Below are 144,179 nucleotides of genomic sequence, written 5' to 3'. Positions count from 1 at the left end.
ACATTTAACACTTAAATGTGAATGCTACAACCTCTTTTAAACTAGTATTTCTCCCATATAGAAACCCATAAATATATACATCGAATGTGCAAGCATTATAGAGAAATCAAGTAAACAAAGAACATCTATAAACTCTGAGGAAAAACTGATTTATAATTAAGAGCGGAAATTCAAATATACAATTCCAATGGGAATGTAACTCCTGGAAAATTTCCAAACTAATATAAAATTAGAGTTGACTATTTCATGATCCTCATGGGTGCACAGGGAGAATTTCGGTATTCTCACTTGATAGGATGCTACAACTTCCAACTTCATATATGAAATTGATGATGAATGTACGTCAGAGCTTGATCCATGGATGTAACTTCTGTTAGCCTCCTGTTGCAACAGGTGTTCATATTTCATGATTGACATTTTTACATGCCAAATATGTCATCTTTCATGCTGCAAGGTTCCATATTTCCAGAAGAGGCCAAAGAAAAGGCCATGAAAGTGTGCCAGTCCAAGTGCCACTGTTGTATTCCAATCTTGATGAGTTTTCAGTTAAGGGAAGGCCAAACAGTTTAATCTTGGCCTCCCTAGGTTTCAATTTCTTGTTTTAGAATATAGAGAATTGATATCTGACCAAACAGCTTAATCTTGGCAGATTTGTAGATAGGTAGAGAATCAAAGGAGCCCAACTACTTAATCTGGGCCCTTGGAAGAAATAAGGGTAGACTTAGATAGGAGGGCAGTCAAAAGAAAATTTGTAAAGCAGGGTCTGCAAGTCTAAGTGCACCCAAACCAAAAAGAAGAAAAAATGCTAGGTAAGTAGGCTGGGTAGGTAGTTTTTGAGGTTGCAGAATGTTGATATATGATCAATTTTGTGTTTCAAAGTGTTATATCTTTTCAGATCACAGTTATGATGCAGTTTTCATTTGGAGGAGCTCAAGCTGGACATGATTAACTCCCCCTTCTTCTTATTCCCCAAATCACTTACTAACTTCCCCAAAGAGGTCAAGATCTGCTTGAGCCTCTTAGTTTCATCATTTCCACATCATTTTCCTTGGTGAAGATCTGCTTTACTCAAGGCATGTTCATACTTCCTCTATGAATCATTTTCGCCCCTAACAGCCTAAGGTCCCTCACCTTAGCGCTTTCTTGTCATTTTCACATTAACTCCTAACTCTACTATATAGCTTCCTATCTGTTTCCCCTTTCCCTACTAAAACTATGTATAAAATTCCCCTATGTACATATTCCCCATCCCTAGCACTATAGCCATATAAATGTCAAGTTTGGGAAATGCTGAGTTCACCTGGAGCTTAGCATTAACCTTCCGTGTCCTAGCCCTGGGATTAACTTGACATCTGGTTAAGTTAATAACCTATACCCACCCCTTCACCCTTAAAAACCTCACATTTTCTACCCCCCGCAGTCATTTTCCCAAATAATTAATGTTTAAAATTTTTATTAAACATTAACTTATTTTTCCCCCGCTTAAAATTAACCCCATAACCCATTTTCCTAATGTTTAAAACCCCCGCCGCATAATAAACCAATTTAACGTGCCACGCGCCCGGTCCCTTATTCCTCCACCACCTTACCTGTTCCGCCAGTCGTCCGATGCCCGACGCCTCAGATCTACGGTGGGTGGTACCTCTTGCGCCCCGATCTGCCGATGTTTAGCATCTAGGAGTTCGGCGGTTTTCCCGCCATACTCCTGCCACACGTCACCCTCCCAGGTGTGGCGGAGTCCCCTCCTCCCAAACCGCTCCAGTGCAAAGGCGGTGCGCCTGAAACCATCAAACCACCCTCCCCTGGTGATGTCGGCGCCACGTCCTCCGCCCAGTGATGTCATCCTGCTGCGTCATCAGCCTCTTGCCACCGTATTTCCCAGTCACCCTGCCACGTCGCTACTGCCAGACTGGCAAGTCATCATCCCTACCATACTGCCACGTCACCGCCGTACATGCTGACGTCACCCTGCCATGTCACCGCCGTACTGGGTCCCACCCACTGACGTCATGCTGACGTCATCAGCAAAAAAGGCGCGAAGGCAAAAATCGTGCTTAGGAAGCCCGGATTCAAATTCTGAGGCAGTTTTTCATGCGCGATTAGCGCCTAGCACTAATCGCGCATGGCTACGGGAAATGGGCCAAAGTGGAAAGACCCTCATCGCACAGCCCCCAGAAAGCCCGAAAGGTACAGAATGATCTGTTTTTCTTCGCGAAGCATTAAGAAAGAGGCAAACACAGTTTTTAAAGCAACAGAGAGCCGAACAGAGGCCATGAAAGATCGATGGGACAGTCTAAAGCACTCAGAAGACATTAAACGGCCTGATTCAACTACGATAGAGTATCAGAGGAAAGATGGAGCGCCAAAGAATATCAGTTGAATATTTTAATCGAAATATTCATTTCCCAAGGCAGCTTAACATTGAATGGCCTCCAACAAAGTCAAATAAAGCGGTGTAAGCCCATTAAAGCTCTCAAATCACAGCCAAAGCATTTAAAGTCGCCGAACAACAATGGATCAAAGCTGAAAGCATAGTTATTACAGAAACACTGCACCAAGCCACCGAGGACAACACATTAACTCAGTTTTGATACGGCTGCCCTTAGCGCAGCTCAAAGATATTTTCTTGCATTTATTTCTGGATAGGATTAGGTTAAAGTAATCATTTTTCTTTCAGACCTGCTTAGGTCAAACTGTAATAGACAATTTTGGACATTTTTCCCTATATATACCACCCTTTGTATTGTTTTAAGGGTTGGTTGGTTGATAATCTAGAGGAGAGACTCGCACGGGATATCTAAGATGTTTTACTTAATCAAAGATTGCTGAAAAGCTTTGGAGAAATGACTGTCTGCTCTATGTCTAATGGTCTGAAGAATTGAATGTGGAATTCTTGTGATGCAGTATGAATCAATAAGTGCTTCTTACCTCTGTTATTTCAATTTCATATAAGCTCAAGTTGCAGAATGAAGGATTGGTTTAGAATTTGCTTAGCTGCACTCTATGCTCAGTTTTTGTGGCTTTTTAATGTTTTCTTCTCGATTTAGGCATAAACATGAATTCCTCTGTGGCTCATGTTTGATCTTTTTCACATATGAATGACTGTTATCTAGGAATTCTTAACTACTCCCAGATAGGGCTCATTTATCTTCTTTTTGCTAACCTGAATGAGAGATTCTTAATTGCCCCTCATTCCTCAGCCTTTAATCCATCTTTTACCTTGAATGATTGTTTCATTTGCAACTAGCTTGCTCCATATTCCTTCTTGTGACCAAGAAAACGTACCAGCAGTCCTACTCCTTGACTCCACGCCCAATGGTTCTAAAACTTTCATTCTATCCCTGCCTCTTTACTTGAAAGTATCATCCTTCCCACCAAAACTTAAACAAAACCTCCTTGAACTCAATACCTAGCCTAAAATCATCTTCAACAAAGCTAAATCAGAAAGAGAGAGCCCTCTCTGATTGCATGTGGGTTAGAACCTGCAGTCCAAAGACTAGTCTGTGGTTACCTCGGCCGTATCCTTTTGCGCTAATCAAAAAGACAACCTGAGTGATAACATAATGGTGACTCCGCTGGGGACCATCCTCAGTTAATTTCATAAAACAGGTTGGAAAAATCCACTGGGGATAAATCGATTTTCTAATTGCTGTATATTCCTTAAAACTACAGATGAAGCCTGAATATCAGCCAGGAAGCCTTTGAAACTATTTTTGCTTTGCATTAACAGAAGTAAATAAAAGCTGCTTCAGTCAATCTTCATGCTAGTTTTAAACTATACACAGCTATTCCAAAATCAGATCAGTTCCTTGCTAATTCTAAAAACATTCACACAAAATACCAAAACAAATTCAGAATCTGGCTCCCAAAAGGAATTCTCGTTATACTAGGTCAAATCCAGACCCAAATCCCCCAGCTACTTTTGAAAATTCGAACTTAATCCCAAATATCCTTAGGAAGCAAGAAAGACAAGACGATTTTGCTAATAATAGCCCTAAATCAATTCACCCTAGCTGTGTTCCAACTCCTGTCAAGGTTTTATTTCATTCAACCCCTATTTCCCCTTGTTCATCATCCACATCTCAAAGCACTCCTTCCACACCTTCATTCACTGCACATACTCCTATTACCACTACTGTTGTCACAATTGTTCCAGTTGTCCATGTTGTTCCTATTGTTCCACTTACCCCTGTGAATATGGCCAATAGATATGCACCCCTACAACTACCTGCTAATCCTGGGGCTTTGCCACAAGATTACCAAACTAAAATCACATATTTTGATAGTACCGATCCTTGCACAGCCCTACAGCATACCAAGAAGATGCAAGACTATTTTGAGAACTACGAGATAGATGATGACAGCGTAAGAATGAAAATTTTTGTTCAAAGTTTAACAGGTGATGTAAGAACATGGTTCAGATCACTTGCTGCAAATTCTATAACCACTGCGGATGAGCTTTACCAATCCTTTACCAACAGGTGGGAGAAAAAGAAAGACCCCTTGCACATACTAGCTGAATATGATACAATTAAAAGAGGTCCTCAAGAGACTGTTTTGGAGTACTGTGCAAGGTTCAATAATGTCTATAATGCAATACCACAAAACTTAAGACCACCACCTGACCTTGCCTTGTATAAATTCCCTGATGGATTCGACCCGGATATGGCATACCAGTTAAAGGAAAGAGCCCCTCAAACCCTTGCAGACATGCAAAATGTTGCTGTTAGCGTAGAGGCCAACCTAATTTCCAAAAGAAACAGAGTTAGAATGGAAAGAAGAACCACCTTCAAGGAAGAACCCTCAGCCTTAGAGCAAAAGCTTAATGCTATTATCAGTGGCATGCAAAGGTGGGAGACAGAGTAGAGAGTGTTGAGAGGAAATCATCATGGGAAGGACAACAGTCCAATACCATAAGGAACCCAAATTTTAGGAAAACACAGAACACGAATGCTGGTAGGTCAAGCCCAGACCATGACATAAGACTCCCTTTCCAAGAAAACTATGCTGAGGCATCCACTTCTAGTGAACCCATAGAAGACACTCACATGAATCTGATGGATCTAAAAGGCGAGCACCAAACTTTCCTATCCCAAGAAGACCAAGATGAGCATGACTGTAGTCAATTTCAGACTAAGTCTGGTGAGTCTTTTGATTTTAAACAAGGTTATGATACTGCTGTGTATGAGGTCCACAAACAATATAAACTGAGAACTAGGACCATTGATATTTCTGAACCTAGCAAACCAAAGGATGGAAAACAACCCAACAAGACTAAAGGCAAGGCTGTCATAACAGAACCAGCTGATATACCTGTCCCAAACCCGCATCAAGTGACTATAGAGGACATAACACAAATGCAACCTTCTATTGACCAGCCTCTGCCACTTTCTTCCTCGAAAGAAAATTTGAACAACATTCCAAAAAGCCCTCCTAAAACTGAAAAACCGCAAGCAATTACTTCCCTTAGCACTGACAAACAGGAGGAAATCTCTGATACTCCACTGGAAAAAGGAAAGCTTGCCTCTCACAATGCTAAAACCCAATATGAAAAATCATTTAACTTAGAAGCAGAGATTGGAAAACTTAAGATATCCATCCCCCTCTCAGAACTTGCCAAACATGATGTGTATAGGCAACAAATTCAAAGATCACTTCAAATCCCAGAGAATAAAGATGATGTAAATGTTTTAGATGATACCCCTGAATTGTTGTTTGGTCCAGAAGTTAATGGAAAATCAACATATGGACCTATTCCACCCTTTTATGTCAGTTTGCATATACATGACAACGTTGTGCACAACGCTATGTTTGATTCAGGAGTGTCGCACAATCTTATGCCCAAAGCAGTTATGGAGAAACTAAATCTTGATATCACAAGGCCCTACAAAGATTTATTCTCATTTGACTCAAGTCAAGTCAAGTGTTTAGGCCTCATCAAAGACTTGTGTGTCTCCTTAGTCCAATATCCTAACAAGACCATCCTAATGGATGTGGTGGTGGCTAACATCCCACCAAAGTATGGTATGCTCCTATCAAGATCATGGGGAGCAAAGCTCCAAGGATCCCTTCAATTAGACCTCTCCTATGCCACTATTTCAGTCTTTGGGCAACCAAAGAGATTGTACAGAGAAACACTGATGAAATATGTGGTAAGTAGTGAGAGCAAGCCTGAAAATTTTCCCATTTACTCAATCCATTCCGATATGGATTCTTTTATTTTGTTTAATGATGAAACAGGTCCTCCCACTGATGATGAGTCGCTGGCTCTAGAACAAGACACACACATCAATCAAGAATCAGTTGCCCATACTGATGAAACTGTTAAAACAGTTAATGCAACCAGCATACAAGAAGAACCTCCCCAAACAGAAATTTCAAATCTGCCCAATCCTGAAATGGCTGAAACTCTTAGTACTAACCACAAGCAAGAAATCACATGGTATTTAGAGTTTGACGGCTTTGTTAACAAATTAGGAGCAGGGGCAGGTGTATGGATTCACAACACACATAATAGTCATGCAGAAGGCCATGCCTACAGACTAAATTTCAAATGCACAAACAACATGGCAGAGTATGAGGCTCTACTTCTATGCCTTAAACTGCTCAAAGCTCTAGGAGCTGAAAAAGTGTCTATTCTAGGTGACTCTGATTTAATCATACAACAGATGAAAGGTAACTTTGTTACCAATGACAATAGAATGAGAGCCTATAGGACTGTTGCCACTAATATACTCAATGCATTCACTGAATCCAAGCTTGCCAAAATCTCAAGAGATCGTAAGATTCATGCACACAGCCTAGCCACTTTTGCTAGTACATGCAAGCTTCCCTTTGAGCCAAATCACCACTTCACTGCTGAGATAAAACATAGGCTTTCTATCCCAAATAATGTTAAATATTGGCAAGTGTTCGAGAATGATTCCCAGATTAACAATTTCCTTACTCTTGAGCATGAGTTTGCAAATATTAACATTGACATGGATGCTATGACAGATGAACAACATCAAACAAATGAAAATCATCAGGCTGTAACAGCTGTAACAGCCAAACAAATCCTAAACCCAACTATTTTTGACAATACAAACATAGAAGAGCTGAAACAGATGCATTTGGAGGAAATTGCCAAAACAAAGGCAGAGATCATTGACTTAAAGGATAACTTTATGCCTGCTGGCCTAACTCCGTTAGAAGACATGTCTGATGCAAATGATGTTCCTAAAAAACCAAAAATGCAAACATTGAATTCTGATATAGAGGAACACAACATTGGGACAGCAGAGAAGCCAAAAATGATCAAACTGTCCAAAAATTTGCCACCTGATCAAAAGCCCAAGTATATTGATTTATTTAAAGAATTCCAAGATGTATTCGCTTGGAGTTATGACTACCTGAAGTCCTATGACACCTCAGTAATCCAACACACCATTCCCTTAAAACCAAACCAAAATGCCTTCAAACAGAAACTGAGAAGAATTAACCCTATGCTTCTTCCCCTAATTGAAAAGGAAGTGAAAAGGATGTTTGAAGCAGGTATAATAGCACCCATTAGATTTTCTGAATGGGTATCCAATCTTGTTCCTACAAGAAAGAAGACAGGTGAAATTAGACTTTGTGTAGATATGAGAAATTTAAACCAAGTCTCCCTAAAAGACCACTACCCATTGCCCAAAATGGATCATATCCTACAAAGAGTAGTGGGGTCATCTAGAATCTCTTTGCTATATGGCGTCTCAGGTTTCAATCAAATACTTGTTCACCCGGATGACCAAGACAAAACAGCCTTTACCACACCGTGGGGAACATTTAAGTATGTGAAGATGCCATTCGGATTTAAAAATGTTGGTGCAACCTTTCAAAGGGCAATGGATATTGCATTTGCCAAAGAAATACATGATTTCCTAGTTATATATCTTGATGATTTAACCCCTTTCTCTAAATCTGATCAAGAGCACCTGAAACATTTGAGGCAAATATTCATGACATGTAGGAAATATGGCATTTCCTTGAATCTCAAGAAGTCTCTTTTTAGCCTTGAAGAAGGCAAATTACTTGGCCACGTCATATCAAAGGATGGGATTAGAATTGATCCTGAAAGAATCCAAGCCATCCTCCAAATCCCATATCCAAGAAACATCAAAGAGCTGCAAGCTTTCCTTGGAAAGATCAATTTCCTAAGGAGATTTATCCCAAATCTAGCCAAGCTGATAAGACTGTTAAGCAACATGTTAAAAAAGGATGCCAAGGTAAAATGGTCTCTTGAAACCAAGCAGGCCTTTGAGAGTATAAAATCTGCCTTAACCCAAACCCCTATCCTAACCAACCCACAGTTTGACAAAGATTTTATCATATTTTCTTTTGCATCTGATCATACTATAGTTGCTGTCCTTTTGCAAAAGGATGAACAGGGAGTTGAAAAGCCAATTGCATTTTTCAGCCGAGCCTTAAGAGATGCCCCTTTGAAATACCCAATCATGGAAAAGCAGGCCTACGCCCTTGTCAAGGCCATCAAGGATTTCAGAGTGTACATTTTATATTCACATGTGATTGCCTATGTCCCAAATGCTGTTGTAAAAGACATACTAACCCAAGAGGGATTAGAAGGCAAAAGAGGCAAGTGGATTGCAAACATCCTTGAATATGACATAGAAATAAAACCAACCAAGCTAATAAAGGGACAAGGTTTAGCCAAAATGATGTCCGAAACAAACTTTCAAGCCTTCGACATTAACCAGTTGGACAATGAACAGGAGCTGGCGACTCCACAGATCAGTGACACCTTTTTGCAATCTCCATGGTATGCTGATATATGTTTTGTATTGTTAAACCTGTTTGCTCCCCCAGGATTGTCCAGAACCAAGAAAAGATTTTTGAAAATGAAGGCTTTAAAGTGTTGTGTCATAGATGGTGCATTATTTTGGAGAAATCATGAAGGTATATTGCTTAATTGTTTAACCATGAGTGAAACTGGAAAAGTCATGAAATAATTCCATGCAGGTGATTGTGGAGGACATTTATATTGGAAGTCCACGGCTGATAAAATTTTAAGGGCTGGCTTCTATTGGCCCTCTCTTTTTGCAGATGTAAAGAAGTTTGCCATGTCATGTCACAAATGCCAAATCTTTGAGGGCAAAAGAAAGTTGTTGCCCTTGCCCCTTAAACCCATCTCGACTGAAAAACCTTTTCAACAATGGGGTCTTGACTTCATTGGAGAAATCCACCCCTCTTCCTCAGGCCAGCACAAGTGGATCTTAACAGCCACTGACTATTTCACCAAATGGGTTGAAGCCATCCCATGTAGGCAAGCCAATGACACCATCATTATCCAATTCCTTGAGTGCAATATCCTTTCTAGATTTGGCTGCCCTGAGAAGATCATTACTAACAACGCCGCTGCCTTCAAATCCAAAAAGATGATCAATTTTTGCCACCAATTTCATATTACCTTGGGCCACTCTACAGCCTATTACCCTCAAGGTAATGGCTTGGCCGAGTCATCCAACAAAAGCCTCATCAACATCATAAAGAAAGTGCTAGAAGAAAACAAGAAGAACTGGCACAAAAAGCTGGTAAATTCCCTATGGGCAGACAGACTTTCAACGAAGAGATCCATTGGGATGAGCCCTTATGAGCTAGTATATGGCATGGAGGCCAGATTTCCTTCATCCTTGGGCATCCCTACTCTCAGACTGTTACAGGAGATTCAGGCTGAACCAAATGACATCCAACGAAGAATCAATCAGACCATTCATCTTCAGCAAACCAGAGAACAGGTCTATGACAGAGCTCAAACTTTGCAAGAGAAGCTCAAAAAGATGTTTGACAAGAGAGTTAAGGCTGAGGATTTCTACATTGGTGACAAAGTTCTAAGGTGGGACTCACGAAGAGAACACAAGGGCAAACATGCCAAGTTTTATTTTTTATGGAAAGGGCCATTCGTTGTTTCTGTTGTTCAGGGAAATAACACATATTTTCTCAAATCTATAGAGGGAAACACTGATAAAGAAGGCCCTATTAATGGTCGTATGTTGAAACATTACCATGATCCCTTTTAAGGAATTCAATGCAGCTTTGTATATATCTTTTGTACAGTGATATTTGTATATATCAGAACTTTGTTTTTATTTTTGAATAAGCAGTCTGAATATTAGAGGAGCAGCAGAAAATTTTTGAAGACTCAGACAAAGCAAGCCCTCCATTTCAGATCTCTGTCATTGCATTAACCCAGTAAAAGTTTGCAGCTTGCAGTCTTCAGTCAAACAGAAGCAAAAGAAAGAAGGATTTTCAGTTCATATCAGCAATTGTTTCAAGACCAAGGTTAAAGGAAATACATCAATTTTGGTCTATGTCTTTCAAAGGCAATGCTCAAGCAACATTCTATATAATATCAAGCACGCAGAAGAAAGCAGGCGATGCTATACAGTTCATAAAAATTCAGTTGAGGGAAAGTGTTGTTCTCATTCCAAAGTTTCAAGTATCTGACAGTCAGCACAAAGAAGTGTTTCCAGTCTACAGCAACAACAGAAGATCAAGGTAGTATGACCTATTGTTCTTGGCTTTTCACAAGGAAAAGCCATCCCCAAGTGGAGCCACTGTTAGCCTCCTATTGCAACAGGTGTTCATATTTCATGATTGACATTTTTACATGCCAAATATGTCATCTTTCATGCTGCAAGGTTCCATATTTCCAGAAGAGGCCAAAGAAAAGGCCATGAAAGTGTGCTAGTCCAAGTGCCACTGCTGTATTCCAATTTTGATGAGTTTTCAGTTAAGGGAAGGCCAAATAGTTTAATCTTGGCCTCCCTAGGTTTCAATTTCTTGTTTTAGAATATAGAGAATTGATATCTGACCAAACAGCTTAATCTTGGCAGATTTGTAGATAGGTAGAGAATCAAAGGAGCCCAACTGCTTAATCTGGGCCCTTGGAAGAAATAAGGGTAGACTTAGATAGGAGGGCAGTCAAAAGAAAAGTTGTAAAGCAGGGTCTGCAAGTCTAAGTGCACCCAAACCAAAAAGAAGAAAAAATGCTAGGTAAGTAGGCTCGGTAGGTAGTTTTTGAAGTTGCAGAATGTTGATATGTGATCAATTTTGTGTTTCAAAGTGTTATATCTTTTCAGATCATAGTTATGATGCAGTTTTCATTTGGAGGAGCTCAAGCTGGACATCATTAACTCACCCTTCTTCTTATTCCCCAAATCACTTACTAACTTCCCCAAAGAGGTCAATATTTGCTTGAGCCTCTTAGTTTCATCATTTCCACATCATTTGCCTTGGTGAAGATCTGCTTTACTCAAGGCATATTCATACTTCCTCTATGAATCATTTTCCCCCCTAACAACCTAAGGTCCCTCACCTTAGCGCTTTCTTGTCATTTTCACATTAACTCCTAACTCTACTATATAGCTTCCTATCTGTTTCCCCTTTCCCTACTAAAACTATGTATAAAATTCCCCTATGTACATATTCCCCATCCCTGGCACTATAGCCATATAAATGTCAAGTTTGGGAAATGCTGAGTTCACCTGGAGCTTAGCATTAACCTTCCGTGTCCTAACCCTGGGATTAACTTGACATCTGGTTAAGTTAATAACCTATACCCACCCCTTCACCCTTAAAAACCTCACATTTTCTACCCTCCGCAGTCATTTTCCCAAAAAATTAATGTTTAAAAGTTTTATTAAACATTAAGTTATTTTTCCCCCGCTTAAAATTAACCCCATAACCCATTTTCCTAATGTTTAAACCCCCCTCTGCATAATAAACCAATTTAACGTGCCGCGGGCCCGGTCCCTTATTCCTCCGCCGCCTTACCTGTTCCGCCAGCCGTCCGATGCCTGACGCCCCAGATCTACGGTGGGCGGTAACTCTTGCGCCCCGATCTGCCGATGTTTAGCGTCCGGGAGATCGGCGGTTTTCCCGCCGTACTCCCGCCACGCGTCGCCCTCCTAGGTGTGGCGGAGCCCCCTCCTCCCAAACCGCTCCAGTGTAAAGGCGGTGCGCCCGAAACCGCCAAACCGCCCTCCCCTAGTGACGTCGGCATCACATCCTCCGCCCAGTGACGTCATCCTGCTGCGTCATCTGCCTGCGTCAGCCTCCTGCCACCGTATTGCCCAGTCACCCTGCCACGTCGCTGCTGCCAGACTGCCAAGTCGTCATCTCTACTGTACTGCCACATCACCACCGTACTGGGTCCCACCTGCTGACGTCATGCTGACATCATCAGCAAAAAAGGCGCGAAGGCGAAAATCGTGCTTAGGAAGCTCGGATTCAAATTCTAAGGCATTTTTTCATGTGCGATTAGCGCCTAGCGCTAATCGCGCATGGCTACGGGAAATGGGCCAAAGTGGAAAGAGCCTCATCGCGCAGCCCCCAGAAAGCCCGAAAGGCATAGAATGATCCGTTTTTCTTCGCGAAGCATTAAGAAAGAGGCAAACACAGTTTCTAAAGCAACAGAGGGCCAAACAGAGGCCATGAAAGATCGATGGGACAGTCTAAAGCACTCAGAAGACATTAAACGGCCCGATTCAACTACGTAAGAGTATCAAAGGAAAGATGGAGCGGCAAAGAGTATCAGTTGAATATTTTAATCGAAATCTTCATTTCCCAAGGCAGCTTAACATTGAATGGCCTCCAACAAAGTCAAATAAAGCGGTGTAAGCCCGTTAAAGCTCTCAAATCATAGCCAAAGCATTTAAAGCCTCCGAATAGCAATGGATCAAATCCCAAAGCATAGTTATTGCAGAAACACTGCACCAAGCCACCGAGGACAACACATTAACTCAGTTTTGATACGGCTGCCCTCAGCGCAGCTCAAAGATATTTTCTTGCATTTATTTCTGGATAGGATTAGGTTAAAGTAATCATTTTTCTTTCAGACCTGTTTAGGTCAAACTGTAATAGACAATTTTGGACATTTTTCCCTATATATACCGCCCTCTGTATTGTTTTAAGGGTTGGTTGGTTGATAATCTAGAGGAGAGACTCGCACGGGATATCTGAGATGTTTTACTTAATCAAAGATTGCTGAAAAGCTTTGGAGAAATGACTATCTGCTCTGTGTCTAATGGTCTGAAGAATTGAATGTGGAATTCTTGTGCTGCAGTATGAATCAATAAGTGCTTCTTACCTCTGTTATTTCAATTTCATATAAGCTCAAGTTGCAGAACGAAGGATTGGTTTAGAATTTGCTTAGCTGCACTCTATGCTCAGTTTCTGTGGCTTTTTAATGTTTTCTTCTCGATTTAGGCATAAACCTGAATTCCTCTATGGCTCATGTTTGATCTTTTTCACATATGAATGACTGTTATCTAGGAATTCTTAACTACTCCCAGATAGGGCTCATTTATCTTCTTTCTGCTAACCTGAATGAGAGATTCTTAATTGCCCCTCATTCCTTAGCCTTTAATCCATCTTTTACCTTGAATGATTGTTTCATTTGCAGCTAGCTTGCTCCATATTCCTTCTCGTGACCAAGAAAACGTACCAGCAGTCCTACTCCTTGACTCCACGCCCAATGGTTCTAAAACTTTCATGATATCCTTGCCTCTTTACCTGAAAGTATCATCCTTCCCACCAAAACTTAAACAAAACCTCCTTGAACTCAATACCTAGCCTAAAATCATCTTCAACAAAGCTAAATCAGAAAGAGAGAGCCCTCTCTGATTGCAGGTGGGCTAGAACCTGCAGTCCAAAGACTGGTTTATGGTTACCTCGGTCGTATCCTTTTGCGCTGATCAAAAGGACAACCTGAGTGATAACAACTTCAAATCTAAAACAAATTATATTAGATGGCCTCGTTTTGGTTATGTGGAATGAAATTTAGTCATTTCTGAAATTGGTGGTCTCAATACATAAATTTCTTGGCCTCCAAGTGTTGGAACTAAATATATATATGACACAGCCTCTTTAAGGTTGACTCAACCCTTCTAGAAGACAAAATCTGACCCCTCTATGATACTAAAAAAGTTGAAATGATTAATATGCCCTTAGAGAGATGAAGACAATCAGAAAGAGCATTATTTCCTCCTATTTGGCCCTCTAAAATAACTTTTCATTTTGCACCACAATAGCAACATGGCCTTGAGAGATGATTTGTGTGTCAAGCTTAACTAGTTCGATCCTCCTAGTATAAAAAAAATTCAACCGCACTAATACTCTTCACAAGAAACAAATTTAGCCTCTGTAATTGATAACCCTGGCATTGTGATCAAAGAGGTCTTGGAGGTCATCCAAATTTTTTGAAACACTCTAACATATATACCCAAAGGTATCTTGAAGAAAATTTGGAAAATAACTTTCTGTGGGATACTGCACTAAAATAATTGTGATAAAAGTTCAATGAATAATGCAATCTAGAACAAAGTTGGTTCAGTTAAACAGATACCTCACAATCTAAACATTAGAAAGAAGTTTATTTTATTTCATATAAATCCTATAGACATATTTTTCCATTTCTTAAAACGAAAAGAAAATTGGTCTTGTAATTGCATGTTGGACTTTGCAACTACCTTTTTCAGTTTTTTCTCATCTAGCACATGAAATAAATAATGAGTCGGTAGTTTGGTGATTCATGTTTGAGTTCCAAAGTTCGCTAATCCAAAATCAAAGGATCAAATAATATTCCTTGACAACTCTTTTAATCAATAAAGTTGCATCAATTATTTCAATCAATAAAGATGATGTAGATCCAATTATTTATTAGGAATGTACATCGAATTTTGAAAATGAAAAAAGATCATTATTCTCTCACATACAATTATCTGAAAGCCATTCTTTGTAAATTTCAATCTTCTTGCCAAGTTTCATTTTCATGCTTCCTATCCACAACTCTTACAATGTAACAATATCTTCTCAATGAAAATGCACGAGAATCTAACAATATACATGGGCCAAAAGCATTTCAAGCTTCCAAACAAGTTTCATTTCCACGCTTCCTATCCAGAGCTATTATAGTGTAACAACTTCTTAATGAGCATGCACTAGAATCTAACAACATACACGAGACAAAAGAATTCATCTTATCAAAGTATACCGCATGCTAAGAACATGCTTGATAACGAACTACAATATTATTATTTATAAGCTCTGATGATATTGATTTAATGAACTAACACAGACTATCATTTTTTCCTCTCACTAATCTATATCAATAAACTACATTGTTTATTCTTCTTCTATATAGACTTCTGGAGCTGAATTGTGTAAGTAGGCTAAAATGTCGGACCTTTCAGGACTTTTAGTGCAAACACTCTACCTATCCTCAAGGACAGAAGAAGTTTTTTGAATGGGAAAATTTTCTGCCCTACTTACACAATTCACCTCCAGAAGTCTATCTACATATCTTGAAGAAAATTCGGAAAATAATTTTCTCACACATATCCATCTTGTGGGAAAACTCCCACTCCCAATTTTCTTTGGATTGTCATCTCTGAAAATAATCTTTGGACTCAAATTATACATTTAAAGTATATAGCCCTAGATTTGATTTTGGATTAGATTTGGTCCACGAGATAGAGTATCACTGACCTCTTATCAATAGAAAGCACTAACTTTGGCTTTTCCCAATATTGGTCAGTACTTTGCTTGGCAGATTGGTAATGGATCTCAAGTCGAGATGGGGGCTGACATGACTATGGGCTGTAATAGACATATTTTGCTTGCTGCAAACTAGATCCACCAGCTTAAATTGATAGGATAATGTACCTTGAATTTGGTTAGACATCCTCTGTGGAAACAGGGGTGGTTAAGTGCAGCTGATACCAATATCGATATGAATTTTGTAGCACTATGGGATGATTATATCGAGGAGCTAACAAGGGATCATATTTGGATTAACAGGTCTTGGACAAGTTGATTTGGGTGTACAATCAAGCTGGAGGTACATATTGGTTAAGTTGGAATACTTGTCAAAGTGTGTTGCAGACAACATGCCTCTAGATTGGTGGAGGAAGAAATTATGGCAGATCAAAGCCCCTCCAAAGTGTATGTTATTTATGTAGTTCGTTATACTAGATAAGGTTCTTACATTGGAGGCCCTGCAAATACATTAGGTCCTCATAGACGACCCTTGTGTCAACAAGATGGAGTCGATGTCACATTTTTTTTATAACTTGTGCTTTTAGTCAGTAGGTTTGATCGGAGGTTGAAATAATGATGGATAAAAATTCTCATTGGTACCAGAACACTATTTCAAAGTGCTTCCTTGATTAGTTTCTCAAAAAATATTTAAATTCAATCTATTTGGTTCCTGTACTCGTCTTATGGAACATACAAATAACTCAATATAAAGACCTTTTTGTAGGGCCTTGCATCTACAAAAGTAGGTTTGTGCACAGGTTGGTGCCAAGATGCAATAAATCAATATTGTGATGATGAGATCACGTGCACCCCCCTAGTGACAAGGGAATCCCATGGGCTTACTCCAATGGAGCTAGCCAAGATGGGGATACATCTTTAGGCTTGGGTTTTATCATTTTTCTTATCTAACTCACACTATTGAATTCAAATCCAACTTTAAATTTCACACAAATGATAAGGGTGAGGTTTCAACATTATTCTATGCATTGAAGATGACAACGAGAAAGAAGATTATACAATTTTTCACAGATTAACTATTGGTCATCAATTGGAAGTTAGGGTTGTTGCAGGTGAATAATATATCTCTGTTGGCACTTGCACAACAACTCATAAATGTCTCTCGTCAGTTTGATCATAGTAGTTTCTCTCATATCTATCGTGAATCAAATGAGAGGGAAAATCATCTCTCTAAAGATGGACTTCTTATGGTTGCTTCGCATTATTCTTGGTGCTAAGAGGGTAGACAGATGGATGGTAGGCTAGATTTTTAAATATGTTGTAGGTTTGAGACTTTTTTTATAATTTGATTAATCATTCATTTATATGGGATCAGAATAATTATGATAATGGAGAAGTTTTTTTCTTTTCTTTTCTTTTGTGAAGTAATGGTCCAAGGTCTATCTAGTTTGAAGGGTTCCTAAGCCCGTTTTCTGGCAGTGCCAGAGGTACCTCAAGAATGTACCTTTGAGTTCATCTCAAATAAGAGTTATGTTTTCCCTTAGGTAGAAAACAATTAGAAAAAAAACATAATGGTAAATTGAAGATGGCATAGATTAGTGAGCCAATTTCCTGATGGGATAGTGATAATGATTGGTATTCTTATGCTATGATACCAAAACAGAAAATCATTCTCATGCACCCATGGTCTTTAGACTCAACTATGTCGTTACAAGTGATTTTTAATTGTGGTTTAAGTTGTTTCACATGGTGTCTCTAAACATAGCTTTTATATCCACAATACTTTTCTTTAACCTCATCTAAATCACTAGAATCAAATTGCATGCTAGAAATGAATATCGACTCTAAAAAAAAATGTTAATTAAGCACCCTATATCTTTTACTCTTTTATATACTTTTTCAACCCCCTATACTAGTAACCCTGGCATTAATAAACTTAGCAAGTTTAACTTGTAGTCTTTTCCTAGATTATAACTTAGTGTTGCAGTATTTCATGTCATCTCAACAGGAACCTGAAGCCCACCATGTGTATGAATCTAATCCTTGTAGCGTTATGGTAGACTAAATGTCTTACATTGCCTACTGGACATGCTTCTTCTCAAAAATTCCTAATCATGTAAGAACATTGCCTATTGATATGGCACAAATTCTTCACCTCTAGGTATTAGCCTCATCTAGCTGGTCAGAATTCCTAATAGAAGACTTCAAACCATCCATTTTGCAACTGCAACCACACTTTGGATGAGAATCTTACAAGCTCGTTTGTACTTGTTGTATTTGCCAAAATCACCCCAAAAACATAAATTTCTTGGCCTCCATGAGCTGGAACTATGTATATATATGACACAACCTCTTTAAGATTGACTCAGCCCTTCTAGAAGATAGATTTTGACCCCTCTACAATATTGAAAATTATGAATGATTAATATGCCCTTAGAGAGATGAAGACAACCAGAAAGAGAATTTTGTCCTCCTATTTTTCCCTCTGAAATAACTTTTTGATCTTGCACCACAATAGCAACATGGCCTTGAGAGATGATTTGTGTGACAATCTTAACTTGTTCACTTAGTACAAAACAAATTTAGCCTCACTAATAGTCTTCACAAGAAACAAATTTAGCCTCTGTAATTGATAACCCTTGGCATTGTAATCAAAGCGGTCTTAGAGGCCATCCAAATTTTTTGAAACACTCTAACATATATACCCAAAGGTATCTTGAAGAAAATTCAGAAAATAATTTTCTATGGGATCCTGATGTAAAATAATTGTGATAATTGTGATAAAAGTTCAGTCAATGCTACCATTTACAACAAGGTTAGTTTGGTTTGTACAAGTATGCATTCAGCCCAAAGTTGATATATATATATATATATATATATATAGAGAGAGAGAGAGAGAGAGAGAGAGAGAGAGAGAGAGAGAGATTAAATAGATACCTCACAAACTAAATGTTAGAAAAAGTTTATTTTATTTCATACAAATTCTATAGACATATTTTCTCATTTATTAAAACGAGTTTATTTTATTTCATACAAATCCTATAGACATATTTTTCCATTTCTTAAAACGAAAAGAAAATTGTTCCTGTAATTGCATCGCTGGACTTTGCAACTACTTGTTCAATTTTTTCTCGTCTAGCACACGAAATAGACAATGAGTCAGTAGTTCCTTTGGTGATTCATGTTTGAGTTCCAAAGTTTGGTAATTCAAAATCAAAGGATCAAATAATATTCCTCGACAACTCTTTTAATCAATAAAGCTTCATCAATTCTTTCAATGAATAAAGCTGACGTAGTTCCAATTATTTATTAGGATTGTACATCAAATTTTGAAAATGAAAAAATATCATTATTCTCTCACATACAATTATCTGAAATCCATTCTTTGTAAATTTCAATCTTCCTATCATGTTTCATTTTGATGATTCCTATCCACAACTGTTAACTCTTGGTCTCAAATTTACCAATGAGCTTTACCAAGATGTGTTTTAGCCTAATCCTAGATTGGCTTTACCAAAGGGTTAGTTTCATGGGGTTAGTTCAATAGTTTAACTAATCACTTCACTAAGCTTAACTAACCTTGCCTAACTGCAAGACTCAAAGTTTGCTAAGCTCACATGTCTTGATGAGCTTTCTCTACGAGGCTAACATTCTAGTTCGCAAGCTCACTCCTAACTCCCCAACCCTTCACCTAACACTCTGGTTTGACTCAAGATCTTACCTTCTTAATGAAATCCCAATGTTAAAAGCATAAACTAATCACTGTTCCTAACTCCAAACTATAATAACAATCTCACTTTCACTCCCAAGCACTAAGATTTCGCGAGCTCACCTAATGCTTTCTGCTCACATCTCCCAAGCTCTAACACTTTATCAAGCTCACTTACTTAAAGAACAATTACTCTCCCTAATCCCTAACTCCATTCACCAGCTTAACTAATAGCATGCCTAAGCCTTCAACAAACCTAACCCCAAGGTTCAGTCGACATGAAAGAAATGGATTCGGTTAAGCAAGCCAGTAAAGGCAACATCTGAGCCAGTAGCATCAGTTCCAAGTATTGAATCGGGTTACTTATTTCCTCTCCCTTCGATATTTAGGCATTCCGACACCTCTCCCTAGCCAGTGATTTGTTCCTCAAGATTAGACTCTAGATATACTATGAGAAGCCCTATAGATGGGACTATAGAATGTAGGTGATTTCATGCTTCCTTACCCTAAGAATGTAGGTTTCCTTACAATTTCATCTCTTAAGAAGTACGCATAGATGATAAGCCCTTAAGATTCTACTATAGAGATACTATAATCAGCTCACCAACTATCAGGAGGTAAAGTTTATAGCTGCCCACCCAAGGATTAGTCTTTCAATGTTCCTTGACCTACTTTCTTTAGTCTTCGTCCTTAAAATTTCAGGAACTAAAGGAACTCAAGTAAATAGTGAAATTACAGAGGCAGTGTTGCAGTGTCTTGGATAAGTATGCCAAGAATTTGTTGATGAATCTATGAGTGCAGGAAAGACCATTTGGAATATTGAATATTGATCTTTTTGAAGAAGCTAAAGACAAAAAAAATACATTTTGGAACCATGATGCCAAATGATTTGTGGGATGAATTTACATCATTATGAAACAAATTGTTGAATATTGTAAAAGATGGAATACCAAAAGCAGGAATGCATAGGAAGAGCATAAAAGAGGAGATAATGGGCACCTACATAAGTCTTTTCCCAAATGGATCCTTTAACTACTTAGCTGGGTAACTTCCTCGGGGTGGGGTTGGTCAACACAGGTCTGTTTTGGAGACTTTTCATGGTCCCTTTGCCCTATTTTTCCTTCAAGTTTATAACAGTTTTTCTCCAAACTATTCAATGCATCTGGAACAGTAACATCAAGTTCAAAAATTTCTATGCTCAACACTGACATTTTTTGTCTTGACTCTTCTCTAGATGGTTAAAAAAATTGGGAGGACGCACTTCCCAAAGTAGAAATTCATTGTGGGGAGGCATTCTATGTAATTATTTTTGTTTTATTTCTTATGTTTTTTTTTTTCAATTTCTAATTTTTTTATTTTTCTGGGCTACATCCCAGATGGGAAATGCCTCCCCATATACTGAGGGCATTCCCCCTTGCTAGAAAATGCACCCAGCAGACAATCACATGATTGAGCAGCCAAAAAGGTACCTATTCTAAAAAACCCCACTTTAATGTGTTTCAAGGGCTGATCCTTGTAGCCACACAACTAGAGTGAGTGTAATAGGGTTACTTGAATACATTGGCTAGTGACAGCTAAAGAATGTATTATGTATCTCTAAATGGGAGGATGTAAGACTCGATTTTAAGATGGTATATCAAAAATAATGCAGACAAAGAATTAGCCAATAAGTTATGCAGTGATATCATCTTGGGAATCACCTTTAAAGGAATTTATATACACCATCCCATACGGAAATTAACACTAGACAACTAGATACATTTTTGAACCGGCTAGGAAACATCAGTGGGAGGCCATTTTGGTTTTAAATCACTAGAAATGCTAAAATCTAAATCTATTAATCTTTCTTTGTTACTGAATAATCTTAAAAACAACAAGACAAACATAATACAAACAAACTAAACAGTTGAGTGAAATTTAATATAAATTGAAGTTTCAAAGTCATAATAAAAAATTACCCAAAAAAAGGACTCGATCCATATTCTTGATCTAGTAAGTGATAAATACATGGAGAGAAAGAGAAAGAACTGTTGATTTCATTTGCCACATGTTAAAGGCCTAACAAATTGTGTTTAAGAAATCTGGGATAAACAACTGAAGATGAAAGGGGAGCAGTGACGAAAGCACAATGTTGAAGACAATAAAGGTACAACAAAGAAGACAAGGTAAGCCAATAGAAATAAAATTTTGACTCTATTTATCAGGGGATTGGTGTCTCCTTCAGGTAGTGGTTTGAAAAGAACAACAGGTTGGAGCCTGTGAGGAAAGGGAGTTGGTGCTTCCAACAAGTTGTAGCTTGCGAAAGAAAAGAGAGGTTGAAGCCTCCAGTAGGTTGGTGCCTACAAAAATTGATGTAAAAAGAAGTTGGTGCTTTCTATTACATCAGAACAAAAGATTGGTGCTTGTTGTTTATGTGTGTGATTTTAATTATATAATTGTGCATTGATTTCATAGAGTTAATGCTAGTTAATTAAATAATTATGCTCATTGTTAGAAATAGATAAAACTGTTCAAAAGGCCTTAAAATACTGATTCACTACCCCTCTCAGTATTTTCTTAATTTCAACTCAACCAACAGTGCTTTAAGCCCTACTAAAATCTCCTTTGCGTTGCACCAACTACCATAAGTCTGTTCTTAGTGAGGCTCATTTTCTCAAGAACTCAATTTTGAAGTTCGTTTTAAAATGTATCTAGGAATTATGTATAAGGTTAAAGCTTTCATTGTAAAGCTATTTTTACATCATTATGGTGTTAAAACTTAAAAAGATGATATTTGCATTGTAATTCGTGTTAGTAAGAGATGTATATTCCCAAAATATTTAGAATTAGATTTTTCCAATAAACTTGAATGAGTTGATAATGTTAAGAATGCAAATTCCATCCTCATTAAAAATGATAATATGAAGAATGCAAATACCATATTATACCAAAATGAGATCTATTCTTGGTGGCAAGATGGATGAAGTTATCAAACAAGATGTAAGGTTGACATCCATGTTGTCAGGTTATACCATAGTTTGTAATAAACAGGTTATGATCAACCATTTCCAGATCTCTTACTAAACCATGCAAACATGCTAACACTAGGAAAGGAGAGGTTCAAATGTAAATGGATGGACGTGTGTAAAGAAGGCTGTTCCACTAGGCTAATGCAATTCTTGAATTTAATAAACCACAAGAACACGCTAACACTAGGCAAGAAGAGGTTCAACTCTAAAGGGTTGGACATGCATGCAAGGAAGACTATTCCACTAGACCAACACATGCCCTAAAATTTACTGAACCATACAAACATGCTAACAGTAGGCAAGGAGAGGTTAAACTCTAAAGCATTGGACATGTATGCAAGGAAGGAAATTCCACTAGACTAACACAATTCCTAAATCTCATTTGTATGATCAGTTGCATATCTTGATTTGGTTATGCAAAGCAGTGGCACCTTAAATATGGGTAGAGTATTTAATAGGATAGCAAATTATTTGCTGAGATGGCAACCTTGTAAAGTTCATATTCTTAGAAGTGTGGTGAATGGACAGCTTTGCTATTTATTTCTTTGCCCATATTCACCCCATTGATTGGTCAATCCAAGATTAATAAGAGGGGTGCCATGCTACCTTTAAATCATAGAAAGTTGTGTTTCATAAGTGATCAAAACAAGCCATTAGTCCAAATATCTAGAATCTCATACCATACCTCTAGTGGTAGGGAGAAGGCTTCATTCTTCAACCTCCTATTGGGTGGCTCCTACTTAGGCATCTCACAGAGTATGACAAATAGGATCGATTAGTGTGTGGTTTAAGGGCATTAACAATGTACCTTGACTGGTCATGCAATGCAGTCACGCCTCAATTTTGGGCAACATGATATGGGGAGTAATCCATGGAATTTAAGAAAAAAAGGATTCTGATCCAACATTATGAATTAAAAGGGACTGGTGTATTTTCATTGAACCTCTAACCATCCTTCTTGTGCAAGAAGGATGGCTACAAATTCATTGGAAATACACTAGCCTCTATTAATTCATTATGGGAAAGTAATTATGAAGACGACAAGCTTGTCGCATTTCATATTCTCAGATGTATGGTTGGTGGAGGAATCTAGATGTTTCTGGGTGTAAGATGTTTTGAGTATATTTCCTTTGCCCAATATTATGGCAGGCTTCTCTTCACATGGTGCACAACCTATGGTCTTTGATAATACAGTAACAACTCCGGATTCAAACAAGATTGCAAGAGTAGGTTATATGATGACTAACTGATGAAGACAAACAAGTGCTCAACTAAGTATACATGTGATGTCGTGGCCCTTGGATTCCTTCTCTAACTAGAGGGGTTGTTTATGTAGGTCATGCTACAGCCCTTGGTATTCCATCTCTAACTAGAGAATTTGTTTATGATGATCAAGTGGCCACGTGAATCTAAAGAAGGTGCCCATGGATATAGAATAGACGTTCAACATTCTGAGATGTGGTACTCTATCTACATCCACTTACTGTTACAATAGTAATAAGTGTATCATACTTTGGGAGTACTTTCCATGCAAGCCTCGTAATCACTTATCCCACTTCACCGTTGAGTCCAACGCTATCAAGTTCCACATTTGTTATAGCAAGCTTTTCTTCAAGATTAAGTGAGCATAACTTATAGCTTCTGGTGGGAACCGGCTAGGAAACAATAGTAGGAGGCCATTCTAGTTTTAAATCACTAGAAATGCTAAAATATAAATCTATTAATATTTCTTTGTTGCTGGAGAATCTTAAAAATAACAAGACAAACATATTGGAATTTTCTGATATTGCTAAATATGAGATAGTTTCCAAGGTAATTCAATCCAATATAAGGCATTTACTGATAAGGATATACACTATGAATAACTAGTTTTTTTGTTTGTGATCTTACAGACAAATTTTGTCAACAAATATTATCCTGCTTTGAAGTGGAAGTGCAGATTTCAACACTTGTATTGTACCTCTCCTGCTTAAGCAGGAGTTTCTAGATAAGATGCCATGTGATTGTCTTCTTGAACCTCTGCTCTGGTATTTTATGTGAGTGCTTTTGCAAGGACTAGAGAATGGTGGAATTCATCCATCACTGGTTGAAAGAGAAGTATGTATTGTCCTTCCAGTTACAAGTCTTTGAGCCTATAAGATATGGCAGCTTGAATTCTTGCTAAGGAAAAAGGTTTCCCTAGTAGTATCGACATTTTTTAGCATTTTTCTAGAAAATTGCATTAGGTTGGATTCTGCCTTTTGGACTTGCACCAATAAATGGCATATCCATTTTAGTGCTACGGAAGCCTTTCAAATTTAGTTGGCCTCATGTTGGAATTATAAACCAAAGATGGACAATATCCATTATAAATTGAAAAGGAAGCAACTGATTAAACCAACTAAGCCATTACCAGAATGCAACTCAGATCTTTAGGGAGGTAGTAGACCACTCTTCTCTAGGGGTTATATGATATGTTGGGATACTTGGGTCCTGTAAGGCATATGCATATTATTGTGTTTAAGATTTCTCGTTTTGGAATCTTGGGTATTTATCTCTTTTACATTGAGATTGAATAATGTTAAATATGTGATCAATACCATTGAAATGACTTCATTAACTCCCTCCTTGTTTCAGTGGAGTAGTTATTAATTGTTGGTTCTTAGTAAATATTTGGTGTATAAACTTTTAAATGTGAACAATTCCTACCGAGACTGGAATAGAACTCTTCTTGTTCTTGCAATCTGGTGAATGTGTAACTGTTATATCTTCTTGATATAAATGAGTCATATGAATAACAAAGGTTAAGGACATTTCCTCAATCTGTGAACACCGATACAGTACCTTTGATCACTATCGTGGCTTGGTTTTCACCAGGTGAGTAGAGTACCAACATAATACCATCGTGTCAAAGAAATATTCTAATAGGCATTCCATAGAATATAATTTCTTAATGGAAAGAGGACTTGGCACCATAGTTTGATTTTCCACCAAGAAAAAGCAAGACGAAATATCTAACTGTTTAACCTAAAAAATTTAAATGAACCCTTATTTTAGCCCAAAATGGTAAAATATGTCTCAATGTATTCTCTATTTCTTGAATCTCAAAAACAAATGTAGGTTTGAATAATGCAAATATACTATATGTTTCCATCTCATAATAACTCTCTAAGACATGATAATGTCAACAAAAGGTATATTTTCAGATCCTCAATAAATCTTCCATGTGAGAATGAACAAATAATTGGATTACTTGACAGGGCAAAAGGAGAAATATGTATCGTGTTTGAGCATTTTGAGGAGAGCAAGAGAAGAAATGTAGACCTCCTCAAGATGAATCGAGCATAAGGCCATGTGTAGCAGGCTATCCCATGCCCCCTTCCCCTGAAAATATACTTTGCAATCTCTCCATCGCTGCATTTGCTTCTTCTTATGCTACTGAAATGAACCTGCTGCCAAAATCCCAAAACCTCTCTCTATGCAAATTATACGGAAATGAAAGAAGGGACCACATGACAGAAAAATATGTGACCATGGAGAATGTGAAGGGGAATTAAATTCCATTAAATAAAATGTTTGAGTCTTTTCTTTTGTTTAATGGGAGGTATTTCTAATTATAAATAATTGTTAATGGTATGAAAATTGTTAGGTTTTTGTGTCACCAAATATTATTTGAGGGGATTTTGGTGGATTTATCAAAAGTGAATTAGGGTGATATCAAAACAAGTTTTGTGTGGTTAAAAAGTGTATAAAAGTAGTAATGTTATGGTAATGATCAATCATCATTTCCAATTAATTGTTTGGTTTAATAAGGATAACTAATTTATGGAGATTTTTTTATGGTGTTCAATAGAGGGAGTCAACATGGGAAAGGTAATACTTTGGCTCTCGCATGTTTTAGAAAATTGATATCTCTTTGTCCATAAACATTAGGGGTGGAAAAATAACATAGGTTCTAGAGCTAAGTTTGTTCCAACTTAGTTACATCTTGAACCACAAATTGGTGTTGACCTCACGGATATGAAAGAAATTTGGTGGCTTGTATGGTAGTCTTGTCATGAAATTATAAGAAGGGTAGACATCAAAATAAGCTTTGTGGTTAAAAAGTATAGTGAAGTAGTGTCATAGGATTAATGATCATTTCCAGTGAAATGTTTTTTTTAGTAAGGATAACTAATCTATGGAGATTTTCCATGATTTTCAATAGAGGGAGTCAACATGGAAAAGGTGATAGTTTGGCTCCCACATGATTTAGAAATTGATCTCTTTGTCCATAAACATTAGTGGTGGAAAAAAAACCTAGGCTCTAGAGCTAAGTTTGCTCCAAATTAGCTATATCTTGAACCACAAATTGTTGTTGACCTCATGGATATGATAGAGATTTGGTGGCTTGTAGGGTAGTCTTGTCATGAAATAATTTTGTCAAATATTATCTAGACATATTTTTTAATCCTAGACTAAAGTAGTCATTTAAGTCAGTCACTTGTTATCTAGTCATATATTTTATCCCTAGACTAAATTGGTCGTTTAAGTTAGTCATTTTTAGTTTGGTCACTTAAAATTGCTCAAATTTAGTAGTAATTCACTTGAAATAATTGCGATGACTAACTTTTTTAGTCACCTAGTCATTAATTTCATCATTTTCTACTAGTGATATTACCAGGTATCAAGTCTAATCATTGGCCCATCCTCTTCAAACTCGTACTCAAAGTTGTGCATTACAAATGCCCTTTAAAATTTTAAAGCTTCTGGCTACATGATCATGAAATTCTTACAAAATCCAAAGGTTGGTGTGAAGCGATTAACATTCATGGAGGGAACTATATGCGTACATTCCAATAGAAGTTAAATAATTCAAATCCAAGCTAAAACTTTGGAATAAAACATAATTTTGATAGATTCTCAAGAAGAAGAAAGATCTAGAATTCCATATGCAGTAGGTGCAATAGAAAATTATTTTAGTAGGTCATGAAGATGCCATGGTTCTAGAGGATGGGAAGTTAATCAATCAGATCAAGACACAGAGAAAGGAGGAGGAAATCCTATGGGCAAAAAAAAAAAAAATCAAGAGTGAGGTGGTTGAAGGAATGCGAGAGGAATACGAAATTATTTCATAAGGAAATGGTGATGGAAAACATAATAATAGAATATTATCCCTCACTTCTTAGGATGGGAATATATTCAACCCAAAAGGAATCACTGATGTAGGAGGTTTCATTTTTATCGACAGAAGAAGCGATGATGGAAATGTTGAAGAACAAATCTCCAAGACCCGATGGTTTAACAATCTTGTTCTTCCAAGCCTTTCTTAGACCAAAGATACATTTGTTTCTCAATGATTCTCATCTCTCACACTCCATATGGTCATGTCTTACTGCCATCCTTATTACACTAATTTTAAAATTTGATAAAGCTAATTTTGCTAGTGGATTTAGATCAATGACCCTCTGTAATTTTATTTATAATTTAATTTCAATGGTGATTTTCAATCACCTCAAACCCCTTCTTAAATTTATCATATACCTTGAACAAACTGGTTTTATGGAGGGTTGCTAAACACTAGATGGTATCATGGTAGCTCATGAAGTAATCCACTTATTTAAAAAGTCAAAGATGATAAGAATGGTGGTAAAACTTGACCTATCTAGGGCCTATGATTAATTGAACTGGAACTATCTCCTATGAAATATTAAACCAATTAAACTATTAAACTATGATTGGATTCTTAAACCAATGGATTGTATGGATTAAATCCCTAATTTTCCCCCATTTTTCTTTATCCTCTTGAATGGATCTCATACGTCTAAAATTAATCTGATTAGAGGGCTCTAGTAGTGTGATCCAATCTCCAAGTTTCCTTCCATTATTGTGGTAGAGTTGTTAGATAGATATCTTAAATTTGTTGGAAATGAAGGAAAACTTAGGGAATCCAACTGTATGGCATAGATCTGCCCATTACATGTTAGCAATCTGTTGATGATATTATGGTATTTGGAGTACCAAGAGTGGGTGATATTAACACTATCAGAAAAATCCTCAATGAATTCATGAACGCTTCACGTATGGTAATTAATGTAGAGAAAACCCCCTATATATTTTTTCAATGCTAACATGGGAGTAAAAAATACGCCTAGCTCACTTGATCGAATTCCAACTTAGTAAACTACCTGCTAAGTATATTTAAGTTCCCATGGTTGAAATTTCTCTATGCATGGCATATTGGTAAGACATTGCACAAAATATTTCTCAAAAATTGGATAGTTGGGCATTTAGGACACTCAACTTTGTAGGATGTTTGGTACTCTAAAATATGTTCTTCAAGCTTTATTGATGTATCGGTTATCAGCAGTGGAAGAACCTAAAGTTTTTCTCTAATCCACCAAAGCAACAAATAGAAATATCCTCTTAAAAAGAACTGAAAAAGAAGAAAAATGTCACTGGTAGCCCCAAAGAAACCCTTCTTTCCAAAAAGGGAAAGGGTCTTGGGGATTTGAGACCTTGATTGTTATAGATCTAGCCCAAAAATATATGAGAATACAAATACACCGAGAAATAATAAGATAGAAATAGATAGAAATGATTCTTTTCATTGATCAAACCCTTCAGGTAGGGCAACACCATACATTCACTCCTTAAGGAAGGAGAACACTCCACAAGCCATATGCCTGTTCATACAATATTCCTTGACATCTCTCCATGTGGAGCCTCTAGCCTCTATATAGGTCTCATACATACAATACCATGAGTCATTACCATGGTTCCCTCATACCATCGAACTAATACCATGGGCCCATTACATATTACTAACTACTTGTGGTCCCTTACATGATATGGGTTAACCACCTTATTTATTACTATGGCCCATCCCATTATTACATTATTACCTTGGGTACCTCCCTTTGTACTCCATATTACCCCTCCTAGGTATATAACATTCCACCCCTCTTAACATGTTTCGTCCCCGAAACATGGGAAGAACACAAATAATACGATCTACTCAAAAGAGTAGTCCACTGGTACCATGCATGTGCATCTAGCCATCCAAGAGAAAGGTGAACACTCGATCTTGCTGGTGCCTCGCTCGCTTGAGATGGAAGTTGACCGTAGCATCTCTTCTGTGTTGATGTGTAGTAGGTGGATCTTCTATCCTTTCTATCTATCATGCGGGGGTTGTTGTCCTTGTGGCTAATTGGTTGCCATCTTCTTGGTTGTTGCCTTATGGGGTGATGTGGGTGATAATATGTTGAAGTTTTAACCTATGGTGTCTTTTTCTTTAATTCACCCCTTACTGGAGCTTGACTGTTATCTGGTGCATGTTGTGGTGCTTGCTATGGTGTCTTATATTTCAATATTACTTCAACCACTGAGCCCTCATCTGATGTATTAGCACCTGTAACCTTTTCTGCTTCAGCCTCTGTTTGTGTTTGATTGTCGATCATCACTGGCTCATCATCTGATATGTCAGTCCCTGGAACATCTTCTGCTTCAGCCTCCATGTACTCTACCTGTTTATTGATGGAAATATCTTGTAATGTAATTTTCTTCTTTTTATACCAGAGCTTCAGGAATTTCTTCTGCACATTAATATTGATAGTACCCACAGATTCCATCCAAGGATATCCCAAAACAACATCCATATTATCCATCTCTGAAGTATAAAAATCACCATGCAACACATACTTATCCATAGAAATCTTCAAATCCTTATACACTTGAACATCCTCATCATCCACCTGTGTGTTTTCAATGTGGTTTGCTGGAACTTGAAATTTTTTTGCCAATTTAACATTGATAAAATTATGCTTGCAGCTAGGATTTATAGACACAACGATCTTCTCCTTTTGAATCAATCCATGAACCTGTAATAAGGATATACCAGTAGGAAATAACCCCACATGTTTCCCCTTATCTTGTTTTCTAGCATGAGACCATTTGTCCATAAGGAGTTTTTCCAATTCTTCATTCGAAAATTTGGACAAGTCTTTGATGCCAAGTGAGTTCCACCATATGGCGGCCTCTTATTTCAAAGCAATTGGTACTATAGACTTCCAATGATGTCCAAAAATGCTCTTTAGTTTTTGTATGAATTCTTCAATAGTAGGACTATCATCTTTTCCTGTAAAATTTTCCATGAAGAGGGTTTGAGAAAAATTCAGTTACTTGGTAAAAATTTGAAATGGCCACAATTTCATCAATATTTCCCAAAATACCTATTATGACCTAGTTTTGGAGATGGAACAACCATTCTGCATCTGCCCATGTGATAGAAATCTTGATCCAGGCACTGGAATTTCAGATCTGCACTGCAGTTTTCCCGCCGTCACCAAAAATTCTAAAAAAAGAGCTGATTTTAAATCAGCGATATCTCCCTCATCCGAACTCCGATTCGACTGATTTTTCTTTTGAAATTAGGTATTTTTCACAAAGAATCTAGATCTACAATTAGATTTTGTAGATTTTGCACCAGGACATCCAGATCTGCACCGCAAACTTGTTGCCCTGAAAAATTGTCTACAACGCCACTGATTTTTAGATCAGTGATATCTCCTTCATCCGGACTCCGGTTCGGCCAATTTTTTTTTTGAAATAGGGTATATTTTCACAAAGAATTCAGATCTGCAATTACATTTTGTATATTTTTCCCCAAAATGTACAGATATAATCTTCAAACTCACCGCCCCAGAAATCCTGAAAAATATATCCAGAAATAAGATATGGGTTGATCTGAAAATATATGATAATGTAAATATAACCACAAATAAGATATAGCTCTGATACCACTTGTTATAGATCTAAACTAAAAATATAAGGTAATAGAAATAAACCCAAGAAAAACAAGATCTGAATATAAATAGAAATGATTCACTTTATTGATCAAACCCTTCAGGTAGGGCAACACTATACATTCACTCCTTAAGGAAGGAGAACACTCCACAAGCCATATGCATGTTAATACAATAATCCTTGACATCTCTCCATGTGTAGTCTCTAGCCTCTATATAGGTCACATACATACAATACCATGGGTCATTACCATGGTTCCCTCATACCATCAAACTAATACCATGGGCCCATTACATTATTACTAACTACTTGTGGTCCCTTACATGATATGGGTTAACCACCTTATTTATTACTATGGCCCATCCCATTATTACATTATTACCTTGGGTACCTCCCTTTGTACCCCATATTATCCCCCTTAGGTATATAACATTCTACCCCCCTTAGCATGTTTCATCCCTGAAACATGGGAAGAACACAAATAATAAGATCTACTCAAAAGAGTAGTCCACTGGTACCATGCACGTGCATCTAGCCATCCAAGAGAAAGGTGAACCCTCAATCTCGCTGGTGCCTCGCTTGCTTGAGATGGAAGTTGACTGTGGTAGCTCTTCTGTGTTGATGTGTAGTAGGTGGATCTTCGCTCCTCTCTATCTGTCCTAAGGGGGTTGTTGTCCTTGTGGCTAATTGGTTGCCATCGTGTTGGTTGTTGTCTTGTGGGGTGATGTGGGTGATGATATGTTGAAGTTTTAACCCATGGTGTCTTTTTCTTTAATTCACCCTTTACTATAGCCTGATTGTTATCTGGTGCATGTTGGGGTGCTTGTTGTGGTGTCTTACCTTCCAATATTACTTCAACCACTGAGCCCTCATTTAATGGATCAACACATGTAACCTTTTCTGCTTCAGCCTCTGTTTGTGTTTGATTATCAATCATCACTGGCTCATCATCTGATATGTCAATCCCTGGAACATCTTCTGCTTCAGCCTCCATGTACTCTACCTATTTATTGATGGAGATATCCTGTAATGTAATTTTCTTCTTTTTATACCAGAGCTTCAAGAATTTCTTCTGCAAATTAATATTAAAAGTACCCACAGATTCCATCCAAGGATATCCCAAAACAACATCCATGTTATCCATATCTGAAGTATAAAAATCACCATGCAACACATACTTATCCATAGAAAGCTTCAAATCCTTATAAACTTGAACATCCTCATCATCAACCTGTGTGTTTTCAATGTGTTTTTCTAGAACTTGCAATTTTTTTGCCAAATTAACATTGATAAAATTATGCTTGCAACTAGGATTTATAGAAACAATGATCTTCTCCTTCTGAATCAATCCATGAACCTGCAATAAGGAGATACCAGTAGCAAATAACCCTTTAGGTTTCTTGGTTTCCTTCTTTCCTGTAAAAATAAAATCTTTGCTAGGCTGTGTGTCTATCTGTGTGAGCTTATCCACAAGATTAGATTTTCAGTAAAAGTGGTCCATAAGAGCTTTTTTGAATGTGTCCCAAGTCAAGGGTCTTCCATAGCAACGTTGATGCCATTGCCACCATTTCCATCTTTCATTGTCCAAGTACATTTTTTCCACACTCAGCTGAGTTGCATCATCATAGATGTAATTCAATTTGAAATATTTCTCCATTTGTGCTATCCATCTAGTCAGATGAGAGCCATCAAATTTATACAAGTCCCTCAAACTCTGATCTAGGCCCGCCATCACAAAAAAATTTGGCGAAAAATTTGAAATTGCCATAGTTTAGTCAATATTGCTCAGAATCCCTATTATGACCTATTTTTGGAAATGGAACAACCATTTTGCATCTGCCCATGTGATAGAAATCCTAATCTAGGCACTTCAATTTCAAATTTATGCCGCAACTCTCCCGCTATCACCAAAAATTCTGAAAAAAGAGCTGATTTTAAATCAGGGATATCTCCCTCATCCGGACTCCGATTCGACTAATTGTTTTTTTGAAATTGAGTATTTTTTCACAAAGAGTCCATATCTACAATTATATTTTTCATATCTTCCACCAGGACATCCAGATCTACGCTGAAAACTCGCAGCCCCAAAAAATTGTCTGCAACACCACTTATTTGTAAATCAACGATATCTCCTTCATCCGGACTCCGATTCGGCCGATTTTTTTTTTGAAATTGGGTACCGTTTCACAAAGAATCTAAATCTACAATTATATTTTGTATATGTTTCCCCAAAAATTACATATCTGATCTGAAAACTCACCGCCCCAGAAATCCTGCAAAAGATTAAAAAAAAAAAAAAAAATCTCCACTTTTTGCCCAAGAAAGTGCTCTGATACCACTTGTTATAGATATAACCCAAAAATATATGATAATATAAATATACCTAGACATAATAAGATAGAAATAGATAGAAATGATTCTTTTTATTGATGAAACCCTTCAGGTAGGGCAACACCATACATTCACTCCTTAAGGAAGGAGAACACTCCACAAGCCATATGCATATTCATACAATATTCCTTGACATCTCTCGATGTGGAGTCTCTAGCCTCTATATAGGTCTCATACATACAATACCATGGGTCATTACCATGGTTTCCTCATACCATCAAACTAATACCATGGGCCCATTACATTATTACTAGCTACTTGTGGTCTCTTACATGATATGGGTTAACCACCTTATTTATTACTATGGCCCATCCCATTATTACATTATTACCTTGGGTACCTCCCTTTGTACCCCATATTATCCCCCCTAGGTATATAACATCGATACTCTCAATAAGGTAATGGGTGTGAAAAATTGGTCGAGATGGTTGTAGGGAGGTCCTACGTTATGGGAAAAAAAATTGAAATAGAAAGTGTAACCAACATTCCCCGCAATCGACAAAGATAAGAAACTTGGAGTAGCCTTAAGGATCTTCAATATGGAATATGGTAAGAGAGAAAAAAAGTCTTATCCAAAACCACACCTTTTGGGAATTTATCAAGGACAATAAACCCTATTATAGAAATACGTGTGGCAACAAATGCCTAAACTAGGGGATCATGATGATGAAGAAGAATCACAAAGCCATATAACCATATGCACATAAAATTAACACACAAAAATTAATCTAGTGGAAAAGACAAAGAGCCATCATGTGGTCTCTCATGCTCATGTAATTCACATTTTCAAATAATTTAATAATACATTTAAATACATGAGTAAGTGGTCTTAAGATAGTGTGTCTATCTTAGACTCACTTGGTTGAGACGATTTCTCAACTTACACAATAATTTAGGAGAGCTAGTTGGAGAGAATCTCTCATCCAAACTAAGCTCCTTAGTTTAAGGAATTCTCATGATTTTATTTATTTAATTTAATAATTGGATTTATTATTGATTTTTAAGAAAGTGAGGCTAACATTCCCCCCTCAATGATAAATCCAAAACAAACAAGGAACCATCTTCCAAGTTCTTAAGTTGATCCTCGAAAAACATTTGCCTTAAAAACCGCCAAAGCTGGATGTTGAAAAAACTACAATATGAAGAGACCATGAGTCAGCTGCATGACTGATTCATATTTGAATGTCACTTAACAACTCCATCATGTGCCAAGCCACAAAAGGATTCAACTGTCCTTTGCTTGAAAACAACATCTAGTGTCCACTGACACAATTTGCTGAACGCCCATTGGCGTATTTGTTGATGATGATCACCCACTGGCTAATGAAGATGTTGGATGGCTTCTCCGCTGATGTTGTCAAGACTTTTAGTCTGACAACCACTTGTCAATTTCATTGACATTCCCCCCCCCCCCCCCTTATCAGCTGAAAGGAGAGGCAATCTTCTCCAAATTATATCTAAACTCCCCCCCTGTAGGTGGAGGAGTATTTCACTAGTGTACTCCCCCGTTCAACTACACAAGAGTACCATCTTCTTTTGATTGTTGGCTGCAATATGTGTGAGTGAATCCGATTGTAAAACTTGTACAATCTTTTAACCGTGGATGACCATTTCCAGGGATCAATCCATGAATAATTTATCTTCAATCTGCTTGCTTGGTGTTGTTTGTTGCATTGTGTTGATGAATGATTTGACTTGCCACAATGGTGAGAAGGATGGAGATCAAAACACTGATCTTCTAGATGACCAATTCTTTGACAATGAAGGCATTTTGGTTTGACTGCAACTTCAGTTTGTGTATATGTCTGTTTTTCTACAACTTTCTCATGGCTTGTTGATGTTATTTGATCAAGAAACCCTGCACTAATGAACTTGATCAGCTTAGAATAATCAGGGATATGCAAGTTGTTTTCATCTTTGTCATATCCTAATCCTCGTCGATTGTTGCTACTTTCAAGTTCTTCCCATGGCTTGATGATTGGTTTGGAAGAAAGTTGAACTGGATCAGGGACCACTTCGACACTTGAAGTTGGTTGGATCAGTGACTTGGAATCAACACCTTTATCTTCATCTGTACAGATGAAAGACTTGAAAACACCACTCTTCTGTTGCAACTCATCTCTTTGAAGTTGCGACTCCAGTTGAAGGAACTCAAATGTTTCATGTGCTTGTTGTAGATGCATTGAAATATCAACAATAGTTGCTTTGCTGATTTGTAGCATGTCTTCAGCAGTTGAGAGGATCAAATTGTTAAGAATCTTTAACAACTAAATGTTTTTCGCCTTGTGAACTCATTGGAACTCGTGCTCTCTTGCTTTTAATACTTGTTGGATTTTCAGAACTCGCTCCCTTGATGTTTGGTTGATTGTTGCATGCTCGCTTGAACTTGTTTTAACAATTAATTGTTTGAACTCACACTTGCTTGCTTTCATGCTCGCTTGATACTTGCTTCAATCAGTTTCAGGCTCGCTTGATGTTGAGAGATTTGCACTTGCTTGAACTCACACTCTTGATTGATCAAAAGAAGGGTGTCAAATACTATCGAAAATGCACCCAAGAGAAATGCTTACAATGATTTCAATGACTCAGTTAAAAAATAATGGATTCACTTGGTTTAATTGATTCCCTATCAATTCAAAGCTTGGGTGTAGGTTTAACTGAGAATGCACCCTTAAAATTGAACTAAATTGGACTTTGATTACAAATCAATGTACAAATTATGATTTGCAAGTTACAATTTTGTATTGAGCTTATTAAAGAAATGGTGCATGTAGAAATTTTGAATAATATGACACATATTCAACAGAGATTATCCCGATTATACACTATTGTGGAATACATGCATAATACATAACCTCATCTACATTTATCATCAATTTCCAGAAGAAGAAACAATAACATGCGCAAATAGAAGCATCAATCACACATATCAACACAGTATTTTCCCGGGGAAAGCATCTCGCTAAAAACCCCAACTATATATATATTATATTTATTGAGAACATGTAACAATACATAGTACAATACTCCTCACAAGTATCCAACACTATCTCCACATGTTACACACAATACAGCTCAGATATGATCTCCAAATCTCCTCCACTGCTTGCCTACCTCCACCACACAATACCTGTTGAGAATGAATAAGAATGGTTGATCCAAACTCCTATTTACCTTGTGAAAATCACCCACACTGTAAATCACGTGAGCACAAGCTATATTTAACTTGGTATTGGCCCACACTACGCAGAGATCATTGGCATAACTCAATCCCATGCATGTGCACAATCTCATGCACAATTGATAGCAATCTCAACCTCTAACACCTGTCTCCACTGAACTGTACATGCAATGGGTTAACTGATGTATTCTTCAGTTGCATTATGAGTTAATAATTAGTGAATTAATTAATAACTAATTCACACAACTCATCACTTAGTATATTGATCAGTTAGACTAAATACAACTAGTTCAACTAAGTCAAACTAAACACAACTCCATTAACTTCTCATCCAACTCCACAAAACTCAACCACATGAGTTCTAACTGATGTTCTGCATGCAATATCTCAACTGACTCATAAGAAAACGTATTTCCTTCTGACAGCTGCATGTGCCACATCTGTAGCTCAAACTGAAGTGCTCCAAGAGGATAAGATAAAGTTTATAGTCTAAATATTATTATGAGACAATAATATTTGACTTTTCTATTTTTGACTAGCAGTCTAAAAATAGACTCTGATCACTCCTGCTATGATGACTCCTGCTGTGATCACCCCTACTGTGATCATTCCTGCTGTGATCCAAAAATAGACTTTGCGCCAAAACTTGCCAGCGGGCCCACTTAGTGAAGGCGACTCCTTTCCACTAACCTCATCATCTTGTTGCATTCTCAACAAGCATTTCTTGTTGCCCACTTTTCAACACTCCCTCTCAACAAGAAAGGCTTCCTCTCAAACCCAATCCTATAACTCTAGAATGTTCTGCATGCAACACATCTGCCCAGTCCACTTTGCTCCAACAACACTTGGAACAAAAACACTCCCAACTGACCACTCTGTTGGGCTAGGAACATACTCTGATGTTGAAGCTCTACCTGCTGCTAACAAGTGCTCCCTCTCTGACATCTGCACTACTGCAACATCTCCATGCATCTCACACCATTGCACACCTCTCTGTGCCACCTAGCACATGTGCAAAACACTTGTGCCTCTCGCATTGCTACAGCCTGCACGCTATGCGTTGTCCTGGTATTCCCTACACTGTCGCTCTCTTTGCCACTCCATCCGCATCTGTCTCTACCCAATCAATCAGTTCCTGCTACTCCTCATCGGGGCTCCCGTAGCAAGGTCTCATCCAAGAGGTTGGGTACCTCAAGGATCCTGCCCCTCCTCCTTGGGACGATCAATCAACATCACCCCACCTCCTACCTAGAGGTATGGCTGCATGCGATCCCTCAGCCTGCCTGGCTCGAAGTTTCCCCCTACTGGAGGTCTCTGCATGAGTAGATGTCTCTACTCGATCTCCTCTTAGCTTCCCTTGGTGTGGCTGCTCCACAACCTCTTGAAGCTGCTGCACCAATCGTGGCTCCTCCACAATTTTTTGAGACTTCTTCTGGCTCTACATGTTGAGAGGTAATATACGCTCCCTCTCAACCACCAAGTCTCCATCAGTTGCCTTGCTGCTCAAGGCTTTGCATGCATCTTGAACCTCAAGAGCATACAGGTTCTTGACCCGTGAACCAATCTGTTTCACCTGTCTAGTGATGATGTGTCTAAGGAAAACCTTTCCCTTACTGAAGACTACATCATAGCCTCCGTCTTCCAGCATTGCAATCAACCCCAAGTTTCTCTTCAGTCTTGGTACATACTTGACATCGGTCAAGGTAAGGCAAGCTCCATGCTCCCTCTGAAAAATAACCGTGCCTACACCTGAGACACTATACTTCTCATCATTACCCATTGCTATGAGTATCTGGAGATCTTTCTCCTCCATAGTACTGAACAAACTCTTGTCATCAATCATGTGGAAATAAGCTCCACTGTCAAGAAACCAACCACTTCCCACCATGGATGAAACCATGCATGCGAAGAGTGTGAAGTCCAACTCAAACTGTGAAGCAAGTGAGGCTGCCTCACCTTCAGATCCTTCCCCGGATCCCTTCTTGGACTTCTTCTTTGGGCAATTAGTAGCATAATGGCCCAACTCATGACAACGAAAGCATCTCACCTTCGACTTGTCAACCTTCTTCCCATCATTGGAAGAACTGGATTCAGAAAGAGAAACCTTCCCCTTCCCCTTCTTCGCCTTACTCGCTAAGGCACAGTTCTCCTCATCATGCATAGATGAAGAACTGTCTCTGGTGCGCCGTCTAATCTCCTATTGCACAAGATCCGACCAAAGTCTCTCCCATCCTGGCAAATTCTCCCTTCCATTCACTGAGTCCTGGTAGCTATGCCAACTCTTAGGAAGGCCAAGGAGTGCTAGACTCACCATATCCTCATCCTCAATAGTTACCCCCACACTTCCCAGCTCATCCGGGCATTGGGTGAACTTCGTGAGATACTGGGGCATACTGTCTCCATTCTCACACCTAATGTTTCTGAGTTTATCCTTGAGCGCCAAATTCCTCTGGTCGCTCTTGCTTTGGAATAATTCTGTCAACTTTTTCCACATCAAATATGGAGAAAAATTTTGATGGAGGCTGGACACAATGTGATCCCTCACGCCCTCCAACAGAATCCTTCGACACTTTGATGTCTTCTTTTGCCAATCCCCGACTTGAGGAGCATCAGTAGGTTTTGGGACATCCGCATCTATGAACTCCTTCAACCCATTATCATCTAATACCGCCTCCATCATGTCCTTCCATGCAATATAGTTTGAGCTGCCCTCAAGGGCATACTCCAATCGCAATCCGTTGAAAGACATTTCAACTTTGACACCAAGAAAACACTGCAACAAATTCAAATTCCACCAGCTCAACAACTCAACCGCCTCTGATCTAGAATTCGTGAGAACAAAGTATTTCTTGTACAGAGATCGACTGTATGGGCATTCACCGGATATCTCACCTTCCAAAAGAAGGATGAATCCAGAGGCTACTTGGCCCGATTACAGACTCTTCCTGAAGAAATAAAATGCAAACATTTCTGAATAATAGATCTGATGATCAATAGCTCTGATACCATGTAGAAATTTTGAATAATATGACACATATTCAACAAAGATTATCCCGATTATACACTATTACGGAATAAATGCATAATACATAACCTCATCTACGTTGATCATCAATTTCCAGAAGCAGAAACAATAACATGCGCACATAGAAGCACCAATCACACATATCAACACAGTATTTTCCCGGGGAAAGCATCTCGCTAAAAACCCCAACTATCTGTATACTATATTGATTGAGAACATGTAACAATACATAGTACAATACTCCTCACAAGTATCCAGCACTATCTCCACGTGTTACACACAATACAGCTCAGATCGATCTCCAAATCTCCTCCACTGCTTGCCTGCCTCCACCGCACAATACCTGCTGAGAATGAATAAGAATGGCTGATTCAAACTCCTATTTACCTTGTGAAAATCACCCACACTGTAAATCACGTGAGCACAAGCTATATTTCACTTGGTATTGGCCCACACTATGCAGAGATCATTGGCATAACTCAATCCCATGCATGTGCACAATCTCATGCACAACTGATAGCAATCTCAACCTCTAACACATGTCCCCACTGAACTGTACATGCACTGAGTTAACTGATGTATTCTTCAGTTGCATTATGAGTTAATAGTTAGTGAATTAATTAATAACTAATTCACATAACTCATCACTTAGTCTATTGATCAGTTAGACTAAATACAACTAGTTCAACTAAGTCAAACTGAACACAACTCCATTAACTTCTCATCCAACTCCACAGAACTCAACCACATGAGTTCTAACTGATGTTTTGCATGCAATAGCTCAACTGACTCATAAGAAAACGCATTTCCTTCTGACAGCTGCATGTGCCACATCTGTAGCTCAAACTGAAGTGCTCCAAGAGGATAAGATAAAGTTTATAGTCTAAATATTATTATGAGACAATAATATTTGACTTTTCTATTTTTGACTAGCAGTCTAAAAATAGACTCTGATCACTCATGTTGTGATCACTCCTGCTGTGATCCAAAAATATACTTTGCACCAAAACTTGTCTGCGGGCCCACTTAGTGAAGGCGACTCCTTTCCACTAAGCTCCATCATCTTGTTGCATTCTCAACAAGCATTTCTTGTTGCACACTTTTCAACAGTGCAAGTGCAATTTCCAAAAAAATATTTGGCTGCAAAAATTGTTGATGTAGATGACAGCTTGATTGGTTGTTGATGTAGAAATGTCTTTGACAACATGATTATGTATTGGTGCTTCTGGAATGCTTGCAATTTGCTTGATTACATAAGCTTGAATGAAATTGATTATGTGCATGAAATTCGCTAATTTGTTGTATGCTACATGTGTACCATATTAGAAAGATACCACATGAAGGTTAGTGTCAAAACTAGACACAAAACAAAAACAATATCAAGAATCATGTGCCATCACAAACATACACATGGTGTACCTAAGATCCCCTTATTCAATTTTGGGCGGATCTACGACACATCAACACCACAAAAAATATGTCTTTATTAAATATTGAAGTACAACAATCTTCACCTTCACAACATCGTGAATGAAATTTATCAAGCAAAAACTTTGAGAACTCCTTGAAGCAATCTGTCTTCAAAAATGAATTCTTGCAATAATCGCTCCAAAATTACAAAAAGAATTTCTCCTTATCACTCCAAATACAAAAAAATTCACCTTATCACTCTAAAAAAGAGTATTTTGGTTTTCAATCCCTTTTAAACTCCCATTAATTTTTAGTGAAGTTCCTTTTAAAAGGTGAATTAACTTTTATAAAATCACTTTTTTCAGTGAACAAATCTCTTCTTAAAAATCAAAACACTTTTAAAAAGTCAAAACACGCTTTAAATTTTTCATAAATTATAACTCTTTGTTGGAGAAGAAGTTGAAGAAGTTGAGTATGGCAAGCCAGTTGGAAAACCTTGTGGAAATCGTAAGATTTCGAGTTCAATTCCCTGGAAGGGTTCAGTTTACGAGTTCGATTCCCTGGAAGAGCTAGCCTCTACCCACTACTTTTACAGATGATATGGTTCTCCAGCGCTCAGGAGGTTTGGCAGAGCTACAAATCCACCATCTTCGAAATCACCATCGTTGCTGCCCCTTTAAATTGGAAGCCAAAACCACCTACCCTCGGGGGAATGACAAGAAGAAACCACCTTTTAGAGGATGGAAAAGGTTTGGTCTCTGATAATTTGGTGTTTTTCTCGTCGGTTTAGGCATAGGAGCTGCCTCTGTTCTTGCATGAAGCAGTACACCTCCTGCAAGCTACGAAACTGTTACATATGCTGTCCTCTCACAATTTTGATAAGAAAACACCGACAACATGTAGGACCACTAATTTGTCTATGGCCATAGATATTTGTGCGACAATTGTCACCACCCAATTCAGCAAGTTTGTGGGCTACATGTCCATATATCTAGATAAGTCCGCTCTGAACTACAGTGAAGGTACTGTAGTGAAGCCCTTAAAAATAATTTAGCAATTTGTCGAGAAGTAGAAGTAATATGTCTGATGGTGGTGGCATGAAAGCAATGATGGCATGAACAACAGAGCCAACAGGGACTGGGAAATTGTCTCCCTCACTTCATCCACCTCAAAATGGTTTGAATGGGGTTTGCACAGAAAATTACAGTCTTCATGTTTCACATCTGCTCCATGCGTTGCTGATTTCATAGCGTGAGCTCCGAATTTCGCAGTAGATTGTGTGCCCAACACTCCTTTGCATTTTCAGTTTTTCTACTGTGTGATACGGTCTTAAGGCCCCAACAATGCTGCCTTTGGCACTGCGTACCAATGTTGCCTTCCTCATGACGCAACTGTGTTTTATTTTGTTTAAATGCGCTGGCAACGTTGCACACCCAGCGTGCCCACACACTTAGCATTCCTACTAGCTAACATTGCCTCTGGCTCATGCGGCTACCAAATTTTCCCTTTGTGTGTATCTTGTATTATATTCCTCATTGATGTTCATTAACAACAACGCAATTCTCTATTTAATTCCAAACATAAAATATTTGACTCGATCTGCTCAATAAAATTCCACCCAAACTTCAATTCATCCTTTAGTTACATAAAACTGATATGCATTAGGAATAGCTATATGGCTCTGATACCACATGAAAAAGAATCACAAAGCCATATAACCATATGCACAACAAATTAACACACAAAAATTAATCTGGTAGTAAAGGCAGAGATCCATCATGTGGTCTCTCATGCTCATGTAATTCACATTTTCAAATAATTTAATAATACATTTAAATACATGAGTAAGTGGTCCTAAGATAGTGCATCTATCTTAGACTCACTTGGTTGAGACAATTTCTCAACTTACACACTAATTTAGGATAGCTAGTTAGAGAGAATCTCTCATCCAAACTAGACTCCTTAGTTTGAGGAATTCTCATGATTTTATTTATTTAATTTAATAATTGGATTTATTGTTGATTTTTAAGAGAGTGAGGCTAACAGAGGAGTTTTGGGAGGTAAAGAATTATACAACAAAACAACAACGTAGCACAGTGAGTAATGTTTGGAAACAATTTCCTATATTTTCTACATGGAGAAGGTGGAAGATAGTTTAGGATCGACATGAACATTGATTCACAAAATCCTGGTCAAAACTAGCTGAAGAGCTATAGAATTTTAAAATTCCAATAATGCAAGGCCCTAAAAAACTATATTGGGGATATCAAACAAAGGGACTGTTTATGATATCATAGGTCTATGATTTGTTAGAAGATCACAAAGATCTTCCTAAATATTTTATTTGGTGCAAAATCTAGACATAAGGACATTAGTGTAAAGTTTCCCATTCTTGTGGTTCATTGCTAGAAGCAAGGATTTCTCATGGGACCAACTTACGAAAAATGGTTTCAATACCCCTTGATCTACCCTTTATGAATGAACCAAAAGGAGTAATTTGAACAATTACTTAATGTATTCCCTATTTAGTGACATCATGGGACTAGGTCTAACTTTTATTTGGGCACTCGTATGATAACTATAATAGCCTTATACAAATAATGGATCAATGGAGATAGGGAATAACTAAAAACTAGATCCTTAATTGAGCCTAGATCCTAATACCATGGTTCCTCATGTTTATAAATTGGAAGGAAATAAATAGAGTGTTTTAAAAAAAAATAGAGTATGAGGAATAGGTGGTATTGTTGCTTGTCAAGCAAATTTTCCGAGAAAATCTCCTAGTTGTTTTTTAGACATATGAATATTGGAAAACTAATCAACATGAGATGAGTATCCTAAATATGTTAGAGCTTTCACTATCCATGGTCCTCAAGCTAACACCCCCCTCCACACACAAGGGAAAAGGATCCCAATTAACTTTCACTCATCCTCTAGTGAGTTTTGTAAAGCTTAATTTTGATGGCAGTTATAAAGGGACCATGGGTTAATCGAAACATAGTGGAATTTTCCATGTTAGGAATTGACGAACACAATTTCCTATGTAGGAAGTTGTGGGATAAATATAAATAACATCACTGAAATCTTCACGTTAGAGGTAGGTCTATGACTTGCTAAGAATAAAGGGTTCTCAAAAAATCAAGTTGATGGAGACCCATAGTTGCTAACTACCACTATTTTGGAGATTGTTAAATTGGACTCCTCTAGAGAAATTTTGTAAGACTTGTAGATTAGAGGCTTTTGTATCTCGTATCCAATACTTGATCCAATTCTTTCCTACCATACTCATCTCTCATTCTTATCAATCTAGTAACAAGGTGGAATATTTCTAATCCAATGTGGGTTTCTCAGATCAAAACATTAATTTGGCAGTTGAATCGGCAAGCAAGGAGTGGGCACAACGAAGAGACTAGCTACAAGTCCTTATATATCAAGATGAATCATTTCTTATTGAGGTGTGTGAAACAACACAAATGGATAGGCGGAATCCTTCCACCCTATTTCCTTTCCTGACATCAAAGAGGGGGGCATGGCATGGATATCCCAACCCACACAACTGCACATGTCAATAGACTACACACTTCCTCACATGAAGATGAAAGTTCTCATTCCCGTTGTGATCTCTTGGATCTTCTATCATGGCTCCATGTTTTTTTGTAGGTATAGTGATGTTTCATAAGCTACAAGTGGGATATTTCCACCATGATGTTGGATTTTTGGGCATACTATTCTAAGTAATTCTTGATCCCCAAGCGTTGAATTCATTGTACACATCTATTGATAGTGATTCAAGTTTTGAGCTAGGAAGTAGTCATAATGGTTGCTAGTTATGGAATTTGTTAAGTGGTGGATAGCTTTAGAAATCATGACGTTCAAAGTAGAAAAGAATTTCATTTACAATACTCCAACACCTAGTGGGCTACCAATTTTTGGGTAAATCCTATTATTTCCACTCTTAGAAAATTATTTAGCTTGTTTTTATATGCATGGTGGAATTTGGTTTTTGGTCTATAGGGCATCTTAGTGGTGTTGAAACTTATTAGAGTGTTGTAGAATTTTTGGTTGAATGACCTTTCCTAGAGCTACCCTTTCCACTCACCTTCTTTTCCATTATTAACTTATCCCATCCTAAGCTAACTTAGAAATGAAGAGTCAACATCCTTTCTTTTTTTTCTTGGTTTCATTTAATTTCTCTCAATAGTCTAGCCCTCCACTAGGGGTTCACTCTCATTATTCCATTTTTCACTTTCGAGTCATATGCCCCATTAGTGTATGTGGTCTTTTCAGGGGTCTAGAGGCCATGGCTCTCAAGGTAGGCCTCAAGCTCAAACATAAGCCCAAACAACCATGGCTATGTTCCATTCATCCACTCAAGCAAAAATCCAGGAGAAATCCACTAGCTAGAAGCCTTAACCACAAATGATTGCTAGACCTATTCTAACTTTGAAATGCAAACACAAGCAGCTAGCTAGGTTCTAGACTCTAGTCATACTAGGGGATGATCCAACAAATACATCAATTTAATCATAATCTAATGGCTAATGATTATTAAAAAGTACAAGGATCATAATGAGATTATTGTGTGCCTCAATGGAATCCAATGAGTCCAACATCACCAATTCTCTTTCTTGGTTAGTTCTGGAAATTGTGACATTCAGAGGAAAATAACATATCTTTTTGAATACTCCAACACTTCGTGGGCCACTAATTTTGGGGTAACTCCTCCTATGTCCACTCTTAGAAAAACCTTCAACCTGTTTTTATATGCATGGTGAAATTTGGTTTCTAGTCTGCAGAGTGTCTCAGTGGTGTTGAAACATATAATATTCCCTAGGTGTTTTGGTTAATTGACCCTTCCCAAAGCTACCCTTTGCATTCACCTTCTATGCCATTGTTAGCTCATCCCATCCTAGGGCGACCTAGAAATAAGGAGTGAGGATTCTTTTGATTCTACCTGGTTTTATTTGATTTGTCTCATTGGTCTACCTTTCCATTGGGGTTTCCCTCTCACTTTCCATTTTCTCTTTCAAGCGTTACACCCTATCATCATATGTACTCTCGCTAGGGGTCTCAAGGTTATGGCTCTTAGGGTAGGCCCCAAGATTAGATGTAAGCCTAGAGAGCCACACTTATATCCATTCATCGAATAAACCATAAATATAGGAGGAAATCTATTAGTTGAAAGCCTTAACGACCAATAATCGCTAGTCATATTTTAACTCTGAAATTCAAACATAAGTAGCTAACTACATTCTGGATTCTATTCATACTAGGGGATGACACAACCAATACATCAATTTCATCACTCTCCGTTGGAAAATGAAGATGTTCTTGGGTAGGGTGTTCAAAGAAAAGTATGAGGATCACAATGAAATTATTACATGTCTCAATGAAATCCAACATCTCAAACGTCTAGCACCATTAGGCACAAGCGCGTAAGACCCAACACCAGTAACATATTCTAATAATTAATGTTAGCCCACCCCTTCAGATTTATGTTTTGCTTTCAGTAAATTAGTTTTAATATATATATATATATATATATATAACCTATTAAACTTGACAAATGTCATATTGTAGCTCTATCAAAATATATGTCCATAACTTAGATATAGTATTGTTATATTTATTTATTTTTCTGATTTTGAATGATAGCAAACCGCTCATGTTGTTTTTTATTTGTTTCCCCTATAACAAAGCACTACTATAATAAACATAAATAATAAATCTCAATTTTTATAAAAGCAATTTTAAAACCATAAAAAATTTAACCAAAATAAAATTATTTAATATTTTTTTAAGCACTTATTTTTATACCCTATTATTTAATAAGTAATATAATATATAATTTAGATTCCGTTTAAGACAAATTATTTTAAATATTATTAAAAAAACAAGTTGAAATCTCAAATAAAATAAAATAAATATATGCCCGTTAGACATGGAAGACCAGCTATGGCATATATCGAACATTTCACAAATATATTAGGAGTCCGCCAGATCCCAGCACATTCTCAAAATTCTTTGTCAGTGTCCAAATTTTCCTTCGAATAAGAATTTCTTCGCCATCACATCGAAATTGTTATGTCCCGAAATTGTCTAATTCCGGTTTCGATCTTAAAGCAGTGGAAGAATGAAAGAAAATCAAACCCGCTGCAGTTGCATGCAAACTAGCTATGACCTGCAATTATTAGATATATTTAATAATTATTTATCATATATTTAATGCTTTAAAATTATAAATTTTAACTAAATTATTAGTGGTTATTATTTATTATCATATCATATTATATATATATATATATATATATATATATATATATAGATATAGATATAGATATATATATATATATATATATATTAAATATTTATCTATTTAAAATAATTTATGTAATATAAATTAAATAATAAAATTATTAACTAGGAATATCTATTAAATTTTTATAAAATTTAACTTAATAATGATAAATGGTTATTATTTATTATTATCATAGAAATATATATAAATTAAATATTATCTATTTAAAATAATTTATGTAATAAAATTATTAATTATGAATATTTATTAAATTTTTATTATGGATATTTTTAATTTTAAATAGGTTTGATTAGAATACTATAAGTCTAAAAAATTGTAATTCATTTCATATAAAACGTGTTCATATCATATTTATTAAATTAATCAAATAAATAAATAAAATAAAAAATAACCACTTTAAAATTAAATTTCAATTTTTGATTTATATTTTAAATATCCTAAAATATTTTATGCAAGTTAAATTACTATAGGTTAAAAAAACCTATTTATAGGTTGAGAATATCCATGATAAAGGACAAGTGAACCTCTATGGTTCATAATCTTGTTACATATCTTTTTTAAATCCATATATGCTTAACTAGTATATTAATTATTTTTAGCACTAACCATAACAATAATTTAAAATAGCCTACGGGGGTTTGGATTGACGGTGAATGGGTGCGCTGTTAAGGCACTCCTTGGGGTCCGTAGGTTAGTCTTAATATAGAAAAAAAAAACAATAATTTAAAATAAAGATATAATTTAGTTATTTTTTATGAATTTTTTTAATTTTGGGAATGTAAGATGTATCACAAGGTTAGTGTTTTGATTAATCCATATGGTTGTGCAAGTTACCAAATAAAAAACAATGTTATCTATAATAAAAATGAAAATAGATATACATATTTGGTTCGTTTTAATTAAAATAGATATAAAACATTAATGGTCTAATTCTAAGTGTGTTCACAGTCATTTTTGAATTGCTTAGAAGAGGCCATTTTACAACTTATTATGAGTCAAATGTGTAATTCCTTTTGTGCTCAACTTAAAGTTCACATGTCTCAAACAAAAAAACAAGATACGTATTAGTTAGTTTTAATTAAAAACATTATTGATATTAGAATTCAATATGAATGAGATGCACATTCACATTTGGTGTGTGTCACTATCACACATAAATAAAATATTTCAATGTTATCAAATTTATATGAAGTAATGAAAAATAAAAGAAAATTTTATACTTTCATTTTCCATTAGAATCAAGATATGCAATACTTTTATTTTCTCAAAATGTTTTTATGCCAATCTTAAATAAGATATTTGAATATTCATGTTAACAAATATACTTCAATATTGAGTTCCTATATATTTGTGTAAATAAAATATGTAAGAGCTAATATTAAATAAAACAATTTAATATCTATTTTATATATATATATATATATATATATATATATAATAATTAAATGGAAAAAAATTTCAATGAAATATTTAATTTATCTCATTCTTAATATAGAATAAAAAATAAATATTAAAAAAATAAATCATAAATAAAACACTTTTAACTAAAATATTTTAGTATCAACTATATAGATATATAGACAAAACAAAATAAAATAAAATATGTTGTTGAAATTATATAATTTCTGTTATATACATATGAATATATAAAAATAAATCTACTCCAAGCATATAAATATAAATCAAAATAAATCAAGACATTCATTTTGAGTCCATCCATAAAACACTAAGCATAAAACTTAAAATAATTTTGCTCTCCAAAATAACTCTAAGCATAAAACTTAAAATAATTAGATAAATTTATGCAGATTATATAACAATAATGATACCCTCCTTTACCATTCTTCATAAAGTTCTGTTATTAATCACAGTATAGTGTAACTGGATATCAACGTTAATGTGCCATCTATTCACACTTCTTTTCTTCCTTTCTGAAATACATCATTACCTCCTCCTTACTGATACCTTGCTGTTCGAAGTTTCTGCGAAATTTTACGTTGTATTACTGCCTGGAAAAAAAAGTATTTATACATAATTCTTTTCCTTTTGTCTGAATATATATTATTATTTCTGATGAATAATTGTGCCTGCTAATAGCACAAAAAAAAAGCTTCTATGTGGTCACATATCCAACCAGTTGTCAGAATAGTGTGGAAAAACTCTTCCTCGTCCTTAGATATCCGACCAGTTGCGAGAGTAATAGTGCCTTTAGATGATCCTTATTTGTTTATTGTTTTCTTACTTAAAGTTGGTAGTGTATTTATATGTAATAATATTCAATCGATACATTATTGTTAATAAGAAGAAAATTTGTAAAACTCTATAAGACGTATTATTTTAAAAAGGATAGGGAATTTTTTAAAAATTATTAATAAGTGTGTGATTTTTTTTAATTTTACTATCAAATTATTGATTATTAAGTTTACAAAGTATTTTTTCTTTTTCCATTTTGAACTTATAACTTAAGAAACACATATTCTTAATCATTAAATCCACTCAAACAATGTAAAGACTTAAGTAATTATCCAACTCTTTTATTTGGCCTAATATCCAATTAAAGAACTGTAAATGTCAATCGCCTGATTTCAAAGCTGGTTCGTTCACTGATCATAAAGCGATTGATTTAGAAATTCAGAAACTAATTCAGAAGTTTACAGCGAGATTTCGTCTGTTCTCACGTTTTCATACATAACACATTATTATTTTGAACTATTTTAACTGTTTCACTTCCTACGAGCATGGACAGACCACCGCTTCCGTCTAGTCGTTTTCACTACGTATGACCATACAGAAGCCACGTTCAATGTGGTCGTACTCATAATAATTATTATCGGTATGTTTTTGTCGTGTGCATCGCATCATATTACCGTACTCGTCATCAGCCCTGTGCCACAGGAATCCATGTGGTCCTGATTATCTCTACAGCCGGACTTTTTTATCCGCATCCTCTTCACACAGGCGAGAAGAGAATAGATGCAGACCTCATTCTCTTCAAATAGAGAAGAAGCGATCAGACGAAGCAATGTTTATTGGAAACACTCAAGAATTATCACAATTTGTCAATGGCGATACCGTAAGTGTTCAGGTATGAGATGTAATTATGCTCAAAGTGTGCATTAGGTTAAAGGATTCGGAAACTTACACGCACAATTTGCTCTTATTTTGGGAAGTCCTTGGTTCAAATTTTCTTTCCTATTCACAAATTCTACACAGTCATCGAGGTGTGAATTTTCTATCATATTACATCACGTTCTTCCTGACTTTACCGTTATGGTTTTCTGCAGCTTGAGCTGAATGTACTTGCTGGTTAATAAGGATTCTGCAAAGCAACTTGAAGATGGAAATGTCATCCGCTCAGTGGTGTCCGGAACAGGTATAAGTGGTTCTGTTTTTCATTCATTCCTAACTGGAAAAGAAGTCATGGCTTTGAATTTATGAAGAAACATTATTCACTGAGCACTCAGCAGTGTTACATTATATAGTAACTATTTTCCCTCACTTGCGATTTCTTGATTTTAATATATTAAATAATATATTTTTAAAATGATAAAGAAATTTTATTATAATTTAGTTGTTAAAATAATAATAGTTATAATTATTAGTAACTATTATTCACCAATTGACTGATGACTATTATTTAAAAAAAAGTCACTATTATTTAAGGAAAACTAAGTATCTATTAATTTATAAAAAATAAGATTTCACGTGAAATACCTCCCCTCACTCTTAAGCTTTCAACCGAACAAACTCTTGGAACAAACAAAAATAATTTTAGAACAATACTCCATTACCCATATTAAATAAGTTTTAGAACAGTACTCCATGGACATATTAAATATAAAATAGTATAGCTTTAACCTCCATGCTCATATTAAAATAGTATATATGACCAGTTATATTATACTCAGAAGATAATATATCCATTATATCTATTAATATGTATTCCTAATTGTATAATAGTAAAAAATAGTATAGTTTTAAGCTCCATGCTCATATTAATATTTATGATAAGTTATATTATACTTAGAAGATAATATATTCATTATATTTATTAATATGTATTCCTAATTGTATACGTATTAATACCCTTATATTCCCAAAGGAATACTCCTTTTAACCAGCCTGTGCTATTGGATATTAAATGTCCGTTTAGCTGCAAGTTTGATAGCCATATAAAATAGAGTGGAGATGCAGTACTCTAAAAAGTACAGCGCATCTGTTTTATAGCTTGCAACTAAACAGATATTTAATACCCGATAGCAGACTGGTTAACCCTTGCCACCACTGCTACAGGCTTGACAACATTAATTAGTTTCGTCGTAAGTGCAAAAAGCAAGAAGTATTCATTATCACATCTAACATATATCTTTATTGACTTTTTAGGGGACGGAAGATCAGACTCTTCCAGGACTGCGCAATAGCGAATTACCAGGACCAACAATGGAAGAACTGAAGGAATTGATACGGTATCAGAGTGATTTAGGATATGAAGCCGACGCCTCCTTGACGGGCTATCCGACGAATGTGAAGCTTCCAGCTAAAGTTTCCTGTTTGGGAGTAAGGCCATCCCCAAGATATTTGGGCTATGAACGACCTACCAAACAACAAAAGGCAAATAAATCTCAGGATCCCTTGTTTCCTACATTCTCCAGCGAGGTTCCCACGTCTCCTATTTATTTTCGAAATTCCCAGCAAAACCTACAGCACAACCAGCTTGAGAGCTACTTCACAAGCTTCTTCAAAGTAAAAGGCGACGAGACATACGAGAACGTGGCCCCGACTACCCCAGCCATGCAAGCTGAAATCGTTGCCTGTGGAGAAAATGATCATTGCAGGATCTCAGATATTAGCCGCTCTGATATGGATTCGGCCTTTAATGATTCCTCAAGTCATTTTTCTCGATCAAACGTCGCAACGGCAAATCGACACAGGCAGTCCAACCAAGTACCAAAGAAAGGCGCTTCGGGAACTAGTCAGGACCACATAATGGCTGAAAGGAAACGTCGCGAGAAACTGAGCCAGAGATTCATTGCTCTTTCTGCCATTGTTCCTGGCCTCAAGAAGGTAGTTTTCTATTAGCCATAACCCTACCGTTAGAGTTCCAATAAATATTGAAATTTGTAATTTTAGGTAGCCATCTTATAAGCTGCATGGTCAGTTTTATCTTTTAGTTATTATAAATTAAGTTCATGTATACTTCATTTTTTCAAGCAATGAAGTGTTTCTATTATTTCTTTTTTCAAGCAATGAAGTGTGTTTCTCTTGGATCTTTTTTCGAGTAATGAATTGTGTTTCTCGTTGTTCTTCGTCTTGTGATTTTTTAGTATCAAACAATAAAGCGCATTTTTTTTGTTTTTTTCTTATCAAGCAATAAAGTGTGTTTCTCTTAGTTCTTTGTCTTGTGATCTCTTAGTATTAAGCAATAAAGTGTGTTTCTCTTAGTTCTTGTCTTGTGATCTCTTAGTATTAACCAATGAAGTGTGTTTTTCTTCCTTCTTCATCTTGTAATCTCTGAGTAGAAAGATTGTTTAGCTTTACACTCTGATTCTTAGATATTTTAATACTCTTTTACCTCAGCCCATAATTTGTGCAAGTCAGTACATAAAAGGCACCTGAATTCATTAACGTAGATATAATTTGTGCAAGTCAGTACATAAAAGGCACCTGAATTCATTAACGTAGATATATCATCTTAAAGTTTAAGTTAGATCAGGGTTATTAGGGAGCTTTAGTCATTTAGGTTTATAATTATGGTTTTGACATGGTAGAGAACATTTAGCATTATATTTATCTATTTTTCTCGTATTTTAAACATATGTATAACTGTATATTGTGAGGATTTAATTGGGTAAATTACCGCAGATGGACAAAGCCTCGGTGCTTGGCGATGCGATAAAGTATGTGAAACAGCTGCAGGATAGGATCAAGGCACTCGAAGAGCAGGCTCCCAAAAATACTGTTCAGTCAGTTGTGTATCTAAAGGAGGAGCTCTGTAACTATGATGAGGATGCAGCCTACCAAGATTCGTCCGAGATCAAGAATTCATCCTCCTCGGAAAAATGTGTTACAGGAGTGCTGAGTCCCCAGATTGAGATTCGTGTTGTTCATAGAAATGTTCTTATCCATGTCCACTGCGAGAAGAGAAATGGGTTGCTGTTGCAATTCCTTGCAGAGCTCCTAAAACTCCATCTCACAGTGGTGAATGCAAGCGTTCTCTCATTTTCTGAAACTACCTTTGACTTGACATTTAATGCTGAGGTACTCCCATGTCCAGAACTTATACACAATGAACGTATTGTTTTACCAGATGAGTACGAGAGTCGGGGTTTATTAACTATGTTTATTCTACTGTTTGTTTCTCATAGATGGAAGAGGGATGCGATTTAACAGTGAAGGACATAGCGAAGGCTCTGCAAGCGTTGTTGGAATAAATGAGTTAAATCGAATTCCCGCCGTCAGTTTTATGTGTATATCCAAATTACCAGTCTTTCTTTATTATGTATCAGCTTCTTCATTTCGCTAAGCCTTCGGACGATAGCTCTGACTATATGTAGCATAGCTCTCCTAAAAGCGGTGTTGGTAGCCCAAAGCGTTATGAATACGCGTAATGTTGGGCAAGTTTCTTCTTCATATTTAAATTTCTAAGAACGTGTATTTGCACTATCTTATTCATGTTATATAAATTTCTAATAAATCCACTATCCTGTAGTTTCTTCTTCATATTTAAATTTCTAATAAGTCATGTATTAGCTCTATATTTTTAATGATGCATGCATTTGCAGGATGATATCTTCCACGGCATCGTTCAATTATTAGTTATTAGGATTTAAATGTCTAATAAATCTTGTATTTGCACTCAATTATTTGTTTAAATTTCTAATAAATCATGTATTTTTTTTAACGTCTTCTTTAATATCACCGAAAAAAAAAGTACAATTACATGATTCTGTTTTAGGATATATTACTAAACTTAACAGCCAAAAACTCAAACAGAAAGTAAAAACATATAGAGCAACTGCTGTGCTATCATTCAGTTACGGAAAGTAGTTCATCCACTGTTCAGAATTGCTTTGTTCCAAAATCAAGAAAGAAAAAAGCAAGATACATATGTAGTCTTATCTAAGAGATCGGAATAGAGCCAAAATCAAATTTGGAGTCCCTGTTGTATATAGAATAATGTATAATTTCATGAGGTGCTGAAATGCTTCTTTTGAAGAGTATGTCAGCAATGAGGTTTTGCTCCCTATATATATGGTTGAAATCAATGCGCTAGAATGAATTGATCAAGATACGAATGCTCTTCATCCAATAGGTCAGAAGATGAGGCTGGAAACATGACAATTCCTTTATCCAATCAATGCATCCTTTGGAGTCCCTGAAAATATGTAGATTGGAAATGTTGAGCCAACTAGCAGTGAATAACAACCCCCATAGTGCTATGATTTCTGCTCTGTTGTTGGAACTTGAACCACCCTCCTACCAAAAGTGATAAAACTTATCAGCTTCAGTAGCAATGAGGACACCACATCCACAGAGTCTAGATTTACATGCCCCATTGAAGAATCCCAATGGATATTCATTTCAGATTACCTGCAATATGTCTAGATTTTTTAATTTGTTTCGTAGGTCTTGTCTCAGAAAAATGAGAAACAATCCCCATAACAATGTATCTAATATCAAAATGCTTATCTTAAAAAATGATAAGGTTCCTCCAGCGCCATATACCCCAAATGATGAAAAAAGGCAGGGTAACAAAAACCTTTTGTGTCTAAAACGAGTGCTTAAAACATGTCAACAATGTATTATGCTTCCAATCCTCCGTCTAAAACGAGTGCTTAAAACATGTCAACAATGTATTATGCTTCCAATCCTCCGTCTAAAACGAGTGCTTAAAACATGTCAACAATGTATTATGCTTCCAATCCTCCACAATCTGGAATACACTGAGGACCCAAAACCAATTTTCTGTGGAAACCAGATAGTTCATGAAGAGGTGTTCAACATCTTCCGAATTTTGGTTGCACAACATGCAGATACATGTATTTGCCCTATATTTTTAATGATGCATGCATTTGCAGTGGCAATGTTCAATTATAAGGTCATTTAGTGTGCACACTCATCTAATTTAATGTCAATTAAATTTTTATATTTATCAATTTATAATAAATATCAAAATACTTATTAGTGAAGATTTAGTGTGTTGATTTCTCCCCAATTTTGATAAAATCATGGAGCCCTTTATTTGATGCTAGCATGGAGGGAGAGACTGGATAGGGCTCCAATTTGGGCTTGGCTCCGTGGCCAACACCCCAATTTTGGTCAATGGATGTTTTCAAGGTGATCGAGAACCATTTTTGTGAATTCTTAGAGGTTGATATGATGCTTTCCTCCACTAGAATCATACCAATGACAAGGAGTATGGTGCTCGTCGACCCTAGGGATAGTTTAAGGAGAAAATGGATCTTTGTTAAAGTGGATTTACTCATCACATGGACTATGAGGGGATCTTGTTTTGATGCCATTGTTGTCACAAATATGGCCACATAATGAAGGATTGTTTGTTTTCCTTTAAAGGAAAGAAACCCACCAAGGACTTTAGATCGGGTTAGAATCAAGTCTTAGAAGCAAAAGGTATGGAGCCTGCTTGGCCCACAAGTGCACAAAGGGTTGGTAATGTCCATAATGGTGATGGGCTTGTTGTGAGACAAGGTGCAGTGAAAACAACTTAAGTTGTAGCACTGAAGGAGGATTTGCAAGCTGGTTTCACATTTCCTTCTCAAGCTCTGTCCTTTCCTGAGAATCCCCTCCCCCCCCGTTTGTTTCTACTTTAATTTCTTCCTTTGACAATTTAATTATGGGTCTTGTTCCTCCTTCCCTTCTCATGTTCCTTGGCATAGTAAAAGCCTTTGTGACCCTGATTGGGCATATCCTTTGCCCTTTTCTAGCATTTGGTTCGTTGGTTCCTCCACCAGAATTTCCTCGATGTCTTATGGGGGAGAGTCATCTATCTCCTCCCCCCATTATAATCTTCATTCCAAATCTTCCAGGTGTCTCCCTCATTCATGGTATGGGGGTCTGTGGGTTTCATCTCTAATTAAATTAGGTGGTAAGTCATAGGGGAGAAAATCTAATCTCTCAAAGGCCTAACAAAGGGCTCGTAGGGATGTTGTTGAAGGGAAACAAAAACTAATCATTGGGGCACTTAGAGCGACACAAGTCCCAGTTCATTTCTCTCTAAGATAGTGTGATCCTTCAATTGTCGTGGGTTGGCTAGCCCATCCAAAAAACTAACCATGAAATGATAGAATTTGAGTGTTTGGATATTATTTTCCTTTAGGAAACTCTGGGGGATGGTGATCTAATCTCACATTCCATGCAGACCACCATGCTAGGATGGTCATTTCTAGTTTGGATGCTAGAGGAAAATTTGGTAGTTTGGCAACGATTTTCAACATAAAATCAATCAAAGCCCCTAGCTATTGGGGATTGGACTCGAAACTGGGGGTGGATATTTCCTCTATTCAATTGGGCCTGGAGCTTCTACTTAATATCTATGGCCCCTATTAAAATAAGGCCCTTTTCTTGGATGACCTCATGAAGAAATCCTTTATGAATATGGATAATTTGGTGATTGGTGGAGATCTAAATTTTTTGATTAGGGGATCAAAGGTATGGGGGGAAATTGCAAGGTTTGATGCTCTCTTGGATTAATTTACTCACCTTCTAGTGGCCTGTAAGTTGTTAGATGTTGATTTAATCAAATTCAAACCTACTTGGCATAAAAATAGGGCTCGAGATGCCATGATAGCCAAAGACAGTAACAATTTGTTTTGAATGAATCACCACTGGTTAAAATTCCCTTATTTAGGTAAAGGATCGAGTCAAAAGGGGAATCTGACAACCTTCCTATTCTCCTATCACTGAAATGAGGTATTCATAAACTAACTGGTCCCTCCAAGTTCAATTCAACCTTCCTTAAAGATGAGCCTTGCCATTCCTTGGTGAGGAATTCTTGGATTCCTTTCAATCCTAATTTGGGGGTTCCTATAGCAGCCCAGTTCCTTGAAAATATGAAGAGGGTAAAAGAGGCATCCATCCAAATGTCTATTCAAAAGAAACTAATGGATGAGGAAATTTTTAGTCACATGGAGGAATAATTATGTAGGATGGAGGATGTTGGAGGGGGTGGTTATGATTTTGAGGAGTGAAAGAAAAGGCTTTTGGAGTTAGAGGCATCAAAAAGGAGGATCCTATTAGAAAGAGAAGAGACTTGGAGACTCAAAAGCATATTTATTTGGCTCTGTTGATGGTTCTGGATTCCGCCAACATTGCAAGAGGATCTCCCCGATGTAAATTCCCAATTAGACCTCACACTGTTTGGTGTAGGAGTCCCATCCAGTCATATGACCCAACCACCGTTGGATGGTTTTCCAAGATATGCTTTGGTCACAATCAGACATAAAAGAACACATGATCTGAACTTAAGCAGGAATGCAACAACTTAGATATATAATCATAAACATAGAGATGCAACAGAAAAACACTTCATTTCATTAATGGAAAAATACTGAACTATGCTTACAAACAAAATGGAAATAAGATAGCTTGGGCGATGGTAGGTTATCTCTAAGAAGAGATGTGGTGTCTACATGCCTCCGAATTGAGTTACAATGAGGCACAAGGGCCTTTTTATTATTGAACAATAAGGGAAAACCCTAAACAACCAAAACCCTAACCTGAGGAGATGTAACACCAAGAGTATATGGGCCCCGTTGGGGTTAGTTGGGCAACCAACTTCCCGGGGTCGTAACTTGGTCATATTATCTCAATTTGATGCATATTTTTAGGCCAAGAGGTGACTCCTCAAATGAAATTGTATTATTCATTTAGGTTGTTCATTATTATATACAAGAGGGAGTGACTATTCAGTTTCATCTCCCAATGAATCTCCATTTCCTCTATTATTTATTTACACTAATTACAGTTGTTCACCCAATCCCTATATTAGGTGTCAACATTCCCCCCCTTAATCTGAAGGGATGTTGGTGAGTCAAAGCATCGTTCTGAATCTTTTAAGCTTTTCTCTTCCAAGCATTTTGGTGAAGATGTCTGCAATCTGCTCATTAGTGGAACAATGGCGAAGATGGATTGTTTTGGCCTCAACATGATGTCGAATCAGATGATATTTTGTATTGATGTGCTTCATTCAATCATGGAACTTTGGGTTCTTGGCCAACTTTATTTCTGAGGTATTGTCAATCATGAGTGGAGTCGATTGTATTTGTTTTACCTGCCAATCTTCCAGAATTTTCCCGAGCCACACAATTTCTTTTGTTTCCTCAACTGCTGCCACATATTCTGCCTCTGTTGTGGAATCTTCTGGAACTTATTATTTTCGTGATCTCCAGGAGACAACTCCTGATCCAAGACTCATAGCATAACCTGAAGTAGACACCTGAGTTTCTTTGTCTCCATCAAAGTATGAATCAGAGTATCCAATCAAGTTGAAGTTGCCCACCTGTGTATACTTGAGTCCAAAGTCTTGAGTTCCCTTCAAGTACTTTAGAACTCTTTTTGCAGCAGACCAATGCCCCTCACAAGGATTTTGCATAAACCTAGAGAGGATTCCAACAGCTAACGAAATGTCTAGTCTGGTAGTTGAGACTTCCTACAAGCTGTCTATACTTTGTTGCATCTACAAATTCTTTTCCTTCAATGGATGTGAGCTTTAAGTTTTATTCCATTGCAATAGTCAGAGGATTGCATTCAGTCATGCCAAACCTGTTCAACAGATCTCCAATGTACTTATTTTGAGAAAGGAATATGGACTTCGGATGTTGAGTTACTTCAATACCAAGATAGTAATGAACATAGCCCAAATCATTCATTTCAAAACCTTAATTCTTTCTTTATGGATGCAATGTAGCTCTCATTTTTCCCTATCATCAAAAGGTCATCTACATATACAACAAGATATACAACTATTTTTCCAACCTTCTTGACAAACAAAGTTGCATCATCAAGATCATAATGTTTGAAATTGAGTTTCAAAAGATGCTCAGTTAGTTTTTCGTACCAAGCTCACGGTGCTTGTTTGAGGTCATACAAGGATTTCACAAGTTTGCATACTTTATGTTCATGTACTTTCACACCAAATCCTTCAGGCTGGGACATAAAAACATTCTCTTTTAGATCTCCATTCAAGAAAGCAGTTTTTTCATCCATTTGATGGACTTTCCAACTGTTCTGAGCTGCTAGGGAAAAGAGTGTTCGGATGGTAGCCCATTTTGCTGTGGGGGAAAAGGTCTCCTCATAATCGACCCATTCCTTCTGTGCAAAAACTTTTTCCACAAGCCTGGCTTTGTGCTTGTCAAGTGAGCCATTAGCTTTAGACTTGTTCTTGTAGACCCACTTGCAGCCAATTGGTTTGGTTCCTAATGGAGGATCAACCAGCTTCCAAGTGTCATTATTTATCAAGGCATCATACTCCTTTTGCATTGCTTCTTTCCATTCATCATGGGAATCAGCTTATTTGAAGGAATTTGGCTCAAAGTCTGTAGACAAATTCAATTCACACATAAGAAACATCCATATCAACAGGTGAATCAGAGTCATCTACATCACCTCCATTTTGTGAGGTTGAATTTCTAGTTCCTGTCTTTCCAACCTCATCAGGATGAACACTTTCAAGTGTCTTTGTCAGCCACTTTAGGGGACCTTTCTGAGATGGTCCAGGCTACTCCGTTGATTGAGTTGGGACTGAATCAAGATTAAGTCTCCCAATTTTGTCAGTCACATCACTCAAAGTATCATCCATTGTTGGAGTTTCATGCGGGGGAGATAGTGCTTCAGAAGAAGATTTAGTAGGTTGATCTAGTATAGGAATCCCCCCTTCAAGATGTGGAATCTAATTATCAAATTATTGAAATGATTTTTCATTTACGAATCTATCCAAGCGATCAAGTTCCCGCTCAACAACATTGTCAGTTTTGGATGATTCAAGAAAGATTACATCTCTAGATACAACAAACTTTCTATTGACTTCATCATAGAGACGGTATGCTTTGGAGGTGTTTGAATACCCTCGGAAGATACACTTACGATTTCTTGCACCAAGTTTGTTTCTATGTACCTTTTGTATCAAGGCATAACATGTGGAACCAAAGAACCTGAGATGCTTTATCAAAGGAATGTTCCCATACCACATTTCATAAGCAGTCTTGTTTCTAATAGAATTAGATGGACATCTATTCTTTACATATACAGCACATAGAACTTCATCATCCCAAAACATCAATTTTACATTTTTGAAAAAAATCATGGTGCACACCATATTTAAGATTGTCCTATTCATTCTTTCAGTTGCTCCATTCTGTTGGGGATTATAAGGCACAATGGTTCGACATTTGATCCCATGTTGGCGAAGATACTTTTCAAATTTATTTGAAGTGTATTATTTTCCATTATCAGTGTGAATAGAGCCAATATGAGATTGTGCATCATTTTCAATCCATGTATGAAAGTTCTTGAATGTTTGAAAAGCATCAGATTTGTTCTTCAATAAAGAAACCCAACACATTCTGGTGTAGTCATCAATAAATGTCATCATATATTTATTTCCATTTGTCGAAGGAACAAGCATTGGACCACATAAATTTGAATGAATGAGTTCAATTTTTCTATGTGCTCTGGAATATGAATCATGAAAACACTGTTTGCTACACTTTCCTAGAATGCAAGCATCACATTGCTTAAGTTTCCTAAGAATTGTAGGAAAACCAGTAAGTCCATTTTTCTTCAACAAGCAGAGGCTGTCATAGTTTAAGTGTCCAAATCTAGCATGCCATAATAAACTTGATGGAAATGTACCTTCTTCATAATGATGATTGTATGAGAAATTTTGTGCATGAGCAGAGGTACCCTGCAGCTTGAGAAGCCTTTCTTCTTCTATCCTTGTCATGACAAGTCAGTGGTATGATGCTTTTCTCACCTCAAGCTTTCCATTAAACATATGAATGGAGTGTCCTTGCTGGCAGATGTGGACCAACGATAGTAAGTTTCTCCTCACTTGTGGGAGATATAAAACATGATGCAAAAGAAAGTTTAGAAGACCAGGCAATTTAAGCGTGATTGTGCCAAGCCCTGATGGCTTGAGTTTTGATTTTTCTGCAAAGTATACTGCTCCATCAACATTGTCAGTAAATTATTCAAAAAAATCTCTTCTAAAATCCATGTGGCAAGTTGCTCCTGAATCAAGCAACCAATCATTTTTCCAAGAAGCAAGTGAAGCATTAAATAAGTCTTCATTTACTCCAATATTACAGTATGCCACAACATAGTGATGGATTCGGGTTCTTTACCTTTCTCTTTTTCATTAGTTTTACCTTTGGGTTGGTTTCTTTCCTACTCAATTCTGTCCCAAGGCAACTTGCATGTGGATGCATCATGTGATCCATCTCTTTTGCAACGTATGCAATGCAAATCTGACTTTTCTCCTTGAGAATGTTTGCCCCCCTGCCTCTGAAATTTCTTCCTCTTCCTCTTCGACCATATCTTCCTCTGGAAGAATTTTGAGAAAGATTCTTCTCTCTATGTGCAAGACACACAACCTCTTCAAAACACTGAGGAGTTGTCTTCTTCCCAAAAGCTTTCTTTCTTTCAACAATTTTTTTCACAAGGGAGTGAAAGGTAATATCTTTGAGGTTTCCATTTGCTTGCAATGACTCAAGATAATTTGAGTAAGTGGGATAAAGTGCCTTGAGAAAATCTATCAGAGGAATGTCCAGTTCAACATTAGTGACTTTGATATCATGCATAATAGATTTTACTTCTGATGCAAGAGAAAGAATATCATCATTTTGTAATTCAAGGGTGAACAATTTAATCATGAGTTGAACAACTTAAAGTGTAGAGTGTGAATCATAGAGTTCCTTCAGTTTTTTTAAGGCTTCGAAAGCATTTGAAAATGGCAACATATGGTGACTCACATCTTCATTTACTGATGCTGCAATCAATGCATAAGCCTTGCTGTTCTTATTTTCCCAAATGGGAAATTCCTTGTCTGAGGTATGTTGTTCTGGCTCCTTGTCTCCATCTCCAACACACACTCCTTTCCACAGCTCATTAAAAATGAGTGTGTTTGATTTTCCAAGACCACTCAAGATAATTTTCCTTCCCATTGAGGACCACTCCCACAATAGATATTAATGAGTGCATTTTAAAAAACTGTGAACTGTAAAAAAAAATTACTTCTACTACCAATGTATAAAATTATACTTTTGGTGGATAAAAACACAATTCTGGTGCAAAAATTTAAAAAACAATTGCACTCTGATATATAGGACAGAGCTTCAGAGAACCACGGAACCTCGAGCTAGAAAACTCCTGCAACGTACCAAATCAATGAAAAGCATCCAATCTGAATGCAAAGAGAGGAGTATTACCATAAGCATATGAGAGCAGATAGATAGGCATGATGGAGGGCAACAATGCATAGGATAACTATTGCACTATGTGAACATTGCTGGGGAGAGCCAACGCTACGTATGTGTGTGGATATGGAGCAGTGTTTATGGAGGTGTTATTTGGGGGAAGAATTATATGGTGGAGGGCATATATGATACCAAGGAGTCAACATATAACCGGTGCGTTGTTTAAGACATCAGATATACAACTATTTTGCGGGAGTATGGAGCGTATTAGTTGAGCGAGAGTATGGGGCAAATTAGCTGAGTGGTATTCGAGTCTGGTCAAGCGCATATATGAGGGAGGCACACAGTATAAAAACGCACATAATAAATCCCATATGGTATATGGGGACAACGTTAATAAGATTCCAATACCATTAATATCATACCAAGCGTTCCACACAGCAAAAATCGTGATACCACACAACAAAAACCGTGGGTTGAGTAGTCGACAATGCGTATGGTGTTGTATGCAGAGTTTGTGCCTGAGACTGGAATTTATTTTTTTAACGCTGCACGTTATCAAACTCATTAACAATGATTTATAAATCAGAAGAGCCACAAAGGCTTTGGTACCTGGAAGGAGCAACGTTTATGTAAAGTAGAGGAAACGTCGGGCAGCAGGGCGGAGGAGCAGTGCTTATATGACTGGAGGACCAAGAATGGTGATGCCATTATTCGGTGGGTGGGAAGATGCAGAATCCCTCGACTATTCTCTCGTCTTCGCCACAAGGCTCATAATGTCAGAAATAGAAAATGCATATGACAGTCCACTATTCAGGCCTCTGGAGCATGACAAAGGTGTCAGTTCTGCAAAAAAGGCTGAACATAGGCCAGGAGGGAGTTACAAAGGAAAACTGTAATTCCAAAGATAGAGTTGGCTCTGATACCATGTCAGGCCAAGAGGTAGTTCCTCAAATGAAATTTTATTATTCATTTAGGTTGTTCATTATTATATATAAGAGGGAGTGAATGTTTAGTTTCATCTCCTGATGACTCTCCATTTCCTCTATTATTTATTTACACTAATTACAGTTGTTCACCCAATCCCTATGATTAGGTGTCAACACATATGATACCTTGTTGGAAAGATCTTTCCGAGGACTACAATTGTCAACATGATTGCTATAAGAAACAACCAAGTAATTTTGCCAAAAAAATGTCGTTTAGGGCCTCAAAACGGCTTTGGAAGTTTAGGACACGAAAAACTGCCAAAAATAGTAAATTGTGTTACAATTAAGGAAACAGATGAAACTAAATGGGGGGTCTAGGTGGAATAGGCAGGTGGCCACCAATATCCACCTAGATCAACACAACTTTTTGGGTAAGCAAGAGTGTGAGCTTTGTGATACACCCAATGTAAGGGATACTAGGAAGACTTACGTCGGTGGAGAGAGAAATGAGTCGCCAGTTAGAAAAGTAATAGTACTATCCTAAAGGGGGGCCTGAGGTAGAGAGAAGGACTTGTTGAGTACCTGCATATTATTCCACATAATAAACAACAATCGTTAAAGCATTACAACATTCATTCAATAACAACTATAACTAAGAAACAAAGTATTTCATTAGCCTAGCATGTAAATACAGTAACATATACAATACACATAACTAGGATAGTCCAACTATATACATGATACATTATGAAGGAATGTCAGCTCATTGAGCTATAGATTATAATCATAATATCCTAGGTACACTATTACATGAGTGAATCATTGTATCTATTAGTGGAAGACGAAGCCACAACTTGCCTCTCCAAAGAATAATCTATCTCCTATGTAGTACAAGAGAATCTAACGCTATCACTCCTAAGAGGTTGGTCCCAAAAATCCCCCCTGTCTTTGAGTTTGGGGGACCTATTTATAACAAACATAATGAATTTTGAGCTTCCTCATGACTCTTTAACTTCTATGACTATTCATATTCTATCATGACTCATTACATTCCAAAGTGTCGTCATTCATATTCCACTTGTGTCCCTTATACTTCATTATATAATATTTATTACATAAGACAATTTACACATGAGATGGTGGCCTAATAAGAAAAAATTTCTAAAAGACAAAACTCATCAAATGGATAGATCATGTGCTTATTCATGGAGTTCATTTGTGATGTAAGTGTGTTGTGCTATGAACTCCTTTACAATCAGGCTTCATTCTAATCCAGAAATTCCCCTTTTTCGCATGCCTTCACCTCCAATGATTCTGACATTATGTCCTTAGAGCTTGACTAAACATTTTTCCACAACCATGAAAGCTTCATGTGCACTTTCACTGGTGCAAAGGCATATTGTTGAATAACATCTTTGGTCACCTCCAAGCCTTCCTATTTTGTTACTTTCTCGATTTGTTCAATGTAATCCCTAATCTCTGGAACGATGGCCTCCCAGCCTTTGATTACTTCTGGAGATCCAATGGAGGGAATCACATGCTTCTGTGTAAGAGATTCAAACCCATTATGCAATTGGTTGTAGGAAGCCATGGTGTTAACCGAATGAGCTGCAAGATTTGAGTAGTTTTGTAGGTTGAGTCTCAAGTGCACTCTGTCAGTCTTTGTGGAAATACTATCCTTATTTTCCAAGTGTTGCGGAGCATCTGGATATTTGACAGTCCACTCTTGCATCTGGTCAACTTCTCTAGTTTTTATCTTCAGGAGTTTCACTACTTATTGTGCATTCTTCTGAATGTCAATGAGAGGGGCCATGACCTATTTTATAAATATCATCTCATCATATAGTCGTCTCATGGTATCCTCCATTGGTCCCAGTTATTCTAACATCGCCGACTGCCACTGTGTGGAACTAAAGTTTTGTGATGACAATCATTAGTTCTCTATTGCAAGATTCTCTACTTTTTTCTTCATTGCAACGAGTTCTCTTCTCAACCTGCCATTCTTATTGAGAAAGTGCTCAAAGTTTTCCTATGTTGTTGTAGTGAACGCAACATTTTCTGCCATAAATTCCCTCAGATTTCTTCTAGTATTGGAGGTGATCACCTTTTATGTTGCTACTTAGACTGGTTCTGAGGATCCTGTGGGAAATATCTATACCTTTGCTAAACGATCTTCTTTTTCAACTGATCAAATTTTATGTTGCATACATCCATGACTTGGTATGTCGGAGGAGGTGTAATCCACATATCTCTAAATGGAAGATGACCTCATGTGAGTGGTTGTTCACCTGGAGTACTCAGCTCATCATCCATTAGTTGTATGGTGTCTTCTTCCTCATATTGCTCCTCCTCTATTTCATGAGTCAAATTTTCTTCCTCCAGCCTCTGTGTTGCTTCCTCCTCCTGAGATTGCCTTTGTTTTTCTTCCTCTATATGTCTCCTCTCTTCTTCTTCTACAAGTTTCTTCTCAAGCAACTCGTCCTCCTTCCTGTTATGCTCTTATTTTTCTTCTTCTTCCTCTTCTCTCCTCTCTCGCTCTGTTAGTGTATCTCCTGTGTTTAAAGGGTCGACCTTCCCTTTCCTACTTCTCTCACATGATGAGTACCTCATCCTTTTCCTAGGAGCTAACTTATTCACATGAGGCATTGTTTCCTCCTCCTCCCATTCCTACTCCTGCAAGTTTTGAACTGGTGAATCGTGAGATGAATTCTTGTTCATGGCTGGATGTGTCTTCATTATTGAAGTGTACCAATTCTTTATCTTTTCATCTTCTGTTTGGCATATTGATGAATACCTTGTATTGTGTCTAATCCTTTCACAATGTTGCCTGATAATTCACCCGGGATCATATGCGTGAAAATATTTGGTGGCAAAGTGTAGGCAGTTCAGCTCTTCGATTTCAACTGCTAATGCCTTGTGTCTCTTTAATTTATATAATTTGATCCTTGGTGGAAATATAGGCCAAGGGAATTTATTCCTCTTGTGAAGCGTTCCTGATAGTCCCTTGTACAATTGATTTTCCACCTCCTGTATGACCACCTTGTTTGTCAAATATTGCGACATAATATAAGGGGTTGTTTGACATATGAAGCATCTAATGTATGTTCCCTTGAGAGAAGCAAACCAGTTTTAAATATATTTAAGTGAATCCTCCTTGATCTAGTAGGCATGACAAATCGGTCTCGAATATCAAACAAAATATCGCTGCAAAGAAGTGTTTGGCCAATCTTTCATATGCACCTTTGAAGCTTCCTTCTGATAAACCCTATGGTGGACATAAACTGGGAACTTCTCTTTAGGATTCCAATTCCAATATAGTTTTGGGAATGTGTATTGTGCACAGATTCCATCTAGAAGATATGCATACATCTAAAATTCTAGAGATTTATTTGCTTGCAAAGATGCTTTAGTCTGTCCCAACTTGTCGCTACAACTCATATGATAATATATCTACCCAATTAAAAGTTTTTCCATAGCTCACCACCATATTGAGTGTATATATCCAATCTCTTGGAACATCTCAACGTTATTGTACCCAAAAACCTGAAAATACATAGCGCTCAAATATTGATATACGTCTCTTAAGATCTTCGTCAGATAAACTATTGATGAGCGATGGCGAAACTTGGCAGGTTCTTGAGACCATTGTTTGATAACATCAGTCATGTCAAGGTTAGTCCATCTTGTGTAAAAGGAATCATTTGAATATTAATTAGGCTTGATAATCTTATAATATGTCTACACATCCTCACCATAATAGGTGGAGAGGTGTCTGCCACTCTCACTACAAAGCACAAGGTGAGAGTCATCCATAAGTGCAATTATCCATTCAATACCTTTAGCACATGGCATGATTGGGTATCTACACATGATCCTATGTATCCTGAACTACTTAATGTTGATATACACATGCATATCTTCTAAGTCCTCAAGAAACGTTTTCTAAATGAATATGTTGTAGATCTTACTCTAGGTAACTTCAGTCATCTTGTCAATAAAACACTAAGTGTTTGCATATATAGGAATATTGGGTTTTGCAACTTCAATCGGCTCATCATCACTTTCTTTTGAAAGTTATTTAGAGGCTACTATAAGTGGCAACATGTCTCCAACAGATGACAACAAAGTATTTACACTTGTAGCACGAACACATGTATGTGGAATCACATTCATAGTGATAAGATCAGCTTAAAACAACTTACTATGTAGAAATACTTGAAAATCACGTCCAAAGAGTCATCAAGGATGATAGAACATGAAAATCTATGAACAACAACCAAAAATAACTTGCATGCAAGAAAAATCACACATGCAAACTAGGAGGGCGCACTCTCAAAGCACAAAGGGACATGCATGTTTATTATGGGCTTTGTGGTGTGTTGTCCTTTGAGATAACTTAAGGTCATTTAGTTATGCCAAAGAATCTATAATGTTTTGTCATTTTAAATGATTGGATGACCGGTGAACTATTTTATAAACAGGTGCTTTAAACTTAGATAGATTCTTAAGTAAAATAAAAGGTTGTTCTTTAACTGCACATGGTTAATTTGATTTTAATGGGATGGAGAAGTAGAGCATGGAGAGGTATAATTGATTTGATATTCAAACTGAATATTTAACCATTTATAAGAAGAAATTAAGAAAACAATGCTTTCTTAATCAACAAAATATAATCAAACTGTTACAGAAATCTGGTGTAATTTATATTTAAAGAGGAACTTACAATAACAAACAATTCTATAAATTATTCTCTTATTTAAAATCACAACTTCACAGAGGATTCAAAATGAGATTGAAACTCAGTTAAATTTTAAATCGGATAACTGCAAAAGACTTAATTTATATGAAGAAAACATAATGAATAAACAAGATGAAATACAACTCACTGAGAAACAGACCATATGAGGTAAATCCAGAATCTTTTATTATTTCAAAAATGCTCCAGCTTAGTACAAATCTACTTGATAGCTTGTTCAAGGGTTCAACCCATGATAACTCAAAGGAGGAGTTATTTATACAAAATTTGCAAAAGATCTACAATCTATTTGGAATGGAATACCAAAATAGTACAAAATTACAAAAATAGAACAATATAATAAGAACCGAAAAACTGCTGAAGAGGTGGCTCTATCCTTTGGGAATCTTTTGATGATCTGGTCTGAAAACATTTTTGAGATGTGATGATGTTAGAATGAACAATTACTCAATTGTTTCACACAATTTATCCCATCTTTCTTCACTTGGGATTTCCACATTCACCATCTTTCTAAATGTTTCATCCACCTTTGTGTATCTCTTGAAATTAGGCTTGGTGAGAAATAAATGTTTTATTTCATGCAAGATGATTAAATCAAACTCCAAGGCTTCGAGAAAATCCCTCCCTGTTTTGTGTCCTTTAACTCCTGCAAATTTGGTTATGTCTAATGCAATAGCATATAACTCCTTGCAATAATATTCTAATCTGATCAATTTATAATTCAAACCTACTAATCCTAGAAACCCTTTCTGATTTAAGACATTAAACTTTGAAAGAAATATTTTGACAGAAATAATCCAGGGTTTGACATTTAGTTTCTAATTAATTGATCAAATTTCCTTTTTTGTAATACCTTCTTGATCTCTAAGATGGTAGTTGTTCTATAAGAGATGTTTATTTCTTCTAATTCTTCTCTTCTCTTTGAATTTAAAATCTTGATTTGATGGCTTGGTCTTCAAGGCTGCTTTATGTTCTCTTATCACTACTCTACATCTAGTGATGAGTTCTTGTTGCTAAAAAATAATCTGTATGGATGGCCATACCTCTGTAATGGATTGACTTATCTTTGTCCAAATATTTTCCTTGGCATGAGCCAAAGTGTCTGCCATCAGGGACTCACTCTTAACTTCTTGATTTTCAGTTTCAATTTGTGGGTCTTCTGCATTTCCTACAGATACAAAGTATCATTTTGTACTTTACGCAACTCTATATTTTGGAATTTCTGCAATAATTTCTCATTTTCTTGTTTTTGTATGGACAATTCTTGTGATAATCTGGCTGGATTAGTTGCTGTTGATGTAGACTCAATGGTTGTTGATGATGAACTAGGTTATGTACCTGCAACTTCTATTGGGACTGATGTGACTGGAACCATGGAAATTTGTTTTGCTTCCTTCTCTTTTAATAACTCTTCAATCTACTTTTCCATTTTCTTCAACTATATATTCTCCTCAATAATAAGCTTGAGAATATCCTCATTTTGTTGTTCATTCTCTACTATATCCTTAGACAGAGGATCTTTTGTTGAAGGAAACTTTAATTGTTTCTTCAATGCAGTAATGTCTACATCTTTATTTTTAAGGAGAAGCTCTGTAGCTTTTACATCTTTGGGATCATATCCCACTTTAATCACAAAATCCTCTAATGATTTTATTCTATTGTCTTTGGCTAAAGAAGAAAGATTTTCTAACTTAAGTTGGGACTGAACATTGGATAGGGTAGTCCTAAGTTTAGAAAGAGACATGGTTGTAGTTGTCATGGTAGAAAACAACATCTCACCAGTTTGTCTGTGCATATCCATCTGGTCAATTAGATGAATTGGACTCGTATCAAATGAGAACTTAGTCTTTTTGTAATCTTATGGTGATTTAGGAAATGGAATCTGGGATTGTAAGAATTCCATTTGCATTCTTCCTTCCTCACTATCAAAAGTAGAAAGAAGCCTATGTTGGTAGGTTGAAGTTTGTTTCCATAACTGGCTGTACACATTGGACTTTAAAGTCTCATTTTTCTGTTTGATTTCAAGGAACCTTGAAAATATATTATAATCATTCGAAGGACTAGTTCCAGAGGACTGAATAATTTCTATAGGTTCTCTAGAAAGTGAGGTTGTAGGAGGAGTAGTTGAACACTAGTTCTGGGAGGAGTGGTTGAAGCACTAATCCCTGCTGATGTAGACACTTCTGGATCTCCAAGATCAATGATCACTCATCGAGTTTCTTCTGTTGATGTGACCAAGCTAACCTTAGGCTTCTTTTGTTGAAAAATGAATCCTTTCATAATATCTTCGGTAGATGAAGTTTCCTCTCTCAGCCTTTCATGTTTCTTGCTTTGAGCAACTGGAGTCTGTTCAATGGGGGTAGATACAACCTCCTCATCTTCCTCTTGAAGAGTCCCATCAATCCATGTTTCTTGATTCATAATTTTTTCTATTTGTAGCCTTCGAGTGTGCTTACGCACCCTGCCGGTCCTCACCATCGGAATAGTGAGTGACCCCTATAAAGGAGTAGGGGCGATGGCGGCCTTGACAGTCGAGTGTACTAACGCACCCTCACCCATCGGAATGAGTGAGTGACCCCTATAAAGGAGTAGGGGCGATGGCGGCCTTGACAGTCGAGTGTGCTAACGCACCCTCACCATATGAATAGTGAGTGACTCCGTCACTCTGTTTATCCCAAAATTGAGGTGCGGGGAAGATTTCCATTATGTTCTTACCCATGAAAATACTTTGGCAACTAACGCGGATACAGATCCAAATCCAGAGCGGAGAGATAGCCACCATCTTGTCCAGATACATATTCACCAGCACCGAGAAGTTGAAGCAGCACCACTATATTGTTGACGCAGAGGCCATTTCACCAGCAGGTTGCTCGTGATCCCGTTGACTCACTTTGAAAGTCACTATCTCGAAAGCTCGAGATACCAACATCCTAACCAATTCGTGGTATAGCCGCCTTTCTATACCTACATCGAGTTATCCTGGGGTAAATCAATGAAAAGGCAGATTGAAAAGGCAGTACTTGGTAGGAATCCAAACACATCTCCATCGACAGGCAGGTGCAAGAACAACTGAATCATCTTTCTCTTTCTTCACGGTAACACCATAGGAATGAAAAACCAGCGGTTTATAGAGCATAAATAGCTTATTTAGGGGCGACTAACGTAACTAGCTAGGGCAACTAACATAACTGCTTATAGGGCGTAATATCTAGTGAGTCATCTTGAAATTAACTCTCAAGGCAAAGATGATGCCAAAAGGATCATAGGACTAGGTGAAGCTGGGCTGAAAATTCATCTTCCTCAACAATGTATCTTCCTCAACACCAGCTGATTTGGTGTTGCAAATAAATGATCCAATCCGTGCTTTAATCTTGAACTGAGACTTTCTTTACCTGACACAAATTGTTGGTCATCCATGTGGATCATTTGCCTAATATATTCCAGAGAAAAATTTCTCATATGAACATATTTGGGCAGCTTATATGGTGCAAGCTCACAACCATATACTCTTATCTCAGTATAGTTTTGGTATAGATACCAGTCACCAGTTTTAGTTTGCTCACTTAAATGTAGAATCCTTTTAATTTCATCTCCAATCCTTCGCTCTGTCTAACTGTTGAGGAGTTGTGCCACTGGATGTATGAATGCATCTACAAATTATGAAAATAAGGAGGTGGTAGAAGTTGTCCTACCTATTTCACTCCATTGAATCACTCATTGATTCACTCCTTGTTCATCCTACTTGCTGAGTTTGATAGGCAAAAGATCACCCTGTTGAAAAAGAAACACGTGGACAATTACAGAGCTATAATTGAACACTCCATGTACAGTAAAGTTCATGAATTGTTCATGTATATTATCAGCCAAGAATTGGCTATCATTATACATGAATGTTGGTTGTTGATCTTTATTAAAGATGGATAGGAAACCAAGGATAGCCTCATTAATAGACTGGTCATCTGGATATCCTAATAAATATGGAAAAAAGGAAATGCAATGTCTAGAGGCTTTAGGAAACATGGAAGTTGAGTAAGGTGGATTTCTTTTGGGAAATTATGCATTCTCAGGTAAAAAGATTTCAAAAATTTGGGCTCTCTATGGGAAATCTAACATATGGTATAGATCCATAAGTGTTGAAGGTGAGAAATGAGCGAGAGAGTCAAATTGGGGAATTAGGAAAATCTGGTTTATAGTCTTAGCAGAGATGGTGATAAGAATGTCTCCATTCTGGGCCATGACTACTCTTTTCACAGGGTCATATTTAGCTTGACACCAGGGAATAAGATTAGGAAACTCATGTGTTTTTGGGAAGCTAAAGAAAGGTAATAGGGATTCCCAAAATCTAATTGGGTCTTGTTTGTTAAGATAATTCTGTTTCAGCCATAAGTGCAATTCATAAAAATTGAACTCACATTTGGCTTCTACAATTTTAGACAATGAATCCACAAGCAGAATATGGTCAAGGTAAAGCTGCATTGGAGTAGCAGTGCTTTCCTCAGCACTCTATGTCTTAGTTTTTCCTTTTGAGGACATGCTGGCAGAGAGGAGGAAAAGCGGTTATAGTAATAGACTAAGCGAATGGGAAGAAGTCCTACAAAAATTATAAACCTACAAATAACTGAAAAGAGGTAGAGGAAAGTGAAAAAGAGGCGAGTTTATTTTTATTTATAAGATTTCGGGAAGGGATATGGTTTTTATTCATAATCATAGCTACTTTAATGCATAGGAGCAGAGCTACAACGGGTGGGTATAATGGGCATAACAGTAGGGCGGTGAGCGTGTGAGGTAGTAATGTAAGGGATGAATAGGCAATGGGTATGTGAGGTGGCTGATTAGGATTGATTGAGGTATAATGGTTAAGGCGCAATATGGAAGAACTGTTGGCGGAGGGAAACCACGAGTGGTTTGCGGGAGGGGGTAGCGAGTGGTTTATGGTTTTGAGTGGGGGTGGGGGGGAGGGGTGCAGAGTGATATGGTGGAAAGATGTAAGGTTGGGGCGTCCGCCATGGAAACCACTTTGCGGACCCCCCCCCCCCCCCCCCCCCCCCCCCCCATCACATTAACGATAAATGGTCAAGGGGGGTGCGAAGTCTCTCCCTGTTGTTGATCTGGGTGGGGAGTAGATCAGTTGTTGAATGATGCACTTCGTTTCTCGAAAGCCGACAAGGATTTTTGTCATTTATTGACTTTGGCCTAATCATATATGCACTTTATAACATAATTTCTAATGCCAAAGGTTTATAACCAAGAATTAATCCCAAGTAAGGAAATTAATCATTAATTAACAAAATTTAACATTTTTCTAATGGCGCATTTAGACTAGCAGCCTTTGCATTTATTTTTATATCAAAATGAAGCCTTTGTTTTCTTCTGCTTCCCTAACATTTTATTTTTCTTTTGCCTTCTTTCTTTACGGCAGCTAACTCCTATCATTTTATTGATATGGATGCCTATAAAATATAAAATTGTCCTAACATTTTAATTTTTCTTTCTTTTCCATCCATATCCCAACTTAACATTTTGAATTTAGTTTTGGTTAATATGTTAACTTATCAAAACCAAATGATGTTACCAAATGGGTTGGTCATCACCATTTGTATTATTTTGTAAAAATACAACTGCTAAGGTTGTCTCTAATGCAAAAGAAAATATGCTAAAAGGTGAAGAATAATCAGGACTAGCTAATGTAGGGGCCTCAGATATAGCCTTTTTTATCTGATCAAAAGCATATCTGGAATAAACTATCCATTTCACTTCATTGTTCTTCTTTAACATATCAGTTATATCCTTTACTATCTCCGCATAATTAGGGATAAATCTTCTGAGAAAAATTATTTTCCCAAGGAAGGTTTGTATCTCTTTCTTGTTCCTTCGTAGAGATAGTGTCTGAATAGTTGAAACTCTCTTTTGGTCAATTATAACTCCCTCCTTGGAAATTGTATGCCCTAGTAATTTCCCTTCCTTTACAGCAAATAAATATTTCTTCAGTTTGATAGATATGCCAAAATTTTCTGCACCTGTCAAAAACCTTGCTCAAGTGTTTTAAATGATTGTCATCAGAATCAAAGAAAATAGTTAAATCATCTAGATAAATTACAGTAAATTCAGATGTTTTACCTACAAATGCTAGATTTGTTGCTCTCTGGAAGGTGGCTCCAGCATTTGTCAATCCAAATGGCATCCTAGCATACATGAATGTACCCGAGGGAGTAGTAAAAGAAGTTTTGTCTTGGTCAGGTTGACTCACCATAATATGGTTGTAACGAGAAAATCCATCTAGCATAGAAATCTTATTTGCACCTAAAATTTTTTGAAGTAGATGATCCATTTTGGGCAATGGGTAGTTATCCTTTAAAGATGATTTGTTTATATTTTGCAAACCTACACATAGCATAATTTCACCATTTTTCTTTCTGCCAGGAACTAGGTTAGCTACCCAGTCAGAATACCCCAGAGGTACTATGATATGAGCATCAAGCGGCTTTTTAAGCTCTTTCTCAATAGTTGGAAGAAGTATTGGATTGATTCTTCTTAGTTTTTTTTGGAAGGGTTTTTCTTCTAGTTTCAAAGGAATCTTATGCTCAATTAGATATGTATCATAAGTTTTCAATACATTATAATACCAGGAAAAAACATCTTTGTAATTTTTAAGAATATTCAAGTATTTCTTTTTAACATCCAAAGGCAAAGATGATGCCAATTTAACATTTTTTACTTCATTTAAAGTCCCAATATTGCATTCTTTGATTTTTTCTTCAAGTGAGTTAAACAAGGGGTTTTTTGAGACATCATAATTATCAAATAGTTTTTTCAATGAAACTAATCCTTTAGGAATAAAATTATTAGATAATTGAATGATCTCATGATCAAGAATTTTAGCGCTGAATGAAGTTTCTGGGCTTTGCTGATTTGATTCTTGAAAATATTTTTGATCTTCTTCAATTTGTATATTTGATAATTCATCAATGACTTGAAGAAAAGATTTTAATTGTTCATCATCCTCAAAAATCTGCCAGTGTTTAAGGTTATCAAGAATTGATGGTCTATACTTGACTTGAATCTGGTATTCCAACAATACTGGCTCAGTGATTTTGAAAGAGCTTGCTGAAACAACAAGTGAATCAACATGCATATTCTCATCTCTGGGTATAGCAGTTATGTTAAATCCTTGGAAGAAATTTTCAATTGTATCCCAAACTTCATTTCTATAGGACCTAAGTCTTGGGTGCTTTGTTTGAGACAGGTTTCTAACATGCTTCACTATTAGCTCAGAATCAGAAAAGACACTCAAATTTTGAACATTTACACTTTTAGCTAGTTCAAGACTAAGAAGAAAAGCCTCATACTCAGCCACATTATTGGTAACTTAAAATTCAAGTTTACATGATTGAGTTATATTTTCTTTATTTGGTGAAATTAAAACAATTCTTGCCCCTGCTCCTTCTTTTGAGCAAGAGCCATCAAAATAGAGTTTCCAGATATCTGATTCTACAATTTTAGGTTTGGAAACTATATTCTCGATGGCAAGTTGAGTATTTGATGAATTTTGCAAGGACAACTGAAAGCAACCAAAATCTTGATCTACTGCATAGATGGGGTGATTTTTTGCTTAATCAAACCTACAAACAGTATGGAGGAATCTGACTTCCCTACATAACCTTAAATGTTCACCTCCATAGATTGGAATAGTAGAAAAAGACATGTCCATCTGAAGTGATCCTCCAAGTTTAGCACATCATGATCTAGATAGGAGCATGCCAAACTTGGCAGGAATATCAGTGACAACTATGTCTAAAACTATACTCTTGACAAGTATTTGGGCTAAGGTCACAACTAGATCTTTGATCAGTCCTAAGCATGGTACTTTCTTTGAATCAAAGGTGTAGAGGTCATGATAAGAATGAGTAACTTGTAACTGGAGCTGGTCCATAATTACCTTTGGCATAAGGTTATGAGAAGCTCCAGAGTCCAACATGCAGTTATACAAAAGAAAGTCACGTACTTTTAAAGTTACATAAAAGGGTGGAACAATCTCATCAATCATATCAGAACTGGGGCCAAAAACTATTGATGGTTTTTCATCTTGTAGACTGATAATATCTCCCTCAGCATCTACACTAGAGGCTTGTATCCATTTAGATACTTGATTTTTGTAACTAGGGTTCTTGGAGAGTTCGTCTAAAGGGATAGGAATCTTGACCCTTTCCCATTCTTTTTCAATATTAAAAGTTGTCAAAATAGTCTTAGCAGATGAAAAGGTTTGAGTAGATGATTATGTAGTTTGAGGTGTTGAAGTTTGTGTTTGAATAGATTTTATTGCAAGTTCAATTATAGTGGTAGATTTTGGAGCTCTACCTCAGCCTGATATGGGTCTTATATCATATTTCTTATTTAGTTCTGCAATCAAAAATTTAGAAAATGCTTGATATTTGGAAAGTTGAGTATCTCCCTCTTCTTGTTCAAAAGACTAAGGGGAAGATGAAGGAACTATGACCATTTGTACTGCTGAAAGAGTCAAGATTATTGATATCTTCAGTAATTAAAGGACCTACATCTTGAGGTTGTTGATCATCAATCAACAATGGTGGTTGAATGTTTTGGTCAGAACCTGGTCTCTAAAGAATCTACATTTGAGGTGCTCTTCGAAATTGAGTTTGAGCTTGAGGCCTAACAGCAATTTGCTGAGTAGTTCTAGGTTGTGCTTCAATTTTAGAAATCATATTGGAAAGGTTTCTAAGTAAAGATGTAATTTCATCAATTTTTTGATCTTCAAGTTTAGTTTTGGAAGAAGATGAATCATCAACCCTAGCTTTTAATTTTCTTTCTTCTTTCTCTGCTTTAGCTTTAAGTTTACTAGAAGCAGACCTATTAGCTTCAACTTCTATGGCATTTGTCTGCATATCTTCTAATGTATTGGATACTCTTTCTCTTAACATGACTACAAAGTCATCCTCAAATGTCTTAGAAAATCTAACTTTTGTAGCTGCTAGCGGTGGCTTACAATCAGTAGGCATGTTATGATAGAGTTTATTAAATCTTTTAATAAATTCAGCCACTGGTTCACAAGGGTTTCTCTTTAATTCTTCAAATTCAGTGAGAAAGTAGACAAGATCCTTCTTTACCTCCCATTTATTTTTAAAGATAATTATGAGCTCATGCCATGTTCTAATAGAGTCAGGTTTAAGTTGCCTAAACTAGATCCTAACATTTCCTTTTAAGGATTCCATAAATAATCTCATATAAACATTTTCATGTTCTATGTTCATATTATCAGCAAAATCTAGGAAACCATCTACATGATATTTTGCCGAAGGCCTAGTTTCACGATTGAATCTAGATAAATGCTTTAGATATCCATCAGGAAAGTTGCCAAGTTTTGAGGAAGAACTAAATCAGCATACCTTGCCTGTAAAATGGGTTGAAAACCCAAGATAGTAAGAGGAGTCTAGGGTGACTAAGTGGATGATGAAGAGGAATAGGAAGATGATGAAGAAGAAGGTGATGAAGAAGATTCGGTAGGGGTATTAGTATGTGGAGGAGAGAAAGAAGGAGGAGACCTCCTCGAGGATTTCAAAGGGGTTTTAATAACCAACTTCTGAACTCCAAATGGAAAGTCTTCCTTACTATCAAACAAATGATTCAAATAGACATAGAATGTCTCTTCAAGATCAGTAGAAATTGATGGAATAGAATAAGGAGTTGGAGAGATGTATCTGTAGGTTTGAATTCAGGTAAATATAAACCCAATTCTTCCCCAAATGAAGGAAATTTTATATGAATGGATGGAACTTGATATGACTCAAGTGATCGTATTAAAAAGGCTGATGGAATTGATCCGGATTTAAACAGGAACGCAACAAATTACAGAGATAACCATAAATACAGAGATGAGATAACCATAAATACTGAGATGCAGCGGAAATAATACTTCATTTCATTACTGTAAAATACTGAAATATGCTTACAAACATAAATGGAAAGAAACCAGCTAGGGCGATGGTAGCTTATCTCTGAGAAGAGATGTGGCGGCTACATGCCTCTGAACTGTTCTGAACTGTATTACAATGAGGCTCGAAGGCCTATTTATTGTTGAGAAATAATGGAAAACCCTTCAAATCCCGAAATCTAACCCTAGAAGATGAAACGCCAAATTGTGGGCCCCGTTTGGGTAAATTGGTACATCAATTTCCGGGGTCATAACTTTGGCATACGATCTCCGTTTGACGCGTATGATAGCTCGTTAGAAAGATCTATCCGAGTACTACCACTTTGGGAGGCAACAGTGGTCCATGGACCCATGTTGCCCCAGATTCCCAAAAAAACGTCGTTTAGGGCCTCAAAATGGCTCCGGAAGTTCAGGACCCGAAAAACTGCTAAAAATAGTAAACTGTGCTACAATTTAGGAAACTGAAAAAGCTGAAAGAGACAATTGTGGGGGTCCAAATGGGATAGGTGGGTGGCCACCAACATCCACCTAGATCATTCCTCCCCCCTTAGGAAGCAATGGTCCCCATTGCGTTGAGTTCCTCCATCTGCTGAACTTGGTCCCTGGTGAGTTGTTCTGCAATCTCTGATGTGTTCAGAAATGGTGGGAAGCATGGTCGACGACGGTCCACATTGATCACTTGGTGCAAGTGAAGGAATGGAGGAATGCTGTGCTTCAAAGCATTGTTTCCCGTAGCCTTGGTACTGGTGTAAGGACCATGTCGGAGTGGTCTGAGTTTCTGATGGGTTCTGGTAAGGCGTTCTCTCTGTAGATGCAACCAGACTTTGTTGCCCACTTGAAGCTTGTGTGGTATCCCTGTGGATGAGGAGAAGTTGTTCCTGTGTTCTGTCATGACCGTATTCCTTTGCTGCTGCTGCTGTGTAGAGGAACCCTTTGCAGGGGTCATGGATGTAGCAACGATCTTCCCCTTACTTTGGGAGTGAACCAGACAGATGAATTTCCTGGTCTGTGATATGAGCTTGCTGCCTTTCTTAGCAGTGATCAAAGATGTGGCAGTAGGTGGGGCTACCTCCGGTATCCTGTATAATGAATTATTTAAAGAAATAATGACAGCACGAGGCCTTGACTCATACACAGCATGTTGCCTCCACAAGTATGGTTGGCCTAATAATACATCACAAACATCCAGAGGTGTAACATCACACAATACCTCGTCTGTGAAGAGCTTGATGCTGTAGGGAAGGCAGCACTGCTGGCGAACTTTTAGATCTCGTCCTTCATGAAGCACCCCGACACTGTACGGCTGCGGGTGCGGTGTAGTCGGTAGGCCCAACCGCTTCACGACCTCTGCTGAAATGAGGTTCTTTTGGCTGCCACTGTCGACAATGAATTGTAGCGGCGAACCCTTTACCCACATCTGTGAGTGGAAAAGACGCTCCCCTTCCTCTGGATTTTCGGTCTCATCTTTCTAGATCTTGTTGGTGGCAACAGTGGCGCTGGGATCTGCATCAATGATCTGCTTCCCTTTTCCATTCCCCTTGTCGAGTTCTGCCTCAGGGTCGGAACATGCATCTGATTCGGAAGCCTTCAACTCAGCCACCAGCGACTGCTTGGTCCGACACTCACTTGTGTTATGAGTGGTTCTCTTGTGGAACTCACACCACTTCCCTGTGTCCTTCTTTGGCTTCATGGTGTTGTTCTTTTCTTGCGGCTTCGACGGGTTGTCTTGGGTCACCCCGCCTTGGCTTTGTCCTTTGGGCTTCGGATTTTCAGATCCAAAGTCTCGCTTCTTCTGTTTGAAATTTTTCTCGATTTTGACAGCGTATCGATATGCTGTGCCGAGTGAGGATATGTTCAAGAACACCATCTCTTCCTGGATGTATCTATGCAGGCAGCCACGGTATTTGAGTACCAGATGCAGCTCAGAATCTTTGATACCCAACTGTGTGCGAAGGGTATGAAAAATGTTTGTGAACTCTGGCACATCTTGGTCTCGTCCCTGCCGTAGTGTGGTCCATTTGATGTATTTGTCCTCATAGGTTTCGACAGGGTAGTACTGCTCCTTGATGGCATCCTGGAAGTCATTCCAAGTGGGTGCGGCTGAAAATAGTGAGCCTATACTTTCATCCTTCTGCTCGCAGTAGGTTTCCCACCAATCCTTGACATGGGGGGCTGCTTTGAGAAGAGCGAAAATAATCTTTTCCCGACTTGAAAATTCATGAACAGAAAAATACCCATCTAGCAGATTTAACCATTTATCTACGGCATCTACGTCTATTTGACCCTCAAAGATGGGGATTTCAAAATTAACTTGTACCTTAAACGGTGTGGTGTTTCCAGAGTTGCTATTGGAAGCCGATGCGTCGCCTCTGGGTAGCCGCTGAAGGATCTGCGCAAAGCTATCCATCATCGCGTTCCTTTGCCGCTCGAGCGCTTCTTCGAGCAAGATTTTGATAGGATCTCCTGCCCCCTCGTCTTTCTTCTCATCCGCCATGGGAGGCCGTCGGGATTTGCGAGGCTGGTCTTGCAAAGGTTCGACCAGTTCAAGCCCTAACTCCTTATATCCCGACCTCGTTGGGGACATGCAAAGAAAAACAGAGAAAAAGCAGACCGCTCTGATACCACTTATCTGGATTTAAACAGGAACGCAACAAATTACAGAGATAACCATAAATACAGAGATGAGATAACCATAAATACTGAGATGCAGCAGAAATAATACTTCATTTCATTACTGTAAAATACTGAAATATGCTTACAAACAGAAATGGAAAGAAACCAGCTAGGGCGATGGTAGCTTATCTCTGAGAAGAGATGTGGCGGCTACATGCCTCTGAACTTTTCTGAATTGTATTACAATGAGGCTCGAAGGCCTATTTATTGTTGAGAAACAATGGAAAACCGTTCACATCCCGAAATCTAACCCTAGAAGATGAAACGCCAAATTGTGGGCCCCGTTTGGGTAAATTGGTACATCAATTTCCTGGGGTCGTAACTTTGGCATACGATCTCCGTTTGACGCGTATGATAGCTCGTTAGAAAGATCTATCCGAGTACTACCACTTTGGGAGGCAACGGTAGTCCATGGACCCATGTTGCCCCAGATTCCCAAAAAAACGTCATTTAGGGCCTCAAAACGACTCCGGAAGTTCAGGACCCGAAAAACTGCTAAAAATAGTAAACTGTGCTACAATTTAGGAAACTGAAAAAGCTGAAAGAGACAATTGTGGGGGTCCAAATGGGATAGGTGGGTGGCCACCAACATCCACCTGGATTAGGAATATCTACTCCTTTTGAATGGAGTTCAGAAACCCTAAGAGGTAGTTCAGTCCAATCGGGATTAGATGGCACAAATGAAAAAGGATCTACATATGATATATCTTTAGGGTATAAAGCTGAAGAAGAAGAAGAAGAAGAGGTTTGATGTCTTCTCCTTAAAAAGGCTCCCCTAATAAGTCTCTCTAGATATGGAAGAGGGTTAACAATTTCAGACTCTGAGCATGATCTAGTATGCTTAAAAGGAGCCAGCTTGAAATAGTGGAATCGTCAGGTGAACATTTTTGACCTATATCCTATCCTTTATTCACCTTAAAGGAAAAGGGAAAATCGTTGCCCCGAGGAAAATTTAACTTTGAAACCTTTGCTCCCAGGCAACAACACCAATATGATGTTGTCCTTTGAGATAAATTAAGGTCAATTAGTTATGCCAAAGCATCTATAATGTTTTGTTGTTTTAAATGATTGGATGACCAGTGAACTATTTTATAAACAGGTGCTTTAAGCTTAGATAGATTCTTAAGTAAAATAAAAGGTTGTTCTTTAACTACACATGGTTAATTTGATTTTAATGGGATGGAGAAGTAGAGCATGGAGAGGTATAACTGATTTGATATTCAAATTGAATATTTAACCATTTATAAGAAGAAATTAAGAAAATAGTGCTTTCTTAATCAACGAAATATAATCAAACTGTTACAAAAATCTGGTGTAATTTATATTTAAAGAGGAACTTACAATAACAAATAGTTCTATAAATTATTCTCTTATTTAAAATCACAACTTAATAGAAGATTCAAAATGAGACTGAAACTCAGTTAAATTTCAAATTGGATAATTGCAAAAGACTTGATTTATATGAAGAAAACATAATGAATAAACAAGATGAAATATAGCTCACTGAGAAACATACCATATGAGGTAAATCCAAAATCTTTTATTATTTTAAAAATGCTACAACTTAGTACAAATCTGCTTAATATCTTCTTCAAGGGTTCAACCCATGATAACTCAAAGGAGGAGTTATTTATACAAAAATTGCAAAATATCTACAATATGTTTGAAATGGGATACCAAAATAGTACAAAATTACAAAAATAGAACAATATAATAGGAACCGAAAAATCATTGAAGAGGTGGCTCTATCCTTTGTGTTACGGGAATAAGTACCCAAGGGATTTGGGTTGGAGCCCCAATAGAGCAAGAGCAAACTACAATAAGAAACACTCATACAACTCAGGCAACATGCTTATATAAACAAACTATGCAATAACGACCATACCCGAATGTCCTTTGTTTGGGTAGTTCCAGCAGGGTTCAGACCCTCTGCAACTCCTGATGATCTTCGAATATGCAAATCAACCAATTTGAACATACATAGCAGCATATAGATAAAGAATTTTAATGAAATTAACTTTATATCATATAAGCAAATGATTAGTGATACATCACAATAACATTCATATATGAATTACAACACTATCTGATGCATAAACACAGTTAATCTCAGGAACAAGACAACGCTTCTTTTTATTGTAGAAAGCTATAACTAAGACGGAGAGAATTCACTTGAGTCTTCTTCTTCTGTCTCCAAGCAGAACTGTCTTCCAAATCCATCTAGTCCCAGTCTTCAACAGCCTCCTTCCATAACCAATACCATGATATCTCAAGTAAGTGGGAGAATATCAACAATCAAGGAAACAAGGGTCTCTTGAAACTTGGGGAAGTGCTTGAAGCATAGGGATACTTCAAAGTCAGTCAGGGATAATCTCAGTATAATAATTCTATCTCTTCTCCTCCTTAAGGCCTTCCCATAGAAGTCTATTTATACTTCTCCCAATTAGTTTTTTAGTTGGGAAACAGTTCGGCCACGGGCATTAGGAGGTAATCAACAGGTAAAACACATGAAATCCGCCCATAATTAAGGAAATTTATTTTTTTAAAGTGTTTTAACACATATACGTGGGTTGGGTATTGACTAACCCGCGTGTACACACTTTTATCTCAGGGAAATTAGCGTACAGGGAATAAAACATTGTTTTTTAAAATATTTGGACCAAGTCTAGAAGGAGGGGTTGCCCTAGGCCACAAACCAAGCATCATGAATACCAAGAGTGGTAAATGGTGCTATAATAGATGCCCCCTAATATATGAGGTCAAAAAGGGTACATGATGGCCAAAATTTACTCAGTATATGGAAAGAATCTTCTCGAGACTGAGAAGGACTTCACCAGAATTCAGCTTGCCAAGCCATCAAAAAGATATCAGAAAGAAACTATTGTCTGAGGCGGGCATACCCATGCTTAGAGAAAGTAAAGCATGTCCACATATCAAGTACAAGTGGATCCACTATATACAAGTATAAAGAATTGAAAGTACATAATGGATCATCTGATCGTGATTGAAAAAAGTACATGTCTGAATATCACATATAAGAAGCTGAAAGATGAAGCTGATCACTGATGTCAAAAACTGATCCCAATAGTACCAAATGAACATGATGGAATAAAATGATACTACATCGTAACTTGGACGCCAGCATATAAGATGTCGCTTTGAAGGACCACAACATATAAGGTGGATGGTGTCCACTAGCAGTAATAGGAGCAATTGACAAGTGAACCAAAAGATGCTGATGCAACCCGAGGCCTTCACCGATCACCGTGGTACATTTCTACACAATGGGAATAAATGATCTGAGGTCAATCACATGAGAAATATTTTGATTACTGGTCATTAATGTATACCATTAACAAACGTGAGACTACTCACTGATAATGATAATGAGAGTCAAGGTACCCGATACAATCTAACAAGTATGAATGAATGCGCTAAAGTCGAACACCTGGAAGAATCTATCAATCAGGGAACAATGATGGTTTCCCACTGTCGATAGCAAAGGAATCTGCCACTAATGACTGCAAACCCCAAGGTACTACAAAATGGACTCTAGATCTTTGTCCCAGAGCAATGAGCCATAGTCGATAGGAAAAGATCCGCTAGAAGGAAGGCATTAAGGCATCCTTCATCAATCTAGTGCAAGTTTAACCTGTAGGCCAATAATGTGGAAGGAATTGGATGAAAGAAGATGTAGTAACCCAATCGAAACACGTTTTCGGTGTACACAAGATGTAGCTAGCACACGATAGAAACCCTCTGAACCAACCAATAATGAAATCTGACACAGAGGTGAGGAATCCACCAATAGGGTCAAATGGAAACCAAGGCACTGCATGAATCCCAATGTGTGATAATGAAAGCTGATGTCGAACACAAGGGAAACCACTCAGTCAAAGACCCAAGATACTGATTGATGTTGAGCACAAGGTGACCTATCAATAATTAAAATAGGGCCAGAGTGCGGCTCTAGGCCTGACCTTAGGGAAATATGTCGTTGTTGATAAGGACAAGACCCGCCAGCAAGAAGTCTATGAAGACCTTCTCAAACCGGCATGAGCAAAGGACCAATATAACTAATGTGATGACAAACATGGACGACTAAAAAATAGGTCAAGAGACACCACAGAGAGGCCGAATCAGGCTTACTTACCTTGAACAAAAGCACGACTCAATGATGACTATATGGCAGCATATGATAACTCTGTATAAGTTCGTCATGCAGGAGGCACGAGCGAACTCTCCATATGATTGGAAGAGGTAACCAATCGGAGGAGAACTGACTCAATAACAAGGTTAAGGCATACCTAAGTCAAACTAAATCTCACCAAAAATGAAGGAGATACTTTCTGTTGAGTGCTTTGTTCAAGGGTGACAGGACTCACTCTAGTTGCCAACAATATATGGAAATGTTGTCCCGTTATCGCTCTTTTTGGAATATATAATTTTTTTTGTCTTTTTCTTTAAGCTGGAAAAAGAATAAAAGAATGCTATAGTATAGTGGAAAGAACGAGTGTCGGAGAAACAAATGATCTAGTTCCTGGGATGGGAACAATTCTATGCTCAATGCAAGGAGGCAAAACTGGTCAAGGACACTCAAAGGGATGTTCCTTCCACAAGTCAAAGGATGTGTCAAGTTACAGAAGCTAAGTGATTGCATGGTTGATTTTGCAGAAGACATGGTCAAATAAGTGGCTTAAACACGAGTCCAAGTGAAGCTGGCTCAAGGCCAAAAGGTGCAAATAGTCAAAATGCAATGCAGTAGTACAACTCAACACAAAGGAGCCTCTAGGGTATAAGGCCATAAATAAGTGTAGAAGCAAGGAGAATGTTTCTTCAACACACAAGTCATGGCGGGACTAAAGAGGAATCCCGAGCCTACTCAGTATAACAGCATGGGCAACCAATTTCAGTGAGGTTCTAACTACAATGCCCATGTAAAGGATGGCTCTACCATCGCATCATGATTTTAAAAATCGGTGAGTGAACATGGTTTGCTAACCAAGACACGATGGGGTCGACCCTATGGCTAATGTATCGTTGAACAGAGGCTAGTATGCAAGATGCAATGGAAAAAATGGTTTTCCCTAACCTATATGCTAGTGAGTGAATGATACCTGTCATGAAGGGTCAGTGATCATGGGACCGAAATAAGATCTCAAAGAATTCTCCAAAATATCTTGAAACAACAACCCAATCTCGACAATCCAAGCCCACAAGTCAAAAAATTCATGAGACAAAAAATCAAGTTTTGAGAAAAAAAATTCAATTTCAAAGCTATATAATGACTTTTGGACTCACAATTTTTTTATTTCTATTTGGAAAAGAGTTGTGGATCAAAAAGGAGCAAACTTGGCTCTGAAGAATTAGACTGTTCAAATCGCGTCAAAGTTATCAGGTAAATCTCAAATCATGTTTGCAATGTTTTGTGATAGTTTTTAGAAGTTTTCATTAAGATTTGACCGTGGGAATTCATGCCAAAAATTCCAACTTTGCATATATGCGGGTTGGATGTGATCAACCCACGTATACAACAGCCCTACACACGATTGTGTGTAAAGGGAACCCACGTGTACGTGAGTTGAAGTTCAAACACAAAATCTAAAGGTTGAAACTTTTTTTTTTCTTTCAGGATGACCATCACATGGAGAGAGAGAGAGCATACCACAATTGACAATGAAGTAATGAACGACCAAAATGCACTAGATGCATTGCGAGGGTGCAACTTATTGAAATTCTTCAAAATGCCGAACATGAAATCCAACACACGCCTGCTTGAATTGTTGATCCACTATTTGAGTGTAGAGGATGATGCCTTCATGATAGATCAAATGCCTCTACAAATTGAGGTGGAAGACATCTACTTTATTATAGGTCTCTCCCGAAGAGGGGAGGTTGTGCATTTGACCAGCAGGACAGGAAGTCATATTTTAGTAGAAGACTACGTACATATCTACTGTCTTGGGAACCCGGAAAAGATTAGAAGTCAGATTCTAATCAAAACACATGCATAGTTTATCTCTGAGGATTCTGTTGTTTACCATTGCAAGGGTAAATGGATCAGCTTCACTGCATCAAGCTTCACGAGTGTCCATGAGCTTGGAAATGGAATGACTAACCACGATTTTCGATTGGTGCACACCTCTTCTAACTAACATGAGGCGCCAGCTGACCTCTATTCAGAAGGTTCAAACAAAGAACTTTGGATATGGGACTATTATATGCTCCTTCTCCTTCGAGAAGGTACCTAGGCTACGTCCCAAAGTATTTTTCTCCGTCAACAGCCTGCGGAATCCTCGGATGGGAAGATGGGCTGACTTGATGAAACACCTTGGAGGCGAGGACGTGCCTAGGACGACTTTCGATGATGATTTTTTCGCCTGGTTGGACCAACAAATCATCGCAGTCGATGACTACCCATATGCTGGTATGGATTTTCGAGGAGATCCAGACTAGGTGTTGCCATCAAACGCACCATGCGGAGACATAGGTAACAATTTTTTAAGTTTTTGTAAATTTTTAAGATTTTCTTTTTTATTTTTTAAATACGAAATGAACTTGGAAATATTTTTGATGGGACAAAATATTAACAAAATGACCATGTTCCAGATGTGGGTCCGATGAGACCAGATGAATTTCCGAGGCATAGGTGTCGCGAAAGAGGTGCCAAAGAGGCAACAACTAAAACAGAGAGAGTCCTATATGCAGTTCAAAGAAACTTGGTGAGATTGACTCACCAAGTACCAATGATAGCCATAAAGGATCTACCTAAGGATATGAAGCGTCACGTGGTAGGAGTACCATGGGACTCTGTCTGCATACTTCAGCGTGTAGCCAATGCAGTAGTTAACTTTCTAGCCACTCATCCTGAGCCGAGTCGATAGACGGATTGGACATGATTATGGGCATTTCATCCTAATTTTGTATATTATATTTTGAACACTTTATCTATACACAGGCAGTTTTATGATATATATACAGATCCAAATTTTTTATGTTTGCTTAATTTGATGAATGATTGATATGCCAATCTAATGCTTGATTAGCGATAGATTCCACTAACGAATTCTCAGATCGTGGAATGTGCACATATGTAATATAAACAAATGATCGTTGCAACACTGTCACTCTCAAAAATTGGCGATATAAATAAGGATCATGAACCCGATAAATATTATTTAAATGTGACACTACTAGCTGTGAGTCAAGATAAACCACCAACGAATCAATTCCATAAGGAATTGCTTCGGATAGTAAATTAATAACAACAGTATATTCGGCAATGTTATTTGAAGCAAGACCAATACATACTCCCCTCGACACCATCAACTAGCCAGATGGACAATAAATCACCCAAGCTGCGGAAGAAAAATTCCGAGTGTGCTGACTAGCACCATCGGCGAATCCGAAATATATTAACTCATCCATCAACACCTGCCAAAGTAGATCAAAAAATGTCGATATCAAAAAATGCCCAACAAATATGTACAAAAATACAATATATACAAACAAGCAATTGCTTGGCTGGAACCTAAGCAAAATACTTCTTAAGGTAGAGCCCATCTGGGGGCTCCGCTAGCTTGTTCCTAGAGATGTTTATAGGTACAATTCTTGAGATAACCGACATATCATCTTCGGCAAATAATTGTGTTGGAGCCAAAGGGTTTGAAACTATACAAACATCGCTAGTAATCAGATTGGAGAACCTAGATTCAACTTCATGCAAAGGAGGACAAAAATATGAATGATGATGTAAATCTTCCCCTGGTCGATCTACAACCATCATTTCTTCGAAAATTGCTTTTTCAGATGGTAAAACTGTATCTAAGCAATCTAGAGCAGAAGTAGAGTCAAGGGTCCAAGCTGGAGCCACATCACCATCTAACTCCTCCTCTGAGAAAGGAGTGGGATGGTTGTCTGTAGAGTTATCGATAAATTGATAGCTAAGTTTTTCTACAGACATGGGAAATGCCATTCCACCAACTTTTCGTCCATCTAATGTGGTCGTAGATGAAGGTAAGGTCTGAGGGTCTGAAAAATAATGAGTTTGAAAGAACTCTATCTGTGAAGGCTCCTTGGAGGATGAAATTGCATCGATTCTAGCTATAGGAGGGGGAAGGTCAAATACACCCATCAAGGAAGAGTACATCCCAACTCCTAAATTCTCTATAGGTTGACATGGATTATCCACCAATGGAATTGTAGAATCTGAAGTTGCACGAGAGTCACCTGGAGAATAATCTAACTGATCAATTTTAACAATTCTCCCCTCGTGAGGAAAATAGAGTATGCAGAGTAGAGATGAAACTATGGCATCCATCTCATAAATCCAATTCCTTCCTAAGAGGAGGTTGTAATCCAAGTTGGCATCAACAATTTCTACCTCAATATTAATGACCTTTCCTCCAACACATATAAGAAAAGTCGGGATAATTCCGTGTGGCCTATGAGAATGTTCATCAAATGCTGTTAAGAGAGTTGGTGAAGGAACAACTGAAGGTGATCCAATGGCCTTCCAACATAACATAGACATTACGCATGTGGAAGCTCCCTCATCTATAATTGTCAAAAATATTAGTTTTTTGGTCAGTGGACTTTATCTGGAAAGCCATATGGTGAAGAAGTCTCTTTTTGACATTTAGCATATCAAAAGTAAGCACTAAATAATTCTTTGGATCCAATACCCCGATTGCCGAAAGCAAAGCACTTCTCTGAGCAGGACATGACTGGAGTACCTCCAATGCAGACATAGCACAAGGACTCTGAGCCAGATCTTCTACAATCAAGTAGTTCTGGGTTGCGCTAGCATTAGGGTTAATAGTCGAGCACTTTGCGGAACCTTTCGGTATCCAAGGTATAGACTCAACAGAGGGTCGCTCAATATGAAGTGGTTCTATTGTTTCAAGAACAGATTTACCCTTAGATGTTTCTGTTTCACCATAATCGCATGCTCATGTGGCAACGTCGACATGAGAGTTCATCATATAAAAATTTGAGGAATTTTCCCCTTCCTAGTTGCCCCCTGTGGAGGTACTAGCATTCGAGTTCGAGCCAGCAAGTAATTGCTGCCCTTGGGGAAAAGGGTTAGTTAGAACATCTTGGGAGCTAGGGGACCCTTGCTGCACTAACCAGCGCTGAGCATCTTGAATCTTATGGCAGAGGTGAGTCAAATGATCTCCATTGCATAACTTGCATGGAAATTTAACCTTCTTTTTGGACTCTTTTCTACCCTCACTGGCACTATTGTCGGGCTTGTTCGCATTACCCTTCCCTTCTTGGTTCTTCTTCTTACCTCGTCCCTTCTTCTTCCCATTGGATTGTTGATTTCCTTTGGGGTTAGAAGTCTGGATGACGTTTATGGAGGTAGGTTGGGAGGGCGAAGGTGTAGACGGTGTTGCCTGGTTAGAAGAAGCAATTTGTAGAGACAACTGCTGTAATTGGTTCAAAAGGTTCACCATATTTGTGTCAATTGATCCAACTATACCATCGGCGTGAGGGCTTGGCTTCAGTTTGGCTAAATCAACCTTAGATCTAGGAGCATCAGGTAGGATTTTCTGAAGAGTCCCAGACTGAGAATATATCAGTTCTAATTGTTGGGCTCAAAAAATAGCCTGCTCTTCTAAATAAACACAGGAAAGAGAAACATCATTTCAGATCTCCGGTTGTAATGATTTTAGAAACCAGTTGAGACCAATTCGGGTGGAATTTCAGCTTTGATAAGCCTTTTTCTCTGTCTCCATTCCTGGATATGCTCCGGAATGTGATTTGTCGTGTCTTGATAAAAATTGGCCAGAGGCTCAGTTCCGGCTTCATAGCGAACATGCAACTGAAAATAGTTCAAGAAAATATTAGCGAAATCGGCAAAAGAAGTAAAGGTTCCCCCTAGCAACTCTATATACCATATAGCCGCATTCCCAGTTAAGGTGCGCTGAAATAACCTCAACATGATCGAATCATCTATTATGGAGTTGGATGAGCACCATAAGTGGAATGTTGTCACATGTGTTACACAAAATATTGTCACCATGACTATTTGCAGTCAGTATGGATCTATCATCATTCATACTGTCCTCCTTAGCAAGTCTCAAACCTCAGCTCTTCATGTCAAGCTTTAAAAATAAGAGAAAGACTTTGAAAATCAATAAAGCTCTGGTTCCGCACTTTCTCTTATTGTTGTATGCGGTCCTGCACCCCTTGGTCATGTTACCTGCGGACCTGCCTGCTCTGTCTCTAAAGGAGTGGGTGCGGACCCTTGTGGAAGTAAAAAAGGCACAAGTTTATTCTTAAAAACTCACTTGTGGTTAATTCTGGATGCTTCTAGAAGGAATCTTGACGTGGATGGTTTGCTCCTAGGTGGTTCATGCATCCAAAAACTAAAGGAGCTAATCCCTTAATGAGAGGAGCTTATCCCTTTGAAGGAGGGCTTTATCCCTTTGAAGGTGGACCTAGTAACTTCGTTCCATTGCACTATAAATTAAGGCATTGGGTTGGTTGCTAGGGAGGTTAGAAGCTGAACATTTTTTTAGGGTAAATGTTGTTGGAATTGAGACTTCCTAGTTAAGCTTGAGAGGAGAGATTACATACCTTTTGGCTTCTTTGGGAAGAGAGTGAAACTTGTCAAAGTAGAGGAGATTCTTGCTGGACCCTGAGAGGAGCTTGTACAACATCAAGGCACCAAGGTTGTAAAGTTCTTCTTTGATTAAAGTTAATACAATCAGATTCATTTTTCTTAATAAATTGTCTTATACGGTTTATTTCATGAACTCCTTGATCATCATGATAAATATGCTTTAATATATTGGCTTTTCAGATGCTATTTGATGTGTGTGCCTGTTTGTGTTTGCAGATTCTTTACAAGGGAGCTCATTTAGATCAACGGAGCGTGGCTTCCACAAACTAGCACTGGACCCGAGGTAGGCCTAAAACATCTACTAGCCTTTATTTATAAATTGCATATTTAAAGAAAGATAGAATTTGTTTGGTTTGCTTGTCGCTAGATATCATTAGATACTAGGGAGGTCGGTCTTGTCCGCAAGAATGAGTTATCGAGCCGACAAAATGGCGACTCCACTGGGGACTTGAATTGTCGGCTTTTGCCTTTGCTTTTACTTTGACTTGAGAAACTGTTCCTCTGTTTCTGGTTTTTGATTGTTGTGTGTGGGATTGGGTAGGTTTTTAGTTTTTGAATTGTTTTTTGTTTTTTCACGTTTTTGAGAGTGGACTGCACCTGCTGTTTGTAACACAGTGCGGACATACCCGCACTGTTTGTTTACTACACAGTGCGGTACCGCACCTGGTTATACCGAGGGGGCTGCGGACCCTGTCAAATTTTTGAAAAAACTAAAATCTTTTCATCTAGTTAAGCTTAGGATTTGTTTATGTTTTTTAGCCTCTACCCACATCTACATGTGTTCTATCAAAAGCCTTGTTTATGAGTTTATTTCAGCAAATTCCTCATCTCATCAATATCCATTAAGTTAATTGGATGTTTTGAGTCTCTTTTTTGAGAAATTCTTAATTTGATTTCCTTTGGTCATTACTTGGAGGTTTGTCTCAGTCTTTTCACAATTTTGCATCTTGGGGGCTAAATTGTGTATGAGTGTTAATCGCCTTTGAGTGTTTTTATCTTTTGATCTTTGGAACTCTCACCCAATTTCCCTAACTTGCACTTGATTGGTTCTTAGATTACATTAGAATCATCTTTTGTTTGAGAATTCTCTTGCATAGATCACATTTTCATAATTAGAATTCTCATTTTCAAAATATGAATGAAAAATGTCCATAGATTACATTCGCATGCTTTTCAAGTGAATTGTGCATAGATTACAATTGCATAGTTTACATTCTGAAAAATCAATCATATATTTAGATCAGCTTTCTTTGATTTGAATTTACATATTTTTATGCTTGTTTTTAACACACAAAAACAAAAATAAAAATTGTTTTGGAATTGATTTGCATTAGTTTTTCTTGATGAAATTAGTGCATTAGAGAATTTGTTATATTTTCTCTTAGTGATCAATTTTTTGCATTGTTGGAAGTGAATGGAAACGCTCTCCTTACTTTAGTTAGGATTCATCGAATTGAAAAGATTACATTATCATATTCTATTGCATTCAGTTTTGGGTCGGGTCATAACACCATTGGTTTCATATCCATTTACCCTTTTGAGTAATAACCTAAATAACACAGTGCTTAATTAAAATTCATCTAATAATTTTTACATTTTTAGGGCTCTTTCCACCAATCTAGCTTAGGCTAGTGTCTTGGAATAGGTTTTAGTTAACTCTCCAAGACAATAAAACAAACAAGTGGCTGTATCTTGCGGTAGGAGATAAATTCCAATTGTTACATCTATGCTCTGGGAAGCTCCTCTTAAAGGAGTCAAGCATGAGGTCATATCCAAACCAGTGGAGTAATCAATCCTTCCTCATTGGGAATGATAGTAGATATACACGTATCAAAAATGGTAAACCTCGGATTAACCATTGTCGAGGAGCCTAGGGTCACTTGTTGGTAAACCTTGGATTATGTCAAGGAGCCTTCAAGGGGATTGAGCTTGCTACGCTGCCCTTATGTGTGTATCGGATCACAGACTGTTCCCCAGGTATATTTGTTTCCGTTGGTAACCATAGTGACCATATTCTATAGGATTCTTTCCTAAGGTGACGGTGGAGGGAAGATCCCACTATACCTAGAGCAGACGTCGACTAGAATCACTTGGATTTTCTGGTGGGTTCTCTTCACTCGAGATGGTTTAGTGGAGAAACTTGTGCCAATCTATTCATTAAGCAGGTTGTCGGGGTAACTGTTCCAACCACCATTTCTATATTGAATTCTGCGACGTTGGATTTCATCACCAACTAGTGTTTTCGGTACGGAAAGTTACTGTTTGTGTGTGGTTTTACTCCTAGATTTGATAGTGCCTGTTAATTTGTTTATTTTTACTTTTAGAGACCATAGGTGTGAATTGTGAATTTTAATTGTTAGGTGTGAATTGTGAATTGTTAATTTTAGTTTTAAATTGTTAATAAAATTCACTGAAGTTGAATATAATGGCAACTGTTCCGGAATTTACCAACCAAGGAACCCCTCTTAACGAGAATCCTAGTGCTTTTCCTTGCTTTGGAAATGTTGGTCCTCCTTATATGGCTACTTTGTCATTACCTGGATTTGCAATAGGTTTGCCGATATGGTTATTTTCAACTTTGTTGGCCCCAAATACTCCAATTGTTCCACCTCAACCGAATGCTTCACCTCAACAGAGTTTACCATCTCAACATCACCAACCTTCTGTTGACCCTTTACCTTCTTCACCTAATATTTCTTGCTCCATTTCTTCCTCTTCGCTTGGTAAAAGCCTTGACGCTAGTAACCAGGTGGCTAAGAAGAAGAAGAAATGGAAGAAGAAGAAGAAGAAGAAGCAAGATAAGAGAGAAGTCAACCAACCAACCATGGCTGTAAGTGTTAGTTGTGTTGAGGAAACCTCCAACATGCATCGTAAACCCAAATACCCTTGCAGGCTTTGTAAGGGTGACCACTTCCTTATCCATTGTCCTGGTATTCCAAAGGTCTTGGAAGTATGGTCACAAAAATCTCGTCAACTGTCCATTGATCCATCGATCAGTGATAGTCAAGTTCTTGGGAAAAAGGGTAAAGTTAGGTTTCCTTGTAAGTTATGCAAAGGGAGTCATCAAACTCACATTTGCCCTCACATGGATGAAGCCTCAAATTTGTTGGAAAGCCTTACTATTCCAGAGCAAGAATTTCCAACTGGTTACCGTAAAATTTCTCCCAACCTACTGTCAATTGACGGAGTGATTGATCTAATTTCAAGTATAGTCAATCCCACTCTTCCATTGGAGAGTGAAACTCATATCACTCAGATTGATGATCCATTAGTTGATCAAGTGGTCGATTCAATTTCACATTCGGTCGATCCCACTCTCCCTTTAGAGAGTGAACTTCATACCGCTCAGGTTCTTTTTGTTACATCAAATTCTTCTACGCCGAGGGGCATTTCACCTGTTTCTATAGAACCCCCTCCAAGTACTGAGGTCTTTTCCTTTGATTGGAGTAGACTGATAGAACCTTGTCTTCCTTCCTCCATCCCTTTCCAAATCATTGTCAAGGCTGGTGGTAGGGACATACGCCGTACACAGGTAGATGAAGGTGCTTCTATTAGTATTTTATCCTCAACTGCTTGGAAAGCTTTGGGTTCCCCTCAAATTGCACCTATTACGCAAAATCTGAAAGCTTTTAACAAAACCATTAGTGAACCTTTAGGGATCCTTCCTAAGTTTTCTATTACCTTGGAAGGTAAAACTGTCTATATTGATCTTATGGTAGTTCGAGGTCCCTTGGATTTCAATTTACTCCTTGGGCGAGACTATGTTTATGCAATGAAAGCTGTCGTATCGACACTCTTTCGCATGATGTCTTTCCCTCACAATGGAAATATTGTGACTGTAGACCAGCTTTCGTTCCCTAGTCTTGTTTCAACTACCAATAATATGACACCCCTAAATTTTCCTGATTCTAAAGTGGTATCTACCCCGCCACGGGTTAATTATGTGGCAACTAGTCCCATGTTTTCAGTTACTAATGTATGTGAGCCTCTCACTATTTGCTCATCTTCCTTTGATTTAGATTCGGTAATTGACATGGAAAATTCTATGGGATTACTTGAACATGACGTTCTTATCCCTTTTGAGTCCCTTGACATGTGTTCCTTCCAGAGAACTATTCTTCCTTCTGATGAAGACCTCTCGGAAGCCATGATCAAGGTGTGTCCATTGACATATCTTTCTTCTAGTTGGAAGCCATGATCAGTGAGTGCGAGGATAGTTTTTTCCCGTATCAACCTCATTAAAAAATGAAACAGACTGTCGAGGAAAGTTCCTTTTACTGTGTCGACCTCGTTAAAAAATGAATCAGTGAGTTCGAGGAAAGTTCCTGTTACTGAGTCAACCTCATTAAAAAATGAATCAGGTATGAGGATAGTTCCTTTTCTTGTGTCAAGCTCATTAAAAAATGAATCAAAGATTTTAGAGCATAGTTCCTTGTCTTGTGTCAAGCTCGTTAAAAAATGAACCAAGGATTTTAGAGCATAGTTCCTTGTTAGGTAGATTGTAGAGAGTAGACTTGAGCATAGTTCCTTGTCTTGTGTCAAGCTCGTTAAAAAATGAACCAAGGATTTTAGAGTATAGTTCCTTGTCTTGTGTCAATCTCATTAAAAAATGAATCAAGGATTTTGAGCATAGTTCCTTGTCTTGTGTCAAGCTCGTTAAAAAATGAACCAAGGATTTTAGAGCATAGTTCCTTGTCTTGTGTCAAGCTCATTAAAAAATGAATCAAGGATCTTGAGCATAGTTCCTTGTCTTGAGTCAAGCTCGTTTAAAAAATGAATCAAGGATTTTAGAGCATAGTTCCTTATCTTGTGTCAAGCTCGTTAAAAAATGAATCAAGGATTTTAGAGCATAGTTCCTTGTCTTGTGTCAAGCTCGTTAAAAAATGAATCAAGGATTTTAGAGCATAGTTCCTTGTTAGGTGGATTGTAGAGAATAGTCATGAGCATAGTTCCTTGTCTTGTGTCAAGCTCATTAAAAAATGAAACAAGGAGTCATGAGCATAGTTCCTTGTCTTGTGTCAAGCTCGTTAAAAAATGAAACAAGGAGTCATGAGCATAGTTCCTTATCTTGTGTCTAGCTCGTTTAAAAAATGAAACAAGGGTTTTGAGGATACTTCTTTTCCTGTGTCAACCTCACTAAAAAATGAAACAACTCTCTCGAGTCTGTCCAAGATCTCGAAAGTAAACCTTCATTCCATCCACTTCGTTGAATGCAATGAAGCTTGGGGGGCATGTACCTCGTTTTGCGTCATTACACTGGGGGCATGCGAATTTATAACAAGCATAGTTTTTCATTTCAAGCTTGTGTAAACATGAAACCGAATCCAAGCAGAGTTCTCTATGGTTCAAGCTTGTGTAAAAATGAACCTATACCTGATTTACATCTCATGATTGTCATTTTTATCTAAAAAATTCTATTAGATGAGCCTTGGTTGTTTTCACTCCATCGTCACCATCTCTTTGGCTGATCATATGCTTTCACTTGGTTGTTTACCCTTCCTAAGGGACCGCAGCTATGAGTGCTTTTATTAGCCAATCTCTTAACCATTGCATGTTTTGAGCAGTTCCTCCATTACTAGAACCAGTTGCTACCCTTTATACCACTCGTTCCTCTAGGACGAGTCCTCTTTAAGCTCTTTTTTGACTCGTAAAATATGAAAAGATTGCCGAGTTTTTTCTTTTTAAGCTCGCTAAAACGGAATTAAAAGGACAGTCCACTTACAACTCTTTTCTAACCGTATAAACATGAAAAGATTGTTGGGCTTTTGTCGTTTAAAGTTCGATATTGGTTATAAAACGATGTGTCTTTGATCGCTTTTTTACTTTTTTGGATCAGGACCACTAATTATGAAAAGTACTCCTTGGTCGTCATGATCAAGCGGTTCTCTCAAGTATTATTTTATACTTTTTCGGGCTTGGGAGACACAAATTTACGAAAAAGGACAACCATGGAGTCTTCTTAAGTTTTTTCAGACTCTCTAAAATTGAAAAACGCCGAGTTTCTACTATACTATACTCATTAAAAATTTAACAGTAAAGGACCTGTTCAATTACAAATAGGAATGGACCACTCCTTCTCAGGGTTCGAATTTAAACTAAGTTGGACTCATCCAAAGGATGAGCTTATAATCAAGCAAATGTTATCCTCCTCAAGCTTGTCAAAAATAAAGAGGTACTTGCCAGAAATGGTGGGGGAAAAGAGAGAGAAATGAGCCTGTTTGTCATACTTTGTAACCATTCTTGAACACGACACTTTTATTCACCTGGGTTGGGAAATCCTTTGCCTAACAGTCGATCAAACCATATTGAAACTCTTCATCCGGTTTCTAGGTATTAACTTTGGGTCAATTGTCACCAAACCATCTGCTGTGTTGTTATGTGTTCAAGAGGTCAATGCAAATAAACCTTTCATCTGCAAAATATTTGTCATCCATCTTAACCATCCCTGAGTCAGTCCTTGCAATTAAATTTCTTCAAACTTGATCTATGATTTCGTGTTGTGGGCTTGCCTACAATGGATCGCTTTCTATCGACTTTAGCTCATTATCTACAAAGATGATCTAGAAATCGTCAGTACCTTGGGATCTGCATGCCTCAATGGCAGGTTTCTCGCCTTCGACGATAGGTTGCATCATTGACCTTCGATCAAAGGATTCTATGACATGTTCGACATCAACACATCTATTCACATCTCATGGATTGTACTGAGTACTTTGAGAGCCATTGACATTACTGGTGGTTTCTCTCACACTTGTTAACAATTTACATCATTGACTGGTAATCAAGTGGTTTCTACCATGTTTGACTTCAACACATTCATTCACATGGATAGAATCGTACTATTTCGGGAAGTAGAAATCAAGACCCTGGATCTAGTTTCCACCATCCAGGCTGTGAGGAATTTTGTATTCATTATACAATGGACTATTCATAAACAGATGGCTGCATCTATACGGTGTCTACATGTGTCTATACTTGTGATGTATTACAAGATCATTCCTATATCAGAGCAGTAGTTAGTTTTCTAGTCAGTTTTGATCTGAGTATGGGAATGCCTACCTCAGCGATGATATGATCTCATATATATATTTTGCATTGAATGTTTCTACAGGTTCCAACCGGGCTCTCCACAAGATGATCCTCGAAATGATAAAGTACTTCACCCTTATTAGATGATAAATGAAATCCTCATCTACTACAGACTTTGAACTTTAGGGGGCAATCTGTTACACAAAATATTGTCACCATGACTATTTGCAGTCAGTATGGGTCTATCATCATTCATACTGTCCTCCTTAGCAAGTCTCAAACCTCAGCTCTTCATGTCAAGCTTTAAAAATAAGAGAAAGACTTTGAAAATCAATAAAGCTCTGGTTCCGCACTTTCTCTTACTGTTGCCTATGGTCTCGCAACCCTTGGTCATGTTACCTGCGGACCTGCCCGCTCTGTCTCTAAAGGAGTGGGTGCGGACCCCTGTGAAAGTCAAAAAGGCGCAAGTTTATTCTTAAAAACTTACTTGTGGTTAATTTTGGATGCTTCTAGAAGGAATCTTGACATGGATGGTTCGCTCCTAGGTGGTTCATGCATCCCAAAACTAAAGGAGCTAATCCCTTGATGAGAGGAGCTTATCCCTTTGAAGGAGGGCTTTATCCCTTTGAAGGTGGACCTAGTAACTTCCCTCCATTGCACTATAAATTAAGGCATTGGGCTGGTTGCTAGGGAGGTTAGAAGCTGAACATTTTTTTAGGGTAAGTGCTGTTGGAATTGAGACTTCCTAGTTAATCTTGAGAGGAGAGATTACATACCTTTTGGCTTCTTTGGGAAGAGAGTGAAACTTGTCAAAGTAGAGGAGATTCTTGCTGGACCCTAGGAGGAGCTTGTACAGCATCAAGGCACCAAGGTTGTAAAGTTCTTCTTTGATTAAAGTTAATACAGTCAGATTCTTTTTTCTCAATAAATTGTCTTATATGGTTTATTTCATGAACTCCTTGATCATAATGATAAATATGCTTTAATATATTGGCTTTTCAGATGCTATTTGATGTGTGTGCCTATTTGTGTTTGCAGATTCTTTACAAGGGAGCTCATTTGGATCAATGGAGCGTGGCTTCCAAAAACTAGCACTGGACCCGAGGTAGGCCTAAAACATCTACTAGCCTTTATTTATAAATTGCATATTTAGAGAAAGATAGAATTTGTTTGGTTTGGTTGTCGCTAGATATCATTAGATACTAGGTAGGTCAGCCTTGTCCGCAAGAATGACTTATCCGGCTGACAACATGGTCTCCCAAGTCTTCACCATTCTTCCCTTTGAATTTTGGAATATCCGATGGAAGTTTAGTTGGGACCGGAGGCCAAGCTGGATTGTACCTAATTGGATCATTCGTCAATTTAGTCAAGTCTGGCAAATTAAGCGTGGCTAGAAAAGGAAGTCGTGGAGGACCTTAGGAATTCCATCCAAAATGAGCGGGGTTCCCATAGGTCTAAAAAGAATGACCTGGATTTTGAAAGGCACCAGGTTTCCCGAAGTAACTCGTAGAGCCCACTGAACCAAAGGGTGATCCTTGTGGTCCAGCAAAATTCGGATTTTGACCAACTCCTGCTGAAAATCCTCCATAACCAATGAAGTTACCCCTTAACGAAGTACTGAAAGAAGCTGACATCCCCTGATAAGGGTTCCATGCATTAGCAAAGGGTGAAAAACTTTGAAATGAATTAACCAAAGAATACAAAACATTTCCTTATTGGCCAAAAAATTGATTCCTAGCTCCTATCCCACTAACCGCAGGGTCTGTCCAACTCTGAAATGGGTTACTACCTTGACTTGTAAAAGGAAAAGGCATTAACCCTACTGTCGGATTGGAATGTGGTATATGACCACTTCCAAATGGGAAACCCTGAAAATAAGCCAATCCACTCATCATGGATGTAGAGGCGATTGATGGTATATTCAAAGGAACCGAAGGAATACCTTAAGAGGGCATTCCAAAAGGGAAAAATCCAAAACTGGATGCATTAGCTTGAGAACTTCCACTCATCGACGGAATGGAAGTAGACCCAAATATAGATGTTCTGGGAGTGTTAAGGGGGATGGAAATAGTTCCTACCCCTTGTACAGATATGGGAGTCTCCATGCTCGCAACACTTGTCGTGGATGCCATGCCTCTAGCAGTGGTCATTGAAGGGATAGGTGTATGTGGACCTGGGCTCGAAGGCCTATGAGTCAGAGTTTCAACGTATAACAAAATTTCTAGTTGATCAGGAGGGAGAGGAGAATTCAGAGCAGCAACCGACTCTGAAAGCTCTTCTACTTCAATACTATCTTCTGACTGGAAGAGTACTCGAGAAAGAACTGGTGTGTTCCTCTCTAACTCTGTGCTAGGACCAGGTCTATCTTGTGAACTAATGCCCCCAAGTAGAGGATCAATCTTCAATGCGCCTGCTACCACTGGTTGCAAACCACTGGTAGAATCACTCCTACACCTTCTAGGAGAAGGCTCTGAACTCATAGGTGAAAGACCACGAAGTATCCAAGACCTCCGAGATGGTCGGTCAGCCACTTTGAATTATTTTACAAAATCTACTTAAAGATTCAAGAAAATTAAAAATCTAGGCTGGCTAGGAGCACAAAACAGTCACTAAAATGTCCCTAAATATATCAGCAATCAAACAAATTCTAATTATTTATGCTTTGGGTGATTAGGACTGGACACCAAAATAAAAGAAAGTTAATAATAAGGGCCTTCTAAAAATAGACTGAGGTAATTATGCCTTAGGCCTACTAGCGAAGGTATCAACGGTAGTTACACTGACCACCAGACAACAGCCTTTACCGGTGCAAGCCCCCAAGCTTCGCAAGGGTGCCCTCCAGAAGTACTATTGAACGTGATACAACGTCAACTTCAGGTGCCACAGGATTCCCCTCTGCAGCCACCTGTGTGGATCCCTAGGATAGACAACTATGGTCACCAACTCGTATCAAAACTCGGGCAGAACAGTCGTGAGGTGGGATCCGACAAGTAAGAGAGGGAGTATCTCTCATCCTCATCTTCACTAACCCTCGTGCTTTACTCCCAGTCACAGAGATTTCCCAGTCTCCCTAATGCTATTGGATTTCACTCTTTAATCAAACTTCTATGTTTTACAATTTAGAGCGGCCTTGGAGAGTTAACTCTCCTCTTGCCTAATCCAAGGCCCTAATAAACCTAAACCTGTTGGTGTATTCTGATGACAATAAAAAAGTTCTAGTTTATTTTATTAAGTGCTTTATTTTTAATGGTTGTTCTTTTAATTCAAAGGGATAAATGGAAATGAAACCAATGGTGCTTGTATGATGCAAAAGAAATCAATGAAAAACTAACTTCACAGAAACAAGCGTGTGTACACTACTGTAAACAAATTAAAGTGTGTATACAAAGCTTTGCAAGAAAAATAAATAAAAAAGATCGAGTTCAAAAAGATTAGACTTAAGGTCTGAGATTCTACTGGACCAAATATTACTGTCACAGCAAGCAAACCAAGAACTGAGCCCTGATTGACACTGAACAACCCAAACTAGGAATAACAAGATTGTTATCCCCAATGGAGTCACCAATTCTGTTACGGGAATAAGTACCCTAGGGCTTTGGGTTGGAACCCCAACAGAGCAAGAGAAAACTATAGTAAGAAACACTCATACAACTCAGGCAACATGCTTATATAAGCAAACTATGCGATAGCAACCATACCCGTATGTCCTTCGTTTGGGTAGTTCCAGCAGGGTTCAAACCCTCTACAACTCCTGATGATCTTCGAATCTGTAAATCAACCAATTCGAACATACATAGCAGCATATGGATAAAGCATTTTAATGAAATTAACTTTATATCATATAAGCAAATGATTAGTTATACATCACAATAACATTCATATATGAATTACAACACTACCTAATGCATGAACAGAGTTAATCTCATGAACAAGACAACGGTTCTTTTTATTGTAGAAAGCTATAATTAACATGGAAAGAATTCACTTGAGTCTTCTTCTTCTGGCTCCAAGTGAAACCGTCCTCCAGATTCGTCCAGTCCCAGTCTTCAACAACCTCCTTCCATAACCAATACCATGATATCTCAAGCAAGTGGGAGAATATCAACAATCAAGGAAACAAGGGTTTCCTAAAACTTGGGGAAGTGCTTGAAGCATAGGGATACTTCAGTGTCAGTCAAGGATAATCTCAGCATAATAATTCTATCTCTTCTCCTCCTTAAGGCCTTCCCATAGAAGTCTATTTATACTTCTCCCAATTAGTTTTTTAGTTGGGGAACAGTTGGGCCACGGGCACTAGGAGGTAGTCAACAGGTAAAACCCATGAACTCCACCCATAATTAAGGAAATTTAATTTTTTAAGTGTTTTAACACATATACATGGGTTGGGTATTGAATAACCTACATGTACACACTTTTATCTCATGGCAAAGTAGCGTACAAGGAATAAAACACTATTTTTCTAAATATTTGGACCAAGTCTGGAAGGAGGATTGCCCTAGGCCATAAACCAAGCATCACAAATACCAAGGGTGGTAAATGGTGCTATAACACTTTGGGAATCTATTGATGATCTAGCCTAAAAACATTGGTGAGCTGTGATGTTGTTAGAATGAACAATTACTCAATTGTTTCACACAATTTATCCCATCTTTCTTCACTTGGGATTTCCACATTCATCATCTTTCTAAATGTTTCATCCACCTCTATGTATCTCTCGAAATTAGTCTTGGTGAGAAATAAATGTTTTATTTCATGCAAGATGGTTAAATCAAACTCCAAGGCTTCCAGAAAATCCCTCCCTATTATTTTTCCTTTAACTCCTGCAAATTTGGTTCTGTCTGCTACAATAGCATATAAATCCTTGCAGTAATATTCTAATCTGATCAATTTATCATTTAAAATTACTAATCCTGGCAACCCTTTCTGATTTAAGACATTAAACTTTGAATGAAATATTTTGACGGAAATACCCAGGGTTTGACATTTAGTTTCTAATTGATTGATCAAATTCTTTTTTTGTAATACCTTCTTGATCTATAAGATGGTAGTTGTTCTATAAGAGATGTTTATTTCTTCTAATTCTTCTCTTCTCTTTGAATTTAAAACCTTGATCATATATGTGGCTTCTAATGGCTTGGTATTCAAGGCTGCTTTATGTTCTTCTATCACTGCTCTGCATCTAGTGATGAGTTCTTGCTGCTAAAAAATAATCTGTATGGATGGCCATACCTCTGTCATGTATTGGCTGATCTTTGTCCAAATATTTTCCTTGGAATGATCCAAAGTGTATTCCATCAAGGGCTCACTCTCTAAATTCTTCATTTTCAGTTCCAATATGTGGGTCTTCTGCATTTCCTGTAGATACGAAGTATCATTTTGTACTTTATGCAACTCTATATTTTGGAATTTTTGCATTAATTTCTCATTTTCCTATTTTTGTATGGACAATTCCTGTGATAACCTGGTTGGATCAGTTGCTTTTGATGTAGACTCAATGGCTGGTGATGATGGACCAGGTTATGTACCTGCAACTGCTATGGGACTGCTATGATTGGAATCATGGCAAGTCGTTTTGCTTCCTTCTCTTTTAATAACTCTTCCATTTTCTTCCACTGTATATTCTGCTCAATAATAAGATTGAGCATATCCTCCTTTTGTTGTTCATTCTTTGCTATATCCTTGGTTAGAGGATATTCTGTTGAAGTTAACTTTAATTGTTTCTTCAATGCAGTGATGCCTACATCTTTCTTTTTAAGGAGCAGCTCTGCAGCTTTTACATCTTTGGGATCATATCCCACTTTAATCACAAAATCCTCTAATGATTTTATTCTGTTGTCTTTGGCTAAAGAAGAAATATTTTCTAACTTAAGTTGGGACTGAAAATTGGATAGGGCAGTCCTAAGTTTAGAAAGAGACATGGCTGTAGTTGTCATGGTAGAAAACAACATCTCACCAGTTTTTCTGTGCATATCCATCTGGTCAATTGGATGAATTTGACTGGTATCAAATGAGAACATAGAATTTTTGTAATCTGATGGTGATTTAGGAAATGGAATCTGGGCTTGTAAGAATTCCATTTGCATTCTGCCTTCCTCTCTGTCAAAAGTAGAAAGAAGCCTATGTTGGGAGGTTGAAGTTTTTTTCCAGAACTAGATGTACACATTGGACTTTAAAGTCTCATTTTTCTATTTGATTTCAAGGAACCTTGAAAATATATTCTGGTTATCTGAAGAACTAGTTCCTGAGGATTGAATAATTTCTGGAGGTTCTCTAGAAGGTGAGGTTGTAGGAGTAGTTGAACATTTCTTGTGGGAGGAGTGGTTGAAGCACTCATCCATGCTGATGTAGACACTTCTGGATCTCCAAGATCAATGATCACTCGTCGAGTTTCTTCTGCTGATGTGACCAAGCTAACCTTAGGCTTCTTTTGTTGAAAAATGAATACTTTCATAATATCTTTAGTAGATGAAGTTTCCTCTCTCAACCTTTTATGTTGCTTACTTTGAGCAATTGGAGTTTGTTCAGTGGGGGTAGATACAACCTGCTCATCTGCCTCTTGAAGAGTCCCATCAATCCATGTCTCTTGATTCATAATTTTTTCTATTTTGGGCCTTGGAGTATGATTATAAGGAGTCATCTTGAAATTAAGTCTCAAGGCAAAGATTCAAAATCATCATAGGACCAGGTGAAGCTGGCCTGAAAATTCATTTCCTCAACAATGTATCTGCCTCAACACCAGCTGATCTGGTGTTACAAATAAATGATGCAATCTGTGCTTTAATCTTGAACTGAGACTTTCTTTTGCCTAAGACAAAGTGTAGGTCATCCATGTGGATCATCTTCCTAATACTTTCCAGAGAAAATATTCTCATATGAACATATTTGGGCAGCTTATATGGTGCAAGCTCACAACCATATACTCTTAGCTCAGTATAGTTCTGGTATAGATAACAGTCACCAGTTTTAGTCTACTCACTTAAATGTAGAATCCTTTCAATTTCATCTCCAATCCTTGGCTCTATCCGACTATTGAGGAGTTGTGCCACTGGATGTATGAATGCATCTACAAATTCTGAAAATGAGGAGGTGGTAGAAGTTGTCCTGACTATTTATTTCCAATGAATCACTGATTGATTCACTCCTTGTTCATCCTGCTTGCTGAGTTTGATAGGCAAAAGATAACCCTATTGAAAAATAAACACGTGGACAATTACAGAGTTGTAATTGAACACTCCCTGTACAATAAATTTCATGAACTTTTCATGTATATTATCAGCCAAGAATTGGTTGTAATTATACATGAATGTTGGTCGTTGATCTTTATTAAATATTGATAGGAAACCAAGGATAGTTTCATCAACATACTTCTCATCTTGATATCCTAATAAATAGGAAAGAAAGGAAATGCAGTGTCCGTAGGCTTCAGGAAACATCGCAAATGAGTAAGGTGTATTTCTCTTGGGAAATTATGCATCCTCAGGTAAAAATATTTCAAAAATTTGGGCTCTCTGTGGGAAATTTGATTTATGGTACAGGTCCATAAGTGTCGCTGGTGAGAAATGAGTGAGAGAGTCAAAGTGGGGAATTAGGAGCATCTGGTTTATGGTTTCAGCAGAGATGGTGATTAGAATGTCTCCATTCTGGGCCATGAATGCTCTTTTCACAGGGTCATATTTAGCTTGACACCAAGTAATAAGATCAAGAAAATCATGTGTTTTTTGGAAGCTAAAGAAAGGTAATAGGGATTCCCAAAATCTGATTGGGTCTTGTTTTTCAAGGTAATTCTGTTTGAGCCATAAGTGTAGTTCATAAAAATCGAACTCACACTTGGCTTCTGCAATTTTAAATAGTGAATCCACAAGTGGAATATGGTCAAGGTCAAGCTGGGTTGGAGTAGAAGTGCTTTCCAATGCAATCTGTGTCTAAGGAGGAAGAGCAATTATTAGTGACAGACTGAGTGAATGGGAAGAAGTCCTGCAAAAATTTTAAACCTGCAAATAATTGAAAAGAGTAAGAGGAAAGTGACAAAGAGGTGAATTTAGTTTTATTTATAAGATGTAGAGAAGGGATAACTTTTTTATTCATAACCATAGCTACTTTAATGCACAAGAGCGGAGCTACAACGGGTGGGTATAACAGGCATGAAAACAATGCAGTGTGCATGTGAGGTGGTAACGGATGGGATGAATAAGCAACAGGTATGTGAGGTGGCGACTTAGGATTGATGAGGGATAACGGTTAAGGCATGGGATGGAAGAGTCGTTTGTGGAGGGAAACCACGAGCGGTTTTCGGGGGGTAGCGAGTGGTTTATGGTTTTGAGTGGGGGGGGTTGCAGAGTGATATGGTGGTGACACGTAAGGTTAGGGCATCCTCCATGGAAACCGCTTTGCAAACCCCTAGCCCCCATTGGCATTAAATAGAAATGGTCAAGGGGGGCGCAAAGTCTCTCCCCGTCATTGATCCAAGTGAGTAGATCAGTCGTTAAATGATGTGCTTTGTTTATCGAAATCAGACAAGAATTTTTGTCATTTATTGACTTTGTCATAATCACATATGCACTTTATAACATAATTTCTAGTTCCAAAGGTTTATAACCAACAATTAATCCTGATTAAGGAAATTAATCATTAATTAAGAAAAATTAAATTTTTTCTAATGTGGAGCATTTAGACTAGCAGCCTTTGCATTTATTTTTATATGAAAATAAAGCCCTTGTTTTCTTTTGCTTCCCTAACATTTTATTTTTCTTTTTCCTTCTTTCTTTAGGGTAGCTAACTCCTATCATTTTATTGATATGCATGCCTATAAAATATAAAATTGTCCTAACATTTTAATTTTTCTTTCTTTTTCATCCATATCTAAACTTAACATTTTGAATCTATTTTTGACTAATATGCTAACTTATCAAAAACAAATGATGTTACAACATGGTGCACTAATGCGCTCAGGAAAGAGGCAAAAATCAACCATGATGCACTATAGCACCCTGAAGGGTCAAAGGAATGGGAGAAAATGCCTTCAGGTATTCCCTATGTGCCCATTCACCCTAGGAGATAAGAAGGGCAGATTGGTGCACTCCGAAGGGATGAAGGATGAATAAGATGGAGGGCACATTGTCGTGTGTTGAAGGGTTGAACGAATGAAGCTTTGAATCTTCATGATGATCCCGTGCACCCTAAGGCAAAGAGGTCACACTGTAGCACTCTGAAGGGTTGAAGGGAAAGGCTTCATGCCATTGTGATGCACTCCTACTCTCAGTAAGAAAAATGGGTCAAACATGGTGCAATTTTCGAGGCTAAATGAGCTTCAAGCTCAAGAAGTGTGCTCTGACTATAACAAAATAAAAAATAGTATCAGAAAGAAAAATTTGATGATCAGATGAGGAGAAGATTAACATGCGAGGCTTTATAGTTATTGTCGCATGCATGGTGGAAGATAGCAAGTTTCAGGAATGTGAAAGGTTTCTTGCATGTTTCAGTGATTTAACACTTGGAAGATGAAGGTTCAACTAGAATGGCATCAAATAAACTACAAAACAAGTGATTGACAGCAAGCAAAGCAATATTTGATAGTGAAATGATGAAAACCAGTAAAATATTTGAGCATGCAAACTTATTTGTTGCATTGGTTGATGAAAGGATTCTTGATTCTCCAGTTGTGCACTCAACTCAAATGAAAATGATCATGAAAGAATGATTAACTGAGTTCATTTAAATAAACCAACATGCAAAACAAACTCATGCATGAGTACCACTTCAAGTGAAAGGATCAATTAAAATGGAGTTAAGGCAGTTCGTATTTTCTAGGAGTGTGCCCTCATGCAACAAGTTGGTTCATGCATGAAACCAGACAGGGTGCAAGTCTTCATCATGAAGGAGTGCACCCAGGTAGGGCGCACTTGCTCAGCATGAAGGAGTGCAGTCAAGCAGGGTGCATTCCTTCAGCCCGAAGAAACATGCTCTCTTGAATTGCAAGCCTTTATCAACTCTAAGTGCACTTTTTTTCTTTTTGTGAGATATTTTCATGCTTTTGCTTGCATTTTGCCACTTTTATGTTCTTTTTTAGTGTGCGCATGGCTATAAGGTGAGTTTCTAATTCTAGAAAAGATCATGAGTTCACCTAACCACAACTTACTAACTCAAACACTTCTAACAATTAAGTGACAACACTTGAGAAACATTGACTTAGGAGGATTTGACATTAGGAGAAAAAATACAAATAACAAATCAAACCACATGACGATGTAAGAGGGCTTGAAACGACAGTTAACGTAGGCTCCAAAATTGACATAGGAAAAAAATTTGGTGGGTCATTGTCACAACGACAATGTTAGAAACAAACTGGGAGAACCCCAACTTCTCTGAAATGGTTTCTTTGTAAGTGCAAAGTCCCATTTCTCCGAGAAGTGTTGATTCAATCAACTAGTTACTTGTAGCTTCCCACTACACCCGATTAAAGATATAGTCTTTCCCAATTCCGCTACTCGGTGTAGCACATACATTAAATAAGCCATATCAATATATTGTCGATGTAAGTAAGGGTAATATAGTATAGAGAAATAAAAACAATCATAGTGTGAGTTTTACATATCTAGCATTGCTCCACTACCAACAAGATTGGGCAGTACCTCGATGGAGTCACTCCAGGAGCATAAACATTGATTCACTTCTAGCGAGCCTAGATAGTGCCCCGATGAAGTCACTTGCTTCATAGTGAATTCATAAATAGAGATATCCCTCTTATCATTTTCACGGTGTATTTCAAGCCTTGGAGCTTGTCGTGACCTACTACTACAGTCCTCGCCACTTTTGAGTCTGATAAGTCATCAAAACCTTCCTCAGTTGTTTGCAATTGTGGCACATTGTATTCCGTCGTTTCTTCTTCCAACATCTGGACTTACATATACCCTAAGTTTTATATGTCCTTTTCTCTTAAATTTGTCTCCTCCTCTTCCTTCTGCCTCCCTCCTTCCTCTTCTTTCATTTCTCTCCTACTCCCTACTAACCCATACTTAGCCAAATTCCTATCGTCCTTGCTAATCTCAATCTGCACATAGCTTGAAGTTCCAACAAATATTTGTGATACATTATTGGAATTCTCCCTATCGTAGAGGAAAAATTTAATCAAGAAGTATATTTTCCCCACACTACAACAATGGTGCACTCTACGTTCTTTTCTCATCACTTATTCCTCCCATTTATGCTAACTTCTTTTTTCCACAACGTCGCAAACTTACTCCATCCTTTTTGATAGCGTGATTTGTTATTATTTATTTCCTTTCTTTAATGCGATAAGTCACACCCGTCATGCCCTCACCTTGTCCCTTGTGATAAGAAAATTTGTATCACATCTTAACTCACATTTTTATGACAAGAAATACATGGTTGCATTGTTCAAGCCTTTATTTCACATTGTCTTAGCAACTTGTGACATGACATCACACTCTCTTTTCTTAGTTTATGATACATAAGAATTGAAGCTAACTTTTTTCCTAACATCATGTTTGTCGTCATGAACATTTTTGAGATGTTAGGTATTGTCAATCTTAAGTGCTATAGCATATCTTTATCCATAAGAGACATGGCCCTGCCCATAAAAAAATATCGGGAAAGGAGATAATAAAAAGTAGCATATAAGGTGTGGTGGCAAGTCCCTTAGTCTCGGTACCTATTTTTTTAGACATGTCGTTTTATGTGGATAAGATAGTTCCCATGACTTGGTTAGTTATCTACCAAACATTTTATAGAAAATAAATCCATGAAGATAAAGAGGATGTTGAAGTATATCACAATGTTAAAAGATCATGGTTTCATAAGGTAGAAAAACATCCTCCCATTTTTCCCTATGTTGATACCATTGAATGGATCTTCCATTCATAGATATGATGGATATGGCTATCAAGGGAAGCCACGATGCAAAGATAATAACATGTTTTCATCAAAATATTACTAAATACCATACGCTACCAAGGTTCCAAGTGTTCATTTCTACCAAATGGTTTAATAGTTTTCCTCTGGCTACTTGAAACATACTCAAAACTTGGTTGTAGGAACCAAGTAAGTTTAGATCTAAATCAAATCACATTTATAAACCCAAGTTGTTTAGAAAATCATATCAAATGATAGATCAACAATGTGTTTCCAGCTATATGGAAGACCAGATGTAGAGTTCATTGAGGAGGATTGGGTTCCCATTACATATACTTGTGTTTGGGGAGAAAATATCTTTAATTGGTCAGAAATTTTAGTATCTTCAATGAAGGGAAATATAAAGAGAGAAATGGAATTACATGAAGGAGAGAATTTATAATTTTATATGTCTTCTTATGTACTCGATTCCATATGTGTCAAGTATCAAATTACCGCATTAGGGTGGAAATGGATCCCTACTCCATATATAGTACCAGTTAATATTTATTTCAAGAACCTATGTGACACGTGGTATAGAGGAATCTATTAGCATATTGTTTATAACTTCATTTCTCCTTCATTTTCTATATCACTTGAATTGAAGCTCTTTTTATGTCAGAGAGAGAAACAACATCACTACAAGATATTGTTGCATTTTTTATCCCTACATATTTGACATATATAAGGGTGTTTGGAGCCTACAATGCTCCCCATCAGTTGCCTCATTTTGTGATACATAATATAGTCTCACAATAGGATGCTTATCAAATTTCAATGAGACTCACTAACACACTTCTCAAAGGAAAGAAATCTCCCTTATCCATATTTTCCTCTATGTGAACGAGCCTATTAAATTTGAAACATCAAAGAGGAAGAAGTTGAAACCTAGGACATATAATTATTTAGATTTGGCACTCTTTGTTTCCACAGATATGATCCCAAGAATATCATCAATAAGAATTTTTAAATTAGTCATAAAATATGGATGGCCATATACCCCAAATATTGAAGATGTAGAAGAAAAGGTAAAAATTTTTATAATGCTAACTAGATTGTGGAAGCAAGTAAAGGAGAAGAAACTTCTTAGCCAAAGAGTGACATTTAATCTTAACTCAAATATTCCTGGCAAAGAATAAACACTCAAAAAAATAAGGTTTCCCTAAAAAGTGAAAGATAAAAGGAAGCAATAAGGAAGGAAAACATAAATAAGGAGAAGGCTAAAGAAGTGGCTAAGAAATAACAAGGAGACAAAAAGTGAAAGCAAGAAGACACAAAGAGAAAGAAAATAAAAGGAAACATGAAGAGGAATAAAAACTAAGGAAAGAAGAAGAGGCGAAGCAGAAAGAATGAGAAGCCACTAAAAAACTAGAGGAAGAAAGGATGGAAAAAGAATTGGAAGAGAAACAAGTAGAATAAGTTAGGCTCAAGCACTCGGGCCAAAAGGAGACATGGACTATACTATTTCCTATGGATGTACCACCTCCTATGTGTCTAATAGATGGAAATTTACCATTAGGAGAGTTGGGAATCATTTAAGAAGAAGACGAATAAGTGATAGTTCCATTCAGCTTCATATTCAATTGAGCAAGATAAAAAATTACTCCAGAAAGAAAGAAGTAATTAGCCAGAGAAGCTGTCAATCCTATCCCAGTCACCACTAAATGAGATTTTTTGCTAGATAATATGGTCAATCCATTGGTAATAACTTATGCACGAATTACCTTCACTACAACCACTAAGAAAAACATTCAACTTTTGATAGAGGTGGAAGAACTAAAAGGGAAGTTAGCTAATTCAAAGAAGGAAAATGAAAAGTTCGCAACATAAGTTCAAAATTGTTCACCTTCGGTTCTCATAGAGAACACTTCTAGGTAGTTTCTTTGGAGGAAATAAGAGAAGCAAAAAAAAATCATAAAAATGGTATATGGAGAAATGATGATCCTCCATAAGCCATCATCTTAAATAATAGAATTCAAGGAAAAATCAAAGGGAAAGGATCCTTAGTAAAACAAGATTTAATAATAATAGATCACATATATGGATGGAGTATGGAGTAACCTAATGCACCAAATGGATTAGTAAGGAAAGATAATATGAGTATAGAATGGGACAAAGAAAAGGTAAGAATTATTTTGTAATCACATGAAATGATGGGAAGAGATGGGGCTATAATACTGAGCCTATATCAACCTCTTCTTAGTGCAATGGAATCCCTAGTTAAGTCTTTCAAAATAGCCTCCATTGATGCACTATGAGTAATGAGGCCTGATAAATAAATTCAATAAGAAAATATAGAAATGATAAATGCAATGAAAAAGGCCACTACACAAAAGGATTTGGAACCCACTAAAGGATCAATTACATATCATATTTCCGAGATGAAAAAACTACATAATATGCTCTTTGTGCTTTTAGTCCAAATACAAATATGAGAAGACTATATTGTTGGACACTCTTGAATGTGAAATTAGATCCAAGAAGATATTATTAAGAAAAGTCTCATATATTCCATCTATGTACAATGCATGGTACTCCTGCTTAACAGATGAGCTGCAAGTTGAGGTTCCTCAGTTGGCCATCATAAAATTAGTACCATGAAAAAACTTTGTCTTTATCATTTTTAATTTTCATTCACTTTCGAAATAATGTAATTAGAATAGAAAATTAAAAGCATATAGAGATGAAAAGTCATTAGGGAAGTTGAAAGGTCATGGAAGGTGAAAAGTCACCCCATTTTGTATAAATGTGCCCTCATGGCTAGTGAAAAAGGACTTTAGTTTTTGGACTCTTTGAGAGCCTTCTAGATGAAAGCTAGTACATTGTTTTTGAAAGATCAAGTGATATTTTAGTATTTCCACTATTGGATCTCATGAATGATTGGTGCAATGGTGTATTGAATATTTCAGCTAAATTTTGAGAAGCTCTTTGAGCCATGGCAAAAAAGTTGACTCATATATTTTTGAGCATCATGACATATCTTGTGGTGATTTAGTGGTATGTGATTATTATTCATGTGTTGAGAATTAATGAACTACTTTGTTGAATTGAAAATCACGTCTTGAATGAAATCATTTGTTTATTTATGCTTTCATGATCATTGTTAGTTGAGAACTAATTTGCAATAGATAACATATATTTTCCTTTTATTCATGTATCTTAGCTGAATTTTGCTAACAACCTTTCCTTAATATTCATGTCCTTTCATTTATCTACTGATATATTCTTTATGTCTTCTTCTTGAAGTATTTTATAAAACTGCTCTAACTTATTTTCTATTAGAAGTTTCATCGAGTTTCTTTACTCTTTCCCATCTCATCCAAAATTATTTTCAAACAAAAATGGTGGCAGTTGGGCCCACATAATGGATGGGACTCCTATTACAAATGGTTTAGGGTATAATTGGGACTTTTCACTAGGGAGATCCTTCTAGTATTGGAGGTACATTTTGACCAGTCAACAAGAAGCAACCAAAAAACTACTAAAGCTCTCTCAAATAATCTATTATAATAATCTTATGTTCTATTTATTGATTTTATTAATTTGATTTCATCAATAATCATGTGTGTCTAAATACAAACAATAACTAAAAACGTGCCATATCCTCACCCAACTTCCATTGTGTGTAAGGCACCAGTGTATTAGATTATTTTCATTGAATATGTTCTAATATCTATTTGCATTGAATATGTTCCAATAATGAGAAATGTTTAGTTTTATTTGGGTTTGATTCAAAATGTTTTGAATTTTTGTTTGATTCATAATAACTTGGCCATCAATGATTTCAAAATGTTCTGGCATTTCAAATAATTTAAGCGAAAATATGTAACAAGCTTGATCTAATTTAGTTTTGGTGCGTTCTCCGTTTGATAATTGGGAAATTTCTAATGTTATAAACATTCCAAGATATGTTAGATGAACTTAGAGTTCCATGTAAATGATACAATAGCACATTGAACGCAATTAGTATATGCACATAAGTATTACCATATTGAATTATGAACCTTTTTTGTGTATATCGTGCTGAATGAGATTCTTAGAGAGGTTCGATGGGAAGGTCATTGGTATTTAATGACATTTAGGATTAGAAAGGACGTTGCAATAAATCAAAACTCCAACAATAATGAGACTAGGGGAATATTTTAAAATATTAAATATTAGCAATTGCACCGAAAGGTGCAAAGGAATGTCAATAGGGAAGGAAATAACGAAGCAAAATATATGGACAATGAAATACAAGTGGAATTTGAGTTTCTAAATCCCTTATAAATAATGTAGAGGTGGTTAAATTTAAGAAGAAAGTTATAGTGGCATAAATGTCCCAAAATAATGGCAATGGAAAAATAAATAGTGAAACTCCTCAAAATGTAGTCAACCTATTATTTGAATAATATTGTAATTTTGGCCACACGAGGTGAGTTGAGTCATTGAAAATAAGGCACAACTATATCACCCATTAGGGTTGGAAGCCTCTTACATGATGTGGAAATTTACCAAGAAAGTGGGTTTGTGAACCCCCACAAGGAGGTTGTTGTTTAATGAATTCCATCATGGTCATTAATTCTAGTCAGGTGGTCAGGGAATCAATCAACTTTAAACTTGCGACCTATATCCTCACCATTGGAAACAAGCCTTAGGTGGATGTATCAACCTAAAGAGGTAAGATCCTTGAAGGTAGATTAACGTTTAGGGAAATGCATCACACAACATCACAAAGCTTGGATTTGAAAACTTCCATTCTGCATTTTTGGAGTTGCAAACCATTCCAATCCCAGGAAAACTACCAAACTTTTCCCTCCATAGTTGGGTGCAAATTTATTTGAAAGCCATGAGAAATGTTATTAGCCAGTAAATTTCAATTTCACGAGAGAGTTTCATCCTCTTAGTAAAACTTACACCAAAATGGTTTGTAGAAAGGTCTTCCTTAAACAATCATGCTTTAGTATGAACACATACACTAGAAATGACCTCTGGATTATCAATGCACCATTGTCATATCTACACATTGTCACATCCATGGTGATTAAGATGCTTGTCACACAAAAAGGAGTTGTCAATGTAATGAATTTATTGCAATAGAAATCAAGTTGCAAGATGACAACGAAGTAAATAGGATAAGTGAGTACAACTAGGATGGAAGTTTTGGCTAGGTTGTCAGACAATTACTCTAGTAGGAAGAATTATTGCAGAAAAAGTCAAGCAGATATGCCATCCTTGGCAATAAATGATTTTGTATCATTTTTAGAGATATCAAGATGTTTTAGAGTCTACAAGTGGGAAAGGAAGAAAATCAAAGATCTTGAAGGAAAAAGAACGAAAATATGAAAAAGAAAATGGTAACAATAATGAAAAAAAAAAACATTTCCTTCAAAATGGAGTAGACATCCAAGAAAGTGAAAAGGGAGGGCAGTCGATATAGTCTCTGTTGTAATTATTCAACTTGCCCCTGGTAAGTTTGCATAAAGTTCTTTGTAACAGTTAAATCGGGACAACAATCGAAAATCCTCTGGTTTGCAAAGTAGTACCACTTTCCAAGTTTCCTTCACTTCCAAAACAAAACCAAGAGAGGATATTTTTCCTTCAATTTGAAAAACCTGATTTTGATTTGGAAGCATAAGTTAAGAATAAAAAGACAGATTTTCTCTCAAAGATCCACATAGGCATAAGTGAAAATTCCCATACAAACAGATACATACATATCTATGTACACATATATTAGAAAAATTACTTTAGCCAAAATCATGCATCAATAAAATAGTAAAATCATACATACAACATTTTATAGGCAAAGATAAACGAAATGATGGAAATGAACTAAGTTATACCCATGGTAATGAAAAGTTGGCAACTTACTCATCTTCTACATCAGTGAAGAGTACCTGATTGGCAGTAGCTATAGGTGGTGGCTTGTGAGGAAATAAGGCAGTGTTAAATAGTGGATTAAACCTTTGCACAACTTTTATAATGTCCTTTGGAACAAGGGCCATAGATTCTTTTTTTTCACTCTCCATCACTACAGAAACTATTTTTTTTGTTGTGGTTGAGAGGATGAAACCACAATTGTGTTAGATGAATCCACAACCCTAGCTAACTTTTGAGCTTGTAAACCTCTAGAGAGAAAAGAGTGGATCTTGTTCACATTGGTTATGGTACTCTCCAAATTCCACATACCACTTCTTGTAATCCTGTACAACTAACCAAAGCACTAAAAAGTTTAAGGCACTGTTTAGATTAAGAAAAAAACAAAATCATGGTATGATAAATATCCATACAAAGGCTTGTATTTATATGGTATTTTTCTAGTAGTTGCAAAAGAAGGGATTGAGTTTAACATGAATAGCATTATACTAGTTGCAACATGATCTAGACTTACGAAGGAATGCAACAAAATATAGATATAAGCATAAACACAAAGATGTGGTAGAAATAAATCTTCATTTCATTAATATTAAAGAACTGAAAGATGCTTACAAGCATAATGGAAATAAACTAGCACTGACGATGGTAGTTTATCTCTTAAAAGAGATGTGGTGGCTATATGCCTCTCAAATGTGTTACAATGAGGCTCAGTGGCCTTTTTATCATTGAGAAATAATGGGAAACCCTAAACATCCAAAAACCTAACCCTTGGAGATGAAGAACCAAAATCTTATGGGCCTCGTTGGGGTTAATTGGAACGTCAACTTCTGGGGGTCGTAACTTTGGCATACGATCTTCGTTTGACTATCATAATACCTTGTTTCGAAGATGTCCAAGAGGAGGCTGAAAAAAAATTGGCAAATTGGTCAGGCATTTTCTTTATCTCTGTATTTTCCCAAAAAAAAAAAAAAAATGTCTTTTAGGCCCTCAAAATGGCTCTGAAAGTTTAGGTCCTAAAAAACTGCAAAAAATAGGAATTTTACTACAATCAAGGAAACTGAAAAGAAATAGTGGGGGTCTAAGTGGAATAGGTGGGTGACCACCAATATCCACCTAGATCACAACATCAATTAAGAAATATTTTAAAAGGTCAATTGAAGTTGCATCTAGTACTGACCATATTGGTCCAGGAATCATAGGAACCCATCTGGACTCCATAACATTTGCAGCATAATCTCCTCCAGTTGTGCCAGGATTTTCAGAGCAATTTCTAGGAGTAATCCCTCTACAAAAAAATGACAAGCTCAAATTATTCACAAGAGATGAAGTAGTTACTATGTTGCTTGGATGAGAGGATTTTGTATTCTGACATGTATTTTGAGCTTCAGAAGTTTCTAGAGGATGAATTCTCTTAATAAAAGGATTTAACAACATTGGCATCAAATGCAATTAGACATTCTCTAATACAGAGGGATGAACATATGGACGATGAAAAAAAAATCTAGATTGGAGTTTTCTTCCATGAAAATAGCTCATTACATTTATCAACAAACTCAATCAACATCTTCGAGCCTCCTGAGCAATTTGCTGCCAAGGAGGATCCAAAATACAAAGAGAAAATACTTGAATAAGGAGTTGAACATGCTCATAGATCAAACAGTGTAGTTTCCCAATCTGATGGGTTGTAAATCCATTTATAAGATTTTTTTTCTCAATGTGAAACCCATCATGGGATGTTTGGTCAGACATGATAATTTTGACTTCTGCATAACAAGATCGTGTCTGTGAATGTGTTGTCAAAGGAAGCAAAGGACGAAGTGGTGTCTTTGCAAACCCGAGAAGCCTATCTTTAGTTTGGAAGGAATTTGTTCTTTGACAATTCTTTTTTGTCTTATCTATCCTACGAAAAGTATACTAATGTTTTATTTTCCTTCCCTTTCCAAAACATGTTTCATCGTCACTTTCCAATGTCTTTTCAATTTCAATCTCAAAGGTTGCATCATTATCCTCATCATCATCATTCTCATCTTCCTTATTTGTGTGCCACTTTATCATTTCCCTCTGAATTTCCCATCATAGCAGCTAAGAATTTCCTGTATTCTTCCTCATCATCAACATTTTGAAAATAGTCATCTATATCTGGTTCCTAAAGAAATGTATATTTTTAATCAAGTGACAAATCATCCAAAGAGTATCATGCTCGAGTTCGCTTAAAGGTTGCATCTTGATCATGAGTTTGACATCCCTGTCTTTCAATAATAGACTTCCTTGGAATCTTAAGATCTGGTAAAGCATCCATGGTCTGACCCAGCAACTCTTATTCTAGATTTTCAACTAATTTCTTCACACTTTGATCCAATCCAAACCCGACACAACCATTACTAGCAACAACTTCCCCAATTTCACACTCGTGCAGGTACCTCACTTCAAGAGGGTAAGAAGGGGGTTGATCTTTACTATTTTATTTTAGAGGGATTTGAAATGGAGTTGTGGTAATGAGAAGGAGATAACGACCACAAATAACAGATATATTGAGCAAAATTTTGACCCTATGATGCATAATGTAGGTATATTTCAGTCCACATGGAAAGATAGAAGGGGATGTTACTTAAACATAGTCTAGCAAACAAGGAACAACTACCTTCCCTTGGCATGAAAACAAATTTCTTAAAAATGGAAAGGCTGCTTAGTGTTATTTAGTATAAGCCTCAACAATTTTTCAACCCTCTTTGTTGGCAAGCTTTGATGGAAGGGTGTGGTATTGCAAAGTTATTAGCTTATCTGCCAACACAAAAGAAAACTCTGTAGAACTATTTTATTTATAGCAAATGTATTTCTTTTGGAAAATAAGGTGTCATTTTACTTTTAATAGTGACCCGCCCCCTTCACCAAGGAGAATTTCATCTTCCAATAATAAGTTTGTTGTTCAACTTCAAATCAATATCAAATTAGTTATTATGAACAACATAATTCTCTGTGGCTTGGGGTTTATGTTGATGTGTTAACCCTTTTTGGATATGATAGGCAAGGATACATCATAAGCTAGCATGTGGCCCCCACTTAACTCTCAATGTGATCTATTACTCATTTACAAAATATAAACATTGATAACATATGTATTTGAACTCTTTTAGTAGCCCTCCTCAACATAGTAAGCTTGAAATCTAAATATCTAAATTATAATGTATAGTAAGAATTTTCATTGGGACTAATAACTCTCATTTAGTGGAAGGGAATGCGAGAAGGCCTTATCATGTCCCACAAGTTGACACAAAGTTTCAACCATGAAAAAATGAAAAAAAAAAACACATAAATTGAGAAATAAAGGCTAATTCATAACCTCTTTGAGAGACTGGAATGTAACTTGGTGTTTCGCAAAATACATGCACTATATGACGAGAAATTTCCCCTAAACTCATAATATCATAATGTATAGGTACACATATTTATAGTACATTTTTTTTCAAAATTTGCTTATGCACATGAAAACTCAACACCAAACAAAAGTAACTCAACCTAGAATAGACTAATCTTATACTTGAACTGTTTATCCTATTTTATCTTATCCCTACTTCTATTTTTAGCGAGGTAGGGCACTCCTATGATGGACATCACATATTTATAATTGGATAGGTAGAACTTGATTCAATGCAAAGGCTAAGATGCACATGACTAATGCTCATCTCAATCTATTTTTTCATCCCACATAGTCATAAAAAGGATTGGTCTTACATAATAATAAAAATTACAATGTTTTCTGATACTTCCAAAACATGGAAAAGGAATTCAGAAGAAAAAATAGCATTATGGAAGATAGAAAGGAAAGTGTGGATTTTGTCTAAAATTTCAAAAATGATATTGAAACAAAAAAACATTGGCAGGAAAGTTCTAAGGAATTATTTCTATAATGCATTGATAAAAGGCCAAAAAATCATTCAAAGCCCTCGTAAAGATGTTAAGATTTTCTTATGGAGACAAGTAACATATACAAGGGAATGGACTAAGTAACAAGATATCTATTTAGGATTTTCTCAAGTGCACTCTTAGAAAATGACTGCTCTTTCCAGAAGAGAAATGCTCAATTTGAAGTGCATGTTGATGTAATTAATTTTATCCATGATGAAGTTTTAAAACTATAAGATGATAAATCAAACCATAATAATGAATGACAATAGAAAGCAATTGGTTTTAGAATAGAATATATTTGAGTTATGAACCCAAAAGTTGCAACTTGCCAAGACACATAGCTAGCTGTTTTTGTAATTGCATTCTTATCAGAAAACAAAACATGAATATCTGATAAGTAATTTTTTGTTTTTCAACAGTTTCATTTTTATTCCCTTGCATTGATTTTATATTTAATTATTTTTTTCCAAGGAAAAAGGCATAATTTTATTAATGAAAACAAAATTACATGTTTCACTTGCTGAAAACTAAGAATCATCAGGTCGTTGGCCGATGATAAGCATAAACAAACAAAAGGAAAAAACAAAAGAAAACTAATATACAATGTGAAGGAAAACTAAGTTTTGCTCCCTTTTCTTTTCTCAACCTTTCACCAACCCCCTTGAGATGGCGAAGTGGTGACAAGAGCGAGCTGAGACTCTTCAGGTCGATGAATGTCTTTATCTGAATCTGAATTGTCTGAAGCATGTGTAAGTTTGTACCCACTAGGGCCCATTGAATCAGGAAAATTTGTTGTTTGAACCTGGTTGTTCTGTGAATCCATGGGTTCTTGTGAGTGTTCCCCCTAGGTTCCTGGTGCCTGATTGTCCTGAGATCCCTTGGGTTCATGCACGAACTCCTCCTTTTGTTCTGGTACTTGTGGTGTCTGGTTGGCCTCGGGATGTGGGGAATCCTCCGCAGCTGCATCTTCCCCCACTTCCTGTTGGGATGGATGGAAGTTTCATCCTTTTGTATGCTTCCCATTCTTTTTCCTTATGACATTGTTTTTCTTGGCTTCCGAGCATATATTTTGAAGATGCCCAATTTGTCTGCAAATTCTACATCTAAAGGTTGTGTTTTCTTAGTCAAGAGTCTGAGTCCAGTTCATCTGCTTGTGGATGAGTTGAATACAGTCTGGCAAGCCTTTGCTGAGGTCTACATATACACAAATCCAGGCATTTGTGTAGATCCTTTCATCCAATCGATGGGAATCCATCTTGAGGTATTTCCCAATGCTGTTCCCAATATCTGAAAGTATGCGCTCATCCCAGAAATGAAGTGGGAGGTTGTGCAATCGAATCCACACTGGCATTCTGGATATAACCATAGTGTTTGCATCGAAAGCAGGGAACCAAGGAGTGATGAAAAGGCCTGTCGTTCCCTAGAACCATGGCCCCTCCTGCAATATACAATCTCTGGCCTCTGGAGAAGAGAGTTTTGCTATAAAAAATCCTTTAGAGCAAAGGTGTATTTCACAATCTAGGGACCAATTGGTCAAAATCCAATGAAAGAGTTACTCAGGTTTTGGCCAAAAACAATTAAATCTACAAATAATAGCTTGTGATTCAAAAGAGGCACATTGCACATCTACTTCGGAATCAATTATATTTAGTTCTGGGATAGAGTTCATTAGCTCCACCGTGTATGGGCTAGAGAAAGAACCTTCATGTTGTTTCTTTGTTTTCTCTGTTGTTATTCTATTCCCTTGAAAATTACTTTTAAATGAGTGGCCTTCATTTATTTGGTTCTTATTGACTTCTGAGTATATCGATGTATATCTCCTTAAACCTATACATGCATTGGAAGGTTTTTTGACAGACCCTACCCCCCCTCCTTAATCTCAGGTTGAGGGAAATGGTGGATGTCGTTTGTATGTTGCAGTCCTGCAGAGACCTGCAATCCTGTGAGGATTTTCCTCCATAAATCAAATTTTGTGCATATGTTGGATATCCATCTTTTTGCTGAATGGATTGCTTCAGAATAAGAACACTATCTTCTTGACTAACGCAGATCGATAGGGTAAGCCCCTCTGGAGATTTTATAAATATTTGAAAGTTGGAAGGGTTTACCCTGGACCTAGTTCCATCCTCCCGCTTGTTGTCCCCATGTCGCGCAATGGAGGGAAGAGCATAAGCCACTGAGGGCTGGTCTGAGTAGATGAGGGCGTAAGAGAAATTCAGAGACCTCGCCTCCACTACCAAAAGCACCGAACAGGACAGCTACGTCCAGGGAAACCTGCAAAAGTAAAAATCTGGGACGAGACAGAGCATCGCCTCCTCTGTTTTTCCAGATTCCAAAACATCCAAGAGAAGGAAAAATCCATCGCCCGAGACATTAGGTGACCAGAGCAGGCAGAGCGTCCGATCATCATCCACCCCTAAGCTAGAAATTCCTCCTGGGAGTCCCAACACTACCCCCTGTGAGATACCTTGGGCAGACAGAAGCCTGTACCCAAACCTAAGGTCACCACCAGATGCATACCCGACTTGACCCACTACCTGAGCGTGAAGGAAATTGTGGAGGGAAGCCTGCTTCAGCCGCCTGGACTCAAAAAATGTCTGGAACAACAAAACATAAGGCGCCCAAAGCATTCTAGTCGGTCTGTGTGGACAGAGCACCAAGAGCCTGTGAGGTAAAAATAAACCAGGTAGACCAGGCGACGAAGAAGTCACATGGTATAAACCCCTCCATCGCCTCCATGAAATTTGGCCACCATGACCGCCCTTCAAGCCATCAGGAGGATAGAGCAGGGCAGCCACACCCATAAACGCATTCTTGCACGGAAAAAACCCTAGCTACATGATCGTCCTCCCCGCTCCAATTAGTCCTAAGTATCATGTACCTTTATATTTAATTATTCAAAGTATATGTTTATATATAAACCATTGTTGATATATGTTACCATATTTTTCAACCCCATATACTCTCATCTCACGTGTGCATCTATGTTTTAGACATCTTATATTGTCACAATTTTAACTATTTCTACTGCAGACCCACCAGATTTTATGAGTGGCCTTCAATAGCAACTATAAGATTTGTCCTTCACAGAGATATAGGTGCACTGAAAGCGCAAGTAGGGTGCCTAATTCACCACCTTTTCTGTGTTTAGTGTGTGATTCTTCCCATTTACTAAAGTCATATTTCCAAAAGGAAAACAAAATTTTGTTTTTGTTCATTCCAGCTATGACATGACTTAGCACAATTTCCATTGGCTTCATGACTGCACTGATGGTCAAAAGTAGAGACTGGAAACATGAAATTGTATCGAGCACCAGTGACCACATGTCATGGAATAATAAACAACATGGGAAGACAAAATATGAAATGCAAGTGCACTTATAGAATTTTGGTTTTGATTAAGCTACAAGTAATTTCTGGGAATACTATCCTGAAAATCCATGTCTAGTTTAAGTTGTACCCCATCAGAAAGGCACTTACTATGACTTCAGCTCAAGTTCCAAAACCACTTTTATGAAACAATGGTAGAGTTCAAGATCAACACTTGTTATTGGTTCAAACGATGAGTTTCAAGTTGCAATGTTGTGCCATAATGAAGAGTCTCATAAGGCACAAAACTCATGATTCATAAAAGAGTATCATGAAACATGAGCTTGTTTGATGCAAAAGATCCATAAATTTTCTCAGAGGGGAAGAATTAGCATGATGCTATATATATATATATATATATATATGGTCAATCATCCTTTTGGAAAAGAAAACCCCACCCCCCACAATTAATACTTCCAACACACATATTGAACTCAAAACTGTAATTTTTTTAGTAAGAAATATGTTGTGGTAGCTTAATTCCAAAATTTTTGTCCTTCATAAGGCAACCTATTAGAAGGGGTTTTTATTTTTACTGTGAATATTGAATATCCCTTAGGGAGATGTACAATATGCTCTGCTTAGAATATTATAATCCAACAACATTCCAAGGCAAGACTCAAATTATGATATGTGATTCAATCAATTAATTTTATATATGACTCATTCATTAACGTGTGGGAAATATGCATCTACAAAATTCAGATAGTGGTGAAAGTTACAGTATATAAAGTAAACATCAACCACTTTTCCAACAATATCCAAATCCTAAGGAAGTTAACAACATACATCAAATCGACAGATTTCTCTAGAATAAGGAATCTTCTCTCACGGTTCTTTTGGGGAACAAACTTGCACATTGCATAGCTTAGTTGCTTCTAGTTGAAGTAGGGACATCTGTTAAAATGCATAACAAGGGAATTAAAAAATTTGAAAAAAATGTCATTTAAAAAGCATACAACACATGCATCATAAACCTAAAAGAAAATAAAAAATAGAATATCAAACCTCAAAAAGGTTTCACACCTTTCATTTCCTATATGCTGCATCAAATATGCCTCCAAAAATTTGCATAAAAAATACAAGATCTAGCAATATGGATCAAAACTTGATTCATTGGAGCTAAATTCACAGAGAAGCAAGTTTTTACTTTTAGTCCAATATATGGAAATTAATATTCCCTCAGTAAATCTATTGAGGCTCAGGAAAATATACAACAGTGCAACCAAGATGTAGGTTAACCCGAGTGGCTTGCTATAAATGAAGCTAGGAGTTGCCCAGATTCCTGTCAATCTCTGGCTAGAGCAGCATGACGATGGAACACTGAGACCACCCAAGATTCACGAGTCATGATAAATCATTTCATGAAACAATTCCTCAATGAAAAATCAACTTGATACTCATTCTCGCCCAAAAATTTGTAAAACTTGCCCATGACCACAAAAACAACAACAGGAGTTCTTTTATGACACCGTCAGCGAACCCTGGTGGAGAAATTCTTCGATAATCACTGTCAATTAACACCTGGAAAGTTGCTTGCAAGAGACGAAGGCAGGATCTGCCCAGCTTCCTGTCAATGGTTGGCCAGAGAAGCATGGCGATGGATTACTGAGACCACCCAAGACTCATGAGTCATGCTAAATCCATTCGTGAAACGAATCCTCAGTGAAAACTCGAGACTGGTTCTCGCTTAAAACTTTGCAAAACTTGAGTGGAACTCGTTCCACAAGTTAAAATGTAATTGGCTTGAATGAAAAAAATGAAACTCTCTGATTAGTCAGATGAACAATGTTTGCCCACCCGAACCCGACAGAAAAAACACCAACCGGCGTAATTATTTAGATTTAGAAAATGTTATTAAATTTGAAATATGTATATAAAAGGAAAATAAAATGGCCACTTTGTTCATAAATTTACATCAAATTTTATACAATGTTAATAATTAAATTTACTCTATACCTATTTTATGTAACAATTTACCATTGACATATATTCAAGATATTTTAAATTATAACTTCAAAAAATTAAATCTTATTAATAAATCTTAAAACTTATTAATTAATAAACCTTATTATTAAAGTTATTAATATATATTTAATGTTAATAACATTAATACTATTAATAACCCTTAAATTTATAATTATTAAATGGTAACAGGCTGATGTATCCCATTGTAAAATTGAAATAGTGTAATCTGTTGACAAAGTAAGCTACTTATAAAATTGAACAAAGCCACATATGTTCACTGGAAACGCCCCACTGAAATAACCAACCCAATGTTTGTTCATAAACTAAACCCTACAACATCATATCACAGGTGGTTGTCAAAGGTAATCTAGAATTCGACTTTAATTTAATTCAGTTTCGTGTAACTCTTAGGATGGAAAAAAATGTTACTGATCGTGTAGTTCTATTAGAGTATTTTTTTTGCATTTTTGTAGTTTAATTTTTTTTAAATCTCGCAAGAATTTATTGAAATCACAAGTTTGATGGGTAATCTGCACCATAAAAGTGCCCTATCAGTTTTTTCAGGTATAATCCATATATAATAAAACAAACTAGTTTAAATCACACCAATTAAGATTTCACTTCAAATTTTTCTACAAGATTTCGACACTAGAAATTCCAAAAAATGTCACTAAAAACAACACTTTTGATAATTGCAATTGAATAATAAATCTCACTCCAGAGAACTCTTTTGATAATTACAATTGAATAATAAACCAAATAATAGACCAATTAAGAGGCATTTTCTATCCATTACGGAGACATGGAGTTGCACCCTGCCAGGCTGTGTTTTCCACAGTAGTAGCGTGTCGTATGACATTGGGATGTAAAGTCATCGTTGTGGCCTCAGAATTCTCTTATCCTTCTGTTTTTTTTCGCGTGATCAACCCACACACGCATGATGAAACCCCCAACCCCAAACTAAACGATCGCCCAATATGTTGACGCCCTTCATTCTCTCCATCTTGCAGCTTCATAATCTCAAACTGTTGGGCAAGTTCTATGCCCTTTGTGCATTTTCAAGAAGTTGACCTCCCATTGTTTGTTACGCGTTGGATTTGTGTAAACCAACATTCACATCGGGGACTTGCTTTTTCACTGAAGAGGAACAGTTATGGGATCAATGGAAAGTGTACCATAACCTTGTTAATGAGTGCGAATGAAATGAAATGGTGAAACAGAGGACAAAGAAAGGAATGAAGGGATGACGGAATGAAACAGTTGGATGTTTTTATTAGATTATCTAAATTGTCAAATAGAGTTTCCAAGTTTCAAAATGTGATTTAATTTCTTAATTTGGGAGGACAACAAAGAATATGTTAGCCTCTCTCAATCTCACCCCTACACTAATTTTATTAAAAAATAAAATAGTGGAAGGGTCATTTTAAAATGTTTGTGGGAAAAATGTAATTTAAATAAAGAAAGTTTACAAATTTACGTGTAGACTTGTATTATGATTAAAACTCATATTGATATGGTTTTTTCTTTGTATATTTTTTAATCGATTTTATCTTCAAATTGTTGTTAGAGCTTATTTTTTTTAAGGTGCAAATTTATTTATACATTTAAGTATATAATTTAAATTCAAAAGGTAAGGAGTATATATATATATATATATATATATATATATATATATAATTGAATATTTAAACGTAGTTTAGTGAGATTGTTTTTTTGCTTTGAAAATCATAGAAATTTTGGAAAGATTTTGATAAAATCTGGCAAGGCTTTTTGTAAATCCACAGTTGTCAAACTTCAAGATTTTGGCTCCCCCATAGGTTTTTGATGGTGCCAAATCCATTTCTACCGTCAAAAACATGATTCAAAAACTACTACTGCAAGATTTATTGAATTTTTTTCCCGGATTCCGACCATTTTTGACCGCCTCAAACAATTCCTTCGCCTCGGTAGACGACGCCAAATATTTATGATAAAATATTTATTTAAAAACTGCAAAATTTTATTTATATATTCAACTATGCAATTTTATATATGAGAAAACATATGACCACTAAATTTAAGGAAAATGTATATCAAAACATAAAAGAGTTAAATTATCCCTTCCAAAAGTTGTCAATGACATCATAAACAAACGTCTCTAATGAGGGTGTTTACATGAGTGACAATGTAGCCTCCTGGTAAGGGGAGCCTCTTCTATAGGTGGAATTAATTAGTTATGGTGTGGAGAGGGTACAGTGAAGGAATTTGGAATACATTTCGAAGGTCTAGTCATTATAAATGCAGGTTTATTGTGATGGGGTGGCAGAGGTATGTACTTTGGGGGCAAGGGGGTGAGGTTTCATCCTTGCCTTCTTGCACTTGGGCTAGATTGGAACTATTGTGCGATGTGTCTTTTTTGCATGTGGTGACATTCAGGTTCTTTCAGGAGCTTGCGTGCATTCTATTAACGGTACCTTGTTTGGGCAAGGAACTATGGCATTGTGAGGTATTTTGTCTCTGATGTCAACAACTTCCTCTTACTATTAACACTCTGATTATGCTCTTGTGTGACTTCAAATTCAGTAAGATATTTGTGTGGTTTTCTCTTGTGTTGTACATCCCTCGAGATTCATAGGGTTGTAGCTAGTTTATATGCATGGTTTATTTGATTTTCAATGGGTTTTGTTTAATTGTGTTGGTATTGCATTGCTACTTTCTAAAGCTATAGGTATGTTGGGATTTAACAAGTTTCTCTTCTAGGTATTCTTGGATATTATTTATTGGGCCTCGTTATTACTTATTCTTGGGTCATTCCTTCTAAGGTTGGTGGATCCCAATTTGGGTGGGCCACTACATGTTGTGGGGAAAGAGATTAATATTGATGTGAATTTGTGTTTTGGGTTTTATCTCTTTCTTCTTTCATATTTAGGGTTTCAACACCTTATGTCCTTGACTTGCCCAAAATTGGGTTATTTGTTATAATTTGTCCCTTTGGTGTGGCGTTGGGGAGATGATTTGTTAGTTCTGCGGTCGGGGGAACAAGGGTCTATTGTTTGTCTGTCATCTTGTTTTGTTGGTCGTGGGTCTTGTCGCTATTTAGTCCTCTCTTGTTAAAACCATCATGCCTCCTGGTTAGATAATGATGAGACAAAGGGGTGGCTTGAGTAATATTGGCTCTAAGAGGGCTAGAACCTTTTGATTTGACTCTGTTGGGACACTTTTTGACATTGTTCCTCTGGAAGTGAGGAGATAAATTCATCTATTGGAGGCAAAAGTAAAGGAGGAGTGTCCCTACCATTCTGATTCTGAGATTTAGGTGATTGTTGTGGATCTAGAAAGGGTCCCAGACCAAGGAACATTTCAAAGAAAGAGACTCCATTTATTTTATTCTTTGGCATTGCATCAACAAATGGATACTTTGTTACACTTAATCCTCAAAGACAAACAAGTTGAAAATTACAATCTTTTTTCTAGGATGGAGGATATCAAATGAATGTTGCGAAACCTATGGTGGTGCTTCCATTTGTCTGGGGTACTGACATTTTTTATGTGCATCCTAGTCATGCCAGGGGATTTTTCTTTACATGTGAATATCCTTGTGTGCATGGCTTGAAGCAGATATGGAATTATTCCTCTATTCCTTTTTGGAGCTTTTCTTGTGCTACAATTGGGAAATTGGAAGTCATGTTTCGTGGTTCATGGCTTATGACAGAATTCTGCTCTTTGGTACTACACTTATGGCCTTCTTATTGCATGTATCTCCTATGGCGTTTGGGACAATTGCTGGTTGGAAAACCGACTTGTTGGTGTCATGTTGTTCTTCTAGTGATCTGGTGTTGTGGTTGTTCTTATGGTTTTCTATGCAAATACTAGCTCTTTGCATGCCTTCGCCTTGGTAAAATGACAGTTTTCTCTATGTGAATATAACCTTTGCCTTTTCGTTGTTATGGCTAATGGTCTGATCAGTTAGTTGTCTGAATATGGTCTTTCCTTGTTTTATGGTGACATGGTGTTTCATTCTGGCGTTTTTTTTTTTTGGAAAAGGTTGGATAATATAAATGTAATGTATTTTTAATCCTTTTAATAGAAATACATTTATAACGGTTCACAAATAAAAGAAATGGTAAATAATCAAATGATAATTTTAAAAAAGTTAAATTAACTCAATTGATTATAATTAATGTCTTCATAATAAATTATCATTTTAAAAAGTAGCCAACAACATGGTATATAAATGGATAATAATTTAAAAATTATTGAACTGAGACTTCTGTGATCTATATCAAAAAAAAAATTTAAGAATTTTCGGCGAAAATCAAATAGAAAAACTTATGTCGACGCATTTCGAACCATCCAATGTGGTTCATCGTCAGGACAAGTTGAATGAGCAGATCACATTTAGCACATTAAATAGACAGGGCAGAGAATCCATGACTCAACGGCTAAAAAATAACAGCTAGAAATGACATGATAACGGCTAGTTTGACCAAGATAAAGGGAAATTAATAATAATAATAATATTATTATTAATATTAATATTTTCTTTTAAAAATAAAATTAATAATAAGAAAATCAAAAATCAATAATTTCAAATATGTTGAAAAAATTAAAATGAATTAAATTAAAAATTATATAAAATGAATTACTTTTAAAAAAATTTAATAGTTAGTCAATAATATTTTTTTCCCTTTTTAAAATTAAAATTACTAATAAGTAAATCAAAAAATAAATAATTTCAAATATGTTGAAGAAGTTAAAATGAATTAAATTAAAAATTATATAAAATGAATTACTTTTAAAATTATTATTATTATTATTTAATAGTTAGTTATAAACGTCAAACATGGAGTAATAAATGATTGTTAAAAAAAGTTTAATAATATTAATAATAATAAAATAAAATTATTACAATAATAACAATTAATTTAAGAAACCAAAAGTATATTAGTTTTAAATTAAAAATTAGATTAATTTTAAAAATTAATTTTTTAAAAATTAAAATAAAATTAATACGCAAAGAGACTACACAAAAATTAATAAGTAAAATACATAATTATAAATAAAACTAAATATATTAAGAACCATTAATAGTTTAAATAAATTAACTAATATAAAATTAATTTTAGTGAAAAAATTATAATTAAATCAAAATTGAAACACAAAGTTTAAAAAAATATTAATAACAGATAAAATAATAAAGATAAATAATAATAATAACATAGATAAATAAATAGATAGATAAAGTTTATATATATATATATATATATATATATATATATATATATGTATAATAATAATAATAATAAATAAATAAATAAATAAATAGTAATAATAATAATAAATAAATTGATAGAAATCACAAACTTAATAAAAAGCAAATACTAAGGGAGAGAAAGAAGGCTAGCAACTAGGAGGAGAGGGCTGGGACCCAGCAACTACTAATCTTCCAGCCATCCTCTCTATTCAGATTGATCGGCCTTTTTTCAATCTCAAGGGCTTCCCTAAATTTCTGGTGATGGAATTGAGACACTCTAGCAATCACACTAGCCTCCTCGATGCAGACATGATGATTGGTTTTCGCTACATGTTCTGCTAACGCGGAAGATTTAGTTCTCATATGCTTTAGGTCAGCCGCGTGCTCACTAATCCTTTGATTAATGGAGCGACCAGTCTCACCAATATAGGGGGTCCCACAAGAACAAGGAATAATATAAACCCCTTTCATGTCTTTGGGGTCGATGGGATCCTTTACAGATCTTAGGGATTTACGAATGGTGTTAAGAGGTCTAAACGTTGCGGGGATATTATGCCTCTTAAGAACCCTCGCAATCTTATCCGTGGTCCCCTGAACATACAGAAGATGGACTCCAGGAATTCGCTCTTTAGGCTCCTTCCTGGTAAACGAATTCTTAGCTGCTTTGAGGAAAGCCTTTTGTCCCAAGTGTCTGCTATAACCATTCTCGACAAAGACATTAAGGAGATGGGATTTTTCCTCATCGAAGCTATTTTTGTCAGAGATCCTTAAGGCACGAGTTGCAAGGGTGTTGAGAACCCCCAACTTCTGGGCCGGGAAATGATGGGAACTAGCATGAAGATACTGCTCCGTATGAGTTTTCTTGCGAAATACTCGGTGGGAGAGGGAACCATCCTCATTCTTAGAGATAAGAATATCAAGGAAAGGGAGGCAACCATCGACTTCTTGTTCCTTAGTGAACTTAATAGCCGAGGATTGACTATTGAGATGATCGAAGAAGAGATCTAACTCCTCTTGGCCATGAGGTCAGATGACATTTGTGTCGTCTACATACCTTTTCCAGAGCCTTAGCAGAAGTTGTAGCGAAAACCAATCATCATGTCTGCATCAAGGAGGCTAGTGTGATTGCTAGAGAGTCTCAATTCCATCACCGGAAATTTAGGGAAACCCTTGAGATTGAAAAAAGGCCGATCAATCTGAATAGAGAGGATGGCTAGAAGATTAGTAATTGTTGGGTCCCAGCCCTCTCCTCCTAGTTGTTTGCCTTCTTTCTCTCCCTTAGTATTTGTTTTTTATTAAGTTTGTGATTTCTATCAATTTATTTATTATTATTATTACTATTTATTTATTATTATTATTATTATTATATATATATATTTTTTCCACTGGAAAAATCGTAATCTTTCATTATTGGTTGAAAAATTACATGTTGTAGATGCCTCATGGCATATGCTGTAAAAACAGATTTCAAAAAACAGATGCTCAAAAAGATGCATAGATCCTTTCACACCACGCAGGGTGTATGGATTTCATGAAAATAGACTGATAATGCAAAAAATATTTATATACATGTGGGAGATAAGTCAAGCTTTTCTCCCTTTTTTCTTCTCAACCTTTCTCCAATTTCCCTGTGATTCTGTGGGAGTTATGATTGCTAATGCATTTTCAGCCACAGGTTGAGGGTTGTCAGAGTCTGATGTATCTGATGTATGTATACGTTTATTTCTGCCCATATCCATTTCTGATCTTGTAGCCAATGCTGTCTCTATATTTTCTGGTGGATTTGTGTCTTCTGCTACTGGTTCTTTATCCATCTGATTGTTCTCATTTGGGTATATATATATAGATATTAATTTTTTTTTTTAACTTTATCTATTTATTTATTTATCTATGTTATTATTATTATTTATCTTTATTATTTTATCTATTATTAATATTTTTTTAAACTTTGTGTTTCAATTTTGATTTAATTATAATTTAGTTAATTTATTTAAACTATTAATGGTTCTTATTATATTTAGTTTTATTTATAATTATGTATTTTACTTATTAATTTTTGTGTAGTCTCTTTGCATATTAATTCTATTTTAATTTATAAAAATTAATTTTTAAAATTAATCTAATTTTTAATTTAAAACTAATATACTTTTGGTTTCTTAAGTTAATTGTTATTATTGTAATAATTTTATTTTTTTATTATTATTATTATTAATTTTTTTTTGACAATCATTTATTACTCCATGTTTGACGTTTATAACTAACTATTAAATAATAATAATAATAATAATTTTAAAAGTAATTCATTTTATATAATTTTTAATTTAATTCATTTTAATTTTTTCAACATATTTTAAATTATTAATCTTTGATTTTCTTATTATTAATTTTATTTTTAAAAGAAAATATTATTATTATTATTAATTTCCCTTTATCTTGGTCAAACTAGCCGTTATCATGTCATTTCTAGCTGTTATTTTTTAGCCGTTGAGTCATGGATTCTCTGCCCTGTCTATTTAATGTGCTAAATGTGATCTGCTCATTCAACTTGTCCTGACGATGAACCACACTGGATGGTTCGAAACGCGTCGACATAAGTTTTTCTATGTGATTTTCGCCAAAGATTCTTCAAAAAAAAAAATTTAAAATTAATAATAACCTTTTTTTATTATAATTACAATAATGTTTGCAATGCGATCTAAATATCACATTGCAAACATTACAATATGATTTGGAGAGGCATGTAGCCATCACATCTCTTCTCAGAGATAAGCTACCATCGCCCTAGCTAGTTCATGGAGAGATAAGCTAAGATCTAAATATTACAATATGATTTGGAGAGGCATGTAGCCATCACATCTCTTCTCAGAGATAAGCTACCATCGCCCTAGCTAGTTCATTTCCATTTCTGTTTGTAAGCATATTTCAGTATTTTCCATTAATGAAACGAAGTATTATTTCCGTTGCATCTTTGTGTATATGGTTATCTCTGTAATTTGTTGCGTTCCTATTTAAATCTGGATCAATATATCGAAAATTCAAAATATTGACCTTTTATTTTAATAATAATTTATTTGTAGTGAGGTTTTTATTGTTTTGCATATTTAAAGAAAAAGGTCAATATTTTGAATATTCGATATATTGATTGAAGAACTTAATAATAAAATTTCTTTTATAATTACAATAATGTTTGCAATGCGATCTAAATATATTTCAATTAAGTTCATCAAATTTGGAGAACTATAAATGTTATTAAACCAAATCTAATTCTAATTTTTCTAAACTCACAATTCCTACCATGCTATTCCCCACACACACAATGATGAAAAATTAAATAGTAATATAGTTTCCTTATAATAGAAATGCAAATTAAAATAGCTATATAAATTAAATATAGATAAACATCGATTTATAATAAACTTTATAATGCATTATATATATCTATCTATATCTATATCTATATATAGATAGAGTTCATAGACGTCCTCGTCGGAGTGAGAACGCTCATGGCGGAGTCCAAACGAATCTCAAGGGCCCATCCGATTGTGATAGGGTCTAAGCGGAAGGTCCATGACACTGTAATGGGCTACGCTTGGTCGACAGCGTCAGTGAGGGACTGGAAGAGGACGTACATCAAACAGTGCCGTCTAACGCGCATACAGTCGTCCCTTGGCTATGCCCTTTTCACGCGGATTCGTTCCGTCATTACCACAGGTCCTTTTTATTGTACCCCGCCACTGGATTTAAGCATTTAGGCCCGGGACACATTGTCTCTACGTTATCACGTTTACAACTCACGTCAGGTTATCGTCTGTGCTTTTTCTCCCTTGGCTATGCCCCTGTCAACCAACGCAACCTTACATTCCGTTTTGTGAAATAATTGCCACGCGATGGCAACAAAAACAAGGCTACAAAACAGGGAAAGAGATCTTCACTATAATCATCTCGTAAGATGCCATACTAATAAACCGCACCGCGACGAACGGGGCTTATCCCTGACCCTGACACCCTATGCAATTATTACGACTAGTAATCATATTTGAAGGGCTGGTGTTAACTGAAATCTGGTGTTAATAATTTTAATTAGAAGGGTATATAAAATTTTTCATAATGAAAAATATTAAAAAAAATGTATTTCAATTCACAACACTATCTTATTTTTATATTTTATTTCCAGAAAGAAAAAATTAACAATGTTTGTGTTAGATAAAAAACTGTTACATATAACAATTTTTCAAAATATACCTCATTTCTAATGAAAAATGAAAAATCAAACTTCACTAGGAGATTTCACGTCTCACATCCAAGGGGTAATTAAATAGCCATATTCAAAACAACTAACCATGTTTTATTTGCCTCTTTTGTTTGTTTCTTAATCAGTAGTAGAAAACTTGGGGTACTGCAACTTTGAGTAAAATGTAAAGACAAAGATAAAACTTCACAGTGAATGAAGAATAATATAATCTGATCAGATAGTTGATATGGCATCAAGATGTGATAAGAATTGTCTTGCACGCACAATTCCGGCTGCATTATCCTTTGCCAAAATATCATTTAATGGAAAACTGTCTAAAAATTCTTCGAAACTTATATAGCAAGAGAAATAATCCATTAACAGGGCAAAAACTAATGAGAAAAATAAATCCAATACAGATTGTACATCAAATTTAGTCTTTATTAGTACGAAAAAAATGTTATTTTTACACCCAGAAACTATTTAAAATCTATGCGTAATAAGGCGTAATAAGACTTGAGAGTTAACTATTAGTCATTAAATCGATTCAAATATGTCCACATACAAAGCAAATGATCTCATTGTGGATTTTTCAACATAATTGTTGCGTTTACTGATCTTCTCAGCATCTCAGGAAAGTTTAAACTATACCATGTTTCCAAATTAGAGGTGAAACAAAGAGCTAAAAGGAAGCAGCATGGGAGTTTTTCTCTGTGTGGGTTGTAGAGTATAATTGCCGCGAATTATTAGGTTCAAACCCAAAGCGAAGATGAAAAATAGCTTTGGAAATAATCAAATATTGTGAAAAGAAAACATAAAAATCTAAATGCAATTAATCTATGAAATGACTTAGTCTCTATTAATCTTTTATTAAAGTGCAAATTTAGACCAAGTATCTTATTTCTCCGTGTGAGGCAAATACAATCTACCATAATTTCTTTGATAATTAGATGGAAATACATCAAACCTTTTGTATTAAAGTACACTAAGTTTTCTTATCGGAGGACAAACGAAGAGCTAATGAGAAGGTGGTCATTGTCTATGTGGTGTGTGGAATATGATTGCCAAGAAGTGCTAGGTTCAAACCCAAAGTAAGTTCATAATAATAGAAAATGAGAGATAGATTTGGAAATAACATTGTTAGAGGAAATATGAAAGTTCATATGAAATTAAGCTATGAAATTACCTTCATCTCCTATTAATTTATTCTTAGAAGTGGAAACTTACAAAGTATCCCAATTCTCCCTACTAAATAGGTAATTACAATCTGCCATTTTCCATAATTTTCTTTGATAAATTAGATAGGAATGCTTCAAACCTTTTGTATTAAAAGGATGATCTGGTCTATAATCCACTAAAGGTTGTTGAAGTCCTAAGGTTACTTACATGATCAAACCAAGCAATAAAGCCAATGGGACCTTGGTTAAATGGCGAGGTCAACGAGTATTAAGTTGTACTGATATTTTCTAGAAAACCTTCACGCTCAAAGTTCGCCAGGGTTCCAATCTTGTTATGGTTTAGCCCACCGAAATTTCCTTGATTTTTGAAAAGGTGATGTCAGATGCATATTCAGGAAATTATAGCAAAATAGCTACCACTTAAACCTGACACCTAAGCCACCCCTCAAGGCATGTTTCTTGGAGCAGTTTAAACAAAAAAGGGGAAAAACAAGTAGTAAATCATAAAGGAATAATGTTAATGCCCAAGACTCATTATTTGATAGACAAACATCATTATTTGTTGCAGGGTGACTTTATGGACAAATCAAGACCGTCAAAATTGGATTTGACCATCTTATTGAGCAGGTGAAGGCCCAAATCTCAAAGTTTGTCTCATGTTAATGCACTCATTTTTAAATAAATTGAGTGGCTTAGTGGATGAATTGTCAAAACAGGTAATGGATGGCCAAGCAAGATCAGTGAGATCGACACCATCTTTCCTACTAAATAGTTGTTGATATAATCATCAACGAATTCTCTAGTTTGTTTCTAGATTGTTTGGTGGTTTCTTGATGGACAATTTGGGAAGGCCTTTTATATTTTATCATTTTTATTCTCCTAAAAGAGATTATGGATGTTACATACAATTTTATAAAAATCAAATTTCAGAATGTTTGTAATTGCTAAGAAGAGGCAGTAATGTTGCCTTTACCAGAACTTCAGTTTTCAGGAGTGTTAATAGCTCTAGACACTTGCTAAATGTAATGAAATCATTTCATATAGAAATAAAGATATTACAACTTTTTCTTTGAAAACGAAAAAAGGGATTCATATAATCATTAATCATTGATGTGTTTTGCATCATGTGGCTCCCCTATGACCTGAAACTTGATATGTAGGTTCATTCTTCCAACCTTCACCATTAAAATGATTACGATGAGGAATGTCTAGAAGAATTTAACCATAAACAAGTAACTAAATACATCACATGGAAAACTAACTTCATCAACTAGATTGGGACCAATATTCATTCATAAAAGGGATGTCCTAGAAATATTGTAGCCACAAATAACTAAAATATAAACCTTACCATGAAATCATAGAGGCACGAGAAAGAACTCTTATGAAGAATAAAATACGGAAAACTTGGTGAGGTGCCTTGATTTCCTTTCCATGAACCAAATAAAAAAATTACAACACCATATTTAGGATGCTCCTATTGTTTCATAAAATTCCTAAGCCAAAAAACCTCAACAAACCTCAATAGGACACCTAGAAGGTTCAAACTTCAAAGCCCATGATCCCAAGGGGCCAACTTCAAAAATCATTAGGTCCAATGCAGTCAAATCCATCCCAAGGAAAAAGTAGCATTCACTCCATCTCAAAAATCTAAAACTCCACACAATAACTTAACCATAAACCTCAACATGGTCTAAAGATCAACATTGATCTTGCGTTGTATATGAATATGATACATAAATAAAACATGAAATGAACCAATGAAAGCAACATAGGGTTTTGTGATTGATATACTAACTACAAACTAGAACACGAAGAACAATGGCTATAATTGTTGTTACTCTGTTTATTTTCCGACCATTGGAAAAGTATGCTTTCAATTGTCCTCCTCCTCCAAAAACAAATATAACTTTCTCTATATTTTATTCTGTGAACATTCACTTGAAAGAATTTATTATGCCTAATGTTCCTATAACTAACTTTGAGCATAGAATGGAAGCCCGCTTTAGCAAATGAAGATATCATAAATATAAAGGATTTGATGGTTAACCGCCCCTTTAGCCACCAACCAACCTAACCTGTAGTTAAATGTTTTGAAATTTTTTTAAGAATGGACTTGAAAACACAAGCAATGATTTCTTGACAGCCAAAGTTGAGTCTGGAATCTAGAGTCTATACCTTAACCTTAAGTTGTCAGAAAACAAGGCGGACTGGCAGTCTGACAGACTCACACAGGCAACTCTTCAGTGATTTAAATTTTCGGAAATTTCTGACAAACCAACAACCCTTCATAACACATTTTAAAATATATATATATATATATATATATATATATATATATATATATATATATATATTTAAACTTATAAAATCATTTTTTTGACAAGTAATTTTACCTTAACACTTTTCTGACGTGCTAGAGGCTTCTTGACAAAGTGTGACGTGTTCAATTTTGAACACTAATTACGAACTCACAACCTATGAAGCTATACTCACCATACATAATGAATTTAGGCCTTTGTTTTTCGATCATTATGCAAGTCAAACTTGTGATATATTCATTTCCATTCAAAACCAGAAACTTCATGTCAAGAAATCCATCCAATGATAACTCACTCAAACGTGCAGATTTCAATTGCTTCAATTATTCGCATGAAAAAGATTATTTTGCTCTCTTTTTCTTAGACTAAGATTTATTTTATTGTATCTACTTCAATTAATATATAAAAACATTAGTTTAATTACATTGATTGACTTGTATACTGTCATGAATATTCCACTTGACAATTTGTCACAACAGACTTGATTAATTTATATTTAAAAAACATAAATCTACACTTTGAGGTTTTATTTCTCTTTGGATTTTTGGATTTATAAACTAGTATTTATCATGTATGCATGGAAATTATAATTATGCAGAAAATAGAGAAAAACAAAATAATAATTTGCAAACCACGATTTTAAAGAAGATATAACCTTTGAAATACTTTTGGGAGAAAACCCAGCTAGAAGGTGAGGTCGCTCTGGTCTCTTTCTTTAAATAGAAAATGGATGTGAGTAAAAATAAGTAAGGTTTGTGGATTGTGGGATACTATAGTGAAAAAAACATCTATACGTACTCTTTACCTATCCCTATAGGCTACTTTGTTCATATCTAAAACAAAGTGCACTCGGAAAAAATGCAACCCCTTATCCTCCTAGTGACCGAGATATAATACAACCTGATAGGCTACTGATGGTTAGGTTTGACTCCTTTAACTCTTAAATGGAGTTATAATATTAACTCTTCTAGAGTCCTCTTCATCGTGATCATGTGGATAGCCCTGTTTTCATGAGTAATGGCATTAACGTGGCATCCTCTCAGATTATGGTGGACAAAATAGGAAGGTTAACTTCTGAGTGCCATAACTTTTGCGTATAGACTCTGATTGATCCAATTTTTACGTTGTTTGAAAGGTATTTATGTGTAGAAAAAGAAACAATCCAAATTTATGCCCATTTGATCTCTTGCACTCTTTTTCCATGTTGCATCATTTAGTTGTACATATATATCTTACTCCCATAAAAAATCCTAAACCTTAAAATAACTATTATATACATGAATTTTCCATAACAAAATAATGAAGCATTTAACCACCTCCAATTTATATATTTTAAATATAACTATGTAATATATATTTTATTACTCTTCTTTTTAATTTTAGTTTTTAATTTTATTATTATAAAAAAACACATATTTTCTAACTATAAAAATCACTTACACCAATTTTCATAAAAATCTTTACCAAACAACCACTTTACTACATACTCTATTTTTTTTATAGGTTTCCATTTCACTACTTTATGACATACTGAGGTCTTTATAGATACAATATTTTAACTAAATCATTTTGATTTAATTGTCATAACTAAAAGGATAAAGATGAATTATTAAATCTCTAAATATTTATATAGAAACGTGTTAAATATTTTCATTTCCATTTCACATCTTACACATCTAAGACATAGGTTCAACACACAAAAGATACACAAAAATTTGACCAACAATATTTGTTATGGTTGGGTGCTTGTTCTCTCCATGGTGGTCTTCCAAGGGGCCCACAGAGAATTTTTATGACGAATTCTTTGGTGAAACAATAGCAATCTTTCTATCACTATGAAGCGTTGTGAGGATTCCAAGGTCTGGTTTTGATATTGGAATAATAATTGTGTATGAATTTTTTTGAATCCAACAGCAAAGTCAGATTCAAGGAGTCTTCTGCCTAGTCGAATCTAAAAAATAGATAAATTTATTGTTATTATTAATAAGTGCTCAGGTCTCGACTAAGACATTAGATAAAATTTCTCTGCGACTTATAGGCCTTAAACGATTGCCTAACATCATACCAAAAATAAAACTAAAACTAGAAGAAAGAAAGAAATTTGTAGGAATTTATAGGGTAAGTTCCTCAAATAGAACACCAAAGAACACCACTCACAAATAGATCACAGATCAATACACCAGTATTCTTGACGTGGTTAAAACCCTCAAAGAGGGAAACAGTCCACGGCCCAAGCCAACGCGGCCACTTCAGGAAATTTATTAATAAAAGAATGAAAATTTACATAAGCTTCTCTCATGAACGGTCACCCTACAAATGACCCTCCATGCTCTTTAAATAGAGATCATGGACCAATCAAGTGTTAAGCCACGGATCAAGCGTCGGTAATACTAAGGAGAGAATGAACATCAGATCACTTCATGTTTAGAACATATCATGACCGTCGAATTGTAAGTTACAAAAGTACATAGTAAAGAAACACACTTTAGCTAACTCTACACTAGACCAAGTTATACTTAACTATTTCCTATGTGTCAGAATATCTTAACATCCCCCCTTAAGAACAACTTGGGATAGGATTGAAGGATGTACAAATATGACACAATAAGAGAAGGAATGAGGCATTAGATCCTATTCCTCCCTTAGTAACAACTTCCCTAACTCCAACCATAAATCGAAGTTTAGTAAACTTCACCTCTATGAGAGCCTTTGTAAAGATGTCTACAACTTGATCATCTATTGAACAATATTGCACTTTAAGAACATGGTCATGAATGATCTTTTAGATGAAGTGCATGTGTAGTTCAATGTGTTTGTTGCGCTGATGTTGGACTAGATCTTTGCATAGTTGAATGGCACTTTGATTATCACACCAAAGTGTAGTCGGATGTTGTTGCTAAAAGCCAAACTCTGATAGGATCTGACGAAGCCACAGGACTTCCTTACTAACTTCTACAACACCACGATACTCTGCTTCTGCTGAAGAAAGAGAATTGACACTTTGTTTCTTGCAAGCCCATGTAATAGGTCTTGAACCAAGAGTGAAAACATAACCTGTAGTAGACTTCTGATCATGGGGGTCACTAGCCCAATCGGAATTAGTGAAACCAACCAATAGAGGAGATGCTTCTGCATTATAATGAATCCCAAACTGAATTGTACCTCGAACATAACAAAGTATTCTTTTAGCTGCTTTCCAATGACTTTCATGTGTGTTTTGCATAAACCGATGAATAAGGCCAACAACAAAGGAAAGGACATGACGAGTATGGGTCAGATATAAAAGTTTTCCTACAAGATGACGGTATAAGGTAGCATCAACTTCAAGGGAAGTACAAGTGATTGAAAGTTTGGCTCCAGACTGAAAGGGAGAAGGGGTTGGCTTACAGCCTTCCATGTGAAAGTGGCATAGAATATCACATGCATACTTGGACTGGGAAAGGGAAATACTTTCCTTAGTTTGCAAGACTTGAAGGCCAAGAAAATAATGCAAGTGTCCTAAGTCTGTCATTTCAAACTTCTATTTAAGGCTGGACTTCCCATGGTTTATAATGTTGGGATCACTACCAGTAAGGATAATATCATCAACATAAAGAACAAGAATGATAAGAGACTTACCCACTTTCTTGGTGTAGACAGTATTGTTAGAATGACACCTAGAAAAGCCAGTATCTAAAAGAAAGTTATCCATTTTGGCACACCAAGCTCGACGGGATTGCTTGAGACCATAAAGGGATTTCTTAAGCCGACATACGAGGCTAGAGTCTGTTTGTATATAGCCAGGAGGTTGTTCCATATAGATTTCTTCATGTAAGTCCCCATGCCAGAAGGCAGATTTAACATCCATCTGATGGACTTCCCATTCAAAAGAGGCAACAAGGGAAAGAACAAGGCGGATAGAGTTCATTTTGGCAACAGGAGAGAAGGTTTAAGTATAGTCAATGCCTTCTACTTGTGAAAAACCCTTAGAAACAAGACGATCTTTATGTTTATCAACTTTTCCATCTGGTCCAAACTTAGTTCTGTAAACCCATTTGCATCTAACAAGTTTTCATCCCTTTGGAAGAGGAACAAGATCTCATGTATCATTTGCCAATAATGAACGATATTCTTCATTCATTTCTGTGTCCCAATCTGGATGTCCTGAAGCTTCTGCAAAGGTGTCAGGATCATAATTCGCTAAAGCTTGAGCCAGTAAAAGGAGGCTCTATCGAACTAAGAACGTGTACGTCACTGATCTATAGGATCCCCTGCAAGAGCACCTACTGCATCCCAAGTAGCACTGACCCATTTTGGAAATTGAGGAGCTGAAGGAGGATCCTGAGAAGGTGGAGGAGGATTGTCATCCTCACTATTATCATCTGAAGAAGAAATATTTTCAGAAGTATAAGGGATAGAGAGAGGTGGAACATCCACCAAACTAGGCTCGTAGGCCGATATATTTTCAGCAAACTTTACATCTCTTCTAATGATAACATTTTTGGAATTAAGTGGAATAAGTCTATATCCTTTGACATCTTCAGAATATCAAAAAAAATACATTTTTCACTCTTAGTTTCTAAAGCTTTATGTTTCTCATCTGGAATATGGGCCCACGCTTCACTTCCAAAAACACAAAAGTGACTTACATCTGGTTTAATTGAGCTCCATGTTTCTTCTGGAGCGATATTATTTAAAAACTTAGTAGGAGTGTGGTTTACTATGTAGTTTGCACAGTTAATTACTTCTGCCCAAAAATTAAAACTAAGTCCTTTATATTAAAGCATACAATTAGCCATTTCCTTTAAGGTGCAATTCTTCCTTTCAGCTACACCATTTTGTTGTGGAGTATATGGAACAATATGTTGCATTTGAATTCCATGCTCAGTGCAAAAGTTGATGAATTTGTTTTTTTTTTGTTTTTGTTTTTTTGTTCTTTTTTTAGGCTGTGGTTCACAGACACCCTGCTCAACGGTAGCGCTACGTCCACGAAAATATCTGAGCTGTCGACTCCGAAGGGAATCTAGCCCCGCGGCCCACTAACAAGGCCTGACCCTAAGGCCTTTGGGGAGATTGGACCCTGTGACCTCCAGATGGTGAGGCACTGATTTTGACCAACTGAGCTAACCCTTGGGGCTAAGTTGATGAATTTGTTGTTAACATATTCTCCTCCATTATCAGATCTTAGCTTAAGAATTTGATGTCCAGATTGTTTCTTAACAAAGGCCTTAAAGGCCAAGAACATGTTAAATACTTCACTCTTGAGTTTTAAGAAGTATACCCAAGTGCGTCTGGAGAAATCATCAATGAAAGTTTAGAAATACTTGTAGTGAGAGAATGAAACAACTGGAAGTGGACCACATAAATCAGTATGAACAAGTTGTAAAGGGGTTGAGGCATGCCAAGAGGCATGTTTTTCAAAACTATCTGATGATGTTTTCCGAGTACACATCCAGAACACACACCATCTCTACAAGATACCATAGGAAGACCT

General features: G+C 36.6%; 1 protein-coding gene across 1 annotated transcript; it reads left to right on the top strand.

Moving 5' to 3' along the window:
* Positions 1-50,307: 50,307 nt before the first annotated feature.
* LOC149259231 (transcription factor bHLH25-like) lies at positions 50,308-54,060 on the top strand. Its single transcript, XM_089375200.1, has 5 exons — positions 50,308-50,425; positions 50,625-50,713; positions 51,724-52,404; positions 53,203-53,598; positions 53,706-54,060. The coding sequence occupies exons 2-5, from the start codon at positions 50,678-50,680 to the stop codon at positions 53,769-53,771; spliced, it is 1,179 nt and encodes a 392-aa protein (XP_089231326.1). The 5' UTR covers positions 50,308-50,425; positions 50,625-50,677; the 3' UTR covers positions 53,772-54,060.
* Positions 54,061-144,179: the final 90,119 nt, after the last annotated feature.

This window comes from Pinus tabuliformis, chromosome 6, assembly GCF_031772625.1.
Source record: "Pinus tabuliformis cultivar Carrire ecotype Pingquan chromosome 6, CPIR1, whole genome shotgun sequence".
Taxonomy (NCBI): Eukaryota; Viridiplantae; Streptophyta; class Pinopsida; order Pinales; family Pinaceae; genus Pinus; species Pinus tabuliformis.
The sequence above is the reverse complement of the archived record's forward strand: the minus strand, read 5'-3'. Positions and strand labels throughout refer to the sequence as shown.

Bases quoted from the DNA above. Each gene is read 5' to 3' on its own strand.
- LOC149259231 (XM_089375200.1), top strand. From the start codon at position 50,678: ATGGAAATGTCATCCGCTCAGTGGTGTCCGGAACAG. The intron at 50,714-51,723 runs GTATAAGTGGTT...TTGACTTTTTAG, and splicing joins CTCAGTGGTGTCCGGAACAG to GGGACGGAAGATCAGACTCT. The intron at 52,405-53,202 runs GTAGTTTTCTAT...AAATTACCGCAG, and splicing joins TTGTTCCTGGCCTCAAGAAG to ATGGACAAAGCCTCGGTGCT.